General features: G+C 37.6%; 4 protein-coding genes across 4 annotated transcripts; all 4 read left to right on the top strand.

Moving 5' to 3' along the window:
• The first annotated feature begins 8,739 nt into the window (after positions 1-8,739).
• On the top strand, positions 8,740-18,794 carry LOC145781266 (uncharacterized). Its single transcript, XM_082593042.1, has 4 exons — positions 8,740-9,204; positions 9,703-9,807; positions 11,397-11,576; positions 17,297-18,794. The coding sequence occupies exons 1-4, from the start codon at positions 8,793-8,795 to the stop codon at positions 18,313-18,315; spliced, it is 1,716 nt and encodes a 571-aa protein (XP_082449168.1). The 5' UTR covers positions 8,740-8,792; the 3' UTR covers positions 18,316-18,794.
• Positions 18,795-31,107: 12,313 nt separating this feature from the next.
• LOC145780564 (uncharacterized) lies at positions 31,108-35,249 on the top strand. The gene is made up of 2 exons (XM_082592190.1): positions 31,108-31,452; positions 33,152-35,249. The coding sequence occupies exons 1-2, from the start codon at positions 31,108-31,110 to the stop codon at positions 34,844-34,846; spliced, it is 2,040 nt and encodes a 679-aa protein (XP_082448316.1). The 3' UTR covers positions 34,847-35,249.
• Positions 35,250-42,802: 7,553 nt separating this feature from the next.
• LOC145781086 (uncharacterized) lies at positions 42,803-46,556 on the top strand. Its single transcript, XM_082592835.1, has 2 exons — positions 42,803-42,950; positions 44,301-46,556. The coding sequence occupies exons 1-2, from the start codon at positions 42,847-42,849 to the stop codon at positions 44,992-44,994; spliced, it is 798 nt and encodes a 265-aa protein (XP_082448961.1). The 5' UTR covers positions 42,803-42,846; the 3' UTR covers positions 44,995-46,556.
• Positions 46,556-77,606, top strand: LOC145780563 (tRNA (32-2'-O)-methyltransferase regulator THADA-like). The gene is made up of 39 exons (XM_082592189.1): positions 46,556-46,688; positions 47,197-47,312; positions 47,452-47,570; positions 49,117-49,295; positions 50,063-50,254; positions 50,617-50,714; positions 52,028-52,314; positions 52,751-52,816; positions 52,950-53,119; positions 53,286-53,441; positions 53,815-54,002; positions 54,852-55,034; positions 55,334-55,414; positions 55,698-55,853; positions 56,277-56,366; positions 56,511-56,637; positions 56,886-57,028; positions 57,739-57,884; positions 58,260-58,397; positions 59,811-60,019; positions 60,276-60,436; positions 60,629-60,738; positions 61,305-61,437; positions 61,738-61,866; positions 62,251-62,350; positions 62,632-62,749; positions 63,338-63,447; positions 63,826-63,952; positions 64,669-64,825; positions 65,062-65,177; positions 65,402-65,481; positions 65,687-65,840; positions 66,396-66,517; positions 66,615-66,688; positions 67,054-67,221; positions 67,623-67,782; positions 72,670-72,795; positions 74,744-74,871; positions 75,569-77,606. Exons 1-39 carry the CDS (start codon positions 46,613-46,615, stop codon positions 75,683-75,685), a joined length of 5,310 nt encoding a protein of 1,769 aa, XP_082448315.1. The 5' UTR covers positions 46,556-46,612; the 3' UTR covers positions 75,686-77,606.
• Positions 77,607-108,687: the final 31,081 nt, after the last annotated feature.

Below are 108,687 nucleotides of genomic sequence, written 5' to 3'. Positions count from 1 at the left end.
GCCGTCAAATTATTTCAATGACGCGTACAACACTGCCTACCACCAGACTAGAGGATTTATTTTGAGAAGATTATGAATGTCAAAGACAAACTGCGAAAAGCTTATAAATTTTGCTGTCAGAGGTAAATTTGTTTTACGTTTAGGCAGATTTTTATAGCACTGCCAATAGAAAGTAGAGGCTGACATGCAAAGTCAACAATATAATCTTAGTACAGAAGCTTAATCTGTTTCAAAGCAAATAGAAATTTTAAAGAGTGACAGATTGCGATAAACGAAGAGGTATTTTTACAAGGAGGACAGCTTAAGCAGAAAATTTTATCGCAACATTTTTAGCCTAAACTGACAAGAGATTTTCAGAAACGCAGATTGTGTTTACTGAATCTGAATAATGCCACTTCATTGATATGGTGGTTTCATAGCTTTGTCAACATCCCACAGGAATCGGCCATCTGTCATTTTAGCGCTATGCCAGCTGCCTTGTCGCATTGTTTCTGTTGTAAATTCTTCCATCAACGTTGCAGGTACTTTTTATCATGTCCTAGATATTTCTTTTTAATTATTGTGTCAAAAATTCTAGGCAAGTGACAAAAATCTCCGTCTAGTCAACTCAAAACTGCTCACCGGGCAACACTTTTCGGTTTGGAATTAGCCTTTAAGTTTGCAAAAAATCGGTAACTTCGGCAGAATTTTTTATTGGCCATCTTGCTTTTGCTAATTTGATTCTTTCAAAAAGATTAACCTTTGGGTCACTATCGTGCTTCAAACTGGCTGCGGGCCTACAAACAGGACCCCCATCAGGCCATCAGGAACCTATTAGAAGTCATCAGAATCACTTTAGTTGAATTCATTTTTTTATAGTCAAGCAAAATTGCAGTACCTCGTTTAACATAGCAAAGGAAGATATCAAAATTCTTATATCGCTTTGAAAGCAATTTTTATTCAAGTCATTGGTAATTCCAACGTTCCGGTTAAACACTCAGCCTATTCTCGCATAACATTTCAATCTCTAAATTTTCTGCTTTTATTCGCACACAGAAGCCAACCAATGAGCCAACCCGCATATGCCACCTTCTTCACGATTGTGGCAGTAATAATAGCCTACAGCCCTACACAATCATGAAAACATTTTTGAAAAATGTATTCTCTCTTATGCAGAATTTTTGCAAACTGTTTTGCACGAAAAATAAAGATGTCAGTAGGGAGTTATCCTTCCCCAAGGCATAACTCACTGAGCCGTGAAGAAGTTGAGCAGTATGAAAATTTAGTTTAACAAAATATAGCCCATGCCCAGTGTTGCCACTCCTAGTGTTTTTCCACTAGATCTAGTGTTTTTGGGTTGCATCTAGTGTTCTAGTGTTTTTTTTTCTGCTATCTAGTGTTTTTTAGCGATTTACCGCTATGTTGGTGTGCATAAGTTTGGACAGTGTTCAAAGTAGCCCTCACCTATTGTTGTTTGGCTGCATCAATGTATTTGTAGTGCTTTTCAAAGTGGACTCGAGTTTTTTGTTTAGTTACACCCAATAATGACCAAATTTGAGATATTTAGCATAAATACTTTAAAAAATACACACAAATGACTGTGAAAAGTGTTCAAAGTAGACTAAAGTAGGTAGCGTAGCCTACCTTATAGTAGGCTTGCATTTCGTCAGCTTACATTTGATGAGTGTGGAGTTCTTAGACTACACTACCACAGAGATGATTGTGAGTAATACTGCGTTTTTGACAATATATTTGCAAAGGCCAAATTTTGGAAAATTTTGTTCGCCTCCCCAAAATGTTTTACTCCCCTACGGCTATGACTTCAGGGCTTTCACTTTCAAGGAAATTCAGTTTTATTTTGACATTTTAAGGACTTTTAGCACTCACTAACGCCATTGGCTGTCATTTTTGTACATTGTGCATGTAAATGATCGTGTATTTATGATTCTAGTGTTTTTTTTGTGAATCTAGTGTTTTTTTCAGTCAAATCTAGTACTTTTCCATGACAAGAGAGTGGCAACAGTGCCCATGCCGTAGCCTACTGTCACAACAGCCTTCCAGAGACCAGAATAGTGTTTTTGATAAAAATGGTCTTAAGATATCGTAACTTTTCCTTTAAAGTTTAAAGACTTTTTGTTTGATTTAGTGCAATGGCGTTTTAATTAATTTTTATAAATAAGATTCAAAGATGCTTTCGCTTTCGAGTATTTTACATTACCTTATTACACTGTTTTTTCCTAACGAATAAATCTGTCATTGGTAGGCTAAACCTATGCACTTTCGTTTCTTTTTCAAATCCTCTTAATGGTCATTGTGTTAAATCAGTTAGACAGCCTACTATAGGCTACATTAGTATTTGATGTTCAAATATTTACACTCATCTTATCTTTGTGGGCGCAGCAAATAAATAAAATTGATTTCACTTCTTTCGTCCAAGCTGTTTTCAATTCGACTTGTGTTAAAACAAACGGCGTTATTTTAGCTGTTGGAAATGTGTTGTCTACTTTTGTAATGTGTATAAGTGGATTATATTGTACTTTAAGTCAATTTTTAGTCTGTAGCACAAGAGGAATTTTTGTTCAGTGTGGAACACAGAATGTTCAGACAATTTTTTTTTTGTCATTTACAAATACCTCAAGCAGTTTCGATGTTAAGTGTTTCTCCTTTACGCAACCAACAGCTCACTGCAGGAGAAACAAACCAAACCAGCCAATTAATCTCATAAACCACCGTCGGCACGATTGAAAATTTCTGTAAATTACAATGGAATTACGCAATCTGTACATGCAGCACCAACCAAGCCGTGCCAAGGTTGTGACATTACTTCAACGACTTGGGTTAAGGCCAGCAAAAGAAACAGAAACTGGTGGTTTGGGGCGGAACTACGTGCAACTCACACGTTAAAAAGATTTCTACTGTGGTTTTAATAGCTCAGGGTTTGCATGGGACTAAAATCGCATTCGATGAAATCGTTTTTTTTTGCGTTGTTTTTAACGTGTTTTCACCTTGCCCTGCATCAGAAAACATTTCAACTGTGATGTAATTCGATCTTCGCACCAAGAGAAAGGAGAATACCTGGTTAAATTGGGTCACATTTGTCATGCAATGGCCATGTTTTGAAGCAAAACATAAAGTAAGCTGTAGAAAGAGCAAATTTTTTTGTAATTAGGTTGTGGGGGTTTCCCTTCCAACTCTCCTCCTAATTAGTTACCCCTTGACTGTTAACGGTGCGTTTAAGGTAAAACTTATAAGGTATAACTCATCTTTTATCTTACGGACCAATAAATACTTTTTTCCAATCTGGCATTGAAACCTTACTGTAGCAGAAACAATATGAACCCACCAGTAATTTTTGCCCAAAAGTTCATAACTTGTACACAAAATTTATCGCAGTTGGTCTGAGTTGGCGCCATGGCCACTACGACAAGGTCCAGTTTTCGAACAAGTTTTGCGTAATAAACCTAACACGTTGCGTAGATTAACCATCGACAAAAACCGTGAGAATTTTTTTTCAAAATTATTCCCTTTTCACATCGTGACATCTCTTACGAAATCTTTCACACGCAAAAAACCCTGATCATAATCTTTTTGTTTTGTGAATGAAACTTTTTTAAAGGTTATCATTGAATAAGTACTTTTAATATTGCGAAGACATCACGCAAGGAATCTACCGTAATTTAAAAAACTTTGCAAAAGCGGGCTGCATCTTACATAAAAATAAACAAAAAGTTTTCCATGTTTCGCTAAACTTGTGTCCCAACAAACATATGATCACTAAAAATTAGGCTAAAATCTAAGGTTACATTCTTTGCGATTGCACGAAATGGGTTAAAATTGGACTTTTCCCGCCCAGAAAATCAGTGTTTTTCCACAGTGATTCAACGTTAGCTTTTGTTGAATTAATGCCAAAAAAGATTGATTTGCAAGCAGAGTTATTTTTATCAAGGAGATTGAAACAGCACCAGATTACAGTTATATTTGAGGTTGGTGCATCGTGGACGTGTAGGCTACTGCGGGTGAGATTATTGAAACAAACTTATAAAGTTTTATATTACCGAACAAGTAAACCATCCCTTGTGTAACACTACCAAGCACAGAAAAGCAATTCAAACTGTCACGATAGTATTTATAGTTGGAGTTTCTTTGTAGTTGGAGTTTCTTACAAACCTGCTCCGTGGTTGTTTGACGTGCTATATTTACATAAAACCGTGTCGAAAAATGTCTTTTTTTGTCAAGTTTAATCTTGGCAGTTGGCACGTTGATTTCATGTCATGGTCAGTAGTTGCAAGCCACGCCACAAGTGACTTCGAGCATGCTTAGTCGCTGCTTATTGTAAAAGTTGTTAATTCTCTATCCATCTCTGTACCACCTGATCATGTTTGATCAAAGAACTAAAAACTTGCGGCACACAAGAAGAGTGTTGCATCCTCAAATAAGTTTCTTGGCATCCGATATGGCTAAAGTCATTAAAATCATTTGGCTTTACATGTTTATCTTCTCAAAACCAACCAAGCAATCTTCCAAATTTCCTCTACCAAACCGCCTGAAGACAATTGTAAGCACGTTCACTGCTTTGTTTCTATTCTATTTCTGTTATTTCGTATTTTAAAAACGGATCAGCTAAGTTTCAAAAATAGATTGTTTTGTTTTTGTCAATGCCTTGAGAACACAGAGAAGCAAAATCGCTTGGATTTTGGCCAGAAACCAACACGGGAGAAACTTGCTTTAAATTCGAAAGGAAAAGAAACAAAATTCTTGTCAGAAAATATATTTGTTTCATTCCACGCGTGATGAGGTGCAAGCAGAGTAAGTTCCTAGTAAACTTTAACTAAACAACGCGTTTTCGATAATTTTTAGTATGATCACCGTAAAATAACGTCTTTTCAATATGTTTGTTGACTTTCCCATTTTACAATTTCGATCAAACCTTCATCGCAATATCTTGTTGAGGTGGTTTCTGTTCAATCCTGGTTGAAAAAACTTTTTCAGTGAGAAAAGTTTCTGTTTCTTGCATCGACTCAATTTAATAAAAGGTTGGTGTTGCCAGATGTGTCAAATCGTCAGCAAGATACACATGACGCTTTGCTTATTTTTAAAATGGCGAAACTGAAAGAAATTCCTTCTGTGCTTGATTTAAATTAAACATACACCTAAGATTACTATCGGTTTGCAAAGCAAACGAAAATGCGGATTTTTCCTGGAATTAAAATTACGATGCTGTTACGAGGCCAATTTTATACACAATAAATCAAAATTTTACCTGAAATAGGTTATTTTTTATTGCTAGCATTGCCTAGGCAGCTTAATCTGCATCGGGGTATTTTACAGGAAAAAAAACTGTGGAATAACAAGGATTAAAAAAAAAATTTTTAGAAGTGAAAAACTTTTTCATCGACACGTGGGAATTTTGTTCGTTATTGTGATATAAGATTGTTTTACTGTTTTAAAGTATTTATCAATCTCATCACGCAGCACGAGTAGTTCCTGAAAAGTTGCGATTTCGTTTGAGGTAGGCACATTTTTTATAAAAAGCAACGGTCACGCTCTGGCAATATCATGGTGAACAAAAAAATTGTCAAAAAGTTATACCGCAAAAAAATCACAAAGAATGTCATCCACCAGATTTAGTTTATTAGTTATTTTATAGAACAACGCAAAATGTTGAAAAATCACATGAATAATTTCATGACATCAATGATTTCGTCACATGAATAATTTCATGACACCAATGAATTCGTCACATGAATAATTTCATGACATCAATGATTTTGTCACATGAATAATTTCATGGCACCAATGAATTCGTCACATGAATAATTTCATGACACCAATGAATTCGTCACATGAATAATTTCATGACATCAATGATTTTGTCACATGAATAATTTCATTGCAAGCACAGACTTTTCTAAACGCAAAAAACGTAAAAATAATACTCGACTTTCAACCAGCTGTATGGCCACAATTTTAACCTCGCATTCCAAACTACGATGTAAACTTTTGTTGCTAGCTAAATTTCCCCAAATTTCAGTTTGTCCAGTTTATCTCAATCAAAATAGATGCCATAGCCTACTCTGATGCAGTACATTTGTGTTCTGGAAGAAATACAATTTTGCAGCCTACGGCTAATGTAAAACTGCTGAAAACAAATCTGAATTCCAAATGACAATGGCAATATTTGAAAGATTGTTTTCTATAAGTTCATAAACAATCACTTTTGAATTTTAATCGCTTTATATAAACGTTAAAAAACGTATGACAATCGTGAAGTGGTATGGATATTCGTCAAATAAAAGCAAAGTTTCTTTATGACTTAAAAGTTTCTTTGTGATGTCGAGTATAAAAAGTTGTGCAGTAATGTCGTAAATTTATGTATGGAATAAATCCTATTATTGCAAATGGAAACCCTGCACCTTCGGCAAAGTAAGTGTGTTTCTTTTGGAAGAACAAGCCAAACAGCCTAAAGTTGTAGGCTACCTCTAAAGTGGATGTTTTTATTCGTAATCCCTGCATGTTGTACGATATTATTTGATGTTCAGCTAAGCGAAAACATTTTAACTGCAACGAAACTTTCAATCCAGACAATCAAACTCTTAAACAATCAATCACCATGTGTAAATATAGATTTCCTATCTGAAAAAAAAACACATGGTCAGCGATATTCCATTTATAGACATACCAAAGACATCAAAGCCCGTAATTCATACTGAAATTTGCATTTACGTGGTTCGTATGCAATTTCTATGGCTCCGTGGACCAGTGGCACCTTATATGAACACAATCATGGATGAACTTCTTGTGCGATGTTTCGAATCCACGCCTTCATTTTGCGCATAGTATCGAATGGCAAAATTAGCCATAAAATCACGTCTTTTCAACCATTAAATGAATACAAAAGACGCAGTTTGACTAGAAAACAAATGAGAGAAATGATGTACATATGTTGCAATTTTAATGCCTCGAAATATAAAACACGAACCAAGAAATTTCACCCTGAACACCACAAACAGGTTAAATATAAATTACTTAAAAAGTAAAGATGTGTTTATTTATTGTAGTCTTACCATAGCAAAGCTTTTTCATGAGTGCATGTGGTTCAATTTTGTATCATGTTCACGACGTGATCATCTTTTCATGTACTCAAACTTGAGGTACTGCTAAAACAAAATACAATCGGCATCATCGTTACATTCCGAACGTGACAGTGTTGTGTGAGCAAGCAAGCCAACTAGGCCGGCAATGGTCAAAGGGCATTATTGAAGCCCTTTCAGACTTTCAGTTGTAGTAAGAAGTTTCTTTAAGATTAACAAATAAAAAATATTAAAGAAAGATGTCTTTTGTTATCTGTAGTCCTTGGTTTGTAATTGATACAATTGGTCACATTCACAAGTATTTTAAATTTTATTTCGTTTATTAATGTTGACACAAAAAGATCATTGTTCAATGTAAACAAGCAGGCTGCAATGCAGAGCGAAAATCTGAATGCAACAGTCACTCATTTTCAATCAAGTCAACCACAAAAGGTGGTGAATTGCGGCAACTTAAAGTAAGTCCTGCTACAGTGAAACTTTTTTTCGACATTCCTTTAACTTTAACCGACTTAAAATTTAAAGTAGTTCTACGCAACAGATTATCACCACGTTGTCCAATTGCCATCTGTCAGGTACCAGTGGTTGGAGCAATCGTAAAAAAACAAACGTAACCACTGGAACTAGAGCTAGTTATCTCAGCCTGAACAGATGCCATTCAACTTTGATCTATTTGATGGGCTCTAGAAAAGGACGCATGCTGTCAAATGCAATTTAAACTCTAAAGCGAAAATGAGTGATCAATGAGCCTGTTTCTCTTGTGTGGGCTTGTTGCTAGCCCAGCATCGCGCTAAAAAGACGTTATCAAAAATAAAGTGAAAGATCTAAAGAACCACAATATACGCAAAGTTTTAATTCATTTTTAGGCTATTTGGCTATTTGCATATGTAGGCTAATTGCGTCGAATTTAGACGAACAGCAGTTTTTCTGTGGTAAAATGTTATGCAGTTTCTAGATGATTCAAAGTCTTCACCGTTCCAAATATACTTTGGCATGCAAAGTGAAATGCTTAACAGTTGTTGGTTGCTTTTCGTGTTTTCTTTTTAAAAAAATATTATGTGTTCCCTGCCGTGCTTTCTCATCGATGTACAAGATATTTTGCACACAAGAATAAAATCTATTCTTTGTGGATAAAAAAGACGTTTAAGTCTTTATCGTGAAACTAATACCTTTTTCTGCAGTTAGACTAGAGACATAATCACGGCAAGGGAGGAAAATCGCCAACCATTAAAATTTTATGTTGATCTCCCAAAAATTAGCCTACATATTATTACACCGTTTTAATACTATTGTAATTTATTTTGAATAACATTTCCCTCCCCAAAAAAAATTCTTCTGCACAAATCTCGACATAGGAATCACATCCATCATTTTCTTTCTCTGTGTTTCTTTTGGCCTAAAGTGATTTGTAACGCTTTTGTGCTAGATGACATCACTTTCGAGCAGATGGTCACCGAATGAAAGAAGCAACCCTATTAGCCGTTTGACCGAACGCGCCATCTTCTTGTCTATTGGCGTCTAACTTTTTTTCGCATCAGCAAACTGACGAGTCCACTTCTCTGCCGGCGTTTAGCGACATCTAACCTTTAAAACGAAACCTTTTTCGTCTCTCGTACGATAAAGCAAAATAAATTAGACTGCTTGCACATAAAGCTTCAGAGATGATTAGCAGTTCAGTGGAAACGTTTTCTCTATAACGGATTTTCGAAAAGCGGAACCGTCAGAATGGAACCAAGCGAAGCAGGGTCACCTGATTCCGGATATCGTTCGTCGTGCAGCCCTAATAGTTTGCAAAGTGACGTTGTGAATACAAAAGGGAAAAGTAGATTCAGTGACAGTTTAATTCAAATTGAAGATAAATTGATTGGAAACAACGAGGCAGCGATAAAAAGAGAAACACTTCCAGGAACTGTTCATCTTAAAGATAAACTTTCATCAACTTTTGGTAACAACCGAAAATTCGATTCTTTTTCGACAACAAATAGTCAAAAAGCAGCAAAACACTCGTTGGATGGTTTTGTCTTGGATGACTCAACACAAGGACCGAGAAGTGAAATCGTGTGTCCAGAGAAAAAGCGAAAAGCGAGAATGGGAAGGCAAAAGTGTGTGGAAGAAGAAAACTCTTCTCCTGTTTTAGGTAATTCTGCAATTTTAGGTTGAAATAATTTTGTGTTAAAAATGTAGGTGGTTAGGTAGACTTGACGCTTAACTTAAATACTTATGTTTTATATTCACGAAAACAGTATAACTATTCAAGAAGCTCGACAATTTTAACGTGCAAAAACAACTACAACCCCTCTGAGACGCTATCTTTTTGCTAAATTGTTCTTTCCCTCAGCATAACATTAAGCTTGTTGGTTTGCTTCATTGAAAATTGGGCAATAATTTCAGCTTTTTTAGCGGTGGCTGATATCCCATATGCTTACTTATAGCCTACCACCGCGTTGAAGAAGATATTAAAGACTGTTTGATAAAAGTACACAATAAAAACAAATAAAGTATGTTTAGTATTGCGTACGGTTGCCCGTACAATGCACTCTAGACAAAAACAATAGAATACCTAAAAATAAACTTTGTCAAATTAAGTTAAGTTGTCTAACCAAATCTCATTGCAATCAATTGTGTTTGTCATTAGGCATTCGGATTTTACCCATTGAAGAAGTGAAGAAATTCAGCTCTCAACTCGGTGAAACTCGTGGCTCAGGGAAAATGAAGATGTCCAATGAAGTTGGCACGGAAGGTAAGTTTCAATGCTAAAATAAAATAACCTTTGAAATGGATTCTCTTTCAACGCTGAGTTCTATATTAAGGTTGGAAGTGTAGGTTGTAAGTTAATTGGATGTTTATAAACGTGATGCACACCACGACAGATATTTTGATATCACTACACATAAAAAATAACCCAAATAAACATAGAAATCTTTTGTCAACAGATTTATTTATTTTTGAAAGACCTGCATACAACCGCCATCGAAAATCCAAGGGCTTCAAAGTATGCTTAGGACTTACTTTTTTTCTCCGCTTTTCTTTCGAAACTGAAATTGCGAAAACACGTAGGCTACTAAGTAGAGTTTCACAAAACAAGCTGATTCTTGGCAAAAAAATGCATGTTTGCAACGCAAGTTGAACATTGGTCTTGTAGATAGTAAAATATAAACTATGGTGTCAAAAAATGTTAGAGTTAGACAAAATACTGTAGGCTAATAGATCACTGACAAAAAACATTATAGTATTTATACCTTTTTTCATGCGCTAAGATTATTCCTGATCTAAGCCCGCATGTGCATTTCTTTCTGTTATAATTGTATACGCAATTTTGCTACTCTGAACAACTTTTCTGAAATGAAGATATACAGAGATTTTAAATCGTTTAAATTTTTATGGAATTGATAAAATTGCTTCTTTAACCTAACATTTTCAAAAAACAACCCCAACAAAAGTTAAAAAATATTTCTGTAAGGAAAAAACATTAACTGCTATCAACATTCCGTTCTGGCTGTTTTAGTGTTGCCTTTCATCTTTGTTGGTTTGCTTTTGAATTTCTAAAGAACTTACACTTGAAAACGATTTTAGATTTTACGACAAAACTTACACATTGAAGTCATAAAAAAATATTCCTCGTCTAATCTACTTTGTCAACTCTGAAATATCAATTTTTCGAAGCGAAAACAAGAACATGTACGAGCAAAATGGTTGGAACGCCTGGTTAATCTAATCAAAAAATAAAGAGCCCAAAATGTAGATACCAAACTCATGTTCAGCAAACAAACGTTTCGAAAACTATACTGTCTTCATTATTTATATCATTTATAACACTGAAGATGAAGACAGTATAGTTTTCGAAACGTTTGTTTGCTGAACATGAGTTTGGTATCTACATTTTGGGCTCTTTATTGTTTGATAAAACAAGAACACTTTTAAAACTAGGTTAATGTTGATCTAAGCACAACACAATTGTCGTGACATACATCATCTGTGCATTATATCTTGGTGGAAAACTAAGAACACTTAAGACCATCTTAACAGATTTTATTACATTTTACAACGTATGTGGTATTTTTTGTATCATTTTTTTTTTTTGATTTGCAGCTTCAAATTATAAATTTGCTTTTTGTGAAATAAACGCAATATAGAAGAGCACCTTTAATAACTTTTCAATCATTGCTAGATCACCCTAGAATTCATAACTTAGTTACAAAAGTGTAGGCCTACTTGAATTGCATGCAAAAGTTTGCATGCTAAAACTTCAGAACCAATTTTTCTATTCACACACAATTATAAAGCATCTCGAATTTCAGCGATGTTTCCATTTTGTTTTTGTGTTTTTAGAACCTGGCCAGGGGGCATTTGTGTGCCGTCTTTGCTCGGAATCGCATGAAAATGCGATGGCGTTGGCACAGCATAAGTGTGTGAGAATCGTCAACGAAAGATACTCATGCTTGGAATGCAACAAGTCGTTTGGATGTCCTGCAAACCTTGCCTCACACAAAAGATGGCACAAGCCGAAAGGTAAACAAACATGTTAAAATGAATAAATCTTTTTAAATCAAAATTAAAATAAAGAAACCAGTCTATAGGCTACTTTCTTTAAGTTAGGTCACACGCAGGCTCAGTCGTTTTTGTGCAAAAGCTAATATGCTTTCAAGTTTCAAGCATACTACTCCTGTTTGCGTTTTAGCGTTTGAAAGTCGTGCATCTTGCATAGCAAAACAAGCCAAATCAGTTCAAAGTACGCTAACGTACTTAATTGCTGCTTGTTAATTTTAAATGAGGTTTGCTTGCTGTGGCTGCTGTTAATTATTCAGGTAATGAACCGCCATGCGTCTCCATTAGGCAGGGGTAACCTTTTTTCTCCAGTTCTGTTGCTTCCGATTTAGTTTTCAAAACTTGTTACTTTGTTTTATTGAAATTAATTTTTCCTTCAAGAAAACAACTAAGAGTTTTTCAAATAGAAATTAGCTTCTTAGAATAAAATATGAAAAGAGTTAACTGTTGGGAATAATAAAGCAATGAAGGATTTTCGATTTTAATTAATTGACATACTTTTGAGCCAAGTAATCTTCTTGAAAAGAATGAAAATACAGAAAGCGTGCAATTCCATGCCTTAAGAATTTTTCAATCTGATGTAAATTTGTAGAAGGCCTAACTGAAGCTGAAATTCTTTTAATGTTAATGAGTCATAATGACACATATCTGCAAAGGAGCAACCGAATTTAACTTTATGGCAGCTTACCGAAATGCAGTAGCGGTTCCAAAATGAAGAAAAAACATGCTGTTTTTCTTAGTAATTGCAAAATTTTCTCGCTCGCTTTGCTTGCTCGATCACATTTTATTAACATAACCGGTGGTATCGCGCACCCACGTGTTTAGCAACATGTGAGCTGAATAAAAATCTTTGTGCTAATTAAAACCTGAGAAAAATATTTTAACACTCCAAAATGAACACATTTCTCATTCAACTAACAATGTAATGATTAAGTTAATTGATATCTTGTTATAAAGGTGTGAAGTGAAATGGCCTTGTATATGGCTGGGAAAGGTGGAGACACTTTGGACGGATTTTCGACGATTTCCCGCAACACTTATGATATATATTAAGGAGAATGGAGGCGCCACTGGCAAATAATTGTTTGTTTAGATTTGGATTGTAGCGTTTGATTAACAACGCTTCCTGAATTTTTGTGTCAAATTGGGATTTGCCTTTGCGTAAAATTTTAAATGAGTCAGCAGAGAATTTTTGATCTGTGCAAAAAGAACAATCCATGATATGGTCCTTGATGGCACTTTTCTTTAAGTCTCTAAAGTTCAGATGCTCCCGTACTCTCGTGGTCAAATGTCTGGTGGACATACCGATGTACGTCAATGCCGAATCACACGGACATGTAAAACAATATACGACATTTGAGCAGAGAGACGAAGGCGTCTGGGACTTTAGTTGAAAATACGAACTAATTTTAAATGTTTTATAAACAGGAAAAACGTCCACATCAAATTTATTTTTCATAAACTGTCCGATTTTACGAGCAAACGTTTTGGATTCTTTAACTTAATGTTCAAAGCAAAAAAGCCATCACAATGAACATCTACCGAAGTATACTAATTTACAGTACTTAGATAAGCACTGAAAATTAATAGACGGTATTGTTATTAATATCAATTCAATATGATTTCAGTGATTATAATACAATGTAATACAGTAGCGTATCCAATTAATTAGCGACGACCTTTTAAAGTACACGTTAATTCGAACAGAAATAAGAATTTATCAAAAGTCTCAGTCATTTTAGAAAGATTTCACCACCGGTTACAGGACCATCTTTGCTTGTTTCCTTGAAATTTTCTACGGCTTGAGAAAAAGCCCTCTCTGCCCATGGCAGTTTAATTAATTATTTCATGATTTTATTTCGCGTTTCAGACGCACAAAGTCAAATTGCAGTGATGGATTATCGGATTCAAAACGTTTTTGCCAGTGGCGCCTCCATTCTCCTTAATATTTATTAGCCTAGTTGTATCACGTACTCCGTGGTGCAAATTCGTTTGTAACTTATGATATAAGACTGTACAGAACGTTGTCAAAAACTAAATTATAAAAATCTTTCTGTGTTTATGTGAAAAATGATTTGCAGCTGAAGTTCAATTTTAAACTAAAACTTTGCAGCTCTAATTTATACAAAAATAGAAATTTTAATTAGATGATTTTGGTTAAATAGAAAATATGCGTCCCAAAGGAAAGGAAGTGTATTGGGTCCAAAACACCCAAAAAGCGATCAAAACAAAATAAAATTGTCAAAATTATTTGAGGAAAGCCCTCAAACCTCCTATAGCAGGGCTTCTCAAACTTTTTTGTTCTGCGACCCCATTTTGAAAAATATATTTCTATGCAACCCCATTATGGGGACATCCACGTTAATGACATTAAAACGGGGTTAGTTCTTTTGTCTCAATTTGTTTCGGTTCTTTTTGGCTTACTTTATAATTCTCTTACTGAAGTATCCATATTGCGAAAATGAGTCATTATATTTTCTTTTTGACTTATCTATTGCTTTCTTTGAGCTTCCATTATTACCACATGAGTCTACGGAACCTAACCACTGGTCCATAGTCAATTAATCTTGTAATTGCTTTAAACTTTTTTCACACCGACGGTTGCGGTCAATTGACATCATGGCAAGACTACAACCTACCGGCACTAGACTAAATTAAACTATTTCATTACGACCCCAAAATTTTATTACGCGACCCCATTTGGGGTCGCGACCCATAGTTTGAGAAGCCCTGTCCTATAGCATACTTTCTATTTTCTCATCTTAATTTTTTTATTGTTTATTTTCCTTTTTTTGAAGCTTTTTCGCTTCCGGATATTTTCTCTAGATCAGCTACTGCAAACATGTAAAACTAGGTAAGATAACAATGAATGATAACTAATACAATTTTTTTGTACAAAGCACAAGCACATTGAACAGTTTTTATTTTCATAAAATAGAAAAAAAATTTAATCAAGAAATTTATCAAGATTTTTTCCTGTAAAATTATATAACGCAAAACTCCGCATGGTGACTTGAGTTAAAATACTTGTGGCTTAAAGTAAGTGTTGAATACGTCGACCTAGCCGCAACATGCATTTTATAGGTTTACACACCCGTAAAGCGACTGCTGCTCACAAAGGAATTACTAAACACGAATATAAGTTATGAAACTTATTGAATGATGTGGTGCAATCAAAATCACAAAGCAACTAATTGCCATCAACCCAAATTTTAAGTTTATTGCACCATAGGTTGCGGCTAAATATAACTTTTGAAAACATTGTATTTGTTGCCACATTCTGCCGTATTTTATTGCAACAGCGGCGATAAAAATGTAAAAACTTCTTAGTTTTTATTGTGTTTGTGTGTTTAACAGATAGAAGGTGCTTCGGAATGTAAAGTCAGGGCTCAAAAGTTTAATGGTGGCAAGGTTGAACCTACCCGCAGAGAGAGCTATACGGGTTTACTTTACTTCTAACCTTTTATTTTTTCATGATAGACATACAAAGTTGCCATTATTATACATTTTACACCCAATAAAAAATTCACAATAATTTGTACGATGTTGCAAATTCTAACCTTTACAGTTGACACTAAGCGCAACTGTACGTGGCTGTATGTTGCTTTATTCTTTCAAATAATGGAAAATAAGTATTTTTCTTTCATCCCCTTTAGAAAAATCCCCATTTTGAAAACTTGTGATTCATTAAATTACAAACTCAAAAGGAAGAGCGAAAGTATGATAAGAATAGAAATTTCGACATTTAAAATAACAGTGATTTATGCAGATTAATATTGATTTGAAAATTGTAATATATTATATCAAATGTACAATGTAACATACTATAAATAACTCGCTCCTGTTAGCATACGGTGACGTAATTGTTGTGCTGTGATGCGTAAAGAAGGCGTGCTTAGACGTTTCTCATTCAAACATGTTCGTGAGATCCCAGCCAACAATTGCTTGGTTGGTCAAAGGTTTTCTGTCTAACGTCAACAGCTTACGCCATACAATGGTAACCGCAACTTCCGTTTTCATTGAGCTGTGGGAAAGTGCAATGAACCGTAACAAGACGTAAAACGTGCTTAGCAAGCGTGCGTAGGCTGTACAAAATGCCGCTTTGATGTGACTATGCATGAGTTACACAGCCATCCATTGTTTCAAAAAGGGTAGCATGGCTCTTTGGCTTACATTCCAGCGTTCACGCCACGCACGCCTACGTTACACGTTACGCACGCTATTACGCACTGTCATGTTGTTACGCATTTTCAAGCAATCTCAACTATGTAACTACTTGCGCAATAGCGTAACATGCGTTTCGCTCTTGTGATGCATGTGTATATATACTCAGTCACTCCAGAACTTTCTTCATAAGCTTTAAACAAGGTTAGAGTAAAGTACTCGAGAAGTTAGTTTGTTTTGAATAACACTTTGCTTTTGCGAAAACAACGAGCCTACTACGCAGATTATACAGACTATTTATTGCGGTCGTTTTTTTTATGTAACTAAACAGCAATGGAGCTGCCACAAATATAAGAAATGCAGATATGTTTGATGTAGAGAATAGAATGTTAAAACGGAGGCGAAGAGTTAGTACGATTTTGATAAATGCTTTCACAATTATAAAACTCAAATTACCGTATTTTACAAACCAGGTAGCCTATCATCATCATTGTTGTTTTTGCTTTTAGCTGATAATGTGATTTTTCATATAACTACGATTTGGTTTATACTGAAGTACACGGTCAGGTCAGAAGTTTTCCAAAACAAAAATTTTAAAGGCTAAAAAATACACTAAAAAACGAATTTGTTTGTGAGCAGAAGCAAAAACGCATTAGATTTTCGTACGGATGCAGGTTACTTCGTATTACTAAAACTCTGCTGTGCGCTCTTTTAGCCAAAAGCTCTAGATTTGTACTGAAACGAAAGACTGTAATAACCTCAACTTGCTACAAAGTGCTTGAATTCAGATTTACAAGTGAAATAGGCTGTAGTATGAAAAACGGAATAAAAGTTGACTTGGAATTAATTCTTGTGCAAAAAAATACAGCCTAAACTGTGATGTTACATTAAAGCAAATAATAAAGCAACAAAATATCATCACGAGACTTTGCTCAAATTATTTTCATATATGAACTTTCCTGAAATGTTTTGAGAACTGAAGCATCGTGATCACAACTCTTCCAGGAATTCTGCTTTGCAAATTCGAAACCGAAGGCCTTTGCCACCTTATTAGTCATGGCCCTTCTAGTAGCTTTTTTGTGCAACAAGTAATCAGTGACGTTGAAAGGCGTGTAACTTCCTGATATTGTCACATGATTTCATAGAGCATTTGTTTACTTATTGTAAATTCACGGAAGCTGTGTGCGCTTGTAAAAAAAGTGCGTCATATCAACAGACAAAGAACAGTTCCTTTCCGTCAATGGTCGTCAAACACAAAGCAATGCGGAAATGCAAAACCATTTCACGTAATTTGAGTTTCTTGCAAATGATCAAAAAGTAAAATCGCATTAAAAAAAATATCAAAATTGCTGTTATCATTTTTTTTTTGCTTTTACATGTATGGCAGCCTTCTTTAGGTGACGATATTTTAAAGTAAAAAAGTTTAACCTTGTCATTAGCAAAGTCTGTATTCATATTGGTTGGCTACTTATAAAAATGTAATTATTGTATTTTCTAATAAACACTTATTTTTGTTACAGACGGATCTGATAAAGCTATTGTAGTAAATTTGAAATCTTCTGAACTGAATCCTGAAAACTCATTTCTGTTGACAACATCCTGCAAAGAGAGTGAATCAAAAAACGATATGACTACAATTTCAAACAGATCGCCAGCAAATTGTACCGGGGGGAGGATTCAAAAAGCAATTTACCCTTGTCCTGTCTGCAAACGTCGTTTTAGACGGGATTCGAACAGGCGAAAGCATGCCCATGTCAAGCATCAGTTGATCTTAGCTCCTCAAGTTTCAGAGAAGAAAGATAAGACACGCAAAATTTCTGCGGATGACAACAGCTCCAGAGGATCAGCGAGTCCTGATGAGGGAGTTAATAGATCACTGAATGTGAACATCCAGACTTCGCAACCTGAAAAAATCTTCGATGATCATCGAAATGTGAATAATCAACGTTTCCGTGCCATTTCTCAGACTCCTACAATTTACACAATGCAGTTGCAACAGAGTTTAGTTAAAAAATCTTTTCAACAAAAAAAATTGTCATTTTCTTCCTCGAGTTTAAATTCTGGTGCGCTGAAAACTCAAAACGAAGAAGCAGCTTATGATCTTTCAATGCGAAAGAGAAAAAGAGATCAGCGGTCTGAATCTGCGTTTGAAACACTTCCTACCAACAAGGTATCAGAAACAATAACGGATCCAAATCAACCTCTCGACTTGAGTTTGAAGACGTCAAAACGTGCAAAATTGCGTCATAGTATTGCGGAAATTACCAAACCAAAATGCAGTGATGCACCAACAGTTCTGACACCTCTCGTTGCATCTTTTGCAAACCCCAGCAGTGATGTTTTATTGAATTATTTTATCGCTTCTAAAATACGCAATCACGGACCCCCACCATTGCTATATCAAGGCTCTGATTTGTTAAAAGTAATGCATCCGTCAGTGCGATGGCCTGTGGCTTCAACTTCGCTGTCGCAAGATTTTTATCGAGCCTCTGCTTTTAATTCAGGCCGTTATGTGGCGCCATCACCTCATCACATGTGAGCGTCGGTTTTTATCAGTCTTTCTATTTTTCAAGAAACGTATTCATTTACTTTTGTGATTTGTTGTCGAAACAATTTACAGAATTTTTGTGAGCTTTGAAGCACCAATTAATGCAAGCAAACCATCGATAAACGAATTCGTTTACATGATTGTCTTTCATGACTTAGCTGTCTTACAATCACTTTTCTTATTCTGCATTCCAATCAAAATGGTTACAAAAACTACATGACTACTGAATATCACATCACTTTTAAAACGCTTACTTAACGATACACCTGTCCTAGATAGCATACCATGTCTAAAAAGACCAAATTACTTCCGCAATTGTTGCTAAATGTGTGCTGATACGTATTTTCGATGTTTATTTATAATTGTGCTAATCTTGAAGCTTTTTATTAAAAGCAGATACTGTTGCATATTTTTGTCACTTTTCGCATTTGTGCTATATTTAAAACAAACATAAGCACTATGTACTGAAAGTATTGTGTGTGTCGTAGCCAGGCTTACGCCCAGTGGTTGAAGGTTTAGAAATTAAGTACTGTAGAAGGAAAGGCAAGGAAGCCAGTCTTTGTGTCCACTCAGGCATGTCTTAAAGTGTTTTGCCAAAGACACAGCTGCATGCTCTTGAGCGGTGTCGAACCGGCGCCCTTTCGAATGCCGCACCAGTGCTCTCACCACTCGGCTATACTGAAAGTATTTGCCATGCTTTTCGATGTTGTTTGAAACAGAAGATCTAGTGAAATGGAAAAGTTAATTTCACGATGGTTCCATTAGATTCGTTAGACTTTGCGAATCAACATGTATGCCAAGAATCCGAACGACACAGGAGGTAGGTAATCACAGAACACAGCGTTCGCCGCCTGGTTCATCGACAGGTACGTTTACTCAACCTTCGATAGGATTGCGAGACATCGGTTCGATAATCACGCCAAAGGGGATTGCTCCTAGAGTTGAAAAAACAATTACAGTGTCATGTTCATAGGAAGATACAAGATTAGCTTCCTTTGCATCCTTCTTCTAAATCATTGAAAGAGCAAGCACAAGACGAACTCAAAAAAGAGTGTTTGGTAACCCTCCCCTATCTACTGGCTTCTATGCATAACTTACTTTGAAAGGATATTAGCTGCATCTCCAAATGGCTTAAAACGTCATGTTTTTATTGCGTATCAACGAATAGATCGATAACAATTCTTAAGCGTTGCGTATCAAGTAAATGTAAGAGTTACAAGAGGTTAAAAACTTTGCACCTAATATTTTTAAACGACTAATGTTATAATGTACTGGCGTGCAGTTTTATTTGTTTTAAAACAAACTACAAAATTTTTTTTAAACGTCCAAAAGTATCCCTTTCTTGAAACATATCCACTAGAGTGTTTTTAGTATAAGCATAAAATTGACTGCTTTCGATGTACAATCCACGTTTTCAATGCTATTTTTTTCCATTAAAGAAACTAGCTTCTGCGTCAAATTGTGTCGTGATAAAAATGGATAGATTTGTTACTTTTATGTTACATATTTGGACAAATAAGAAGTTTAAAAAAACCAGCAAGATTCATTAACCCTTTGCGGTCGTCTACAAATTTCCCTATGTGCGTTTGTTAGTCGTTTTCGAAATAACTAGCAAATAACTCGATTATTGCATATTTGAAGTACAAAAGTACATAATCACTGTAAGCAAATGATATGAGCCAGGTTCGGAAACTTGTATAATTTATTGATCAAGTTTTCACCACAATAAAAACGGCTTCTTCAGTTTCTTATTCAAATAGAATTCAAATAACTCGATTATTGCATATTTGAAGTAGCCTATATACAAAAGTACATAATGATTGTAAGCAAAGGATATGAGCCAGGTTCGGAAACTTGTGTTACAATTTATTGATCAAGTTTTCACCACAATAAAGACGGCTTCTTCAATTTCTTATTCAAATAGAATTCAAATAACTCGATTATTGCATATTTGAAGTAGCCTATATACAAAAGTACATAATGATTGTAAGCAAATGATATGAGCCAGGTACGATAACTTGTGTAATTTATTGATCAAGATTTCACCACAATAAAAACTGCTTCTTCAGTTTCTTATTCAAATACAATTTATTAGTTTCAAAGAGAGTCATTTGTATTTTTTTCTGTGTGATATTTTGTGAAGCATTTTTCTGGATGTAACCCAGGTTATCTCGAACATGTTTCACAGTGGTAGCCGGTCTGAATTCGTTTCATCTTTCTATCACTGCACAATCCTTTTGCTCTTCCATTGGGAATTTTTGCAATAAAATGACGCCCAGAAAGTCGTTCAGTTTCCAGCTCGTCGCAATGCTTTCCGTGTCTTCTTGAATTTTTGTTTCGGACACTTCCTACCAGCTGTGTAACAAGGTTTTTACGGAAAGTCTTGTGTCTTGCAGCATTCAAACCTTGCTGTTCCCTGTTGATGTTGTACAATAAAAAGCCATTGGCAATACCCACTTCAAGTAACCAAAAAAACATCTTGCGCCACCACTTAGCTGATTTCCTCAAAAACGCATAACTTCCACAGTAGTGATCGGCTCTGTCCACTCCACTCATATATTTTGTGAAACGTAATTCAATGAGTATTCCAAGTTGTGCTAAAGCTACAGTGACCGTCTTTAGCCTGAACAAGTAGCCACAATATGTTTGCGAAAGCTTGCAGCAGCCTACCCCAGGCCCGGATTTAGGGGGGGCAGGTGCCCCGGGCCCCCCGACTTTTGAAGGGCCCCTCTACGTGGAAAAATGTGATTTTGTGTTATTTTTTCTTTCTTTCAGCCTTTGAAGTTTCTGCAAAATGCTGTGCATTGTGCAGAGTTGGTTTTTCTCGCCGTAGGCGCGAAAAAAATTTTTGCAGGGGGGTCCCCAATCTAAAAGTGCCCCGGCCCCCCTCTATCAGTTAAATCCGGCCCTGGCCTACCCTACGGTATGCCACTGCCAACTAAGGTACACGTGGTTTCCACTTTATTCAGTTTCGCAGCCTACCAATGCCTTGTTATCACGTGGTATTACGCAACGTGAAATTCTGCACAGTTCACTTTCAACACAACTACAGTAGGTTTTCTGACAACTAGATTTGCTTGGTTGACCAACCACAACTACTTTTATTTCGCATGCTTTGATCCTCTAAGAGAAGTAATAGCAACATATTTTCATAGCAAGTATGCTTGTTTTGCCGAAAATTTACGTTTGGCAAGAAACGGTCGCCTTACGAATGTGCAAAGTCGAATTTTAGGAAAAGGCGAGCTATACTCGCCTTACGACTAAATCGGCAATTTTGAAAAGGCGAGCCAGACTCGCCTGTTGACCGCAAAGGGTTAAAAAACTAGTTGCAGCGTTCATCTGATGAAAGTGAAAATAAAAGCAACAACAAACAGGTTGATTTATGGCTTCACTGACGCTTCGCGCACCATGACAATGCCCTTCCTCAGAGCGAATAACATACAAAATAAAATTTACAAAGTTATATACTGCAGTGCGGTTGAAGGCAAGAAAAAATAAAACAAACATTATTTTAAAGACTGGCCAAAGATGTGTGAGCAGTTACTTTCCACGTTAAATTACGTAAAATTATTCAACAGGAACGAGGAAAATCTATTACTGAAAGCTTATAAATCGTTATTGTCCTGACACGCAGGCTTCATGCCCATTTGAACACAGTTGAAAACGTTATCGTAATTTAATTTCGTCTAAATAGAATTTCTGTCATTCTCCACTGCTTCGAATTTATGTTCAATGTTGGAAGTTTTTACGTAATTTAACGTGGAAAGTAACCGCTCACACATCTTTGGCCAGTCTTTAAAATAATGTTAGTTTCGTTTTTTCTTGCCTTCAACCGCACTGCAGTATATAACTTTGTAAATTTTATTTTGTATGTTTTTCGACCTGAGGATGCGCATTGTCATGGTGCGCATTGTCATGGTGCGCGAAGCGTCCAGTGAAGCAATAGATCAACCTGTTTGTTGTTACTTTTATTTTCACTTTCATTAGATGAACGTTGCAACTAGTGCTAAAAACGATAATTGTCCTGATGAACACCTAAGGTTTTCAGTATTCAATTCATTAAAAAATGTAATAATCACAAAAATATTTGCACTTGTTTGACATTGCTGGAATATGAAGTAATGTTAGCAGACCCAGCAAATAGCAAAACAAAGCAAGGCATTGTCGCCAGCTTGAAATCAGAAGACTGACTAACTATTGCGTCTATGCAACATCTTTGAACGCAAAAACAACAAATTTATATGAAAACAATCCAAAAATCGTGATATGAGAATGTATACCAGTTATTGTGCTTTGAGCTGTCAAGATTTATATTTATCACAGCCCGTCAAACAACGACCATTCAAATGACAAATATAATAAGAAATGAAAAAGGCGACGTATCATTTTCATTTCCTGCTTATTGGATACTAATTAGGCATCAAAATGCATGCTTCTGAATAAGCCAGACACAACAACTGTTTAAAAAAGTCAGTGATTACAGAAATCTGTCGTTTTGAGACTTTAACTGATGGAATGCCTTCAGCTTCAACTTCAGTAGATTGAAGCAAGCTACAAATGCATTGCTGAGCTTGGGCACAGAAACTGCAAATAATGCTCGAAATTTTCGAAAACTTTCGCAATTTGACAAAGATGTGATGCAAAAATCCACAGTTGAAAAAAGGTAGAAATCAGGTCGCTGATTGGACCTCGTCCAGGGCAATGTGGGATTTTGAAAATGCTACATGGACACGCCAAAAATATAATAAGATTTGATGAAAATGTGACCTTAGCTCAGGAAATGATTAAAGGAGTGAAAGTGATTTATGATTTATTTATGTGAAAATTTATTAACTCACTAAATTATGACACTGATGCAGCTTCATAAGACAGTAGATGCAATATGTTAGCAACATAGCAGGTAGAAATATTATTTAAAATATTGAGCTTGCTTGTGTGAGATTAATTTTTATACTTAGTTTTGAAAAAAACAGCTTATAAAAGCGTATTGCTTATTTTCAAATTAGTATCTGAACTCTGGAAGAGATACGTAGGTGAAAAATTCAATAGAGCAAACTGTAAAAAGAAATGTAGGTATAAGATAAGACAACCAGCAGCTTTGTTATCAAATCTCACATTGGAAATACTTTGCTAAGCTGCAGCACCTATGATTTGTAAACGTGTTGAGCAATATATATCAGGACGTTAGGCAATATTTGGCATCTCACCAGACCTTAAACAAGTGTGGTGAACAGGCGCGGATCTAGGAGCTTCTTTTGGGGGAGGCCAGAAAATTTGAAAATAAACTAAAAAGTAAGAAAAAGATGAAACAGATATGAACAATCAGTGGTGTAGCTAGGAATTTGGGGGGTTTTGAAGGCCGTCGGGCTTCGCCCGCCGGCGTGTTTGCCAAAGGTGACACCCAGCGGCGGGGATTTGGGGGGCCTCCCCCAGAAAATTTTGAAAATTTACTTTGAATTTGGTGCATTCTGAGAGCATTTTCAACAAAAATATGGGTATTAATATTCCTGTAAAATGGTGCTGTCCGGTGGCCTTGCAAAAGGATAAGATCATGTTTTCTTCGGCATTTTTTCGGTAATAAAGCTAAGTCTCTATGTTTTCTTGTTGCTAATTCCTGGCTGAGATGTTTGAATGATTGGTATTGGCAAAACTCGCTCTTTTTAATGCAGTTTCGCTTAAAATTAGGCAAACTTTGTTTTAGAGACATGGGGACTGAAAGCATCATTCTCAATATCGTGACGTCACACGCGTGCCAAAGGGGGGGTTGTAAGTCCGCTGTGGGACTAATATCAGCTGTTTAGAAGCATATCAAACCATTCAACATTTTTTCACAAAATTTCGGGGGGGTCCCCCCCCATAGATCCGCGCCTGGTGGTGAACATTTAGCTTTGTCTGAAAAGGTTAAGGCAGATTGCAGAATCTTCATAGGCGGTAAGTAATAAATAAATAAAGTAATCAAGCCGTTAATGAACTAAAATTTGACTGTCACTGTCATTAACTTCAAGTCATACATGCGCTATTAGTTACAATGTGCTATAAATGGTTAGATTAGTTCAGCTTCAGTTCAGCAGATAATGAAAGCAATGTCATGTCCGTAATCTATCAGTCGTATCAATAATAACTAGTAACAAGAACAATAAGTTTTTAGGCCAAATTCCTGCAATTTGCATTTTATTTAATAAGCTAAAATTTAATTAAATTTACAATGCCAATCAATTTGAAAACCAGATACCAAAAGTCTCAAGAGTGAGCAGCTCTCTTATGTTTAAGGTTTTCTGCAAACTTCAAAAATGAATTTGTTATTCTCCAAATACATCAGGAAAGAGGAAAGGAAAGGTCAGATCATAGACATCAAATTCTGCAGTCAGAAGATGCAGTAGCTCAATAGTAACAAAAAAGTGAGTAAAAACGTAATAAACGCTGTTGGCGTCGAAATGAACAAAAGTTAAACTCTCTGTTCCGGGGGCTCAAACAAGAATCAAGGTTTTGCTGAAAAAGTAGGCTAGTCTACAACTTTGAATCGAAACAGAGAAAATAATTATTTAGTTCATTTTCCATGTGATAATACTGTGGTGAAGAAAAAAACCCTCAGGTGCATGGTCTTGACTTTTTGTCAAAGTTGGATGATAAATGTCAGCGATATATTTCAATACCAGAGGTAAATAAGGCTAGAGGTGAGTCATATTTTATCTGGGGTCTATTATTTGTTTGTCGCATCCAGGCTTACATCCGGTGATAGAAGATTTGGATTAAGTGGACGGGAAGACAAGGAAGCCAATCTTCGTGACCACCTTCAGGCATACCTTTAAGTGTCTTACCAAAAACACAGCCGCTTGTTCTTGAGCGGTATCGAACCGGCGCCCTTTCGAACGTCGTTCCAGGGCCCTCACCACTCGACAATGCGGCCGAGTCAGTTCTATTGATGCATTATGTTCATGTTTTTTCAATATGCTTTCAAGAGAAGTTTTTGCAAGGAAAATAGGTTTTGTCACTTCTAAAACGGCATGAATAACCTACATGAAACCAGCTTTGGAATTGCAATAATGATAGTTCATTGCCCACACCACACCTAACATAAGGCAATGAGAATTGAGATAGCCTCTACCTTTTGTTTCAGCTTCTTTTTGTGCGGTTGAATACTCGTATTTGTTCAGCATTAAGTCCAAACATAGAAATTAGATTGTGGTTTTGAGTTTATGTTTCGTTTGTGGAGTCTATAAAGTTTGTTAAATTGGCCTAGCAGTGCGAAGGCATATACCATATTTTGAAAGAAACACTACTCTATAGTGAAATTAAACGCTGCGGCATGTAGAGTGAAGACGAAATATTATACCGACCCAACTTTTTGCTCTACGTTTTAATTTTGAAAACTTTGTCCATAATTATGGCAATAATGAATACCCCAAGCAAATCAATAGCCTACATTGCGACTCACTTCACTTTAGAATAAAAATATTTCAAAATTAAAGTTCTGAAGTTTTTTCAGGCCTTGTTCTGTATTGTGTTGAATTCAGCTTCTGAGTGAAGAATGTCATTTCAACAAAATAAAATTCGCTTCCAACAATGCCAAACTGCACGCAAATATTGCGTCACCAGCTTTAAAAGTCTAAAGACACAAGATTTTAAATGCTATCACAGTCATTTATTTGCATGCAAGATTCTTGGTCGTGTATCTGTATATGGATCTGAGTGTAGCTATTGAATCCGCTGCTGTTTCCACTTGAATCTTGAAAGGACTTTTCTTTCTAAAAATATCTCTGTCTTGAAGCACAGCTACTGTACCAAAGTATTTTTATTTTTAGTAGGTTGTACTATTGGCAAAAAGTGATCGTTTTCCATGTACAAGATGTGTAATGTACTTTTCGATGAATTCTTTTCCATTCAGTAAAAAAGCTTTTGTATCAAACTGTGTTTTTCTTAAATGTTATTCTTTAATGTACATCGTAGTATCGCTGAAAGAACTTCCTTGCATCAAAAATTCATTTAATTCTTGCAATTAGCCAACACCGATTTTTATCAAATGATTGCCCAACTAGAATGCTGTTCAACTAAAGCTGGAGTATATGTTAATCATTTGTTGTAGGTATCATTTGTTGGCTTCAATATCGTGCGAAATTTATAACTGAAAAATTGACTGAAAAAGAAGTGGTTGAAGCCCGGTTCAAACTTTTGGACAAAAGATATATTTTTTAAGTTCAAGTAACAACCGGACCTGTAAAACACACTTGCTCAGAGAAGAGTTATTGAAACCAAATGAGGTGCATTATGTCAACAAGTTAGGCATTGCAACAGACGTTAGGGAATCATGTACACCTAAAAATTACTGCAAAACGTTTTTCACCCCAGAATATAATCGCTTTTTAATAGTTTTAGCCTATTATACTTCAGCTGTGTAGAAAAAACACTTTTTGTCAATCATAAACGCTAGTTGATAGCATTTAATTATAGTTATTATTTATTAATCAATAGTTTTAGCATTAATTCATAAGCTCATAAACGAGACAACAAAGAACCATTTCAGCGTCCAAAATTATCACAACGATTAAACTAAGAACAGATTTCTTAGAATGGGAAAGTTATTTCTTTGAAATAGAGTTTTGTGTAGACTGTACGGTAGAATGTGCTGTAGATGTCATTCCATTGCAAGAACAAGAGACTTCATGCCTTCTAGCTCAACTAGAATAAACCAACCAGATTCAGGAATCAGCATTGTACAAGAATATGATAATGTCAGCACGTAGTTCAACCAAGCAATATTTCGTTTCACATTTCACTTGCAGTTTTCTACATTGTGATTGCAGGAAATGGCATTTAGCCATTGTCTGGCGCCTTGGATTCCTTTGCGAACGGCGTAGCCTACAATCACTGCAAATTGATCACAGCAAGTCAGACTAGTTTTTGAATCAATGTCAGATTCACTTTCTTTTTTTAGGTTAAACTTGCGCCGCAAAATAATTTAATCTCAATTGTCAATCGTTCTGACACAAGCAGAAGCGTAGAATACATGAGACAAGCTAGCGAGATCTCACAAGCTTGAGGCAGCCGCAGAAATACCGCAGAAGCTAGTTAACGCATCAAATTACCCCAGCCTGCTGCAATACTCTGCCATACCTTGTTTGAGCAGGTGACAAACTTTTTCAGTGATTTTTAGGCCTGTTTTTTAAATTAATGCTATTAGAGAACAACAATTTTTGTAAAGCGGATATAAATGTTACAGTACAGTAGGCCAGTAGCTTACCTGTTTTATATCAATTTCTTTTGTATGCTACAGCGTTCAGTATGCTGCAGTTACGTTAAAAGAATAACGTGTCATTGTAATGCAATAGTGACAAAAGGTAATCACAAGACAGATTGTTTATTTGAACCAATTTTCCGGCAAGAAAAGAAAGAATCTCTATTGCTGTAGATTAGATTGCTTTAAAATAGCTACACATGCTTTTTTTAAATTTATTTGCTCATATAAGAAAAACAGAGCTGGATTTGCAATATTATCGTCCAATTCAACAGCAGTGTGGTAATCTGTGTATTCAGAAAACTTACTTTTAAACTGCAAACGTCATGCTTCCTGCACAAAGACAGCTTGCAAGTGCAAACTTGGGTCAAGTAGCAAGTCTGCAGGGGCGCCGGAACGATTTGTGACTGGGGGGGGGGGGGCAAGATTACAAAATAAGGGCACTTTTGTTTACTAAAAGGCCAATTTCTTTTCAATTCTTAAGATAAAATATAGCGATAATGATAATCCGGTATACAAAGAAGGGCACCATGCTATGTTATAATGATGTAACCTACTGTCAAGCCTTAAAACAACCTGCGGCCATGGCCGCTAAATAGTGCTTGAATGACCGCTGGTGCTACCTCCTCAATCGGCCAAGTTTGGCCGCCGGTCTCTTCTAGCCAATTATGTAATTTCGCAATAGAATGATCGTGGATTAACGGTCGAAAACATGTAGTAGGCTATCAAAGAGTGACGCAAAATTAGGTCAGCGCCTCATAGCCTAATCGCCACTGTTGCATTGTGCGGGAATATTTGTTATTGATGGAATATATCCATCTGCGATCGCCAGCGCTGTAAGTCTTGTTTGTAATTCCCGACGTTTATTTTAACAAAGTCTTAATCCGAAGTGCTAATTTACATCGGCTGGCAATATTGTCGTTTTTATGTCGATTCGATGTTGTCGGACATTGAACCGTTGTTAAAAAGGAGAACTAAGTTAGTTGACATCCGAGGGGAAAACATTTTTTGATCATATTTTGCAAAAATTATGCTTCTTTTAGTAATGTCCTTCACATCATCGAAATACCTATTTTATTACCTTGCCGTCATCATCAACACAGTCATGTCGAACGTTGTTTTTCATTGCTAAAAAGAATTTTAGGGGAGTGGCGAACTTCTTTAAAATCAGCCACATTAGAGACGCTCGTGCGAGTGTCGTTTGAATAGTCCTGGATTACAATCCCGATAAAGCAGTTAATGCGTGGTGCAACGATTCTATTGTAGGACATTGCCCAGACTTCAACAACGCTAAGTGATCATTTTAGCATTGTTGCAAGTTTAATTCTATTTACTTACTGTGCTATCGTTATTTTTATTTTGTATTTTGGCCTCAAAGCACGCAGATTTGGCCCCCGAAAAGGAGCTCCCGGTAGGCCACGATGGCTGCCGAAAAAAAAAACGAGTTTTACGGCCTGTACTGTGTGGAAAAATTTTGTGCCGTAAATATTATTTTGAAGCAAAAATGAAAAATTATAATTAGGCTAAAAGCGAATAGCAGAAATTGTTATATTGCAAAATGTGCAGTAGCTTACATGACTTTAAAAGGGCACCATTGCCCCCCCTGCCCCTCCATCTGCAGAAAAATTGAGGGCCTGCCCCCCCGCTTCCGGCGCCCCTGCAAGTCTGTTCTTCGTCGTATGAGCTTTCTTCCGGACTATATGTTTGGGCATGAGGTCATCAGCCACTCGACAGTCTCGTCATCCAGGGCCTTCAGTCCAAGCGTTCCATGTGGTGGTTGATGGATTGGGCAGTCATGGACGACATGGTCTGCTGTCTGGTCTGTGGTACCACACAACAAGAGCTAACGAGCCTGTTCAGTGCAGGGTGGGTAGGAAATGTCCTTTTCAGGGCACGGCAGTGCTCGCACTATCGAAAAGTACCAACGACCCACCGTACTGCAGCTAAACACAGAGGGCATCACGGCCAGCAAGCTCAGCATCATCGAGCACCTGGCCACCAAGCATCAAGCCCTCATCATCCTCCTCCAGGAGCAAGTCTGTTGTACTGTGTATAGCCTACTGGCATTGCAAATCGGTAAATTTGGTTTTATTGGCCATACACAATTCAATTCAATTCAATTATTTTTCTTTGTCAGAATGCAAAAGAAATGATATTGTGAAAAAGAAATACAGTAACAAAACTAACAAAAGGAAAAGGTGGCAAAACCTTAATGGTTTAAGACGTGCATGAATGGATCTAATATTAACAGCTCATATGTCAACACAGCTCATATTTTTAACAGCACAAACAGCTCATATGTCAATGACGCGAATTTCAATTCAGGAACTTTGAGTTTTTTGTTGGATATTTTGACTTTTGAGAATGCAAAATAATTTTGATAAATGCAAAATAGTAGTAGGCTACTACTGTATTTTGAGAAATGGTTGTTTAATGCTTTGTCTAGCAGCTGCGTTCGCAAGAAGCATAATTTTTGATCAAATTAAATACTTTGTTTCACAAACTTTTTGACAAATTACTTGTTCTGTCGGCTTATTTTGATAAACATGTTGTCGTTTTGAAATTAGCTAAATCGATTTCATTAGAATGATTGTTTTTTCTACTCAGACTCAACAACACCAGTTATCATTGACTCAGCAAGCTAGTTTAAATTTAACAACTGTAGGATGCAAAATGACGCCAAAAATACTAAGAAGCAGCTACGTAAAAAAACAAACACTTTTTTGTTATCACAGTAGAAATAGCCAATTTTCTATGATTTTTTTGTAATTATACTGTACAAGGCAGAACAGGTAAATGGGTAGCCTACCGTGGGCAGGTCTGATTTAGTATCCGTTTTCATGTTTTAATTGCTCGCTCCAGCATTTAGTAAGCTGCAGAGTTTCAGTAACAAAATATAATGCAAAACTTTCCAAAAATAATCACAAGACAAATTGTTGTTTATTCTAAGCAATTTTTGGGCAGGGAAAGAAAGAATTTTCATTGCTGTACTGCAAAATAGATTGATTTGAAATAACTTACTTTTAAAATTTAGCGTGCTTCTTTTGAATTTTTTTTATTTGCTCGTGTAAGTAAAATGGAGATTTGTTTGCAGTTTCATCACTTACTTCAACAGTTGTCTGGTAAATTTGTGTATTTAGAAAACTAACTTTTGAAGTGAAAAGTTGCTGCTTGTTGAGCAACACAGCTTGCAAGTGCAAGCATAGGTCAAGTAGTAGGTAGGCTATGCTGTGTCTTTAGCATAACGCCTACGGACTTTCAAGGCAAGTTATTTGGTCTTGGAGATACACTAGCGGCTCATATACCAATGACACGAGTTTTATGCCAAGAACGATGATGACAGGAAGGTATTTAAAGGTTAACTACGTCATTTGACACCCACATTTCAATTGCACTAGCACATTGTTATTTCATTTTAGCAATTAATTTTGCAAATGCGGTACAGCATGGTACAACACTAATCAAAGTAGGCCTATCCTTAATCTTTTCTGAATTTGTTTTAAGCAACACTGACTTAAATATTTAACAACCAAGTTGACTGCTTTTAAAACATGGATTTGAACGTTGCACCCTATCGCATTCCATTCTGTTCGGAATTCACCATGAAGAATAATTCCAGATTAATTTACGAAAATGATGGATCGGGATTGGGGACTCCCCAGCTTGTCAAAGAAGATGTTTTTGCTGACTTCGCTCTGGCGTGGACCATTCTCCCGAGCGAATGCCAAGTTTCTACAATTGTCATAGCTGTGGTGGGAGCCGTGCTTTTACTGCTCAGCCTCATCTTCAACATTATGCTCCTCATCGCATCATTTGCTGCCAAACCTCGTCCTCCTGAAAATAAAGATGAGGAAGTGGCCAGGAAGCAATATGCCAAGATGAAAGATACGCTTGTGGTAATTTTTTTTGTTTTTGTTTACGGCATATTTTGGCTTCGTACGTTTCTAGGTCATTTTAAATTTTCGAGTAAAAACAGGATTCCACGCGTTCCACACACTCGCAAAAGTGTATTTGAACTACAAGAAATAATTGATTCCAAAAAAGTTTTTAAGTATAAAAAGTATAAGAAACATGGTCTACCGCCTCATAAATAACGTTTTGGGCTGGTGCAATAGCGGTGCTATTCTACAGTATTTGGAGTGGCTGGTGAAAACCGTGTGAGAACATATCTTTTGCCATAAACAGACTGAACATGCAAAGCGATATACTGTAGAATTCAATAACGATTATGTTTTATTTTGCCCCATTGCGACAACAAACAGTACGAAAATAAATAAAACTATCTATTTTCTTCAGTTCTTTTGCTAATTTTTCAGTTGCAGCGTGGGTTGCAGTCATCGTATTTCTTTTTTCGACCATCAGCTACTTGATGACTTGAAACTGCGAACTGATGAGGAAACTACATTTTTGCTATTTTCAATATAACCTTGTCAGTTTGCTGTTTAAAATGAAAAATTCAATCAATTTGTATACTTCATTGCTCAACTGGCTCTACGAATTATCAGAATGTGTCTGAGTCAAATATACAAAATTAGTAACAATTAATAAAGTAGCAAAGCAATTTATTTTCGTCAACACTGCACGCATGACATGAAACACTGAGACAAATCGCAAAAAAATATTCTTTTAAGGCAAAACATTAATTCGCATTTTAAAAATATGCAAAATCTGACGTCATCCCTGGCTTTCTTATCTCTGCCTTGTGAGGCTAAAGCAGTGGAGGTTTCTATTAACTTTATTTTTGGTTTTTTACCCAAGCTTATGCTTAGTGGTTTAGGATTTGGATATGGTGAGCAAAATGAAAAAGAGTCTCAGGCAACTGCCTATGATGGGTATCGAACTAAAGTCCATTCGATCATCAATTGAGCGCTTTCACCACCCAATCAACCTTTTGACTAACTTTGTCATAACGTGTTGATGTAGGGACAAAAAGCTAAATAATTAATGATTATCATACGTCATCATTTTCCTGTGAAGATTTCATGTACAGCAAAATGTATAAATAGGCAAGAAGTTTTAAAATCTATTCTATTTATATGTAACTTTTTGATATTCGCGTCACAAGACAAACACAAGCTTTTCCTTATCATCGTAAACAGTATAATGTGGTACAAACAGGAATGAATGCCACAGACAAAATATAAAAACACAATTAATATTTCCGGTTAAAGAATTTAATGTTACAAATGGGTTTCCAAATTACGATTACTACTGCTTGACGTTTTGATTTAAAAAAAGAAATGAACAAAATAAAAAACATTTCCGAAATTCAGTTAGTCGGGTCGGTTATCTACATAAACTTGTAATGTAAAACGTATAAACATGGGTAGCCCACGGGTAGATTTAATATTCCATGGGCAACTGCTGGATTGCTCAATTGGTGAAAACGTGGACTAAAAATAAATGGATTGTTGGTTTTCCTTTCGTAGATTGCATTAGACAAAGTTGAAAATGGATCACAGAAAGAGTCATTTATCTTCAATGGATTAAAAATAATTTATAATTTGTTGAATGCTTTTGGCTATTAGCGCAGAATGATAGCAAGGTCTTTCCATGTCGAAGACAAAATCAATTCAATTTTTTTATTTTTTGCAGGTCGGCAGTGTGTTTAAAGCTTCCATATCGCTGTCTGGACTCATAACGTGCGGGCTCCTGCTCCCCTTCATTGGAATTAGTGGTTATGAGCTACTCTTCTCTTCCATTACCTTTTCATCGGGAAACGCAGAGAGATTGACTCAATATAAGAACGTTGCATGCGCCTTTTTCCATATCGTCCTTTCTTCTACCATTTACTCCATGTTGGGGGCAGTCATTGAGAGATGGATAACTATTTTTGGCTTAAATCCGAAAGAGTATCTGGAGAGAAAACGGAAACCTACTGGTATGCCATCTCCAACAAACAAGAGACGACGCTCGTCCTACAGTGATGCTCCTGGACACTGCAGGTCTCATCGTAAATCAGTAGCGTTCGTATACGTGTGCATGACCTGGATGATTAGCATTGGATTTGGAGTGGTCAGTGTGCTATATGGTAAAGTTCGTCTTCTTTTATTTGGAGAAGATTTTCGTGTTGAAACAATCACATTCAGTTCAAACATTGGTGGATTTGTCAACATCCCTATAAACACAATGCTTGGAATGACAATCCTCTACATAGCTTGCCTTTATATTCCATTCGTCTTGCTGGTCATGTTCTTGGCTATTACACTTTGTTACCTTTTAAGGGTTCGAGCTAAAGCTGAAGGTTTGGAAAGCTATGATGAAGCTTGCTTTCGCAGTGAGTTTGGAAAGCAACAAGTAGGAGCATCCAATCAAAAGGCTGTCGAACATATTAGTAGGAATGGCACGCCAGCCAAAAGAAGAAAACCTGTTGATGCAGAATATTCCCATAAGCTAGAACACACTCGCCAAATTGCGACGAATTGTCAACACACAGGCTTGCATGAAATAACTACAGACTGTATACAAATAGAAAACGATGACATCACAGAACAAACTGTAGAAAACGAGATGCCCCCACCCCCAGAGTGGATCCAATATCCGTCTATTGGAATAAACCGAATGTCCACCATATCGACTGTTCAAGTGCCAGATCTTGCCCAGCCAGCTGCATCTGTATCTATTGATAGTGCAAGAGCTTACTTTGGAGAAACGTCAGAGACAAAGACAACCTTAATATATTGCGCTACCACTGCTTTGTTCCTGTTGCCTTTATGCGCTTTATTAGCTTTTGATGTATTTTCTGGAACTAACAGTATTTTTCGTGATGGTTTCATGACGTATTCTGACTTTAACCGCACCATAAACGAAGAAAGCTTTTTGTCTTCTTACACGGCATCGAGTCTTGGAATAGCATTTTTTGCCCTTTTTGTACTAGGAACAGTGTTTCCGTTTATTGTAATATACAATGGATCTCCACCTTTTCGTCGTGGGACAAAACGTGTTCTTCAGTCACGACGAAGTAAACCGACCAAGCATGAGACGGAACGCAAGAAACCCAGAATCAATAAACTGCCGGAAATAAGAGAATCAAAAACAATTTACACAGACCGTGAGGAAAACGAGTCTGTGGCGTCTACTCCTATCAAAAGAACTATGAGTGTTCCAAATGGAAGAGTCAAGCAAATGAACAAAAATAAATCGTCGCCTCAACCATCATGGGTCATCAGACGGTCTCAGTCACTGAACGTTGATCAAGGGTGGCATCCTCAAATGAGGCCATTCAGCAGCACTTCCATGGAAAGAATGACCATTGACGAGAGATACGAAATGACGGAACTGAAGGAGTAAATCTTTCAAACAGCTTATGTGCAATGTTTATTTCGAAAACATTCGAGTTACTTCACCTCAATTGCATGTGAAACATTAAAGGTTTTAAATAGACAGCAATGCAACATCCCAACAGCAGAGACGGACGTAGCCACGGGGGCTTTGGGAGGCAATCGCTTTCTCCCCTAAATTGCATCTTGCCTCCCAAAAAATATGTTTTTGATATTATTGCAACGTTTTTATGACATTGTATTTGCATGTTTTATGACGTTTTATAAATGTTTGGCTGCATTCTGTAGTTATATTTAAAAAAACTGCTTATTCCAAACATTAAAATAATTTCCCCCAAACAGTTGCTTTTGCCCCCTAAAATTTTCTTTCTGGATACATCACTACTCAACAGGAAGGTATTAAACCTTTTGGGAAACTATACCCATTTATTGTTGAAATTTTCTTTATAAACCCTCGATAGGCTATATGGTTTGAAACTACAATTTCATATTTTGCAACCAATGTTAACAGTAAAACAATTTTAGTTCCAAAATCTAAACGCGAAATGTGTCAATCGTTCTTTTCTGAAAAGTTACAATACAAATTATTTTTTACCATCATAAAAATTGTAATGCAATCTGCAAACTTGAAATCTAAAAACTCCTTAAAATGCTTTATCGCGAACTTGACGCTAGATCAAACTCAGGTCAAAAATCTTTTCTATTTAATGTTTGCACGGTGACATCCGTCTTCTCGCTTGTGTGTCCTCAGCTTACCACCCACTGCAGTCATTCATCATCATGACTTTTTTTTCGACCATGAAAGCAAAAAAACAATATAGTCTAGGCTACATAGCGCAAGGATTTTGGAACGGTCGCGAAAACTTGAGAAATAATTGAAAATTCGAGCAAACATAAAAAAATTTACTAATTGGTATCTAGGCCCATAGGCTTGAAAAAAAGTTGATGGACAATTGCTATGTTGGTCGGCCGTGACATGGTGTGGCGTAGCGGTTGGTGGAGTGGCACCTCACACCACCGGTCCGAGTTCGATACTGAGTCCTGTCACAGGGAGTCTCAAATCAGAAAAGGCTATAATCGTATTGGGCAAGAAGAGGCGTAGCGGTAAGTGGAATGGAGCCTCACTCCACCGGCCCGGGTTCGATACTTGGTGCTGTCACAGGAAGTCTAACTTAACTCATAAAAAGCTACAATCGCATTGGGCATGGAGTGGCGTAGCGGTTAGTTAGTGGAATGGAGCCTCACTCCACCGGTCCGGGTTCGATACTTGGTGCTGTCACAGGAAGTCTAACTTAACTCATAAAAGGCTATGATCGCATTGGACATGGAGTGGCGTAGCGGTTAGTGGAGTGGCACCTCACGGGTTGGATACTTGGTGCTCACAGGAAGTCTAACTCAACTCATAAAAAGCTACAATCGCATTGGACATGGAGTAACGTAGCGGTTAGTGGAGTGGCACCTCACACCTCCGGCCCGGGTTCGATACTGAGTGCTGTCACAGGAAGTCTAACTTAACTCATAAAAGGCTACAATCGCATTGAGTAAGGAGTGGCGTAGTGGTTAGTGGAATGGAGTCTCACTCCACCGGCCCGGGTTCGATGCTGAGTGCTGTCACAAGAAGTCTAACTTAACTCATAAAAAGCTACAATCGCATTGGACATGGAATAACGTAGTGGTTAGTGGAGTGGCACCTCACACCTCAAACAACCGGCCCGGGTTCGATACTGAGTGCTGTCACAGGAAGTCTAACTTAACTCATAAAAGGCTACAATCGCATTGGGCAAGGAGTGGCGTAGCGGTTAGTGGAGTGGCACCTAAATCCACCGGCCCGGGTTCAATACTTGGTGCTCACAGGAAGTCTAACTTAACTCATAAAAGGCTACAATCGGATTGGAAGTGCAGTAGCGTAGTGGTTAGTGGAGTGGAGCCTCACTCCACCAGCCCGGGTTCGATACTGGGTTCTGTCACAGGAAGTTTAACAACTCATAAAAGGCTACAATCCAGGGCCGTAGCCAGAGCAAGAGGGAGCCAACTTTTTTTAGGGGTGCCGAAAAAATGTAAATTATTTTGGCATTTTAACCTCTTAAATACCCGTATCCACAAAAATTGCAATATAACAGATTAGTGTTAAGGCCAACACTGGTCTCTTAATTTATCTGCTAGTTAAATCACGGCAACCATATTACAATGACCAACATAACACAGCCATTGTTGACTTGTTGTATAAATAGTGGTACTTGTTACGAGCAAAAACTTTAACTGGCTCGAAGAAGCTAGTGCCGAGGATTTTGATATATATGATTGCATTCCGCCTATACACCCGTGAGCTCAATAGCGTAGCCAGGAATTTTGAAAGGGGGAGGGGGGTTGACGGCCAGCGAGCGAAGCCCGACGTCAACACCCAGCGGCACCTCAATCCACCGGCCCGGGTTCGATACTTGGTGCTCACAGGAAGTCTAACCTAACTCATAAAAGGCTACAATCGCATTGGAAGTGCAGTAGCGTAGTGGTTAGTGGAGTGAGGCTCTGGGGGTCTGGGGTGCCTCTCCCAGAAAATTTTGAAAAATTACTTTGAATTTGGTGCATTCTGAGAGCATTTTCAACAAAAATTTGGGTATGAATATTACTGTAAAATGGTGCTGTCAGGTGGCATAGCAAAAGGATAAGATCATGTTTTCTTGGGCATTTTTCGGTAGCCTAATAAAGCCAAGTCTCTGTGTTTTCTTGTTGCTAATTTTTGGCTGAGATATTTGAATATTTGGTATTGGCAAAACTCGCTTTTTTAGTGCAGTTTCGTTTAAAATTAGGCAAACTTTGTTTTACAGACATAGAGACTGAAAGCATCATTTTCAATATCGTGACGTCACACGCGTGCCAAAAGGGGCGTTGTAACCCCCAAAACCGATAGATTTTGATACAGAATGTTCAAAGGCGTAAGCACCAATTTTGCCTGTCTTGGTTGTAACATGCTTCGTCTAGTGGGAGCGTCAACCCTTGTTAACACTGAGAATCCACACTCACAAACGGCAGTGCTAGATCCAAATGTAGCAATATCTGCTAATCATTATAATTTATAATAATCATTATAATTGTAGCTGTTGCTCGAAAATGTTGGGATTTTGCCAGGGGGGGCGAATTTTTTTTCAGGGGGGCGATGCCCCCCTGGTTCCCGGCTGACTACGGGCCTACTACAATCGCATTGGGCAAGGAGTGGCGTAGCGGTTAGTGGAGTGGCACCTCAAACGGTGCTGTCACAGGAAGTCTCACTTAACTCATAAAAGGCTACAATCACATTGGGTAAGGAGTGGCGTAGTGGTTAGTGGAGTGGCACCTCACTCCACCGGCCCGGGTTTGATACTGAGTGCTGTCACAAGAAGTCTAACTTAACTCATAAAAGGCTACAATCGCATTGGGAAATGAGTGGTGTAGCTGTTATTGGAGTGGCATCTCACACCACCGGCCCGGATTCGATACTGAGTGCTGTCAAAGGAAGTCTAACTTTAACTCATAAAAGGCTACAATCGCATTGGGCAAGGAGTGGCACAGAGATGTCTAAAGACGGGGATGCGAAGGCTCACAGCGATTGCCTTATTCTTTATGACACTACAAGGACGGTAGTTTGTAGCGCGTGAAATATGCGGTTCTTTTCAAAATTGCGAAAAGTTTGGTAGTGCAGCCAGGGGCGGATCCAGAGGGGGGCGATCGCCCCCCCTAAAACCCAAGAAAGTAGGTTTATTCTTCATTTATATGTATACGATTTGGAAAACAACATATCGAAAGCAATGCTGAATAAGTCTTTCGCCATGTTCAAAGATTAGGTTAGGCCAGGCTATAACAATAACATAGTAGGCCTATAAGGCTATTATTTCGTCGCAGAGTCTAATTACCGAACGAAATTACTAAAATTTAAAAAGTTTCTAAACTTTTTGCCGGCACTGTAGAACATAGCGATAAATCCCTTAGCCTAGATAAGTTGGTTGGACAGAGCAGGTTATTGGCAACTTTGACGGTCAGACGTGGAACTAAAACCATTGAAATTCTACCTTGAAATTGCATCTAGAAACAGCAAAGCTCAATTTTTTTCAATGAGACTTTAGCATCTTGACACCTAACATCATTGCTACTACGAAATTGCTCAAGTACCGACCCGATAGCATTGACAAAAGTCATTTGCAATGCCTACAACGGCTTGTTACGTCATGTATATAGTGTGGAATCTGCTCTAGGTTCAGAGATCCAACTATGGAAGGAGAAGTGGGAAAATAAAACTGTTCCGGCGACTGCTACAGTCTTATCGATGACGACTACTGCAGTCTTACCGAAGAAGCTTTACAACCGTGTGATGAAAATGTGTAGGCCTACACAATCGTAGACTCTCTTCTAAAAATACTATCAACCTTGCCAGTCAGCGTAGCATCAGCCGAAAGAAGCTTTTCATCTCTTCGGTCGTTGAAAACCTGGCTGAGGAACAGCATCGGCGAGGAAAGACTGAATGGATTGGCTTTACGATACCAGCATCGGGACATTTTAATTGACACAGACTCCGTGATAAATCGATTTGCCAACAGTAGAAACCGTAAACTTAACTTAGTGTTGTAGTCAAAGGTACTGTAACGCTTCTGAGTTTGATATGGAAGGCTGCTGAGTTTGAAGTAAGGCTTCTGGGTTGAGGGGTAGACGTTGCTGGTTGGATTGACTTGAAAGCAACACTAGACTTGAGAAATCATCTTGTATTGCGTCAGTTGTTGCAGCAGCGATCAGAGCGAATTCAGAAAGCGTCACGTCTTGCCATAAGAAACGTGTTGATCGAAAAAGAAAGATTCATACCTAGTCTCTTAATTTATATGCGAAACAATATTCATCCGCGGGTTGCAAGGCGCAAAGCTAATTAAATAATAATTGAAACTTAAAAGGGCTAAACAATTGAATTATGAGTGCGTTGGACTGCACTGCAGAATAATGGCTGGTGACGAATATAAGACAGCAGTCGGTACAGTACGACACCTGTTAGTATTACCCGTACCGGCAAAGTAGCTTTTTATTTTCGTTTTATTTGTGAAGTCCACAGAAATAGTTGTTTCTGTTATTGTTAGTTTCTTTTTTTGTCTGGTGCAGCGACAGTGCATGACACGAATTAAGGAGGACTATATCTTTTGGTCGTCATTTAACTATGTTTAACTGCCATTCTATTGCACAAATTGTAGTGTTTCGCTCGTCCAAAATAAAAATTTACAATCTATACTTAGCCTATAGTGGCGATTTTACGGGGGGTGGAGCATAACCCAGTGTTTTGACCTGGCTCCCACTTTTGTTGCTCATTATGTTGAATGTATGCATAACCTTTCCTCATTGCTCTTTGTAACAATTCAAAACTTGTCAGAGGAATAAAACCTCGACGTTATACAGTAAGTCTATAACCTCAATGTTTGCATCAATATTGGGAAGACAAAATTACCTGTTATTATCTTTCCGAGGTCAATTTTGAAATTGCCGTGAAACAATCAAGAGTGAAACCTTCAGTCTCAACTATAAATGCGGCTAGGTTGCTCAGGCTTCAAGTTCACATGGCAAGGGCATATCAGCTCTTTATCCCTCCCTTTGTTAAACAACAGCATTGTTGAAGGTTTTTTAAGTTATAGAATGTCAATTTCTCATTATTTGTGTTCGAAATGCTCTCAACGCATCAAACTCGATCTAAATTTTCTAGGGGAGACCCCCGTCGTTATTTGTGCCTGGCTGATCACTTGCCTGAAAGTCAATGACATCGCCCCCCCCCCCTAACGTGAATACCTGGATCCGCCCCTGAGTGCAGCTGGTACAGTCAGTTACAGAAGACAGTTAGTAAATGTTACACCGAGCATATTAAAAGAATACTTGTTTGAAAAGACAGTCGAAAAGTTACCAGTAAGCTGTTTTTCTCAACAAAGCCTTTGCAGTAGGCTAGTTGTAAAGCAAGTAGCCTATACGAGTAGTTAAATTAACAAGTAACCATGAGCATGCAGTGAGTATCCAGGCCTGATGCTAATAGCGCAATGCCGGTTATCATAACAAGATTTATTAAATTACTATCGGTGCCAATTGTCATTTTACGTTAAACAGAGATTATTTACGATAAACAGAAGCCCTTCTACTGTCAGACGTATTAAAAGCATTTGTATCCCCTTCTTTAGATATCCCTAGAGTGGGGCCTCTCACCACCGGCCAGGATTCGATACTGAGTGCCGTCACAGGAAGTCTCACTTAACTCATAAAAGGCTACAATCGCATTGGGCAAGGACTCAAGGAGTGGCGTAGCGGTTAGTGAAGTGCTGACTTCAAAACAAACCAAGATTTAATTTCATTTAAAATTATATTTTCGCATTGTCATAGGGCAACACCGGTGTGGCAATTCAAAACTTAAAAACACATGCAAATGATAGCAAGGATGCCAGAGCTTGGTTTTTCCACCTAGATCTGGGTTTTTTTGACCACATCTGGGTTTTAAGTTTTTTTATTTCAAATTTAGGTAAATCTAGGTTTTTTTGGTTTTTAACTTTGTACAGAGCTTGCGCGGTATTAAGGCACTGGGATCTTCGATAAATGGTCCACACTGCAACACAAAAATGATAAGGTACCGGTAATGTTTTTTGCATCAGCTACTGCAGTCAGTGAGGTACAGGATGCTGAAGAAATGATCCAACTTTATGAAAATGTGGATGACTAAAAATTGGAGTAGTACAACTATTTGTGTCACTAAACATTTATTTATTGTGAATTTGAGTTATTCTTTTCAACATTATGTTCAAATTAAAAAGGCTAAGCAGGGTTTATTGCTAAGAACCAAGTTATCGTAGTTGTACACCAAACTGTAAGCACTAAGCAGGCATGATGATTCTCCTCAGCCGCAGTCTACAACTCACACAGCCAAAAGTTTAGTTCAAAAGTCAAAACTAACCTTAATGGCTAGCCTATACACTCATACATCTAGTCAGTTTTAGAAATTTTGGTTAAACACACACTGAACCTTGCTCGGAATGGCCCGTTTCGGTGAGTCCGATCCCTATTTCCTGATTTTTTCAATTTTTTTTTTTAAATTATTGGGTACCGTAGCCTAATTATCATTGCCGTTTTAAGGTTAGGGTTAGGGTTGGAGGTTAGAAACTCACCGAATCGGACTCACCGAATAGTAGCAGACCCAACCTTGCTAGCTAAACGCTTTACCATAAACGTAATTTTGAACCAAAATCTTTGCTGTGAGCCCATCTAGGCCTACCACCTCTTGTTTTTGTATATAGTTATATTACATATATAATAAACACCCAAACCAACATAAGCATGTATATTGTATAGCCTAATTATATATACGTGTTACTATTTGTAGCTTTCTGAGGCTTCTGTGTAATGATTTAAAATGGTGCTGAAAGCACACGCAGGTTTTTTTTTACCGCTTTACTACATATTTTCTGGACCTGGGTTTTTTTCGCCTCATCTGGGTTTTTTTTAGCATAAAATCTAAGTTTATTGGAAATTTGTCGCTGGCATCCCTGAATGATAGGTATGAATTATTGATTTATGATATTGGTGCAATCCAGCCATCGGCAGGTTCAATGCTTGTTCTTCGTGAGTTTCAGGCAGGTTTCAGGTTTGTTTATTTATCGGACATTGAGATACAGCAATGTATAGCAGGCAGCAGCTAAATATGTCAGTAGGTACTTTGTAGTTTGTTGCACATCAATGTTATGTTAGTGTTTCTAAGGTCTGATACCAAAACTACCCTGGCATAGGCTACTATGCACTGCAGTTTACAAATCAGTTAGCAAGTGTTGTTTTCACTTACTTGTGTGTTTGAAGTATATGGTACCATAGTAAGCTGTTAACTATTGTGTCTGATAAATTTGCATTTGAACCAGTAGAAACAAATCACATAAACAGTACTGGTACAGGTGGTCCTAAAACAGTTCGCTTTCAATTTTATTGAAGACTTAGAACTGTTCACCTAAATTAGGATACCTTAGTGTTTTAAAAATTAAGATGGCAAAGTTAAAGCTGGTAAAGGAAAAAGCAACGTTTAAACCATTGCAATCTGGACCAGAGGCTCGAATACAAAAGCGAAGAGCATCACAAGCAAAGCACAGGTTTAGTAAATGTACAGTAGGCTATTTATCACAATAATGCAAAAATGACATACCAGAATTGCGATGCTTTTATTGCTTGACATTTTTTTATATGACATTGTTTACGGTATCCTACCTGCTATTTAATATTTTTTAAGCAAATATAAAGCTTCGATTTTTGCTCAAGAACTAGTCATGTTATAAGTTTCTCAGTTCTCACATTACGATATGTTTTTATATGTTTTGTTAACTTTATTGCAGATCTTGATTTGTACCATGCCTAATTGCTGGCATTACATGTACTTTTGATTACTTCAATTAATTACGGTACCGTACCTAATAACATAAATCTGGAAGAAGGTGACTTAATGAGCTTTTAGAATTTTGTGCTGGCTCCAGCTTTTTCTATCTGACTTTCTTGAGCCTGTGTTGTTTGAGTCAATGTGAACTGTTTTTGTTTGCGTCATATTGCAACAAATGTGACATACCGGTAGCTCTTTTCTTGACTCCCACTTTGCATAATAGACCTATGAACTACCGTACCACTCTATCATATTTATCTTATCTCAAAATGGAAAAAAATATGTTTTCTTAGAAAATAAAGAATGTATATATACTATCACTATCATCCTGCATCTCAGAATAGCTTATTTTTATTTATTTATGTGGAATGTTATTGTTTAGGCAGTGGCTATTTAACCGGCGCCGGTCTTTGAATCTGAAACACTATTTGACCAGTCATGACGTCACTATATAGGGCACTTCTTTCTTTTTCTCTTTCAAAGCAAAAGACAAGAAGAGTGCCTATATAAGTTCTAAATTTGACAATTATGTTCAACTGATTCGGTGGCGCTTAGGATATGTCTCCGGCTGGTGTTCCAGAGGGAATGAGTTCGATACTATGCGGAAGCGTTTTTTTTTTAATTTTTAACTAAATTTTGACCCGAAGTGACTTAAAAAGAAAGAGAAAAAGAAAGAAGTGGCTATATAGTGACGTCGAGTCGAGGTTGTGACAAATTGGTGGCAGGTGCCACGCAAACTTGTGGCAGGTGCCGCGCAAACTTGTGGCAGGTGCCACGCAAACTGGTGGCAGGTGCCACACAAACTGGTGGCAGGTCCCACTGCCACAAATTTGTCACAACCCCTATTGGTGACGTCATGACCGGTCAAATAGTGTTTCAAATTCAAAGACCGGCGCCGGTTAAATAGCCACTGCCTATTGTTTAACACTGCAATTGCTGGTTGCATTATTGACAAATGTTTAAACACTTTGCACCTCTCATTAGCGTAACATTTTTTGTAATAGTATAGGTTCAATTCATTCCTCATTTCCAGAATGCAGATAAACTCAATGATAAAACTTTGTTGCAGACATAACTTGGCAGCTTGTTTTAAAAACTTACATGGAGTTTTACCTGAGGAAGACATTACCAAGTTGCGAACACCAGGTCAATCACGTCCAGATATATTGCAGGATGCCTTTTCTGGGATTAAAACTAACAGAACAATGCTTTTGAGCAGAGCTAAGAATTATGTTTTACATTTAGAGTCAGTGGTAACAATGTTGATGGCAGAGAAAAACAAGTTTAAGCATAACGCATTCCCACATGGAATGCAAAGTACACAATTTCTTAGAATGTCGAATAATGGAAACAGCCAGTTCAGATCGATAAAAGATGTTCGCAGGAGTTTTTTAAGTAATTTTGAGCTTGAGAAATCAATTGATGACTATACTTTTTGTCGACTGGAGGAGACTGATGAAGGAGAAAGTCAAACTATGTCAGGTCTCAAGAAAAACGACCCATGCCTGCATGGACACCCCAGTCAAAGTTCCCTATCTCAACCAACATTAAATTCAAATGCTATTTCGACTGATGTAAACCCTTTACTTCTTATTCCTATCAATGTTCAATCGATGTTTGATAATGCACCAGTGTATGTGAGTGCAACTAGCCCATCTTTACTCGGACCTCGCTCTCCCACTGACATTAGTGTTGACTTGGGATTCGTTTCAGCTGAAAACGCAAGCCAAGAGACACCTGATGCTTCTTTACATGCCATATAACATTTTTCACATAGAAGAGCTTGATGAGGTACTAAAGGGATTTATCAGCATATAAACTGAAGCGATTAGACAAATTTACTGTTATAAGCAAGAAAAAAAAAACGTTTTATATATAATGCATGCTGATAAATTAGTTTTTATTTGATTATGAGGTTGCCATTCATCATAAAAAGAAGTGTTATTTGTTCATTCTTGTTCAGATTACAGCCATAAAAGAACATGATGTGGATTTTTGTTCAATTGTTGCATTGTTGTTAATTTCAAAAATGATGTTTTTGCAGTTGGTCATTTCATTTCATGGCTATTGAACTGAGATATAAAAAGATAGTTTTTGCTTTATATCTACACAACCTAATAGAAAAAATGCACCATAACTACAATTTGTGTCAATTCTGAATTGCAGTTTCTTCAAATAATGATATTGTTGCTACAGCTTTGTTAATTGTGTGAAAATGTTGTAAAAGCGTTCTAAAATTTCACTATTAGCAAGTCGGCTTATATATTGTGAATATATCACCAGTAATGTTGTATTCCGACATGTTTGATTATACATCGTTGGTTGTTGAACTATCTCTATAAAACATTTAGTGTGTGGCTGTATACAGTGTACAGTATATGCATACTTAATTGACGATAGCCATGGGAAGTTGTACCGGTAGCTAGTTGTTTCTTGCATTGTTTTTTTTATCCTCGTTTTAGAGAAAAGTTTCCAGAAACATTATAAACTACTAGTACTTAGGCTATTCAAATAGAAGGCGGGGAAATTTACACCATACCAATAAACAATGCAGCAGCACTGGCAAAGATGTTTTGCTTTTTAATTCACAAGCAAGTGTTTTATGTGCTTAATTGTATATTTTAGATGATGTCAATGTGGTTAGCCTGGTGCATGTACTTCTGAATTTAGGGTCTGCTACTATTCGGCAAATTTCCCTATTCGGCGACAGCCTTTTTCGGCGAATTTCCGATTCGGCTATTTTTTGAAAATCCAACGACACCTTCTGTAAATTCAACGATTGAATAAATTATTCAATGTTCAGACATTGAATCAATGTAAATATGAACTGTTAGGCTAATTGGCAAACATTTTAATTAGTTCAAACATTTTTCGCTAAATTTCATTTTAATTTATTTTTCTTTGTTGGAATGCAAAAGAAACAATATTGTGGAATAAAATACAAGATTTTCTACATAAACAGAAGACGTCGTTGGATTTACAGAAGGCGTCGTTGGAATTTCAAAATATCGCCAAATAGGGAACTCGCCGAAAAAGGATGTTGCCGAATATGGAACTCGCCAAATGGGCCATTCCGTTCTGAATGACCTCATCAAGAAAGACATTATTAGTCTAATCTCATGTTTGAGACAAATGTCACTGAAGTTCTTTCTTTGTTTCTGTATGTTCATAGCTGTTTGTCAATGACAGAAAATCAATACATACTTTGTTGTGAACAGCATATGATAAGCAAGTGACTTCTTTTATGCTGAAAGTTTTTGACTGCATCGTATTGTTTTTGTTTGGTGTTTCACACATGTTGTAAAGTATTTTTTTGGTTTTTAAGGGTTCTGTGTTTTCTGTTAAACAAGCAAAAGTCAATTAATAGGTGCTTACTGCAGAATGAGAAATTCAATAAAAAATGCTTCAAGCCAATGCTTGTCACCTTCTTCAATAGAAAAGCTGACATCAGCTTTAGGTAAGTTAATTTTAAGAAATTGTGATTACCGGTATCTTAAATCTAAATCCTTACTAAACTCTTGTTGGATGGCCTCAAGTTTGATTAGCTGGATGTTTCCAGTAACTGCTTCATTTTCAAAAGTCATATAAGTACATATATAGTTTATAAAATATTGTACATAGTTACAAAAGTCATACTCATATAGGTAGATACTACTGTACATATATTTATGAAACTAGACTTTCTTCTGTTGCCCTGCCTGTTAGTTTGTTTAGCAATCTGCTACTTTTTTCAGGCTGTAATGTTGAGAGCTCTTGCAGTTCTGGGCTTGTGCTTTTGTGCTCAACGTGCTTGTTTTTATTGATCTCACAATCCAACTCTTCTAAAAATCTCTTTGGTGCAATGTCAACTTTTTTTCCTTTATTTTTGTAGTCAAGCTTGTATTGTAGATATCTTCGAAAACAGCAAGGTATTCTTTTATATGAAAACTTATATATATTATAGGTTAAACATATTTGCTTTACAGACAGACTCCTTGATCAATGCGATACTTCTCATCATGTCGAAATATTCCAACAACTTCAATTGCTCAGCAGTACATCACATGAAAACGTTGGACAAGTAATTAACGTCATAAAAATTGTGAGTTTACTGTTTTCAAGGTTGGATAGCAGAGAGATGGTCTTTCGTTTTTCTTAAGTTTGCTAGAAGGGTTGGTGAGAAAATGTCTAACTATGCAATATGCATTTGGCTCCTCGCTGTTAACTCAATGTATGTTTAGGTCAGCAAGAAATTGTACACTTTGGAAAGTTCCACGAAGCAGTCTGATCTCATCGAGGCCATTTGTCAATTTTATTTTCACTGCTCTACAAAGCACCCTTGTAAAAGAAAGCTCGCAAGGTATGTACGCTTCTTTCTGTAGAACAGAACTCGAATGACAAATACTGGTGAAGAGAGAATTTTAGCAATCACAATCACAGCGTTTGTATTTACAGCAGGCTTTGAATATAATCGATTAACATTTGTCATTGGATTGGAAAAAATTCCTCTAAAGTAGTGGTTCCCAACCTTTTTGTTGTCACCGACCCCTTTAGACAAATTATTAATTCTGCGGACCCCTACCTAAATTTTGCCTGAAACTCAATTAACATACTATTGACTATGGTAATAATTATGCTACTCAACTACTGTACGGTGTTATATTGCATTGCCGCTATGACACCTGCGGCAAATATCAGGTTAAACAGTTGTTCAAATAAGAAAATGAATGGATTGTTCAAGAAATGTCAGCAGTATTTGAATATTAAGGTGACCCAAAGTGCCATGCCGAAACTTTTTTAGCGTACCGTAAGCAAATTTAATGAGATAGTTGTTGTTGCCTTTCCTGAACTAAACGACTGAACTGCGGTTAAGTTTTTGACAATGCAACGCGCATGTCATCTTCAACGTCCACTGTCCAGGCAATTTCGATGTTGTTTTTATTGCAACAAGAGCTGAGAATCCTGCCTCGCAGAGGTTAAGTGGTTATGAATGGTAACAAAACAATAATCGCTTGCTTTGCCAAGAATGGGTAGGTTTGCAGTTGTGAGCACCAAAATTCTTCCACAATTTTAAAAATGAAATTCAATGCGTAATAACTCTTTTGATCTCAAATCAATTAGGTCATATTTACTGAGATCGTCGTCACTAATGTTGTTCAAGTCAAAAAGAAAAGGATTTCGAATCCATGTTTCAACTTCGTTCGGCAGGTGTTCTAAATTAAAATAACGTTGAAATGAAATTTGCAGGGTTTCAAGTGTGCGCAAAATTTTTCTCTCATAGAGATCAAAAGAGTACATTTTCCGAGTTTCATCCATCAAGATAAGATCTTCCAACATTGGAAAGTTAGCGCCGTGGTTAGCGTAATTCCCTGCTTCCAATCTGCGTTTCCAAACCGGCAACTTGGCTGAAATCGCTGTCAGTTTTTCAGCTGCATCAATTATTGTCACACCTGATCGTAAAACGAGCGAAACGAAACTGACAGCGGGTTTTCACTCTGCTTGAAATCATGATTTTTTGCGTTTTATTTTGATCACTTCGCTGTCTTGATCATTGTTATTCACTCGCACGAAAAGGAAATGAATCGGCTTGTTTTCCAACTGTTCCAATTATGAGCTAACAATATCAAAATTTTTCGACTAGGCGTAGCCTACTGCATGCGTAAAACTAATCCTTTCAAGCAGCGGTTGTAATAAATTCGGTTTGTGACCTAGGTGTTAATATAAACAAGACACTAAGCTTTATCAAAGACTATTTTAATTGAGTAAAATAGCGTTATGGTTATGACGTCATTATCTTTCTCGCCCCCCAAGGTTTTTTGAAAAGTCGGCGCCTATGACTCTCCATACGAATCAAACTTTTAGCCTATCTTGATGATTGTTTTTGTAAGATTGTTGTATTTTTTCAGTCTTCTTCTGAGTGCTTCGTTGGACAGGAGCACCGTGGTTCAGTGCGTCATCAATTGTCTCACATCTGCATTGGATGGAATGCCTGACTTCGAACTGCCTGTCCATCATGTTATTCAAACCTTGGAACACATTTCACAAACGTTTAATGGAGATATCACATCGAAAATACCAACGAAAGGTAAGGTCAATACCCATGGTGGTACTGAAAAATACAAGGTGACCCAAGACATAATTTTTTCAACTCTGCATTTTTTTTTTACCCAAATACTGTAAGTATAGGATAACGTCGTCTCCCCCCCAAAAAAAAACAAAAAACGTATTTTGTTATCATCATCATAATCCATCGTCGGTTGTTCCCCACTAGTGGGGGTGGCCGATTGTTTCCGCGCAGCAATTGTTTTAATCCCTTTTCTCCATTTCACCCTGTCCCTTGCATCTTCCTCCTTCAGTCCGACTTTTTTAACTTCATCCTTCACTTGTTGTTTCCACGTTCTTCTTGGACGACCGCGTTTCCTCTTCCCATCCACCTTTAGATCTAGTGCCTTTCTAAGAAAACTTCCTTCCTCCCTCCTTATCACATGTCCATACCATCTTACTCCATTTGCCCTTGCCAGTTGGTCTATGGTCTCTCTCTCATCTCTAGCATATCCAACAATTCTTCAGTCCTTTTTTCCCTTCTCGTTTTCACCCCACACATTGCTCTCACCATTGACCTTTCCGTTCTTCTCAGGATTGCCAGTTCACTCTCTCTCAATATCCATGTCTCGCTACCATATAGCATTGCAGGCCGCACACAGCTCCGATATACTTTCCCTTTCATCCTTATGAGTTTTATTTTTAGAGTGTCAGGTTGGATTTGATGTAATTCGAGAAAGGGTTCCATCAATTTTGTAAAAAGATAAGTTGTTTCAAGAATGAAACATAAACTCCATCTCTCTCTTCTAGCTTTCCAATTCGTTGCCAATGCTTTGCAAAGCCATCACGAGGAACTAGCAATGTCGCCATCCAATGCCACTGAAGCACAAGACAGATTGATACATGAAATATGTGATGATCTGAAATGCGCGACCGCACTCATGCAGAAGCAAACGCATCATGATCACATGAATCCGCGATTCACGAATGGAATAAAGTCATGTGAATCAAATCACATAAATATCATTCGCAAACTTCACGCTCAATGCACGTTGCTTTTTCACAACAGTAAGTGTTACTCGTTCGAGCCTACTGAATTACTGAGTGAGTTTTTAAAAGTGTATATGGTTCACGTCGTTTTTTTGCTGTACATATCTTAGCGAAACACATTTTATAAGTTAAAGAAAAATCTAGTTGCTACTCTACTGAAAACCTTAACAGCTTCTTCCAGTTTTGGTGAGATAGTGAAAAGGTTCTTATTCAAATAGAATCGGCTGAAAATAATTTGCCCCAATTGGCATTGAGCAGTCATTTTGCAGTGACAACATTCCTTGCATAATTTTTATTAATTTCTCCGTTTTCAGGTAATCTTGGTTGGGAATGCTGGAATGCAGCTGGCTTATTATTTCCGTATCTCATTCGAGCAATCCATGGTGATGACATCGATGCTTTTTACCAAGAGGTGCTGTATATGCGTTCGTAATTTTGGCGATAGCTTAGTACAAAGTTCTTCCTTGTTTAGACGTTTGTTTATCCACAAACCGCAGAAAATGTACACTAGCCACCAAATTATTCTATTTTTCATTGTTTTAGCGTCTTCAGGGGTTGAATTAATGCAAAACTGGACCGATTTGCTGGTTGGTGAGCGCTACATGTTTTTAGCTATGCTTGGAAGTTCAAGCGATGTCGACGTGTCTCAAGTCGAGCGTTGAAATACCACGGAACATGGGATCGCATTTCGGGTGGTTTTAATTTGACCACACTCCGCACCACAGCCTCGGTTTAACTGGCACGCAGTATAGTTGTTCAGCCTGGTTAGGGTGAAGAAATCTGCCTTAGAGTTAAAGTTGCGTGCTTTACAATCGACAGTCTTTGATGTCTTGCGTGTAGTAAACAGTTTCATATCAGTCAACGTTTAAATAACACAAGTCATCGATTTGAAACCAACTTTCTGGTGCACGAAGAAAACGATTGTTTTTATAGTAAATTTGAGTCGCTGAGTATGCAAATAAAGTCCGTTTTCCGTATAAAATCTTTTTTTTTCACTTCAGCCATCACACGTTAACACTTTGAGGACCAGTGGCGCACTCATTTACCACAGATTAAACCTGTTGAAAACTAAATACTTTCACATTTTTTAGCTTCTTCCATTAATTCCCATAGTTTTGACTGTCAGAAATTTGAAAACGACAACTATTTTGCTTTCGGATGATAGGATACCCTGCCTCAAGAGTCCTAAATATTTCTTGTATACTTTTTGCAAAAATCACCCATTTCCGACTTGTTCACTGTTCAGCTGCCTGTGATCCTAGCGGTTGAACTCTATATTTTAACAGAAACGGTTTCATTTAAATGCCCTTCAGATGGCTCACCAGTGCAAAATCATTTTCTAAATGTTTAGCATTATTTTGAGAAATGCAAGAGGGAATTAAGTGGTGAAAACGAGTCTTGTTTATTGCAGGCAACCATATACCACACATTTTTTGAAATCTCTCATCAATGGGTTTGGTCTAACAGAAAAAGACCTGAAATGAATCTCAGGTATTTTTCTGGTAGACAAGACCCATTGAGAAATTTCAAAAGATGTGTATACTTTGCCTGAAATAAGCAAGGTGCCTTTTAATGTCAGTTTATAGGCTACACAGTAGGCTACACATTTTATCTTTGTTACATCAAAAGTTGTACTGACCAGTGTAATTCAATCGAATAACTTCATACTGTTTTTAACTCTGTTATAGCATTGAGATGTTATAAAGGATTTAATTCTCATTTCAGATGCGAACGATGTTTCAAATTACAGACGATGTAGCTGATCGTTTGTGCCACCGAGTGTGCGCCAGTGCATTTGTTGGAATTTGTAATGGTTGTCTGGTGCTGCTGAACGGATCTAGTTTAAAAGAGAGCAAGAAATCTGCCCCAAACACTTCTCAAAACGGTTCTTTCACAAATGGGCATTGCCACTCAAACGGAGTTTCAACGAATGAAAATCTTGAACTGTCACCGCACCAAATGTTCGCCCTTTTTGACGTGATCTTCCAAAGTTTAATATTTAAAAAAGAAAGGTAATTTTGCAGTCGTTTATTTTGAGAAAAGTTGGTTTCAGTCTTACTGCGTTGTGTCAACGTTGCCAGATGTTGCATTATGAAATATTTTTTAGTTGTTTTGTAAAAATGAGATAAAATTTTCGACATCATAAGAACAATTTTCCTAACGCGTCGCTTGTTTATTCTTGCCAAAGACACATTGTGCTTGATAACTGGACAAAACTTGTAAGAAAATCTCTCCATTATTTGAGACGGTGGTTGTAGGCATGATTTGTTATTTCCGACTACCAATGACCAGAAACTTTTCAATGCCAAAAAACTAGAAATGTTTGTTAAATTTAATCGCTCCGATTTGCGATTGCAGATCGCTTTATCGCGGTGAATCGACATAAAACACTTCAAAAATTTGTGTAAAAATACGAAATCTTTCAGCAACCAACATAATTCTTTTCAGGATTACAACGGTTCCGGACCAAATAGCGATTGCCAAGTGTTTCGTCCAATGGACTCTCACTGTGAAGTACGTACATTGTCACCGCCTGTTTAAACTGATGCTCGTACAATCCTGTGCTTACCAGTATGTTGATCAAACTGCTTCATTTTTATCCAGCTTTATTTTTCTCATGTTTTTGCTCATTGTCTTTTTTTTCTAGAAATTTCATGAAATGTGAGCATGCTGTCGATTGGCCTTTGCTGGACAGCGCCATCGCTTGTTTGCAATCATACATAGCGGTTGGATTGGATCATCCGGTAGATGTCATACGTCATCAGTCACGTGACACACTGGTGAATATCATGGCTATTGGAAGCAACAACAAGTCAGGTGAGTTGTGTGGCTTATTCCAGTTTGTTTCATCTAATTCACCGCTACTATTGATTTTCTACTGACAACTCTTTCCTGTCAATCACATATCAGTAATCGTGACTTATCGCGGCATTGAGCATAAAATCAGCAGAAGACAAGGTGCAACAGCTCTATTTGCACTCAGGTTCAAGCACGTTTGCTGAAGACCTCATATCCAACGTTGCATTGTGGGATTGGCACAAGCGATCGGTTTATGTTTCGTTCCAGTGCGTGCTGAGCCACATCTCACTGGACTACCTGCTCGATCATCATCCCAATCTACGTGAGAAGCTATTGACAGGTATAAGTCAAGAAAGCAACAAGTCTACTTGCGTAATTCAGAAGTCATTTTGTTCTCTATATTTGTAGGACATTTAACTCTTTTAAAAAAAAAACTTGCTTTTTTGTTGCCATTCCGTCCATGGCCAACTTTTTAACGATAAATTTTCTTTTCTGGTCTTTTATTGTCATTTTTAAATGCATCTTGTTAAAAGTAAACATTTTTGGAATTAAAATTTAAACGTTTCTCCTGCAATCTTTTGAGAAGCCAACACAGTTTGATTTTTTATCAATATTTCAACGAGTTGTTTCAATATTTTCCGGATATAGAACTTTCTTAATTTCCCAATTTAATTTATCACCACCGAGCTAAACACCAACACTTTTACTTTCAGCCTGCCGCAGCCAGTCGTTAGCTCCGTATGCTTCTCAGCTGTACAGCCAATTGGCCCAGAAGCACTTACGCGCTGAAAGCGATGCTCCTACCGTTCAATTTCTCATTAAACAAATGGATGTGTGGCTTAAACCGGCTCTGCGTGCTTTGTGCTCATGTGACTTGCACCATTCCCGGCTGCTACTCGATGTAAGTACAGATTTTGTTTGATCACTTAGTAATAATTCAGATGGCGATCAATTGTATCAGCCAGTCTTCATGCTACCTAGTTTGTTCAGTAGTCAACGACTTGATCCGATTATATCACCTAGTTACTGTTCCCTGTCTGTTATTTACATTTATTTCGGTCTGTTACTGTTTTGCATTGGTTTGTGGCGCAGCGTAAGGTCATTTGACAAGACGACATTGAAAGAATGAATTTGTGTTAGAGCAAGCCTTAAACAGTACGGATTGTTCTAGCTTGTAGACTTTGGTTTGAATTTAGCCTATCAGTGTTACGTTGAATCGATGTAATATTAACTTAGCAAAAGTGTGTAATTATAATTATCTCGAATGAGTTTTCTGAAAATTTTGGATTTTAAAATGAAAGAAATTACTTTTAAATCAAAGCAGGAAAAAACAGAAGGGAAAGTTGACACGGCGATCAATTGGTTACAGTTTACTTTAGTGCAGTAGATGCTGCTTGTTTAGACCAGTCTATGTTTTTATGAATCATTTCTGGTTAGATGATCTTGTCCGTTGCAATGCTGTCGGCATAATTAGTGTGTCGGCTACTTGGCTTAGTGGTGAGAGCATCGCCTTGGCGTTCAAGAAGATCTCGGTTCGACTCCCACCCAGTGCACTCTGCTACATTTTGTCAAGAAACAATCGCAGTGAAATGAAGATTGACTTTCCTGTCCATTCAGTTAGAATCTTTTACCGTTAGACATAAGCCTGGATGCGACAACAATGAATATCATCATTGAAAAGTGCTTCAATGCTATTTTACGTTGTGTAGACGTTAAACTGTTTTCAAATAACCTTTTTTTTTTCATGCAGTATTGCTTTACCAAATTGGTGAAATTATACGGTAAATCTGCTGTGTCGTTTGCCGTCACTTATCTCACCAAGAGAGGAACGGAAAGGGGGGATAATCCTGATGACCGTGGACACTCAAGCAAACACTTGAATACCTTGATCATGTGTCTCCGAGCATCTCAGCACATGGGTCTACTGCAGCATGTATGTACTATTGTATATTGACAGATCGGTTTCAAGAAAATGTTAGTTTTTACGAAAGAAGTTTTGTTTTTTTACTTTAGCATTGTGCATGTAAGATCAAGAGGCGCGATTGTCGGGGGGGAGGGGGACGACCCCCTGGCCGTAGACGTTTGTTCGATTTGCTAAAGCAACGTTTTGATTTTTTGTTTTCTTGCTTACTACTCGTGACTTCTACAGGCGTTAAATCCGCATAAAATCGACAGATTTGCATGTTACAGAAATATTAACCATTGTCCGTCACAAAAACTTATTTTTTTTAGCTTGGTGGCCAAGATGAAGCGTTAAATGAAGTAATTGACCAGCAAGATATCAAAGCTGCCCTTGTTCACAGCAATAGTCAAGTATTTGCCTTTTTATATTATTGGTGACCAGTAAATAGACACCAACTGTGTTCTTGTGTGTTGTGGTAGCCAACCACTGCCAAACGAATTTCTAAATCTCATACACCGGGTTTATTTTCTCACAATAAAAATTATTTCTCATTTCGAGATGTTTATTGTTTATGCGCCGGTGCTATGAAACTCTATTTTGTTGCTTTAGTCTAATGCTTCAAAATCGGTTTAGCATTTCTGTGATAGAAGAAAATATGACCCAATGTTGTTTCCTAGCACCAGTGCTTTTCAGATTAGATTGGACTCCATCTCTCTAGTTTGTGAAAGTTGGAAGCCCACGGTCCTTGTCACCGAATCAGACATTGAACTTATGAAGTATTGCCTTCCCTACAACATGAATTGCCAATGCCCTGCTTTCAGGCAGCAACTTCTACACATCATAAAGAAGGTAGGACTAGGACATAATCGACTGTTTGATAAAAATTGGGCATTATTTGCTCTCCCAGAAATGTTTTTGTAAAAGAGTTTTTGCCTGCTGTTGCCCATATTTCAGTGGGACAGTTGACATAGCGCTTGTGTACACTGCCACCAAACCATGCTCTGCACCTCTACTGCTTACACCGGTGAGGTGTATCCGCTGTGCTTGAGATCATTAAGATTCAATTTTGTTATCAAATTATGGCTGACTTCATGCAATTCGCGCTTGTTTCTGTTGCTTTTAGGCTTAAAATGAAACGCTTGTCAGATACTTTCCTAAAACTCCTGTGCAATGTACATATTTTTTAAACTGTCACTACAGTATTGCTTTTCGTTGTATCGTTAACATAAATCTTTTAACAGTCTTCATATTAATTCATTTGTTTAAATTCAGTTCCTGAATCGGTTAGCTCTCAACATGGAAAGCTTGGTGAAAAAGAAATCTCCCAAACCCGGTGATGAAGCCATCTTACTATCTTACAAGGTTGCCACTGACTTGTTTTTTACCAGACAACTTGTTTTCTTACCGACCATTTATTCAATGCAAGCGATATGTTGTCGCTAATAACTTATTTGTTATGTGATCTATTGATCGTATCGCATGCAACATAACCTATTTTTGAACCAGGGCTTCAAGAATTGGCTCACAATTTTCACCTTTGACCAGTTATTTTACGGAGCGTCCTACCCAAGAAAAAGTACGGCCCTCAATATTCTTCATTTCATTTGCAGTTTCCCAGCCACCAGCACAGACGGTAAGCCTTGGTTGTTACTTTTAGCGTGGTGTAAAGATTTTCTTTTAATTTTTTTTTACATCTGGGTTGAAAGAAGTTTTCTTCCGAAGTTATTGCCGAAGAGTTACCGCTGACTATTATACTCTTGATTGCTAGGTCTGGGTGTAAAATTTACTATCACGATATCTCGTTTAACTATTTCAATGAGGTGAAAGCTGAATGCTCTCTGGTGGGACCAAAACATAAATATCGTGATTTTATGTGTCCAGATACTGAAGCAATGGTCAAGCTGTTCACCACCAAACGCCTCCTCTTGCTCACCGGCATGCTCAAAGACACGTACGAGGATAACCGGACCTTGGCATTGAATATCTTGACAACCTCAGCGGTGAAAGGCCGCGTTAAGTCTATTGTGAGTTTTGTGGTTCAACTTGACTTTCCTTGCATGCGAATCAGTCCTTTTTACATTGATTCAACGTCTGTGAAAAAGGACTGCTATGGCGTGCTATGCTGCCTCATAGTTGCAGTCACATTTATTATCAGCAAAATTTGCGTTTTTCGCGAAATAACATCGCTTTAACGTAGGTGTTACCAACAGATGGCTCGCATACCGCCCTCCACGTTATAATGGCTTCCCGCAAAGGCAGCAATTATTTATGTAGAACGAAAACTACTCTTTTCGGGGAGTTAAAGGGCGTGAAAGCATGAAAATACTTTCCACTTTGTATACGATTTTACAGACCACCAATCAGATTGTAAGACTAGGTGGGCGTTGCTTAAAGTTATGCCAATACGATGTCCAGCTACACTACCCAAGAAGGTTGGTTAAAACGCGTATATAAAGTGGAAGTTTGCTTCGGGCAATTGAAAAACATGGACAAAAACTCCTCGTTGCGTCGTAATCGCTTTGATTTATGTGAAATCTCGGTTACAGTGTAAAGCAGTGTTGTTAAGTTGAATTGTTACTGTTGGCGTAGGCCCGTAGTAAAATATTTTTATTGAAGAAGGCAGAAATTTCAATAAGTAATGACCCGCCACTGCTTTTCTTAGCGTTAAAGTGACCCGCTTGCAAAAACAACGACTCTGCCGCATTCTCCAATTATTATTACCGCTGCATTTCAGCTCGGCAATTCTTTCTTGTGGGATCTTCTATATACCTCGCTGGACACTGGCAGAAGGTCTTGCAAGCCAGACGTATGCCGTGACGCCGCCTTCACCCTGAGATTCATTGCCAGGATATGCCCACGATCAGATGAGAATATTATCACGTAAGTGGAAACTTTAAATGTTGAGTCAATGCCAATGAGCCCAAATTTTAATGTCAGTCAGTAATTTTAAAGTTGCACGACGATAATGAATGTAGCAATAATACATTCACATTTTCGTGGAACCACAAAGTCTCTACGATAACCATTAACCACGTTACAGTTTGACTCTCTGAGATCGAAGGTCTTTTCTTTCATCACTCCAAGTCAGGTGTTCATGTTTTTCTGGACTACGCTGAGAGGCTGCCATAGAGTAATACTGGTTGATTAGCCTGAGTATATTCTAATCAACACTGTCAACTTGCATTTTAAATATGCTGTTTTGCCGTTTATTTTTGTCCCCCTTTTGTCAACTAACCTCCACTGTTCCTTTCACAGAGTCGTGAAGTACTTCTTAGCCTGTTTAAAGGATGACGTAAAAGTTGCGGCAAGAAACCTGCGCAAGGCGGTTCGAACCGGTCCGATGCACGGATGCCTCTTCTGCTTACGTATGCTGCTAATGGATGCCGACGTCAGGTAACCATTACAAGATTGCCAAAGCTTTGCTGCTTTCACCCTCAACGTTTAATTAACATCATCAAATGTTTCAACTGCTGTTGTTTTGTATGACGCTAAGGCAGGGGTTCTTAAACTGGGGTCCGTGGACCTCTAAGGGGTACGCGGACTAGTTTTAGGGGGTCCATGAAGGCCCAATGGAAATCTTAATGTATAATTTCAAAAATGGAATAAATTTTTCAAAAGAAAAGAGATTAAGTTCAAACAACGCTGATGATTTCTAGTTTGGCATTTCCAGATAATTGTTATCGCATTGTACTTTTTTTTTTACGTAGGCTACGTTTATTACGTCTCTTTCCACATTGTTGGTTTTGCGCTATTTGAACATTGCAAAATTTTATCAGTTGCAGGCAATTGCAATTTTATCATTTCTTAAATTTAATAAAACATAAATTTTGTTACCTCAAATCAAATATAGTTACTACTCTGTAAACCCTTGACAGCCTGTTTCACCCTAATAGGAGGATCATCAGAAGGTTCTTGTTCAAATAGAAATAAATTTTGTTACCAATTCATTTTAATTTTATTGCGTTATGTCTAATTCATGCTGATCAAAAAGTTTATCGGACTAGGCCATAAAGGGGGTCCACACAAACCAAAAATTTTTTTCAAGGGGTTCATCATCATCATAATCCATCGTCGGTTTGTTCCCCACTAGTGGGGGTGGCCGATTGTTTCCGCGCAGCAATTGTTTTAATCTCTTTTCTCCATTTCACCCTGTCCCTTGCATCTTCCTCCTTCAGTCCGACTTTTTTAAATTCATCCTTCACTTGTTGTTTCCACGTTCTTCTTGGACGACCGCGTTTCCTCTTCCCATCCACCTTTAGATCTAGTGCCTTTCTACGAAAACTTCCTTCCTCCCTCCTTATCACATGTCCATACCATCTTACTCCATTTGCCCTTGCCAGTTGGTCTATGGTCTCTCTCATCTCTAGCATATCCAACAATTCTTCAGTCCTTTTTTCCCTTCTCGTTTAAAAAAAAAGGTTCGCGTTAAAAAAAAGTTTAAGAACCCCTGCGCTAAGGTATATTCACAGCGTCGGGTTTATTCATGTATTTATAGCTCAAACTGTGATATTCTCTGTTGAATACAACATTAATACGACGACATATTTCGCAGGCTTACAGGAAAAGCATACCATGCTTTTAATTAAGATTCCTGGTAGTAGATTTGTATGGCACTTGCATAGGTCCAGCTTGTGATTTTTAAGCCAGTTTTTAAAAGCATTTCCGCATTAGCGAACTGTGTTGCAACCACCGTATAGTGCAGTGAGTAGTCTCGTTCAACTTTGGAATGAACGAAAGAGGCTTCGCTTCTTGAAATCATATTTCGCACATTTAAAGCCGTTTACTAAATCCTATGTTTTCTTGCAGGGACAAAAAACACCGGGCCGTTTATAGAAACCTGCTGTCCACCTGTGTAGACTTATGTTACCAGGTGGCGTCAGCAGTGTTGCCCGTTGTTGGCAGCGACTCCCCAGAAGGTTGTATCCCTGAAGCCACCGATGACATTCCTTTGACTGATTTTCAACAGAAAAAATATTTGAAACTTATGAAGATCGTGAAATCTAATTCAAAACCAAGTAAGGTGTCATTCTTTTCTATCTTTTTTTCTCATTCACAGATTATTTTTGGTGAAGCTTACATACCCAAGCAGAACATTCAAGCCAACATTAATTGCTTGATACTTATGAGGAAAGTTTGGCAGTTTTTGTTGCAAGATGTGAATGCTTAGCCAAACTTATCCGTCATTGTAACATTTGTGACAATTGCACGAGACTTGATGCTTTTTGATTTGGCTTCATAATTTGTTCGCTTTTTAAACACGCGAAGTTCTAGGGGATGCAACAGAAGATGAAGATCATTCCTCCGGCCAAAGAGTCCTTATCACTTGCTGGAGGAGTGCCAAGGAATCTTATCTTCTCCTTCAACTCATCTCTTCCATTGCTCCTCTCGACTCCTCTTCTGACGAGGAAGACGGTGTCATGTGTTACCAGCAGGTAGAAGTTATTTTCATGGTTATTTTCCATAAAGTGCATAGTGTTGGTCTTAATATTAAAATATCTTTACTTGCTTTATAATGTGCGTTTGTTGTGTTACTGGTACGATACAAGTCTCGGAGTGAAGAGAGCATCCCAAGAAGAGAATTTTTCTCATTTGTTGTCCTTTGTTTAAAATCTTTTATTCTTCAGTTCTTGGCGATCGGAGAACACCTTCGCACGCAACTGATGGACACCGTTCACAGAGGAACTTTCGAAGTGGCTTACTCCGCCTTCAGAGATTACTGTCCTCTTTTATGGAGGTATTTTTAAGATTCTGATTTTTTTTTGCTATTCTTGCATTTAAAATGTATGTTTTTTGTGAAATGTAGTTTTTTAGGAGCAACATGTTGGCGGCATCGTGTCGGTACTCTCACTGCCTGTGTAAGACCCGCATTCCAATTAGGGAAAGTTACTTTTTTCCATCGTTTCAACGTTGAATGACATTGATACGATGTAAGAAAAGGCAACTTTGCTAGCTGGATTAGTTTTTTTAATGATAGAAGCATTGTTTTTATACCCCACAGTTTCATCAGCCAATTCATGTTGTAACGGAACTCGAACGATTTGGCAAAACTAATGCAGCAAATTCGCTTAACAAATCCACGGATATACATCTATCCACTTATTAAATCCAATTTGATTTTAAGCGGAATTTATATGGTATCCACCGCTCTTTTGGACCGAGATGTATTTATTAAGCAGTAAAAATTAAACAGAAAGCCAAAGGGCTTTTCTTTGTCTAGCTTGATTTGTAACTGATAAGACAAAATTCAATTCAATTTGAGAGCGTGTAAGATTTGCTTGTAATATTTACACTTATGCACAGAAGTAAGCATGCAAGTTTGAGTGCCCGCCCCAAGCAGTGGATTCTATCTACAATAACCGAGATCTGCAACCCCGTTACTGCGAGGAACATCTGCGTGACTAGACGAAGTGCAGGGTTGCCATTCTTCATGCAAGTAAGTTTCGTTGTCAAACAGCGTAAGGGGACATATGTCCCAAGTTGGTGTTTTAATTGAAAATAAAACGTGAAAATAAAACGGCTTCTTTGTCTTCTTGTGTGAGCCTGTCTCGTTCCAACTATTCAACCTCTGGCATAAGTCCACACACAGTAACGTCTAATGTCGTTACCTTTCACTGTACACGACTCAATTCTGCCCGAGAACGTTATTACATTCGCCATTCGATACATTTGAGATGACGTCGCCAAGCGTTTCCACAAGAAAAACATACTTTTCACATTTCGAGATCGCTTCCAGGCTTTGCTCGGATGTGACAAGGGACAAGTTGCGCGCGAATGCCTTGGTCACGTGATGGACTCTCTGCTTCCGCTTGTGGCGTGTGACGTCATAAACGCTTTGAAAGCCGACGACGAATGCGTTTGCCAGGTGGGTCTGAGCACGACTTACATAATGGACAAGCGATACAATTTGAGTAGAAATTTAAGTCTTTTGTGTTTACTTGAATCAGTTGTCATTCATTGTTATTTGTGATGCACAATGCCCGGCTCGGTGACTCACTGGATAATGCATGCAAGTTGGTGAATATGGGGTTAGGTCGTCACCACCGAGTTGTGACGTCACAATTGGACAATAGGCCTTGTTATCTCGGTGGAAACGGTTTGATACGCTGTCTGGTCATACCAAAATATTAAAGGAATAAGTCAGGGCAATAATGTAGGCTGCAACTGTAAACGCGTGCGGTGAAACTATCTGCTCTATATAAAAACATACGCTATGCAAACTTTTTCAACCACCGCCTCTTTTGATAAGATCCACGCCTTGAATGTGCTTCGCGGCCTAATGAAGGATGCCTCTCTTGCTGAAGAAATCCAACCTTACCTGTCGCGTTGCATCATGGTCGCTATAACGGGTATGTCTTGTTTTCATTCTGCGATTGGCATGATTGTTTGTAGACTCTTAGGATATAATACGTTTCGTTTAAAATTTGAAAAAAATGCAAAGCAGACCTTCCAGGTATTTCATGTTCTTCATAAATTTGAAATTTTTAGATATTTTGTCTGCATTTTTTCAAGGTAAAGTTTGGGCTAGATGTTCAACCGAAAAGTTTGCAAATTTTTGTTTTGTTTTTTCTATCATAATATATGCCGCGTTGTTTGTTGGTTTCGTTCGCTCATGATGAGATTTGTAAAGGATTTGCCTGCAAGACATGGACGATCCGGAACTCGTCCACTTTGCTTTTCTCTTCTCTCGTCACGCGAGTGTTCGGTGTGAAAAAAGAAAAGGATCTGGAAGCATCAGGAAAAAACCGGTTGGTACCAGTTTTCAGGTCTTGCAGAGACACCTTGTCGTTGCTTTCGCAATGAATTTAACCCATTATGTTATGAACACGATTTTGTGTCGACCAACATTACAAACACGCCCAGTGAAAAGTGTTTTTCACTTTCAAAGTTCAAGATTTCGTCTGTAGGTGAATATTGCTGGTTGCATTATTTATAACAGCAAGACTATGTACAGTACAACGAAATACTCTCTCTTTCTCTCTCTCTCTCTCTCCATTTGCTCCAAAGAAGCCTGGTCTTCATCTCGAAACATCAAGGTCGACCAAAATATCCCTATTCAAAATGAAATTAACCGCACGTTAATCTAATTTTAGGTTATCTAATTTTAGGTATCACCTTGACATTAAATCAGAAGCTTAACTACCAAATATGGAAATCCTTTACAGCCGCCAAAGTCGTGTTTGTGTTTTAACTTATCACGAAATGATATGAACTTATCACGAAATGAAATGAACTTATCACGAAATAAAATGAACTTATCACGAAATGATATGAACTTATCACGAAATGTTGACTCAACTTCGTTGCTGACGTATCTTGTGTTGCGTGTTGTTGAGGTTGTCGAGCCACGAGTTCTTCGGAAGGATGCCGCAGCTTGGCGAGTTCTTGTTGGAACATTTGAGGCGTAGCGTAGCAAAGTCATCTGGAGGTAAGTGTTCATACAAAAGTACAAACAACAGCAAGAACTAACTTAAACAAGTTCAACGTTGCCTTTCGTTTCTCCTCGAACCAACCATTTGGCGTAAAGTGAAAAGTTTGTGCAAGTTCTATGAATAGACAGTACATGAGGCAAGCAATACGAAGCGATGCAATACGCATGCTGATATATCTTTTTAGAAACATGAAGAGAACTCAGCAGATATTTGATCACGTCATTTATGATCCTTTATTCGACCACAGCCATTTCCGTATTGTACCTTTCCTTATAAGTTTCGAAAGTAGTGTTACTTTTGTAAATCATTCTAAACAGCAATTTTTTTTTGGTAGGTGGTTCCGTAATTTTTTTTTACTTCCGTTCGTTTAAATTTTTTTGTTTTGTTTTCAGTTTGTGACATCGAACGACAATCTAGTCTCTATCCAGTCCTATTGCTGCTGTCGAGAGTCTATTCATCGTCATCAACCCACCAAGAATCTAACGACATCCTTGCCAGTTTTGTGCCGTTGTTGATAAGGTGACATTATTTTCTGTGTCTTTCATTGGTTCTTCAATCTGTTGGATTTCCTTGCCCGCGGATCAGACAGAAAGCCAGCCCTGTTTAACAATGCTTCAACTTCTGTAGACGTCAGGGGTGGAACCAGGGAGTAGTCTGGGGGAGGGGGCGACTTCAACAAAATGCAATGATTTGTATATCTAGGAACTACATTAATCCCATCTTGCAAATACACCGTCAAAAAAGTCCATTTCAGTGTTTTGCGGGGGAAAGGCGATTGCGGTAGACGATGAATGATTGAATCAATATTAGAAAGGTCCCATTTGCTGATATAGCTGGAGCTCAATTGAGTTCAGTCAAAATTTGCTATCGGAAGCATTTAGTTTGGCAGGTTGCCAAGTAGAGAGCTATCTTGATTAGAAGTGGTTGCTGAAGAAATGTTTTCTGTTAATTACTTTGCGCTAAAACGTTAATCGAAAGGCTTCAATAATTCATTTCAAAACCGCACCTGTTGTCAATTTAGCTAACAAGCTAACTTAGCGTTTTTCAATTCAATTAGCTTAAAAAATGAATTAAACAAATGGCTGACTGCGATAAAAAAAAAAGGACAGATCACCGACAAATGACATCCCCAGCTAAACAAAATCCGTTCTTTTTACATTAATTCAACGTCTGCAAACATTGAATCAATGTAAAAACGACGAATTTTGTTAGCCGGGTTGGTTATGTCCTTGCAGGTGTGGACACAGTCCTATTCTCAAATGTCGCATCATGTCGGCCACAGCTTTGTCTAGCGTCGTCGCCATCTTGGATTATCCAAAACTGCTGAGTCATTTAGCAGAATCACTCGATCAAGATTTGCCACCGAACCGAATACATGGAATCTTGCTTCAGGTTGATATTTACGTTGTTTGTGCATCAGAAAGCATTAGCTTTGTGAAACTGTAAACTATTTGCTGCAAATAACATTTCAGCGATCTTCTGTTCAAGTTCAAACGTGTCTTAGTTGAGTTTTAGTCTTTAAACAGTTGGTTCCAGTTATCAACGTATGGAGACGTTGAATCAACTTAAAGAGATGTATTTTACTCACCCGGCGATGACAACAAACTTTGATTGCGTTTTTATTCCAGTTGACAAAATTGATCAGCTCCAAGTCCAGTGACGTCAGCGACGTCTCATCTGAGTTGAAGTCCGCTCTGTCGAAGGTTTTGGGTTTATTGCAAGGCAAGGTCTCCCTGGGGGCGAGGTGGGTTGCTTACTTTCAAACGCCAGAGTTGCCCTATTAACGTGGCGGTTCTAACGAAATTGGCAAATTCTGGAACGGCTTGGTAATCAAAAAATGTTGGCCACCTTTTCAAAATTAGTTAAAATTGACCGGTTTTTTTTTTTTTTCTAGCTAAATTTAAAATAAAATTCAATAACTTTGGATTTTGCCCCCTGTAAAATTTCACCGCTTGCTTTTGTTTCCAGCACAAACAGCAGCCTCGTCACCAGAGCAGCATTCATGGAATTGTCGATTGAGTTGATGTCGGCTTTGAACAAGATCAATGGTAAGATTGTGAAAACCCTCCGCACAGTTTCTGGTTATTTTCATCTATTAACATCACTGTTCGCTCAACTTGCAGCAGCATAGCAGCAGAGTTGTGTTTTTGCATTTGCAAGAAAACTTCTCTTTTTAGGTTGCGGTTTTATATCAGCATAGCACAGATCACGAAATCGGATTCAAGTCGAAGGTAAATTTTCTTTTTTGTTCAGATCAAACCACAGATAATCCCACAGCAACCTCTCTGCTTGACGAATTAATCACTCACATCGCAGAAGATCTTAGCAACGTAGATTTAACGTTGCAGCCAGGTTACACAACGTTATGCGAAAGCTTGGGAAAGCTGTCTGCATTTGCATTTACCTGGTATGTTGAGATGCCAGACGGTTGTGTTCCTCTAAAATCTAAATCATTTATTTGACTGCGGTTTCATGACCTTTACAGCTCTTTATTAGACGCTGCAGCAACATAAATAGTCATTACTTTTAAATTTTGATTGCCCTTTTTCACCTTGCATTTTCGGACAACAAATCAACTTCTGCAGACGTTGAATCAATGTAAAAAACGGCTGATGTGCCATCTGAGTTGTTGGTCGTGTGTTTTTTCATCAAATCGCTCTTAACACTAGAGAATAGACCGCCTACCTTGCAATGGTGGCGTCCTTCACACGTTTGTCACATCCAATCACCCGACTTCCTCTCTCGCTTGCCATTCGCTCGCAAACCTTGCTTTCACTTTGACGTCATCGGTGTCGGTCGGGTCTAAAAACTTGACAGTTTGAACATGATTTGTCATTTCTTGCGTAAGAGCGAAGAATGACGTCAAATTTTGACAGGCGAAATGTAGCTGCCCTATTTTCTGATAGAAATTAAGATTTGGCGTGAAATAAACGCTGAAATGTTGATTGACATGTCATTGCAGGCTTGGTGCATGGCGTCCAGCGCAAACTCTGCTGCACTCTGGCAACACTGAAGCCTTGCTTGCCCTCCTTCGCGTTCTTAAGAAACACTTTAAAGCCAAATCTGATCAACTTGAAAAGTCTGGTGAGAATATTTTAAACAATAAAGCAGTTGAAAAAAACAATTTTTTTTGAAGTGCATTTTTGTCTCACAGACTTTATTTAATGTAAGTTTTATGTAGAATCTTTCACTCAATTGGAAGAAGGTCTTATTTTGCTGCTCACCAAGCAACCAGATGTTCGATGCATGGCAAAGGTAAGTCCGCTTATTGCAATAAGGTTTTTCCTGCAATTGACAGCAGTCAATCAGTGGTCTCTTCGGTGGCTCATTTGATCAACACGCACTAAAGAAGCTTTCCATACCAACGACCGGTGCGTCTTCGAAACTGAATCTGGCTTTTATATCAGTGGAACTGGTTTGTTTTAAATTTGGCCGAAAAACTTACAGCCAATTATTCTGTAAATAGGACGAAAATGGCAAATTAACAAAAATTCTCAGCAGTTGATATTTAAGTGAAAAGTAGAATGAAGCCTAGCATACGAACGACATGTATTAAAAATGTAAAAACGATGGACATTTGCAGTTCAAATTCGTGATATGTCGCTTTTATGATGTTTCAGATTTATTCTATCTTGAGCATTATCATCAGCTCGAAGAACTGCGACCAAGTACTAGCATTGACACGCCAACTTGCGACAAAACGAGTCCTTGCTGGCGAAAAGCTACTGGGCGCTGTGGTGTCGTGCCAAGCAGTTTGCTTGCGTGGCTTGCTCGATCAAAGCTCGGAGGTGAGTGGTGGACGTGCCCCAGCTAGCAGAATTTTTCATTTTTACGTCTATTCAACGTCTGCCTAACTTGTTTAACAATCAACTGCTACATAAAAGCGTTGTGAAGAAATGTCTAATACGACAAAGAGCCAGCTTGAAAGAAGCTACCGCAAGCCTGAGCTTGTCTTGTGCGTGACTCTGGAGCATTCATGGCATTCTAGTCACGACATTTTCTGCCATTCAGTGAACTCTCGGATATACAAAATGGCGACTGACCAAAGAGGGTGTCGAACTTGAATTGTCAGCATATAGGGCGAACATTATAACCACTCCACTGACAAATATTAAACGTATATTGTGGCATATATTGCCATTGAAATGCAGCATTTGGTTAGCGTTGTCTGTGAATGTGATTGTTTCAGGGATTGCCTGAGTCGACGTTAGAATGGCTTCCCAGCTGGCTCACGTTTTTAACTAGCGCTTGTTCTATCGTGCGTCATGACGCATGCGTCCGGATGAAGGTAGCCGACGCGTTACGCACGAATGCCACGCAATTACTCGTAGATCCTGGGAAACGACTAGGTAAGCAAATTTTCAACAATTCATTGTTGGTTTTAAATGACAAGTTTATTGCCTTGAGGTCTTTGCAATCCACTCCCTCACTGCTGATTCAACACCGACAGGCTCTGTAATAAAGAAGAAGAAATCTGATTATATGAATCCGCTGACAAGTCCGGATGTTGGCCCTTCATTATTCTTTGAAGACTAATCCTAGCACTTGAGCGAAAGAATGCCTTTTGAGTATCCGATTACCAGACCCCTCAAGCACCTTCTCGCCACTTGACAGGTGCCATGAGATATCGCCCTCTATTCACCTGTCCACACGCTGTTTGCATTCGTGCATTTGTCACGCGACAATAGAGGTCACTCGAGGTCAAATAACTTCGCTTCTGGCCAGGGAAATTGTATCGGGTCCGCCATTGTGGGACGGCGAGTTAATTCTTTGGCTGCCCGCTATCAAGGAACTTAAGAGAACTCACCGGTTTTCTTTTCGCCCACCCACACAATTAAATTTTGTGCAGCCCATCAGGTTTTGAACTAACAATCAGTTCTTTTTTTCATTGTCTTTATACGTTTAATCAATGTAAACAATGATTTGCTGATTAGGTAGAAATGGCTGCTTCGATGAAGTTGGGTTTTGGGCGTCCACTGTTTTATTTTATTTTATTTTTTGAAGTGCGTCAACGAAAATCTTGCGAATTGCAATAAAATGTCTCCTTCCCGCACTTTATTTCGTATTTCACCAAACTTCTCATGTGACGTCATCCTCTGCGCAGGTCCATGTCACCTCCTCTCAACATTTTGTCCTGTATCGACGTACCCCGTAATATAGCAGCAAAAACACTTCAAAAATGGATATTTTTGCCAACGACAAGCTGCGCGGTCATTTACCGTAAAACCGTTTAAATTAGCAATAATTTTTGGAGGAATTTTTGCTGTTATGTATCTTAATGTTACGTGGAAATCGCAAATCAAAATCTAAAAAAAAATCGCATTTAAATTCTACTTTCGCATCCAGTGGGGCCAGATTGAAGCGAAATGGTAAATCATCTTCGTGAAAGGTCTATTTTCTTTTTGGAATACAGAAGACCTTGTTCTGGTTGATTTCTTGCTTTGAATTCGCAGAAGAGCAAAAATTTTGCAAGTGCTTCCTAGTCAGCAACAATTTGCATTTTATTACAACGTTTGAACGTTGTAAACGTTATCGAAAATAGTGAACTTGGTGAAAAAAACAAGTTAATTAATTTTTATCACATTATTTCCTTGTTGACTTATCCGGTCAGACGTTGAATCAATGTAAAAAGGGACTGATTTGCTTTCTGGGTAATCTGCGCCTGTAGTTTGTGAAAGTTTTTCTCGTCGATTCAATTTCGTTATTGGAACTCCACGGTTGATGGCCGCGTGTGTGACACATTTTGCCTTCAACACATCGCATTTGCGCAACTATAACGTGCCGTAGAGACTTAATCAATCCCACCTGCTGGAGTTTATTAACAAGCTGGCATTAAGCCGGTTGTATAATTTTACGAGAAAAGAAATGACCTTGTGTCGACAGAGTCATCACTTCACGCTTTTGTGTTTGCGGAAATGGTAAAATGTCCAACCAAGTCCAGTCGTCCCTACCCGGAGAGCAAATCAGTCGCTTTTTACATTGATTGAACGTCTGCAGACGTTGAATCAATGTAAAAAGCGACTGATTTGCTCTCCGGGAACAAATAATGTTCACTTTGTTTTCAAAGAGATTTTCCTCTTTCTTCACTGTTGCCTGCTCCTTTGTCAAATGGCAAATATTCCCGGCTAGTAAATTCTTCAATGTCAAAACTTGGTTCTCGTTTCGTCTGCACAACCATAGACACAAAACTTGCCCCTTACTTTCACTTACATACCCGCCAGTGATAAAAAAAGATTCCAACCACGACGTTTCTTCCTGTTGTTACTTCTAGCCTTGAGTTCATTCAATGTCTTCAGTCGATGCGTTTTTCTGTTTATTTTGACGTCTAGTTAAATTGGTTGATGCTTTATTACGTCATCAACTCTGTACACCATGTTAAGTTGAAGAGAACAGTAAACAAAAATAGATGACGCAATGTAAAGCAGGCATTTAGGCGTAATCTTTGAGCAGTTTTTTTAAGACCAAATTATAAAAAAGAAAACACCAATTTCCCTGAAATACTGGAATCAAGGTAAATAGGTCAACACAGGCGTGCATTTTCTCAGAAAAATATTTTTACACCATTTTGATGTTTTCTCACATGAAAAATTTGGTTAACTTTCCACCCATTTCATATAATCAGAAATCCTGACTGTTGGCTCGATATGGAATTCTTGCGGTAGCCGAATCACAAAACAAACTCCGCTGATCACGCACCAATGCAACGTTGTGACATGTCGGATTTGCGTAAGAACAGTTAAGTTATCACAATAACCAAGGTTTGACATTTTCCCTAAACAAAAGCTAGTTCCGTGGAGCCGTAACATCGTCTACTTGTATCAATTGCCAACCACGAGAAATAAAAACCATCAGCGAACTGACTGCCCATGCCAATACCTCCGCGGCTTGTTTGCAAACATGTCACAGCTTCCCGATAGTGATTCCGTGGCCTCGAAAATGTGTAATTGTATCAACAGTGACTTGCATTTTAGATCACGTCATTTTAACCATTTTGAAAAGGGACTGTAGGGATGACATGGTTGCAGAGAAAGTTGATAAAAACGCGGCAAAAAGTTGACTTTTTTACGTTGTTTCAACGGCTAGCGATGTTAATACGATGCTAAAACGTAAACATTTGCCTGCTGGCTATTTCCACATCCGGACCAGATCGTGCTGAGATCATTTGTTTCTGCTGTTCCGCCACAAATCTTCTGCGCGTTTACAAAAATAAGCTTCCACTATTTCACTTTGTGAGCCTGATTTCATGTAGACGGACTTCTGGACTGTCATTTTTGTTCCTTTTTCAACAATTCCAAATTTACTAACAAACAGCGCTCAGGAGATTTTGAATGCCACTTGGCTTTGTCGTCGCGATCGCCTCACACGATCTCAGTGGGTTTTCCGGTACTTGTTGACAAACTTTGCCTGAATCACGGAGTCATTGTGACAAAATTTCGATTCTGTGAACAATGTGAATTTGCGTGCGTCCCAAAATTCAAAATAAGTTGTTTCACTAAATTAACGCACCGCGGTGATTTCGAAAACGTGTTCTCTGTCCTATTGCAATACAATGCGATGTCCTTCACACCATACACGAACCAAAGTGTCCCCATTTCTCTCTCTACATGAAATCTCCGTTACTGGGCTGTTTCGCTTTCATTCATCTATCTACGCACTGCTTTTGAAATTGTAGCTTAACCTTAAGCCTGGTGCGATCACGAACAATAGATGTTAAAGTTTAACACGAAATCAACGTCGCATATACTATATTTTCCCGTTTTTCCACTTCCCAAGCACAGCCTCAGAGGAAACTTAATACCTGACCTCCAACCATCGATGTTTCAACCGACGTAAACCGCAATGTTGTGTGAACAGCACTTTACGAACGTGCTTTATTCCACCCGCGTTTGGTCATGACCGCTGTGCGTTTGAAACGTGCTGTTTGGGAAACTTTGTTGTTTTTTTATTATTTTCTTTACAATGACGCTGTTGGTTTTGAGTCCGTGCTGACTGCACACATGGACCTTTTCTACCCAACGATTGTTGATGCACGTTTTCCAGTTTGCACAGGATTTTTTCACCTTTTTCGTTCAGTGACGTACTGGTATATCGCATCTTTGCAGCGGGTGGTTTACGTCTTGGCCATATTAATGAAGACAAACAAAACGAGAATCTGAATACTGCTTAGTGCTTATATCCTGTGTTTGATTGCACGACTGAGCACACTTGCAAACACAGCGCTTTTTTTAACTCGAAAAATACAACAAATTTACTGTCCCAGAAAGCAAAATCCGTCATTTTAACAGTGATTCAACGTCTGTAGACGATTCCAAGGTAGCAAGGGTGGTAAAAGGCAGAGTCCCTTGACCCTTGGAGTGGCGAAAAAGGTTCCCACGAAGAAGAACCACAACCGTAAAGGCGTTTTCATTTGCGAGCGATTGTTGTACCTCTTTCCGAAACCGAAACAGCCCAAACCGCTTTTTTACATCGTAAAACCGTTGAAACGATGTAAAAAAAGGTAACTTTGCTGCTGCTTAGGTCCATGATTGATCGTAGCATAGTGCAAGGCTCCCGACAACCTGCCTCCTTCCAAGTCAAAACATGATTACAGTTGATTTTTATTATCATTCTGCAAACCATATCGCGGTGGAGTGGAGTAGAGTTCAAATTTATTTTCGAATGTGTCAGGCTAATTGGATCTTTCCCACGCTGACCGAAGCAAAATGATCGAAAAGCCTCCAAAAATTTTTTGTGGTCTTAAAGCTTTGATAAATCACGGACTCCACCAATCAGAACCTTCAACAAGTGACGTCATTTCTCTACGCCCAACATAATAAAATGTTTGTAAAGAATACAACCTGCATTGAATATGTGCTGATTCTTGATAATAATATTGCTTGGATTTAACTGCTCTCAACAGACAATGTGCCATTAAAGATCATACACTCGATTGCCAAACTTGTTCAAACAAACAAAAAGCAAGCTTCACATTCAGGACGTTGTTATCCTCACATAAATATTTGAATTTAGCTCATCACACTAAGCTTGTGTTAACTGTGAATATGCTCATGTTAAATCTATATATATATGAATTTATAAGCTCGATTTGAGGCTTACGGCGTGCAGGCTTACTTTTATTGGCATTGGGCTGAGGAAATGTTTTTATTTTCCACTTGCAGACATGTACAATTTCTCTTTTTGTATCAAGAAGTTACATTTGTCAGTCGCAATGTAGAATATCATTTTTGATTTTCAAGGAACCATCTGCATTGATGCGTGGCGAATTCTCTTCATTTTATTGGTCGATGAAGACGAGAGCGTGAGAGACGTCACAAGTCACGTGGTTGCGGAAGTCGCAAAAATTTGTTCACCTGCTTTTTCAGGTATGCATTGTAAGGAATGGCATGTGGCCCATAAACAGAAAACCAGTCTTGCATTGGTTTAATAAAATTAGTAAAATAAATCATTAATTGCAATAATTTTAAAAAAGGTTTTGAAAAAGCATTTTTGAAACGCCAATCGCAGTTGTGCATGTCGGTTTGTTTCCATTAAATATTCGCATCTGCCTTTGCGTAGCAAGCACTTCGTTATTTTATTTCCAATCACCAACTCGTTGTCACAAAGTTCGTTTGTAAAATCCTCACTTTCAGCGCTTGTTTTTTGTTTTCTTTTGATTACCTGAGTTGAGTTTGCCATTACCAACCATCATGTCAGAAGCAACTGTGTGAACTTTGATAAGAGCTTATCCAATCTCAGTATTCGAATCTGATTGGGCCAGGTCAGGGGCTTTTCACACTAAAAATTCTAAAAACCGCAAAAACGGAGAGCAGATAATTTCAGCATTGTCTTGCCTTGCCCGCATTCCATCTACCTTGTCAGTGTGTAATACAATATCTTATCACAAATCGACATCATACCTTGTTTGTTATCATACAATGAGAGATAAAAATCTCTCTTAGTCGCCAAACACCTCAATCTAAGATACTTTTCGTTCTTTTTTTTATTGTCTAATTAAAGTTCTATGGTGACTAGCTCGGTAGGTATGCTGCTTGACCTCACTATGCCGCCAAATCGAGGACATTGTTAATAGCTTGCCCAGAGTTGATATTAAAGATGCTGTCATGACACGGCGTGAAATGTAATAATACCAGGTCTTATTAATCTTTTTTTTTTTATTCTTTTTAACATAGTGGTGATTTTACTGGTGATCAAGTGATCTCTTTTGTGATAACCGGCTTGCAGCAGCGCTGCTGTTTCAGTCTGCTTCACGCCTGGATTGTGAGAAAAGATTCGAAAATCCTATTTGGCAAATAGTTTCTGCTTGTAAAGTTGACCTTTGAAAGAATGAAGGGAGTAGTCGACTATTTAAACCAGGCCTTCAACAAGTTATTTTGCACAGGATGACAACATGTCTGTTTGTTGGCTGTACAACGAAAATTACCCTCAGTGTTATTTCGTAAACAGTTTTTAAAATTTGCCAAGAGAACAAAACTTGAACGTTGGATGGTTAAAAACAACACACGCTTGGCTAGCAATACAGAACTTAGAAAGATTGGAGGAATCACTTCCAGCTCTCTATGAACCACGCGACTGGTTTGTGTGTGCCCGAATGCGAAGAGCAAAGCGCATGGCTGTGCCATTGCAGTTGGCTGTCATGACCCAGGCAGCAAAATCCGTCATTGTTTACATTGATTCAACGTCTGCAGACGTTGAATCAATGTAAAAATGACGAATTTTCCCATCTGGGAACGTGCTGGTGACAACAGGCATGGTGGTGATTGCGATTGAGGTTGAAATTTGTGCAGTGTATTTACAACTACTGGTCTTTCTCAGGGCTGTGAAGTCGGGCGAAAGATATACGACCACGACTCCTCAGTTTATGTCTGGTCGACTCCAGCTTTAGTGTTGCCAGATTATTTTAATTTTTGAACATTTTCATTTTTTTGAAAGTTTTTTAATTTTATTTCAGTTACGTTCGAAATTGAAACGAAGACTTTTACAAAAACTAACAAGAACAAACACTTTCATTTTCTGGAAAAGTTTAATATACGGAGAACAAAAAACACTAATTTTATGAAACAATTGCTAACAAAATTTTACTGTTCATCGTTTTGTATAAACTCGGAGTCGTCCTTTATTTTAACGACTCCGACGTCGGACACGCCGCAATCCCTCCGACTCCACAGCCCTGTTTTTTCTGCTCAGATTTCTCACATCGGTTCAATACCTCATGACTGTAGCATCGGTAAAACAAGTATCCGGTACGAGTGAACGCTCATTTGGCCGTTTCAGAGTCGTTGTTATCGTTTAGCAAGCAATCTTCCTTCGCAGATGAACCCGTTGTGGATTTGCTGGCAATAGAAACCGCACTGGACTGTTTCGTGACTTTGCACAATACCACTCATCCGGAACGCGTTGATGCAGTTTTAGATCACGTGACCCTCATGTCAGACAACGAGGTAACACACTGTGCACTAAGTTATCAACATTGGCAGTTGTGCCAAATCTGACCAGAGATCGCTTTTTGAAAATACTGTAACGCTTTCCAGCCAATAAATCAGTCCAACGTCTGCAGACGTTGAATCATTGTAAAAAACGACTGATTTTCTGGATGGGTTTATGTTATGTTAAAGATAGTAAAGATAGTTACTCTAAAAGTTGGAAAAAAAACTGGGTAGTCCTTATCATTAAGCTTGAAAATGTATGTCTCAAGCATCAAGGTAAGGATTGCTAAAACAAGCATTGCTCAAAATTTTGTAGCCTTGCTAATTGGTCCCACTGTTGCTGAGGTCGGCGATACTGCGAAAAGGTCGTCGTTGGGTTTTCTTGGAACAATTAAAGTGCAGCAAACCGTAGTAACCGCCTTGTTTCCTAAGTAAATATTTTGGCTCGCTTTCCGCATTACTTGCTTGTAATAATTTTGCCTTTACGCTTACTTTTTTATGCGAAAAGTAGTAAAACTTCCATTGCGGTATCAGCTTTCGCTTATTTTGTGAACAGTCCTTTTTTTGCGTTGACTCAGCGTCTGCAGACGTTGAATCAATGCAAAACAACACTGATTTGCAATTTGGGCGCCTGGTCATATCTGCTTTGCGGAACATTTCATTCACAGCAAGACCACACATTGTGCAAGCTCAATGGTTTGTTGTGCTGCAGAACCAACCGCTGGATGACGCCAGAGAATCGCAATTATTCGACTGCGGTGCGACCAACAGCTTTATTGAAACCCAACTGCTTCAGCGTCTCGTGCAAGCCACGCGAGTTCGAATCTAACCTTCTAAAAAACAATCATAGCTTACTTTTTAACCCAATTTGTGTTTTCAAAATGGTGTTATTACCCAGAGCAAATCAGTCGTTTTTTACATTGCAGACGTTTTACATCTGCAGACGTTGAATCAATGTAAAAAACGACTGATTTGCTGTCTGGATATACTTGCTACAAGTCGTCAACTGAAGACTTATTTTGATGTACTTCGAGTGTACTAACACATTTTTAAAAATGTTTTATTACCATATTTATCTATGTAATTTGACTGATACTTTTTGGTACAACTTTTGTAGAGTCTTTGTGAACTCAGCTGTATTTCTCTGTACTGGACCAGTTTAATGACCGGTGAAGTGTGACTCGATAGCCTGGTAGCTCTTTTGTATTGGTGCAAAAGTTATTTTAACTTTAAATTCAAACGTATCAACAAAACTATTTTTTGTTTGTGAGTGACTTCGTCTTCTTGCTTTTTTTTCTATATCTCTGTCTGCATTTTGCTGCTAACCACAACCGTTTATAACATGTCCATTGTCCGCGCTGCACAGTTGCGTTGCATAGCTTTTTACAGCGATTCACCGTCTGCAGACGTGGAATTTATGCAAAAAACGGATTTTGCTTTTGTTTTTACAACTCAGTTTTATAGCATTCTTCAATTCAGTAGTTCACGAAATTCAACAAACCTAAAGATTGGAATAAAATCAATGTCAGTCTAACGTGAAATGACAGAGTTTCAATGTGTTGCTGCGTGATGAACGCCGGAATTGCAATTTGCAACTCCACAGCGCTTGTTGTTTTGATGATATGTGGTTTCCAAAATCAACAACTTCAGTTTATTTAATCACCTCATCCGTTATAATTCATGCAACACCGCTTACGATGATAACTTGCATTTGCTGTTTATCACTTTTTCGAATATTTATAACGCTTTACTTTTTATTTATTTCCTAAGCTCATTATATTTTCTTCGACGCAACGTCAAAAGACGTTGAATTAATAAAATACAATGAAGTTTCCTGGTAATGTTTTCCCGTGATTAGTCGGATAAAGTTACCGCAAGTGGTCGTTTTCTATTATGTTTACTTTGCGAGTGTTTCCAATGAGATTTTTTGCTTTATTTTATCTTACATTTTACAAAAACGGGGGACTGCCGGGAACACAAAGCAATATTTTCACCCCCGCTTAACTTTTATTCATTGATGCCTCTAATGAAAAAACTCAAGTCAGTAGAAAAGGATTGATTTACCGGCTGGTTAACGATAATTAAGTTGTTTTGAAACTTTTCGATAATTAGGTTATCAACACAAAACATTTACACAATGCGCTAAAATTGTTTAATTATAATTATAAGCTACCGAACGTATGTGAAGTTTTGGTGATTGAGAATGATTACAAGGAAAAATGAACGCAAAATTACTTAAACAAACAAGACACGATAGGATCAGATCAATTTTCTACACTTTAAGTTATTTTCCTACCCACCTTTTGGTTTCGTAGAAAAGCGGAATCAGAAATTTTTTTACAAGTTTCCTTGACTTCACTGAAACCGATGTCTTTGTCAGACAAACTTAATTGTGATTCTCGAATTAAAACATGACATTTGAATGCATTTGTTTGTCCTTTTTGATTGATGTAAGCATGGTGACTTTTCCTGGCTATGGCTAATACGCTCAACAAATCAATCTTTCACATTGATTTACCACCTGCAGCCGTTGAGTCAATGTAAAAAAAGACTGAATAACTGGCTGAAAAGAACTTTCTATGTTCGTCTGCCCCCGTGATTAGCATTGGCGGGGGTGTAGACCAGAGCTTTCCAAACTGTGTGTCGCGTACCATGAAACTCTAGTGATTTGAATGTAGCAGACGTAGCGCAAAGAGTCGAATTTGTTTTGAAGAGAGCATGTGCTTTTATGTTACAACAGGCTACAATAAATTGCCGACAATTAACTGCGTAATTGACTTGATCATCAGATGTTTTCAGAAAGAAAGAGCCTCCAAAAAGTGTTAACGAGTTAGTCGACTGTAGTCCAACAACTATTTGCAATGCGAATTCATGTGGACCGGAGTTTCCACCCTGCTGTCACCGCTCACATTGCAGTGAAAGTAAATAATTTTACTGGCATGCACTGCCAGTTAAAATACGGCCAAGTAGGCTAACTTCCATCACGTAGGCTTTAGTTTGTTCAACATCGATCAATACGTTGGTGAAAGGCAACGTGCTGCAGTAGATTCCGAAATGCTTTGGTGGCCTAGCTGGCTAGCTAGACCATAAAAGTTTGAAGCCGAGGTTTTACTTTTGGATCCAGATAGTTTTAAGGATGCCTGTGGTATGAACGACACTTTGTTTTTTGAGCAGAGATTTTCCTTTAAGAGTAAAACTAATTTCTGTTTGTTTATCTCCTACGTTATAGAGAAAGTGTTTCCACAGATTTCTATATTTTCAAACATTCGGTTGCAAAGAAAACCTGCTATGCTTTCACATTTGATTGGCACCTTTTCAAAACATTGATCTTTTTCTCTAACCTACACTGCCACATAGGTTATTAAGTTCGCTTATCCGCTGGGAATTAAGTTCAAGGTCGAAAATCTTGTTTTTTTTCTTCACTAAGATAAACGCATTTGAGTTTGGTGTCAAAGAAACATGTGCGGTTTTATTCATCCGCCGTACAAAGTCTTTGACAAAATCTCTTGTTTATCTGCGGTTTGATACTTAAAAATACTCTGTTATTGCTCTGGTGCTGAACAACAACTTGACCTTACCTACTTTCACCCTCCGTGTGTTTCACATTGCTTACCTACCATATTTCAAATAGAAAAACTGATCCATTTTACATTGATTCAACGTCTTCAGACGTTGAAAGGACCAATTTTTCTACTTATACGTCTTCTTGCATAGTGTTTAAGCTTTTCATCACCAACTTGAACTTTTTGAAGTTTACGGTAACTTCATGACTTAAAAATGTTTAGTGTAATCCCTTTAGCTACCCCTCTCCTAATTCGAAGTCCAAAGGTTTGAACTGGAAAAGGCAAACTTTTTGGGAGCTCAACAAAAGGATAAGGCATAAGTTGAAAGCTTAATCTGCTGTTACATGTCATTAGCGTCTGTTTTTTTCCCGATCAATTTCTGATTTCAAAGAAAAAGCCTAATGACTTACAAAGTTTTTCTACTTTTTTGTTGAAATTATTTGCATAAGTTTAATGAACCGATGATGTTATCCGATTTTTACTGCAAAACTAGGATTTGCAATCCTTGTGTTTGTGAGATACATTTAAGCCAACATTGTGGGGCTGTGTATGAAACTAAAGAAGTAAAAAATTATTTTTTTAAGGTCAATGTTTTTTGACAGAGCAAAACTTGTTTTTATAGAAATTTTTCAATATTTAATTTAATCCTCGTCGGTTTTAAAGTCCTTTGTTTAAACGTTTTAATAAACTAACCAACAAATGTTCTTAAATGTAAGTTAGTCAGGGCCATTTGTTTGCAAAAACTTTTGTCTGCAAAAATTTAATGTTAGGCTATGCTGTATTGTTGTTTATCTACTTCAAATTATCGCGCATACAAATAACAGTTTGAGCAAAAATGGATCTGCCCATAATCTCCCTGTTCAAATTGAAAGTCGATTTGTTTTAAAAGCAATCTGGGCACTGCACCGTGACCGTTGACCTTTAGATCAAAGACTTTTCTCAAGCTCAAATTCAATCTTTATTCTTGAAATTCTAGGGTTTACGGTTGAACGAAAGAAGTGCCGCAATTTTATGCTTTTAAATATTTGATCTGCACCAAAAGGCCACCTTCTTTTGACTGAAATTTTCAAACTTGGCCTTTCATTTGAGACAGAAATTTGCTTGTGTTTCAAGCTTCTTGAAATAAGCTGCCTTATCTACTGATTCCACTTTATCTGAATTGAGTAGATATTGGAGTTTATAGTGATTTAGCTTTTGTGCATACAGTTGTAGGTTGTAGTCAATGGGCTACTCGTAGCCTTGCCAAATTGCACATGCAGGTTTTCTCGCTTTACTTTTTTCTCTACCTCAGCCTTATTTGGCATGTAGGCTAGGCTTTTGCTGTTGCCTTATGGTCAGAAATAAAACAAATACAAACTAAAGATTTGAACACTATTTCAAGCCAACAAACAAACAGCCATTGAATTTCACGTGATTCAAATCAATAAAATCGTTCATTAAGCAAGAATAGCTTACTTGGTGGAAAACAGACAAGCCGTCTGCAATGCTGCATCCTATTTGCTGACTCGGTGACTAACTGCAAAATGATGTTTCGGCTAGTTGCGAACTTCCTCGAACAGGACATCCATTGTTCTAATACAGTTGGCCGAAGCTTATGGGAAGTAGCCTATTAGGGTTTTAAAACCATGCTTCATTTTGGAACATGACAAGAATTCCAACTATTTGGTGAAGGTTTGTTAGCCTAAAGTTTAAATCTTACTCGCATTAATGTCGCTTTGACACACTGGTGTCTGCACAAAATAGGTAAAATATGCTAATTTCGGTCTACCAGCTGGTAGCCTACTATCCTCCAACACGATTCGATAGACCTTGGATATTCCTGGTCCAAGTTTGCACAGATGTTTGAGCTTGAACAAAACTATAGGATTGTCATAACATAAACTTTTACACGTTGTTATCTTCACTCAGAAACCAGTCACCGGCTGTTCCAAACGATCTTCCATTTGTTTCTTTGTCAATTCCTGACAAAGAAATAACTTTTCGTTTGATACAAATCGAGGTTAGTTCATGCGGCAAGCTGATAAAAATCAGTGACGTAGCTGTAAAGAAAATTTTATAGCTACTGAATGCAGCCAAACATTTATGAAACGTCATTTTATATGTGATGGCAGTCGGTCTCCTGGAGGAGAATAACGAGGGCTTGATGTTTTGTGGCCAGATACTCGATGATGCTGAGCTTGCTGGCCGTAGTGCCCTCGGTGTTCAGCTGCAGTACGGTGGGTCGTCGGTACTTCTCGACAGAGGGGCTGCCGCGCCCTGAGAAGGGCGTTTCCCTATCCAGTCTGCGCTAAACCCGGGCCTGGTTTGCTCGAGTGTGACAAGCTTCGCTTCGCATATCTTTTTTTTTCTTAAAGATATGGTACTGACGGGAGGGACCACGAGAAGGTGCTTGTTCTTCCCCCCTACATGTGAAAACCCATTTTGGGCCGGAGGCAAGATGAAATTTTGGGAGGCGATTGCTCCCCCAAGCCCCCCACTACTACGTCTCTGAAAAAAGTCAAATTTCTTCCAACGCAAACTCAAGTTTACAAATTTATTGACGTAGTTAATATTAAAAAAATGCTGTTTTACGTACTACTTCACGTGTAGGCTTGACAGTTCTTCTCATTGCACTTATTCTAAGATGTTTTTGTGCGTATCTGCAATAATCCATCGCGTCAATTGACGAATTTTCATCCTTTCTCCGTAAATCTTAAAATAGCCGCAAGCAAGGAATTTATTTATTCGCTTATAAGAAGTGGTTGTTAAAATTCCTTTGGCAACGCAAATATCTTATCTATGTTGTAGAAAAAACAAAAGACTTGCAAAGGTGAGCTGTCATTTGCTGACTAAAACAGGTGGAAAAAAGCTGTTTTTAATGCAGGCGTCATTTTTTTCCAGTACTGTATTTATCGTTGCATTGAAACGAAAACGTTTGAATCTTCTGAAGCTGACGCAAATGACTGCTTTAACTATGAGTTTGTTGCAAAATCGCTATCATTGGTCACATTTCTCCAAGCAAAAAATGTTATTTGTAATAGATTTAAGATAGGCTATATTCTCTTCACTTCTATTCAAAAAAGACTTTTTCACTTTAGTTTTCAGAGTTTTTTTTTTATCTTAGCCTGCCACATAACTTACAACGCCGCAAGTAATTTGCTTGGATTGTTTTTTGCACTATTCTTTTATTAAAGTTATTAACCTACTTTAGTATTTTATGTCACATTTTTTCATGACTGTTTTCGTAAACACAATTTCTGCAACGACTGAACTCAAATGCCTGTTTTAACATGATTATGGCGTCGATAAATCAACTCAACATTTCCAAGAAATTGATGCTGTGAGTGAGAAACGTTGTTAAATCAGGTTATCTTGTTTGTCATGGCTAATCGCTTATAAGATGACCATTTCTTCTTAATGCGTTTTTGCGGTCACTTTCCACTTCTAAAAGCGTTTTTTTTTTACCTTTATTGTAGACCCAAACCACTGAAGAAAAGTATCTGCAATTACAGGAATGTTAAAGTTTATATCATATCCATAGATCTGCAACCAGTCTTTATTGCAGCAAGGACTGTGGGTAGATTATTGTCCGAAGCGAGAAACAACACTAAATGGTCTTCCAATTGTTTGATTTTTTGAGGGATGCAAAATTGCAAATGTGTTTATTTTCCTGCAATGAAGCAACTACAAAAATGTCCTATCAGCAGAATAGCGTATTTGCTTGCAAAGTATTCCTTCAGTCAATGGATGTTTTGACCTGTGACAGGTTATTCAAACGCGGACGCCGGCAATTCCAGTAGGCTAATCCTTGTCTGGGTTGGCAATGTTTTGCAGACGCTGTTGCATTATTCCAGTTGACAAAGTCATTTAATTTTGCTTTCTGTTGACGTACAGTTATGTCAGAAGATTCGATTTTTTGTTTGTGTGATTGCAATACGTTTGATTTACATAACGCGTAGTCTCAAAACAGCCACACCGGCCTTATGCTGCGGTGCAGTTTTAAGAATTTAAGTATTTTGTTCTTGGAATTTGACTGCAACATGAGTCGCTTCAGCTGCACGGCTGCTGACGCGTTTCGTCGTTATATATCTAATTAACGACGAAACCTCGAAAACGAAATGAAAGTGCTACTGTCCTGTGTTGTCGTTTGGGTTGTTGTTTTTTTCCTGGGGGGTCTTTCAAACCCGGAGTCAAATGCCCCGCTTCGGTTCACGCCAATTGAAAGCGTGTTTACTATTTTGTGCTTAACTACTTACCGACTCATGATATTAACAACAAGTTACATCGAATGGAAATGTCAGACTCGAATGACGTCAGAAAGAGGTGTGGTTGGTGCTTTGTGCGTTTCCTTTCCATGAAGGGTTCATCTATTTTCACAAAAACGTAAGCGTATTAGAATATTTTTGTCCTGACCCACGTTTGAGACGTTATTTCTGTCCTGAACTTATTTTTCTTGTCTAACTTACTCGGAGAAACGTTGTCCACTCTCATTTTATAGCCTGAAAGTTTCCACACATTTTCAAGCAATGTTTTTTTTAGACATCACCACAAGTAATAATTTCCTCACAACAACATTGGTACCATATGGAAAAAAATTATTTTGTATTTACAAAGTTGGGTATAATTTTAAGTTAATAAATAAGACACTAAGATATTGCTACCCTTACAAACAAATAGTATGAAAATCTTTGAGCGGAGGGGCTAGTTGGTTAATGACACCAGTTTCAAAAGTTTACCATGTTTCACATTGCCTGAGCTAAGATTTATCGATTACACTTTTATCACATTAAGGCCAATTTTCACTAATCCTAGTAGCCAGAAATTTTTTCACAGAACATTCAGTTCTAATTCTGCTTACTTCCTTGTAAAGGCGTCACCATTTCCGCTTGACGTGTTGGTGGCCTCTTGAAAAACCTCAAAAGCCAAGAAATGTGATCAATGATGGAGTAGGTTTCAAACTGGATAATAATAAATAGCCACAAACAGATCAGAAAGCTCACGAAATCACGTGGAAAGAAATTGCTTTTGTCATGAAAGACACTAAATGTATCACGAGTCATTGTTTGGTAATTTGTCTTTTTTAAATCTATTTCATTTGCGCTTAATCATTTGCTGCAATGTTGATGCTTGGTCCAACTTGTAAGAGCACGTATTGCTTCTTGCGACACAAACAAGTGAAAGAAACACTCCAGTCAGAGTGTCCAGCATGATTCACCGGCGCTGGTTGAGTGTTTTCGAAGTTTCGATCAAAACACTTTACTTTTAAGCGAACCACCTCCGTTAACAAAAGTGAGCGATGTTGAAAAGACGTAAAAACAACAATTTTGTTGCCTAGTTTTCCTTTGGGAAACTTGTACATGTTGACAATCATTTGGCGTCTAGTGTTGCTAACGAGATCTGGAGTATTGCCGCTTAAAAATAGCAAATCTTGTTAAGTTTAAACAGAGCTCCTTCAAACTAACAAGGTACCTGTTTTTTAACATCTATGTCCGCAGACGTTAAATCTATGTAAAAAAACAGTCATTGTTTGACATGAATCCAACCAAGACATAAACACCGGTTTTCAAATCCTAACAAACTTTCATTCAATTTATTTTCACAAACAATATGGCTGGTCATCACAGCAAAAATAATAAGTTGCCTGCAATAATATGGTGTCAGTTAAAGAAACCAAAACGTCATTTTTAAGACGTGATCAGACTGAAGTGAGGCACTGAGAAAGAAATTAAATTTAAGCAAGGTTGTATCATCTCAGAAAAAAATTAAAAAAAGAAAATCTTAGAAAAAAGGTATGCCTATCTAACCCTTGCTATCATGCAGATCGGCCACGTGACTTTATAAAGCGTGCTTATGGTTGATTTGGGGGGAGGGGGTGTAAATTGTAGGTTATAGCTGTTCAACAAGCAGATCAAGCCTTGCAAAATAAACTCTGAATAAATTTTTGCAAACCATATCGTATCAAAACCAGGTGATTGTGTAGTGAATGCTGAGTTTCTGTGACATTTCAGCTTAGTTTGCACCAGAAGAACGTATATTATGTTATTTTAATTGGTTTTCAAAAGTAAGTTTTTCAAATTAAAATTCCATTTTTCAATCTTGAGAGATTGTAGGCCGTTTTCAAGTAAAATGCTTGGGCACAGTTTCAAACTCACAGAAACGGCTTGCTAAACTATGTAAATGCTTTAACGAAACCAGAAAAATTGCAGCAAACTCATATCGCAAAAACGACTCATCATAGGCAGCTCATGAAACGAATTGTTTTTGCTTTGAGTGGCTATTTTGCTGGGTATGTGACTCATTGTATCTAATCGATATTTAAGCGTGTCATTCACATACAATTAATGACCATCACACACAATTAGATCCGTCATTTTAGCTGCTTCAATTGGTTTTAAAACGATGAAAATCTTTACATTAGTTATGTTGAATTTTTGTGTCACCCGCAGCTTACAGACTCCAAACTTCGTCATTTTAATTCTATGCTACAAAGACTATTGTCCTACTCTTAGCCATGGACTTCTAAATAGTAGCATCTGGACTGGAAACTCAGTGGGCCACATGAGGCCAAACAGTTGGTACAACAGTTGGCCAACAGTGGGCCAACAGGGTTAGTTACTTGGCTGTTGGCCCACTGTTGGCCAACTGTTTGGCCTCATGTTGCCCACTGAGTTTCCAGTCCAGATGCTACTATTTAGAAGTCCATGTCTTAGCATTTCAAAAGCAAAACATCTTTCGTGAATCGATTCGAAAAGCAAATTTTCTGAAATGGGATGAAACTGGGGATTTGCACTGCAGTGCTGCTCCATGCGTTTTTTTTTTCGTTTTTTTTTTGACATCTAAAATGTCATCCCTCACCATTGGCGATGAACACAGTGGCCATTCTAAAGTAAATTCTAGAAATTCACGTTATCTTTATTTTGAATTTAAAAAAATTAAAACTGTTCTGCGAACTGGTGTTTAGTTCCCGATACTTTACAAGAAAGACTTTTGAATTTAAAAAAGTCAAAACTGTACTGCGTACTGGTGTTTAGTTTCCGATACTTTAAGAGAAAGACTTCAACATTTGGCTTCGCGTTTGGTGTGTTTTCCGGGCTTGAGGTTGGTTACTTGGTTAGTTGTTTTGTCGATAATCATGCAGCACATGCTGTAGTGCACTCAGCAGGTACATAATGGATGCTGTATGATCAAAAGCGCAAAGTAGTAAATTTATATTGTGGGTTAGAGAGAATGAGAAACCACTCTTTGGGAATGTTCTCGTATCCGTTGGTCGGACCACTCGGCATGCGACAACTCAGCAAGTAAATTTCAGCTGCTGCCCAAGTCAGCAAATGAAATTTTCACCTTGCATTGGACTTGCTAGGTCATCGCTTGATAAACTGAACTTGCTGACTTTTTGCATGTCAACTATCAGCTTGGTCAGATTTTATTTGCTTAGGTTCATCATTAACCAATTTCAGCCTTTTGCTGAAATGTTGCTTGCTCAGTTGCCACTTGCTCAACTGCAATGTGCTGAGTTCAACTGCTGAGGTGTAGGTAGGTCGTAGGAGACTTCTCGTATCCCAACCCATAAAATAACGAGCATAATGCTCTGTCATGCAGGTAGCATTTTTTTGCTGAATAGTAAAAGTAATCTTAATAACCCTTAATCTCATTGGCTACGCTCTACCTCATGTTCAAATTTTAGGCATGGGGTGTAATTTTAAGTACATGAAAACACCACTAATTCCACCATGGAAGAAAAAATTTACCCTTTCAAGATTTTGTTTTTGAGTTGTAACGTATCAAATCTAATATTCAACAAAAGTTACGATCTTTGTATTAATTTCAGGTGAGCTACCAACATATTGTCCATTTCGTTTTTTCATGAAAAACTCTGTTCATTTTGAAACAAACTAAAGGGCATCAACTCATCATTGTCTGTTGAAATGTCCAGTGAGTGCAGTGACACTTCTGTGTTTTTCATGATGTAAGCAGTTCATTCAGTCAGGTAATTCGAATTAATATCGTTAAATCACCAATTGATTGGTTGAAAAGGTTAGTGACCCGGCTCCTGGCGAGTTGACATTAATGAAAAAGCGGAAAAAGATACAGGCTTCCTGCACGTGCGAATAGTGCATCTCAGCCAGCTACGAATCATCCCTTTTTTACATTGATTCAACGTCTGCAGACGTTAAATCAATGTAAAAAAGACTGGTTTGCCGACTGGAAGCAACAACGGTTTAATAAGAATGGAATAAGTATCCCTTGTGATGATAATTCATATTTTAATTTCAACATGCTTACGTAAACTTACGTCACTTTTCAAGGTTTTAAAATAGTTTGGCTGTTTTCTACGCTAGCTCGATTAAATCGTCGATTGGTGTCCAACTGTCCATGTAAAAATAGAAGCATTGCGGTCAAAAAACACTGCAATCTACGCAATCAAAGTGGGCTGAAAATTGTAATGTTGCAAAGTGGCTCACGCGCAATTATATATCATCCATTAGACATTAGCAGCGGGTAGCAGACAGTGACAAAGAAGATCTTCCATTAATTCGCCAAAGTTTAACCACTCACATCAATGTCTTGCCCATGAAGGATTCCCCGCCTCGGACATGAAAGATTAAGTTTTGTTTACGTTGAATCAACATTTCTATACATCAGTTGTAAAAAAATTGAAGTTTTTAACCTAAATAGAAGTGAATGATCGACAGATAAAAATTTCAAATTTTGCTAGCATAGCGTTGCATGTAGTGAAGCAAAAACACTAAGTTGCATAGACCATCTACATTGAGTTATCGTCATTTTTTTGTTGAATTGTTGCAAAAATAATGAATTTTTATGCACCGGCCGTAGGCTATCAGGTCACAGTCGAGTTGTCATGAATACAGTCAGAGCGCGTCTGATTCATGCTTTTGGACAGATATAACCTCTCTCTCATGCACTGAGCAAAAAGGCACCCACCAAACAGGCTTGACAATTGTTAAGTGGCTTTTAAACCAATATTTTAGCCAATGACAACAGCCATAAAAGACGTCATATCAATTTTAAGGCTTTTAAAGAGTATTTGATTTGGAAATCCCTTGAGTAAACTTGGCTTGCAAGGCTTTGCAAAATTAGAAAAAGGGCAATTTTAAACACATGATGAATGTATACTAGCCTACTCAGTACTCAAGCTAAAATCAAATCGTAATTGAACCTCGAATTTCGAGCCAAGATCAAGTTAACACAAGTTCACCCTTAACATTTCATCATTTTCATACTTCTGTAAGTAACCATTGCACAGAACATTTTGACCTTGCTATAACACCGCTTTGAAATAACCGAAACAAGATTAAACTAACTTTATTTTTGTTTTCAGCAAAACATGTCACTGCACTTTATTTAGAATTAGATCAAGATAAACGGCACTGCTCAAGATTACCTACAGTGTCCAATTGTCTTGCTTAGAATAAATAAAAGAAATAGCCCATTTGCAAAGTGCAAGTAAATTAAACTTTTGGCATTTGGCAAACAGAGTAATGATGTGTGATAACTCTACGTTTTTCTTCAAAAAATAAAAAAATTCCCAGACAATTTTGTATTTTTACTTTGTTGATGGAAGGTTTGCAAGAAAGATGTGAGATGAACCGGCACTTATCTCGAATTCTTTTCATATGAAACGCAAGTAAATGGATGTGTAGATTTTAAAGACAAGTCTGCAACAAAAAAAGCCTGTAAAGATCATAATTTGGTTGGTTTGACCACCGATTGAGCGCTATTGGTATCAAATTGCACTGTTCTGTCCACCCAGTAATCCTAGCATGTTCTTGCATAGATTTTGGTCATGTTCATTAACAAAAGGGTTAAAAACCATCAGGAAAAACAATAATGACAGATTTGAGTACTTTACCGAACCCTGTTATTATCCCATAGTAAAGCACAAGAGCATGAACATTAATTCAAGGCCACACATGTAATGAAATGAATTCGCGATGCCACTGCAAGATACAAAGACCTTGTGAAAAGAAGAAAATAACAGCTCGCTGTGGAAAAAACACTATACACGCTACATTGTTATTTTCATTGTGATAAGTTTTTAAATCGAATTCCGCACGATCAGCAAAACAACAATTACATCTCATGCTTATGTTCAAAGACCAGTTGTTGCTACTTGTAACATTGGCTGGTGGCATGCGGCGTGCGAACTTTAACGGGAATTGCTGCCATTAATTGCAGCAGATTTTACTTCAGATTTTAGATAACCGCTTGTCAAAGAATCCGTTCAGCAAACCGTTTTGTCCGTCCTATCTTTTCCGCATAAAGGTTTTTTAGTTAATAATAATCATTCGCTATCTCCGCTTGCAGCAGATTGCGCATCAACATGGGTTACTTGACAGAGTTTTTCCATGTGATTTTATGAGCCGTACTGCTTCCATGCTGGCTCAAGGCAGATTGGAAGAGGGTGATATGTCACCAGATTAGTTATATTATGGTTAAAAACATGAGTTTTTTGTTACTTTTTTGGCAATGTGACCTAAACGTAAGAACGTCTGATCGAGGCTAAAGAAGGCTTTGGTTTCACATCCTTCAGAACTTGTATCTCGCCAGTACATGTCTAACATGTTCAAAGAAGGAGACAGAGGTTGGCTTTCTTGTGTTCAGGTCTAATGCTAAAACAAATCTAACACCAGGTATTGACCTGGATTCGGATGCAAAGATTGTTCTGTGGTTTTGTTTAGAAACTGGGTAATTTGAGTTTTTTGCACATAATGATTGATCAAACCACATTATATGGCACAAATTAATATCTGAATCAAGACTTTTCAAATTCTGTCACTTTTTCTTTCAAAAAATAACTTTAGTTGCTTTATTGCTAACAAATTACTTTCAAACAATTTTTTTCAATCATGTCTTGAGGGATATTTTAAGACATATCGATATAATAAGAACCCTGTTGCATTACTGCCATCGGCATATGGCCTGCAGACAGTGATAAGAATAGAAGCAACCTGCTTGGCGTGCGTCGTATTTTATTTAGATTTCTTCTAAAACACAATTTATAGCAATTTTTGTTTTACACAAATTTGTATAGTTTTAACCCAAAACATGTTAACCCAAAATTTATTTTAATATCTTTGTGTTGCAGGCTAATAATAGTATTCTGATCATATAAATAACTTAACATATACTTATATATACAACACTAAAAATATTTTGTTCGGCTAAAGCCTACGTCTATGTATCCCATAAATACAGAGGCTCAGTTGCTCCACACGTACAATTTCAACGATTAACAACGTTACAATAATGTAAATAGGGCTTTTTGGCTGCCTGGAAGAAACAAAACATTCAAACACACATCACATACATGTCGTCACATACATGCCAAACTTTGAGACTATATGACGTCATAGGTCGCGAACTGCACCCAGCGGAATAATATTTTTAAGGAAATGACGCAATAAAGATCGCAATAAGTGGTTCTCTTGCCTCAGCCTCGCTCTTGAGTATTAATTTTACACTGAACGCAACTGCAATAAAATTTAACTTCGATTCTTTTTTTTTGAGAGACACAACTTGCTGTTTATAGATTGTGTGCAAAAAAAAGAATTCGCAATCAATTGATAACAACTCTAAATACAACTAAAGTTTGGACTTAGGGCATAGCTTATAGACCATTCTGATATAAAGCAATAAACTATCATGTCTGTTTAATTTTATCTTTCCATTAACTTAATTAAATAAAGTAAAAGTGTTAACAGTAAAACCTTTTATCTTTTCAAACTTTTTCAAGTGTATTTTAGACCTAACATCTGATAAATTGCGTAAAGATGAGTTAAAAATTCATTTCATGAAAAGTGGTCAGTTAACACGCTTTGTGTTGAAGTATGGCATATTTAAGAATTCCATCAAGGCATATAAAAACACGACTAAAAATTCATTTAATTGTGAAGTACTTGTATTTCAACTAAAAACTACGTGCCATGCTCTTCGTGCAAAGATTTTGCATCCATGTAGCTGCAGACCTGAAGAGACTTGAAATCATAAATAGTTGGATATGGTCACCAAGAAGGACATGTATCTTACGACACACACGTATTCGTGCACGATTTAAAATTTCAACCAATCCCAGGGATGTTTTTTTACGTTTTCCTGCATTGGCTTGTATGTGAAGTTGTGACATACTTATGTATGTCACACAAAAAATTACATCAATACCACTAGATCTTGCTAATTCTACACATGCAAAACCCATGTCGTTGTGATGGTTTTAGACTGGGCCACTTTCCCAATGACCTCTCACGGCCAAATTTTTTACCAGTATCAAAACAATTCAAAAACTTATATGGGAATGGTTAATTAATTTAGTTTGTTGACTGTGCTATAGAACAGTGTCTTTGTCCAAGAAGTCGAGAGTTGTTTTTCGTTTTCTTGCGAAATTGTTCACATAAATAATTTACAACTTTTATCAAACGATTGATCGAGAAGGACAACTGCAATCCTTTGAGAGAGAATTGCACTGCTCGAAATTTCAATCTATCAATCTAATTTTTACATCAATTTTACAAAACACAACGTCGAATCAACAAAAAAGCGTTTCACATTTGCAAAGCTTTTGCATTTTTTTCACATTTGTCCTTGCAAAGGAACTGAACGACTCTTTATGCGTATGCTGTGGTGTCACTAGTTCTAATTAAACTTCAAGCACTTGAAGGAATTGCGTTTCTTCAATAAGATGACATTCCAGATCTTCATCTTAAACTTTCATTTTTAAAACAGCTTTTTTGTCGTTCGTTTATGTCTACTTGGCATACCGAGGGTAAACAAAGAAGTTTTAAAAGAAATTGTTTTTCACTGTAACAATTGTTGAGTATCGTGCGTAGGTTTGCAACAAGCGGAAACAGAAGGTCTGTGTGTGTTGGGTGGAGAAACTAAAAATTGTCTGCTTTTTTAATAATCTCAAAGCAGTCTAGTGAAACAACGATACCCTGGGTTTCAGAGGCTCAATTGCAAAAAAAGGAATAGAAACTGCTTCAACGATATATTAATTGCACTGCATATTCACGGCCACAACATCAACTACGGAATGAATGGTTTCTTGCATATCATGGATGTCCTTCTCATAGACAATCTTTCATTGTTCCTGGCATTTAAACCTATGGGTTTTGCCGGCTAGTACTGCTTCAAATGTTTTTTGCTTGAAACCTAGTAAAGTAAAAAATGTAGATCACAAAATGATCACATACAACGGCATAATTTGGTTCTGTTAAAGGATTCGCAATGCATTAGGTTCGAAACAGAAGAAAAGCATTACAAACTCAGTTGTTGATCACTGGGTGGGTAGGCTAAACAGCTCTGTAATCGTCAGCGGTTGTCCTTTTACGACTTTGTTTGTTACTAAATATGAAATAATGACTCATTTGGAATTGCTTGCGAGCAGGAGCACACGCGTAGTTTAGGCTTCATTTAATTAGCTTTGTTCAATTTAGTTGTATTACTGTGTCATGTTATGATATAGCTTTAGAGGGCATTTTCTGTTATAAATAATTTGAGAAAAGATTTACAACTGCGTCATAATACCAGCGCCAAACACAAACAATATAACCAGAGAAAGGTCATTTTTTTCATCTCCATTTATCGGTTCGTCTATTATTGCATTTTTTTTAGCGTTCAATAGATGTATACTTCCTACTCCTAGACACCAATGCTGAGACTCACTCGGAAAGTGTCACCTGCATAGGATACAATACTCAGAAAGGACATATACATTGCTGCTTTATCAACAAACAGAAAAGAGGTTTTCTGAGGATACATGCAAATCAAGACTCTAGTGCTTATTTTTATAGTCTTGAAAAACATGTTTGTGTTTTATGACGTGAGTTATGACTGTGCAAATCTGGATACGATTTTTTGTTTTGACGCACGAGCTATAATCAGTGAGGTTTTTTTCACGAATTTATCCCATCACCCTCCGGAAAAACCATTTCCGGTTCGACCGGCATGATGGGAAGGTTTCCTTTTACGGTCAAACACTTTACTGTTCAGTCACGATTTGAGGTTTATTTTTTCATCAACTTTACTCGTGCCTAATTATAAATAAATGGAAACTTAATTGGGCTTAAAGAATGATCAATTAAAAACTCACATGTTCCAAATGCAAATTTCACATAATTCAAAATCAAGCATCGATCAGTTATGTGTACTCTCATCATCATCATCATAATCCATCGTCGGTTTGTTCCCCACTAGTGGGGGTGGCCGATTGTTGCTGTTTTATTGCTGCCCGATTGTTACTCTAGTCTTTTGAAATGCGTTTTCTTTCTAAGTTTTCTACTGTAGTTTGTATTCAGTTCTTTTCATTTGTTTTCAAACTTTTAACCACACTTATGATATCACCAAAAGATAAAATTCTCCGAAAATAGCTAAGCCGGCTCAAGAATGCCGTCTTATCAATTTGAGAAGGGCTTCATTTTCTGGTAAGCTGCCATTGCTATGTGTGACGTCAGTTGTGGAAATAATGACGGTATAAATCCATCATTTCCCAATTGTTTGACTTTGAACACCTCCTCTGATGCACGTCGCAGTCATGACTTTGAGGTGCGTTTTTGTGCAGACAAGCAAAACAAAAACTTTTCGTCCTAATTTTAGCGGCACTAAAGGTCGAAACAAGTTGAAATCTTGGTCAAACTTAAGAAACATTCGTCACAAAAGTATAGAGAATGTTATCTTCACTGACTCTGTCATGTTTTCATGTCTTCACAAACGTGTATCGTTTACTCAATCTTGTTGAAGGTGACTCGCATAATTTGCATGGTATTTTTTGTATTTTGTTTTGATTGAAATCTGAGATAAAACGCCCAAAAGTATTTACATTGATTTTACATGTGGTTGCGTACAATGAATCTCAAACAACTTATATTTTTAAATGATTCTTATCTAAACACCGAGACCTAAAAAACCAATGTTGTCAATACTTAACATATTTAGCCAGTGCAAAACCTTGTTCTTCCACTTAATATGTGTTTTTCTAAATGAACAATACATTATGCGCCAAACTTGCGCTATTGCACGCAATCAGGAGTTGCAGACTCATTTGCAGGTGCAGATCGACTGAATTGAAACAGGGTTGCCAACTTTGCGGTTTTCTTCCCCTCAATGGCTTAGCTTGTATCCTGTGTGCTTTGAGTGTGGTTTATCGGAATAGTACGCAGACGTCTCTCAATGTCGATTTTTAGCAAAATAGAATTAAAACCTGCAACATGACCCGAGTCTTGGCATTGAAGTTACATGTAAGGTTCCAATGTAGGCTACTAGCCTACTAGCAAACGCTAAACAACATTGCAGGCACTCACGACACCTTTCGTATCGATTCAATGTCTGCAGACGTTGATCAGTGCAAAAAATGACTTGCGTCTGATTTGATTCACTCAAAGCCTCGATTCACTCAGTCATTTCTGTACTGACAAGTTGTTGTAATAAAGCAATATACCTCCAACAAGTTGACATTTCAATTTGATTGGTTTGGTTTTGCACATCTGTTAATATTTTAAACCTACTGACAAACAATGTCCTTATTTGTTCAAAAAAAGTTGCCAATAGTGCCATGTGCACCTGCAAAAGCAGCATTGTTTGGAAAGTAACACCTTTTGTAATTCAAGTTGTTAACAAGTTAATTGATAATTGTGCTTCGGAATTCTCACTTTGCCAATAGATTTCTTGATCATCTGTAAACTTGCATTTCCTTCTCAAGCGAAAGCAAACATCAACCTAAAGATTACTTTAAGACGGGTAGTAGTTATAAATCAGTTATGGTGGATAAAATAACATAACCCTTTCGAGGATTTTTTCGTTATCATGCGTTACAAGAGTTTTACCGTGCAATTATGACTACAATCTTAATAATTTGCCGCTGCCTAACCAATTACAGTTTCGTTTTGTGTTGCACATTTTTTCTGAAACCGTCAAGGAAAATTCAGCTCAGTGAAAACATATGATTTTCAGAAGCTTCATAATTTTGTCCATGCGGCAAGGGCGCGGGAAGTAGGGGTGCTCAAGGGGCTTCAGCCCCCCCTAGAGCTAATTCAGCCCCCCCTGGAATTTTGGATAATTGCTTCAGCCCCCCCTAGAAAATTCTGATAATTTAAGGTACATAACATATTTTCAGAAAATTATTCGAGCAATAATTGCAACGATGAATCGATCGAGTTCTTATTACATGTGATCGCACTCATCATTCGAAATAAAGAGTCGTCAATCACAGGAAACGAAACCTCGCAGTAGCGGTTCCAGCCACCCTCCCTACTAACATGGCGTTCCATCGTTTATTGGACATCATTCTGCAATATTCACTTTACACTTACAGCATAGAACAGCAAGAGACCTGGTTGTTATAACGGAGTGCGGGCCAAACTTAAAGCATTATGCCTTGGATCGTTATACATTCACTGCAGTAATCATGTTCTCGATTTGATTTTGCAAGACGTTGTAAAGGAGGTGAGGCTTATTGCCGATGCCTTAAACTTCGTTCAAGGCAGTTGTATTTCGTGAATCGTCTAAACGTAAATGTTTATTCATGTCGTTTTTTGGTTCCGATGAAGTTGCCTGCAATTTTCTGGGTTTGTGTCCTACTCGTTGGTGCGTTCGTGCTTCTGCCCTCGTTCGTGTTGTTAAGTGCTACCCTACCCTGTTGAAATGTCTGACCGACATGACAGAAGATAGTGCAATGGAAGGAGACGCACGTGCAAAGATAGCCTATTCAGTTTGGTAAAATAAGCACACACGATGCGGCTTTATTTTGCGATTACCTGCAGAGGTGAAGTTTTTCAGCCTGCAGAAGCCGTCGCTAGACAGCTCCAAAACAAGAAGATCTCCGCTTCTTCAGCTTTAGATCCATCACCAGTTTCCGCAAACGGATCACAAATCTCAAAAAATATGAATCCGTTTCCAAGATTGTGGAAGCAGCGAACGTCCCAGCGTCTGCCAATAACCTAAAGACGCCAAAGGATCTTCGAGTGAGCAAAACTCCAGCAAAATTTTGAAACACAGAAGAATCGGATGCTTTGTCGTCTGCGGGAGAAGGAGCGTGGAAACGGCAATACATCAAAGCCCTTGAGTTGTTCAAGCTGAGCTTGATCGAAGATTCGACCAGGTGGATCTGCTTACAGCAGCCACCAGAGAAAAGGCCCTTCTGAGCTGTGCAAACGGTGAGGAAGGATCTGATACTGAGATCAGCTTACCGGATGCCATCAAAAAAGATCGCCTAAAACGGAACTTACCTTGCTGAGCGATGCTGTATAAGTGGAAAAACCGCAAACTCCGTTTAAAAGGTTGCTGAGATACTATCGCAACTAAACCCTCCAACACTGATCTTTTCAAAGAAACGTGAAAATTCGTGGAGCTCTGCCTTTGCCTTCCGGTTTCAGCTGCATCATCAGAAAGTTCTTTTTCTGCTCTAAGACGCCTGAAAACGTGGTTGAAAAGCTCAATGACACAATATAGACTTACTCATCTTGCGTTGATGTATGTCCACCAAAACATTTTGAACACTGTCGATGTCAAAAAGCTCATGACACAGTTCATATAGAGAAAAACCTGAGCGAAAAGCAATCTTCGAAAGAGTGTGAGAACTCATTGCCACAAACTGTCGTTTTCACATCACTTTCTAATTTGTTCGTTTTCTTTTTAATTTCTTGAACAGCTGCTTTGTTGTTGCCGTTCTTCGTTTCTTACAACTTACAATGTGTGTGTTTTGGCGTCGTTTTACACACAGGAGGGACCTATAAAAGTTGCTACCAGTTTTAAATGTTCTCCTACATAAGGGGGGTCTGGGGGGCGAAGCCCCCCAGAAGCTCTCAACACTAATGGCAGCTTCAGCCCCCCCTAGAGAAAAATAGTTCCCGCGCCACTGCCATGCGGTGAAGTTTTCAAATAGTCAAGTACAGCTTTGGTAAGTATGGGTACCTATAACTAGGTTCGCTACAACAATTCGATGTTGTGTTTTGCAAACCATGCAGAACGGCTTATTCTGAATGATCACTGCTTTGACATCCACACCGTAAATTGAGCTGCCTACATTGCTAACACAAACGGTTGTTTAAAGAAAGGTTTAAGCATCATGCATTGTTGGACAACTTTGAAATTGCGGGTTTCCAGTAAAATTTCTGGTCTTTGCCTCTAAGTCAAGACATCTTATAAGTTTTAACAAAGGGGTGACGTGCTCTATTTCTGTTTTGAAACGGTTGGCTTGGTAAATGCGCTTAGAGCAAAATGGCCAAAAGGGTTGGCAGCAAAACAGGAGAATTTATGGCTTAACTATCTCAATTTGCGGATTAAATCTTATTATTTCAGATTTGAAGCACTTACTCCTTTTTGCTGCTTGGGCTTCACCTTCAGAAATTTTGAGGAATAAAACAATTAAAGTCAAGCGCCAACAAGTATGTTATAACTGCTTTTTGCTTTTGTAAACGCCATCAAGATTTATCATAAGCAAATTTACGCTCAACTGTTTTATTTTAAAAATTCTTCTTAAATCTTGCGGTAAGAGTTTCGATTTTAATAAAACCTACTTCACTGGCAATGCAAGTCTGTGGATTTTGCACAAGTATCTCTGAGTCACTTCGTAAATAGAAGTTATTTTGGTCGCTTCTTGAACCAAAAAAATTACCATTTTATGTCAAGTGGTTTCAAAAGACATCTCTCATCTTCTTGAAGTGACATTCCAGATCACTGAAGCAGATCGAAGATGATTGCTCCGCTAAATTGCTTGGCCTCATGTCATCAGGGTGTCGTTATTCGAATGACAGCTTTGAAAGATTATCTGCTTTGCCCAAGCTGTAAATAATATAGCACACACCATTTGATGGACAAAGCCACCACATATGACAGCGTCGTAATTGACGATGTGAGGGAATGGATATCTTGCACCACAGTATCTCAAATTGCACCACACTTCCTCTCAACGTGGCTAAGACAAAGTGAAGTGTTGCACTTCAAACAAAGGCATCTCCGAGGACTTTATTCATTCAACAACACGATATTTCAAGTACGAGTTAGTCTTTTCAGCATTTAGAAACTTAGTTGCCCACTAAGGTTGCTTAAAAAGAGGCAATAAATACAATAGCCCTACAACTGGCGTGTTCACATTCAATACTGTAGTTGATTAGGCTATATATAAAATTGCATCAAAAATACTTTCGATTGTACGCCCAATAAAAGCACGATGTTGAAACAATGATTTGCAACCGTGCCTTTTTTTAGCCTAAATTTTCAACCAGCAGGGTTAAGCAGAAATCTGCTATGACTAAACAATATCGAGCAATTAATTCTTTGCTAATGCTGCTCATACTTTTATTTCAAAAGTTGCAGAAATTTGCAAATATTGTTATTAAGAAATAACTGACTGCTGATGCAAAACTTCGGTTATAAGACGTAGCGACATGCCATGCTACAGCTACAGTTGTACTTATGGCAGCACACAGAATAGCCTACAATTTGCTTCAGAATGTACAATATTTTCAAAATCTCAGGCTATTGCTGCAATAAAGCGAATGCCCGTCACACGCAGCTTGCGAACCTCGATCATATTTCATCCGCCCACTCTATTTGCAGCGCGGGTACTCTTAATAATATCCTCCACAACAATGTTGACAAAATATTCTGCTGAACCATGTAGACCAAACTTCCTGGCTTTATTTTAAACTTGTGGTTATTCTTCAATAAAACAATTAATCATAATTAAGATCACTTTTCTATAAGTGATAAAGCTTTGGTAGAGAATCCGGTTACCAAAAGTTTTTCAAAAGCTACGTGCATCCCAGTGGATCATCAGTTGAATTATAGGAAAATTTGATGAAAAGTTTAGGAACGAAGTTTTGTTTTGGAACTTTGGTAGAGAGTTTGCTATTTGGAACCATAGCCAAGCAAATCTTGTATCATTTGTTCAGTTTGTGCTTTTCAGTCAAGAGTGTCGTTACAGTTATAGTGCAAAGTCAAATTTATCTTACGATTTTCATTTTATGTATATTGCAGATTTAATTCCTAATGAGGACACACGTACGTGTCGAAAACGTTTGAGTTATTATGCTATGTATTTGTTTTGGGTGTAATACATTATGTTAAACCCGCTAAGATTGCTTTGTTTCGCTTTTCTATAAGTGTAAATAACGTGTTTAATAGATCATAGAAATGCAGTGCTTTCCGTTACAACTTACAACCACTGCAATACTGAATTTTAGAAGCAAATTTGAAAACAGTTTGGTTTTGGAAAATATACCTAACTGTTTCGAGTAACCTATCTAGTTGTAGAGATTTCATTTAGTTTGGTCAAGTATTCCTGAAACTCTGAAACTCTCCTACAATAGTTTATGAAATCCTAAAGAATTTTTCAGAAATACGACACAGTCATGCAAAAATATGCGGAATAATGATTTTAAATATGGACTTAAATCTTCAGCGGTTGACATGGGTCAGACTGAAAAACTTTGGTACTGAATATTTATCTGAAACTTGTTTGACTAAGTGGTTTGCTGAAGCGACTTCTATAAAACCGGCTTTCTCAAAAATCGAGAATGCAAATTTGCAGTAAGCTGAAAGCATGATTAGCGGCTGCAGATGTAAAACTCATGCGACATAGTTGAAAACAGATGCAACGATACTCAAATATGGTTTAAACGCGTTACGCTATATGCATGCATGCAGGTACTAAGCCAATTGGCAAGTTTGTATGAATTATGGGTCCATACAGAACCTTAGACGTCATTAATTAAAGAAAGCATACAACTAATTACAGGCGGGTGGTTCCAGTCAATTACATGTGGTTTATCGCATCAGCTGGCAAGAGCTTTTAAGTTTTTTTAAGCGTCATAAGTAAATGAAAGCTTTATGGCCGCTGCAAATCATAATTGTGACGAATGTGTCGTGTTCACGATAAGACATAATGATTCTGTTTGCTGGGTGATCGGCTGAAAGAGACAGCTTGATGGCAGCATTTAGAAACTCATTTTACTTTTGTATTCAAGATAACAAAAATAAAAAAACAGCATTGAAAGTAGTATGTGGCTTGTTAGCTAAGTGCTTCCTTAATATCAATGCGAATCTTCCAAATATGACCTAAGCTGAAAAAATACAAGTAAGAAAACAATTTACTTGTACTCTCTTTGCGCTTTCGCTGGGTTCAAACTTGTCCACTTTCAAGCACTTTCAATTCCATTTTTGCAGAAAACCTATTTTTAGTTGGTTATATTTTCGTGTTCTTTGGACGTTAACCATTGTAATTGCCAAGAAAAGTCGAAATTATAAACTGACCTCGTGCATTTGGCTTGCTTGAAGGTAAAAGTCATTAGTCTGATGCTTGAAAAATGCTGGAAAGTGATTTCGCCGTAATGAAGCTAGCCATCAATCAAATAAGCAAGAACTTGTCAACAAACTTGAATGTTTGCGTCCTCGCAATGGCTCTTGACATTACATAGATGCAAAGTTGATTTAATTATTCCCATAGAATAGTGTGACTGACATACTACGCACAGACAGCACAGACACCATACAGCTGATTGCGAACAGGAAATGGAAATGTCAGGCCAGGGCAAGACCTATGCATTGAAATCACATTATACAAATCCTCAGGTAACCTCCAGTTTGGGACACTTTCACTTAGACAAGAGACCTGTTGTTGCCTGCCATTAAAAGGTTATAAAATTAAGTCTAATGCTGATAAATGAATATAACGATGTTTTTAACGTAATTTACAAATGGCATAATCTTAGCACTGGTAAGCAAGATACTGTATTGGCAGACCCATTCAATAACAACAGATTAATATCCCTGAAATACAGTTGCATAATGCGTTATACTTTGTCATATTATGTGGCGTTGACAGGAGATAGGCTACGTTTGGACTTGGCTTCTAGATCATTTGGGGATTCAGAAAATGGAAGAAAACATCTGTACTCTTTGGTATCCGTTTGATATATGAGATGATGCATTTGCATTCATTCAGGATTTTTTTGGAAACTATTTTTTTCCTTGATGAAGTTACTAGTAATTTTCCCTTTGTTGAGATCATATCTTTTTTGCTTACACTTTTTGAAAAGACCCCGGCTTTCCCATTAACTTTTAACTGGCCCAAATCATTCTTTCAAAGACTCTGGGCACTTTTGAGGTAAAGCGGTATTCTGGTTCCCAACAAACTATATAGTACCAAGTGTTGAAGTTTATGACCATCTATGTGACCATTGTACTTTGTTTGCATGATGTAAATATTTCACTTTGATAGCATGGCAAAGAACAAGGCCCAGTGTTCTGAATAGACACGCGGCTATTGTTCAACGTGTTCAGTATGCAACTTTGAATTGGTCGTTTGGTCAGTGATTTTTTTTGTCCATTTTGCTTTATTGGAATGGAAACGATGTTAACCAATTGTACGGAAACAAAACCAACGAAACAAAAATGAGTTATGACTGTTTATACAAGTCAATTTTAACATTTCAATTCCGGTATTTTTAATTCTAGTTCGTAATGCTTAGGCTGCTGCTAAAATTTTTTCTGTGTTTTTTCAATGTTCCGCTAAAACCAAAATTGTTATGTTTGAATAATGGCCTCAACGATTTGTGACTATGTGAATCACAGAGTGCACATTGACTATTTCACAGTTATAGACTTACCAATGCGGGGTAAGAAATCAAACCTTACGGATTCTGCGATTTGGAAGAAAGACTCAGAGAAAAAAGCTGTGGATAAAAAAAAACTGCCGGCCAATGATCATGGGCTTTCCACTGTACAGTCCAGTGATATTGAAGGAATGAAATCGTGTAGAAGTTGACCGGCAGGAATGGGACAAAGTTTAATCTCCGACCGCAAACTCGGGCTCAACTTTAGGTCATTCTAAAAACAGAGAAACTAGGCTGTTTTTAGCCATTTTTTGACGTTTAGAAGTAATTGGACATAGGTTAGTCTAACTGTAATCGCCTAGCCCTAGCTAGAGCTTTCATCACGTTTTAAAATCGAACAAGACATTTTCAAGACACAGCACAGCAGCCTACAGCATGAAATCCACTTTTTCTTACCCCACTTTGTCATCAAAGAAATTTGTAAGCATTCATGTCAACTAAAAGTTAAATGAGACTGCAAACGTTTGATTTGAAGTATGATTTATGCTTCTGAACATCTGGTGCATATAAGCGAACAAACCTATCAGAAAATGTATATAGAGAAATTGCTTTGTATTAATTTTAACGTTTCGTCCATCCAACTCGACTGACTTCTTCATTATGTGATATAGCCCTTTGAAGACATCAGTTGCGCTTAATGGTACGCAGTCGAAATACATACAGATTATCACGTGCAAACATATCGTAATGATTTTGATTAAGCAAGCAACATTCCATTTTGAAGTAATATCAACGTAATATTTTGGTTACCGCGCTTGCGCTAAAGTTTCTTGTCAGATTTTTTCGCTTAGAAAAGCATTTAATCATTGGAACTCATCTGTTAGTAAGCCCCAGCTGTGCACATTCTGTTTATCTCAAAATTGCTTGCTCACCCATGGTTAAAAACATGGTGTTGTCGAAAGTTTTAACCCGATTTTTTTCCACTCAGATGCGTTTACTACCTTTTGGCAATACGCACTTTAAAGTACAACAATGATTCACAACGTGCAAGATTATCCAAGCCTATTTTCCATGTTAAGCGCGGTTCATTGGCATACTCAAACAGATAATCATAAATCCTCACCAATTTAAACAATACTTCTCATTTTCTTTGTGCTTCAGCGCTTGCACACTGAGTCATTCTAATTTGATCTTGTCAATATTTTTCTGTCGTACAAACATATTGAGAAGATCTAATCCTAAAAGTTACAACGCAAAATGAAAACTTGCTGCCATTTCGCAATGCTTGATATCATTAACAAGCGGATGACTTTTTTCCTCATGACAAAAAGGGGCGTTTTGTTGTCGATGCGATATTTGGCGAGGCTAAACCAACAAGAGTCAGCAAGGTCGTGATGACAGAGTGCGTTGTTTCTTTTACTTAGGCTCAAGTCGCTGAGCAGTGAAACATGCCAATGAACTACTTGGCAAAAGTACACAAGGTTGTAAATTTATTTCTCGGACAACTTTACGATCGGGAAACGTCAGCTTTTTCATTGTCAAGTATATGTTTAACTTTGGAATTCACTAAATTCCCAGAACACCGTTGATGAAGGGCTTTAAATTAAAAAGTACTCAATTCATCCTGCAACATTTTTTCAAAAATTTGGGGATATGAGATGAATAAGAATGCCTAAATGACAAAAATAATTTCTGTCTCTGGACAAAGTGTGAAAACTTTCGACGATTTAGCCAAATATTAACTTTTTATTGGAAAAATACTCTCGACTTGGTAGCCTGGGCCCTAGGATGCGGCACGTGTTTCATTTTCAGCACTAGGAAACTTTTCTAGGCGAGTGTTTCATTGTACCAATGTGGCTGCAGCCCGGTTCTTGGTAGGCTGTGACTGGCGTGGTTCAAGTTGATTTATTTTTGTTTCTAACCATCACAACAAAAATAACACGCCGTCACATATCAAAAGATCTACTCTAAAAAGGGGTAACAAAAATTTGAACTGGTCACACCATTTCCAGGCCAAGGCGGAGCTCACACAATGCTCCACAACTATGAAAAGAAATGGATAAAATTAAAGTTCATAGAACTCAAAAAGCTCAAAATCACGTGACAATCATTCATACGTAACAATAGCTTTTTTCAGAAACATGAGGGTAAGAGGAGTTTATAAAATATAGGCTAGCCTATAACTGAACTGTTGGAAACAAATATATTTGGTTCAAAACGAAAATAAACTGGATTATAAAAAATCGCTTGAAATAAAGCATTTTTTTTTTCGTAGAAACAATCCAAAGAAAAAAAGATGACCTCAAACCAAAAGGAACTCCCCGTCAGCAGTCCACTAATTTTTCACATTTATTCAACGTCTGAAGATGCTAAATCAGTGCAAAAAAGCAGTGATTTCCTGATTGGGGGTAAAAAAAACTTTTTAAATTTTTAAGATGTTTTGTACTTGAATATTATGAATTCATAAAAGAACCAAAATTGCTTTTATTTCAGATAAAACAAGACAACAAATTTCTTTGGCAGAAAATAAACTATATTTGCAGCTTTCGAATTCTTAAACGCTCGAAAACCTAACGCTTTCTAATTTTACCCAAAGGTTTAACAGCTTAATTCCAAAATTCTGAACACCCTTATTTCCCAATGCTTCTTTAAAACACTTTTAATCTTCAATGAAATGATGGTTCAGTTTCGGATCCCTCCGCAGTCCGCAGGATATTTCTGATCCCAAATAATTTAATCCTTTTTTTATAGACACAAGACATTTAGTGGCTCAGTTAGACCATATTTTGAGTGTTTACTTTTTCCTAGTAAACGATGAGCTTTCTTTGCTGGGTTAGCCACTGAAAACATTGTTGTCTTTAGGGTATCGCATACACGTTCCTAGCCCTTTCGTACCCTTTCAACTGCTTTTTATGAGCGAACCTCATTTGCACTGCAAGTGCATTTCGCGCCACTTTTCTCGTGTCTGCATTAGATTAGCGGTTTGCAAAAACTATCAAAAGGAGGGCATGACAATGGTTCACGGGATGATTGTTATTGTTACTATTATTATCGGTTGTAAGGTTTCGGTTATTTACTTTCAAAACAAGCAAGTACGCAAGAATGAGCACGTCCACATACAAGCAATGTTTTGATTTGTAGTCAAAACATCCTACCGATGCCAGATAAGCTCGATTGTTTTATAATTGCACTAAATGCTGTTCTGCTTGTTTCGGTTTGTTTCAGAATTTAGCGAAAATAATACTGCTGATGTGGCAATGCAGTGAAAAGTGATTGAATGCCAGCTTTTAGTCCTACGTTTGAGAAGGAAGTTCTGGACACAGCATTACCTACCCATAAAAGTACCCAGCTAGCAAATCAGTTCTTTTTTACATTCAGTGTAAAAAAGAAATGATTTGTTGATTGGGTCAAAAAAGATTTTTTTTCTGGTTATCTAGGCACCCACCAGTAGTACAGCGAGCATCTCACGTTGCACTAACAATTTGGCACAGCTTCCTCGTAGCGGTGAGACTTCCAATCATCAAGGGTGCAGATGTAGACATTCCAAAGCATAATGTTACAACTTGCAAGAGCAGTGAACTGTTAGTTCAATGGCTTGCACTTAGCCTATACTCATAATTATGTCAAAAACGCAATGATAAATATGTGATGCCATGATGATACAAGAACAACTCCTTGTATAAGCAGCATTACATAACGAAAATTCTTTTTCAGAACTGAAACCAGCGGGTAAAGGAGACAATGGCTACACAGTAGCCTACACAACCCAAGTATAAGTGTTCAGTTCAGTTGTTCTTATTTCTGACCATCATATCAAAAACAATACACGTCAACATAGCAAAGGTCGAGAAAAAGGTAGAAGCGACAAAACGCGAACGTTAAAACGTGCTTGTGACCAAAGTAAGTTATTGAGTTGAAAAAAAATTGGCACGGTCGCAACACCTTCAGAAAAATTTAAGATGTAAAGAGAAAATAAAAAAATAAAATGTTACAAAAAAAATAAATAAAAAACATATATTTGGGCTATAGCTTTATTAGCCCACATAGCTTTAGCTGATATATTTAAGATTTGTATGGACAGTTGCTATGAAGATCGGCCATGGTGCGTTAACAAGAGTGCTGATGGTCGTGGGAGAACACGTCTTGATGCGTTTAGCTCATAGCAAAAAAGAGCAAGACAGGCAAAGAAAACCCCACAAAGAAATCCTACCACGGGCAAAGCCATTTCAAGCGCAACGCACCAGGCCTTGCACGACTCACAAAATAGATAAGCCATAACTTGACGACATGAAAACAAGTGTTGAATTGTAAACAAAGCCTACCTAATTGGTCCACAATTAAGCTTTTTTCTAACCCAATGGTGTTGTGAATCAGATTGTGACATGACATTTTTTTGCCTCAAAAAGAACGGCATACCAAAACATATCTCCTAATATGTTTGTTCAGTAAAGACTTTGGTCATGTAATTCTCAAAAATTTAAGAGCAAAAGTTTATTTCTAAATAAAACATTTATTCCTCAACCACAAGCTTCCAAAAAAACGAAAGTTTAGGTTTTTAAAGTTTCAATTCCAAGAAAAATTGTGGGTAGACAATAGACATGTTATTTCCGTAGTGAACATTTTCTAAACTCAATCTACACGTGCATTACAATGTCGTGACATTGCTTGGTTATTTTGACGTTTGAAGGCTGTATGACCTTTTATTTACTGAGCTGTAATTTTCTAGAGCTTTTACTGATCGACTTTCTATTTCGCCAAGCTGAAAATCCCAATTTGAGATAAAACCTGTTTTGTTAAATGTTCTCAAAGTTGAATTTTTTTTTCTTATAGTAATACAGGAAACGGTCTCTGCTGCGGTCTTCATTACAAAACAAATTACATTTGGACAATCGCCTACAAGCACTGTGTTGAATTGGCAATTGTAGCTAATTAGGATCTCAAAGACTTCTTAAATTTTTGATTTTAATTTTGTCAGTGAATCGTTTCGGCCAAGCCAATGGAACGCGTCTGGTGCCAAAAACGAAATTTCAATTGACCTTTCCAAGCGACTGGCGATTGTCCAAATGTAAATTGTTTTGTAATGAAGACCACAGCAGCGACCGTTTCTTGTATTACCATAAAAAAAAAAAATCAACTTTGAGAACATTTAACAAAACAGGTTTTATCTCAAATTGGGATTTTCAGCTTGGCGAAATAGAAAGTCGATCAGTAAAACCTTTACTAAATTTCAGCTCAATAAATAAAAGGTCATACAGCCTTCAAAAGTCAAAATAACCAAGCAATGTCACGACATTGTAATGCACGTGTAGATTGAGTTTAGAAAATGTTCACTACGGAAATAACATGTCTACCCACAATTTTTCTTGGAATTAAAACTTTAAAAACTTAATTTAAAAAAAAACTTTTGGTTTTTTGAAAGCTTGTGGTTGAGAAATAAATGTTTTATTTAGAAATAAACTTTTTCTCTCAAATTTTTGAGAATCGCATGACCGAGGTCTATACTGAACATTGAACAAACCTAAGGAATCCCTTAAATCTGCTACTGACTTAAAATATAGGCTACTTGCTATCTTATCATTAGTGAGGTTCATGGTGAGGCTTATCTTACCATTAGTGAGGTCCATGGTGAGGTCTATTTTAACATTGGTGAGGTCCATTTACTGTGATGAACGAGCAATTCAGATGACAAAAAAATTTGAATTAAAAGATTGCATTTTTTCTCGGTTCTGAGGGAGCATGTTGTAGATTGCCCCCTGGGTTCACTAATAAGGCAGTTTGAAAGAGTATTTCACAATAGTTTGTTTTGACACAAAATTCTTTGTGTTAAGCTAGAAACTAAATTGAAATTTTGTAGATAATAAAAAAGCCGAAAAGCTTTATCAGTAAATTATACAAGTTTCTGAACATGACTGATTTTGTTTGCTTATTAAATTGTTAGTTTCTAATTTAGTCTCGGCCAAACAAATTCGTTTTAAACAGAGTCATCCATTGCTAGACCCTTTACTACACATACAGAAAAAATAAATGAGGTACTGTACTTCAAAGGGAATATTGCAAGTCAATAATGAAAAACAATATAAACAGGGTACCATGCTAACGATCGCTTATTGCTGTGTCAAAACCATAGTGCGTTAAGAAGGATAATGAACTGAACTGATAGTGATCAGAAATGTGAAACCCTTTAGTTTAAATGAACTCAGATATAGTCAAATATATTCTTTGCTTGGTAAGTAGAAAACGCAACCACATTTTCTTTCACTTTATAGCTTTTGGTTGGCTTATGGATTAAGCAGGAAATGTAACCAAATGCACGCATGCTTCTAGGCTAGCTGAAATGGATGATTGCTGCACATACGCATTTGCCCACAACAGACCTGCTTGCGCTAAGTCGTCATGCTATGACAAGCGTAGTTGCATAACCTATATTGACGGCTTTAGTGTATGAGTATCTGCTTCTGATGATTGCCCCATGTGTACCATAATGCACAAGCTTTTCTGTGAGGTTTAAACATTGTCTTGCGTAGACTGACTTAATGTTTCGGTCAACAACATGCGCATTCAAACCGACTTTGAGCTAACGCAAAATAAACTAGTTTGCTTATCACTTACAAAATCCATCATTGTCTGCAGTTTTTAGCATTCAGTGCGACTTCAACGATGTAGGACGGCTTGTTTCAGCGCTCATATGACTTTCGCCGCTTTCAGAAATTATAACAACATTGCGGAGCGTATGTTTAACGAAACAATATTGCGTTAATGTTCCTCACATTTTCTCAAGCTTACCAACTTTGAACAGTTCAATTATGCCAGCTAGAATTGGCACCAATGAAATCCCATGACATTGCACGAATTAGCTCGGGAGTAAAAGACTTAATGAGTCTGCTCTTTTCATACCCAAATGCCCTTCGCGAATTCTATGTAAGTTGATTGACCAGTTTCGAAGTTATAGCACCCAAATGGAAAGACTCATGCTGTTCACATCTTTGCAAGCTGGGAGAGATAACTAATGTTCAATAGAACTTTTCTTTATGAATGAGTGAAAAGCACAGGAACTTCATTCAGCAAAGAAATGCCAAAATCTGTTTTATCTCAACGCCTTACCCTACATTAGCCCTATATCTGTTAGTCAAACTGCAAAAAGAAATACTTTAACAAACAAAAACCTTCCAAACTTTAATTTCATAAGTGTGATCTAAACAGTTTGCAATAGACAAAAATGAATGGTAGCAGCTGGCAAATATACTGAAGTAAAAAAATCATGTCAGAGTCACTGAGCATATACACAAGCGTGAAAGCAACAGGTGGTTAATTTAAACGTCAACATATGTAGGATGATAATACGGTACAAAGGCTAGCTCATTCATTTTTCTGAAAAAATATTATTGGAATGTTTGCGAATGTGACGGCACGCAGTGCAAGGAAAAGTTTAAGAGTGTCAATAGAAATTTGCATCGTTTCAACGTTACCTGATAACCTTAAACCAATATGGGTAAGGGTTGTTGATCAGATCAATACCCAGCCAACAAATCAGACCTTTTTACATTGATTCAACGTCTGCAGACGACTTGCAGGCTGGGCAGCCATCACCTTGAGTCAACAAAAACCCAACTATAACAGGTTATATAGAAACAGACCAGTCTTGCAAATACACACATTTTTGCTCCAGGTAATTGTGCTGAAGATCGAAACACAGTTCAAACGTCGCAAAAGTTCAATCACTAATG

Source organism: Aplidium turbinatum, chromosome 12 (genome assembly GCF_918807975.1).
Source record: "Aplidium turbinatum chromosome 12, kaAplTurb1.1, whole genome shotgun sequence".
Lineage (NCBI taxonomy): Eukaryota > Metazoa > Chordata > Ascidiacea > Aplousobranchia > Polyclinidae > Aplidium > Aplidium turbinatum.
The sequence above is the reverse complement of the archived record's forward strand: the minus strand, read 5'-3'. Positions and strand labels throughout refer to the sequence as shown.

Coding starts and splice junctions, on each gene's coding strand:
- LOC145781086 (XM_082592835.1), top strand. CDS start 42,847: ATGGCAAAGTTAAAGCTGGTAAAGGAAAAAGCAACGTTTAAACCATTG. Junction 42,951..44,300: donor GCATCACAAGCAAAGCACAG/GTTTAGTAAATG, acceptor ACTTTGTTGCAG/ACATAACTTGGCAGCTTGTT.
- LOC145781266 (XM_082593042.1), top strand. CDS start 8,793: ATGGAACCAAGCGAAGCAGGGTCACCTGATTCCGGATATCGTTCGTCG. Junction 9,205..9,702: donor AAACTCTTCTCCTGTTTTAG/GTAATTCTGCAA, acceptor GTTTGTCATTAG/GCATTCGGATTTTACCCATT. Junction 11,577..17,296: donor AAGATGGCACAAGCCGAAAG/GTAAACAAACAT, acceptor TTTTTGTTACAG/ACGGATCTGATAAAGCTATT.
- LOC145780563 (XM_082592189.1), top strand. CDS start 46,613: ATGAGAAATTCAATAAAAAATGCTTCAAGCCAATGCTTGTCACCTTCT. Junction 47,313..47,451: donor TAATTAACGTCATAAAAATT/GTGAGTTTACTG, acceptor ATGTATGTTTAG/GTCAGCAAGAAATTGTACAC. Junction 52,817..52,949: donor CAATGGACTCTCACTGTGAA/GTACGTACATTG, acceptor TTTTTTTTCTAG/AAATTTCATGAAATGTGAGC.
- LOC145780564 (XM_082592190.1), top strand. CDS start 31,108: ATGGATTTGAACGTTGCACCCTATCGCATTCCATTCTGTTCGGAATTC. Junction 31,453..33,151: donor AGATGAAAGATACGCTTGTG/GTAATTTTTTTT, acceptor TATTTTTTGCAG/GTCGGCAGTGTGTTTAAAGC.